Source organism: Gambusia affinis, linkage group LG07, assembly GCF_019740435.1.
Source record: "Gambusia affinis linkage group LG07, SWU_Gaff_1.0, whole genome shotgun sequence".
Taxonomy (NCBI): domain Eukaryota; kingdom Metazoa; phylum Chordata; class Actinopteri; order Cyprinodontiformes; family Poeciliidae; genus Gambusia; species Gambusia affinis.
Window position 1 is genome coordinate 14,386,409 of NC_057874.1, and position 121,896 is coordinate 14,508,304.

Genomic DNA, 121,896 nt, shown 5'->3' on the forward strand with positions numbered 1-121,896 from the left:
GGAAATACAAATATTTTTCCATTCTCTTATCAGTTTCTTGTTTCTGTGCATTTCCAGACCTGGAAAATACTGAAACCAAATTCCAAGCGTTTTTAGCACGAATCAGGACAAAGCAGGTCTAGAAAGATTAAATCTCTTTCCTACCGAGCAAATGTAAAGACGTAAATGTTCTCTGTTTGCTTGGTTTCCCTCACTTATTATTCAGTTTCATCATGTCACAAATCTCCAAAGTGAACTCTTAAGTAAAATAATGATAAAAAAAGCTGCAACAAAATCACGGTTAATTATGAACGACTTGCGCTTAAACTTAAAATAGCAATGTGGAAACCGACTTTCAGTAAGAAAGTTAAAAGAAATTACAGTCGTAATCCTTCTTCATCTTTGAGTCAACAGCCACTTGAACGATTAATCCTTCAGCCATGAACACACCGCGATTTTTTTTTTCTTCTTAAAGTAGAGACCATATTTTTGACAGTTTACTTTCAACAAGATGAGTTTTATTAATGCTTAAATACAAAAACTCTCTCATTTATACCTTCACCTCTTTGATTTTATTGTTTTGTTGTTGTTGTTGTTTTTGAATACTTTCAGCCAAAAGCAGCTGCCTGTTAGATTCACACACCAGCAGGCTAGACAGTAGACTACCAGGTCACAAGCCCAGTAAAGCGGGCTCTGTAGCGGAGAAGTGTGTGTTAAAATAGCTTGGCTGGGTCTCCCTGATTATTCTCTTCCAACAAAAAAACCCACAATGAGCAGCGAGTACTGATGAACACATTCTCTAAGTGTGGCTTCGCTTTTGTTTTCATCTCAGTGTGTGCGTGCGTGTTTGCGTGTGCGGTGTCTTGACGCGGAGCAGCTGGGACAGTAAACATGTTAATGAGAGACTAATAGAAAACACGTGGCGATTGGCTGTCGGACGACCAGGGACACATACTCAGACAATTGTACAGATGTTAATGTCTGAATGGAAGCCACAGATCACAGCAAAGGCATTCAAACCTGTTTTGCACATCTAGACACCTTACAAATTGATCGTGGAAGAAAGGAAGGAGGCAGGTGGAAAACATTTCTGGAAGCAAACCTGGAAGGAAAGCCAGGAGTCAGACGTGTAAAATTAAAGATGGCATGATTCCCCATAGTGAACCATGAAGGTGACACCATCATACAATGAGGATGCTTTCCTTAGCTGGGACAGGGAAGCCGATCAGACCTGATGAAGATTCAGGTCAATGCATAAAGCAGAAGAAGAAAAAAAACAATTTAACAGTCCGAAAGACTGGAGATGGGCAAAGAGGTTCATGTTTGACCCAAAGATTCAGTCAGAGCTACAGCAGAGTCATGTCTGACACAAGTCCAGTTGAGAATAGCAGGACTTGAAAACTGCTGTCTGGCTAAGATGGCTGATCTTGAACCATTATGTAAAGACAAAAGGTCAAAACCGTGCCAAAGGAAGAAGCTGCACTCCATCCAAGATGTACAGACCGAATACAAATCACGCAAAACCTTTGTGATTTTCGTTCGTAGAACATATTGAAAACCTTGAAACCTTCCCACTCCTACAATCAGGCGTTACTTTATGTTGATCCCCGTCCTTCTTTTGCAGTTGTAACATGACAAGATATGCAGTTTCAAGGCTGACTGGTATTCTTGCAAAACATTGTGAACTTAAATTGGACTTTGCTTGCGGGGATTCCTCTGGAGCAGAGCAAACATTTTTACCCAGATCACGTTTTGTTGTTTTTCTTGTTTTACTTCTAACCACAGTGTGCTGTTGTCTTTGCACAACCACAGAGTCCAACGGTGGTGTGTTTGTGCGCTCCGTCTTCCCACTTTGTCCCTATTTGTAAACACGCACGCTCATGTGTGCAGTAAACTGGGTGTGGGGACATCTGAGTGTGTTTGTGAATATTTGGATAATTTCTGCTGTGTGAAGCATTCCCACACTGACTTTGTTTATTTGTATAGCTGCATGCATGTGTGTGTGTATCCGTGTGTGTTGGATTTGACTCTTGAGGCACTGTGGGGATTTTGTGGGCCTTGTTTGTAAACATCAACAGCTGTAAGTTTTATTTTATTGTAGCTTTATTTTACGACATTATTCCCAGATGGCGAAAGCTCGCTGCCTTTTTTTTCTTCTTTTTCTTCCTTCTTTCGCTTCGCCACCACACACATCCTGCTCTCCGTAAACTCATGCTCGCTGCCGTGCGGGCTTTTGTTTTCTTCTGCAAGTAAACAACAGTGTTTCGGGTCTGGCGGAGCCAGCAAACTCCCACCGGCTCTTTACTGAAGCCCAAAATCCTGCGTCGAGCAGATCAGAAATGAGTTATTGGAGTTGGTGATGGGAAGGTTTTTTTTCCTCGTTTATACCAGCTCTGTGACACTGTGGGCGAGCACTCCCATATTTCTCTTTAATTAAGCCCGGAAAAACCTTGTAGTACAGCCAACCCGGCTCATGTAGCCACTTATGTTTTAATTTAATTACCTGTCCACTTTGATAATTATTCCCCCTGATTAACAGGGAAAGAAGGGTTCCTAAATGGAATGGAGGATAGGTTAGAGGGCCACACTGTGTTCTCCTTCTTTCCCCAGAAATGAACAAGAAGGAGGGACATTTAATTCCAATGCTCTGTAATGTTCTTTTTTTATTTATTTATTTTTTTACTACTAGTTTCCTATTTGGTCATATCAGAGACACCACACTGTTTTACCCTGTTTATAACAACCAACGAAGGTAAAAAAAAATAATAAAAAGAAGAAGAAAACAAGCAATCAACAATGTGAAGCAAATCTTGGGTTTACAGGCAAACAGAAATGATTTAGTATGTCTCAGAACAAAAAGCACAAGAATGACTCGGTTGCTCTGTTGCAGCTTAACAAGCTACAGGGTTCCTACACATTTTTCACATAAAATTTCCAAACTTTTCCAGACTCGGCCCTCCAGAGTGCTCTGACTTTTACGGTCACTGTAAAATATAAAATACTAATGTTCACCATGAATTTATGCTAGATGATTCTGTAGTGGGCAGATTAAAAAAAAAAAAAAAAAGTGACCTGAAAAAAGCTGGAAGGAAGGAAGGAAAGAAAGAAAGACAGAAGAACAAAAGAAAGTAAGGTGGGGCGAACGATTGAGAGGACGGAGAGATGAACACAAGGATAGAGGGGTGGTAGGTCACAAGGAAAAAAGGAAGGGAATAGAGAACAGAATCAAAGGAAGGAGGGATAGACACTGCAATGTAAAAAAGTAAGGACAGAGAAAGAGAGAGAAGGTCACAAATAGGAATAGAAATTTTCAAGGAAGGAAAAAAGAAAAGTCACAAAACAATGAGAGAAGAATGACGCAAGTAAGGAAACACACAAAGGATGGGAAAAAACACATCAAATGAAGAACTGGACACATGACAAACAAAATAACAACACAAGGGAGAAAGAGTAAGAAAAGAAAGGTAGGACAACACAATGCTCACAGAAGAGAATGAAAGAAAGCATGACAGAAAGAATTGGAGGTGGGACTGAAGGATAAAAAGACAAACGGAAAAAAGGGACACAAGGTGGGTAAGAAGTAAGTGCACAACCAAGGAAGGAAGTAAAGAAAAGAAGGAAACAAGTACATTAGCAGCAAAGGAAGGAAGGACACAATATTTAGACATGGGGATCAGGAATAAAGTCAAGAAATAAAAATATTTTCAACACTCTTTACTTTTTCCCAAACATATCCAAACCTGAAATACACTGAAATTATATTAAATACTTTTTCTTAGGTTTTTTGCACACCTCTAAGTTACCTTTTTAATATGCAGTTTGCTTTTTCCCCCCCCCTTTTCCAGGCAACACTTAAAAATTGCTCCATCCTGAGAAAAAACACTTTGAAAAATGTCGCTCCTCAGTTTCCCACATTAACACCCATCAATTCTGCAGAGACTAACCGGAGACGTACGACAAAGTCCCCGCTGGCAAAATCTGTCAGGCTCACAGGGAAAGACAGCAGCGAGGTAAGTAAGGAAGGAGTAAAGGATCTCCCAGGCACTTAGATATTCACACCCAAACATTTGCACACACACTTTTTTTCTTTCTTTTCCTCAATGATATTGATCACACTAATGAACGTGTTGTGATTTACTGCAGTCGTGGCTCATTGTTGGGTGGCGCTGCGGTGGATTGCCATCATCTTCTAAAACTAAATGCTTTAAATAGAGGAAAGACAGAAGGGCAAATTCTCATTTAATGGCCTGAGCAAATGTATATATATATATATTTTTTTTTTCCAGGACCTTCTTTGGATTTATGATTCGTTTTTCCTTTCACTTTGCAGCGACAGGTATGATGTAATTTCCAAAATTCATCAGTAATCTTCACACTGATGTGGTGTCAATTAGTAAATGAATGTGGAGGCGAGAAACAGCGCGGTGATAATTTAGCAAAAGGAGTTGTCCAGCTTCCAAAATACATAAAGGACAGACTGAGGTAGGCAGACAGTAAAACTTTATCTAATCACTATATAACTGTCTAAACCAAAGCAGGTGTATCACAAGAAAAAGGGGTAGGGGGGAAGATCCGCTTAAATTTTATATTTTATTTGTGCAATTAAGCATTTCTAATGCTGGCATAAATCTTTCTAGAATAAATCAATGTTATTCAGCATTAAAAATAAAAGTTATTTCTTCAATAAATGTGCCAAAGCTAAGAGCAGTCTTAGTTACAAGCAAACTTTGCAAGTGCTTATAAGCTCGCTGCTGGCCTGGGCATCCTAAAAAATAAATAAATAAATGCCTCACAGTTTGACCGTCACAGTTCCATGACCAATGTTACAACTCCAGGTTGTTGTGATTTTAAAGAATGACATCATGATAAATGATTTCAGTACTTTTTCCACCTTTGATTTGGAGAGTATGATTTTTACGAAGCCTCAACTGAGAGATAGAAACTTGTTTTTATTTCTTATTTTAATAAGAAAACATTCCTACAAATGGCCTGTTTATTCGCAAACTTAAATTAACAATTTACCGAATTTTGATTTACAGCATTTAGTCTTTTCACACACCATTGTTGTGAATCTCACTAAGCTGAAATAATGCCTAGCTGCCCTAAAAGGATTTCCCTGAGATTTGCTGTTTCACATTACTTGCGCTCACCTTGTAACACGGTGGTGGCAGCACTATGCCCAGGGATTACGTTTATATAGAGTATTAAACATGTTTTCTCTGCAGATGAAGAGAGATTTAAGTTTTTATTATTACATCAAGTCCAAGCATGCTTCCGACCTAAGACAACAATGGCTTCAGCAGAAGAAAATGAACATTTTAGAGCTAAACCTGCCAGAAACTCAGTGGAGTCGCCTAAAGAGCGCCGTGAACATGATATGCCTTCACCGAGAACCGAACCGACGCTTTCAAGGTCCTTCAAGTCGAGTTCTTTTTCCATTCAGTAAATATTACTAATTGAAGATGTGGCAAACTTTTCACAGCTTCCACAGAAGACTGAATGCAATAGGTGATTAAAAAGGTGCTTCAAAGAATGCATTAGTTTACGGTAATGAATTAAACAAGACAAATGTCAGGTTTACAAAAAAAAAAAAAGATTTATTTTTAAACACCCGTGTTTAATTGCAATTGTGATCTATTGTGGATTCCCAGAATTATGTTTTTAAGGAATGATTTCTGTCGGTTTCTTCCCACCAGCAGAGCCTGAGCAGTCGGGAGCCATTTGGTTCAACTTTCATTTTTAATAGATTTTATTAAATAGGTCAGCAATTTTTACCACTTAGCTGGTACACACACACAAAGAAAAAATTAATAAAGCTGGTAAAATAACTACATACTCTACAGCAAAGGTGTCAAACTCCAGCCCTGGACGGTCTCTGTCCTGTAACATTTAGATGTGCCTCTGCTGCACCACACCTGAATAGAATAATTAGGTCATTAGCAAGATTCTAGAGAACTGATCTACACAAGGAGGAGGTAATTAAACCATTTTATTCTGGTGTTTTGTACCTGTGGCACATTTAAAAACTGCAGGACAGCGAACGTGGGGGCCGGGGTTTGAGACCAATGTTCTACAGTGTGGCCAAGCTGTCCTTGTATTTTGATAAATAAATAAAGTGAGCGATTATGTGTTAAATGCAGCTTGGAAATAAGATCTGCATAATAAGGATGGTCAACAACACTGTGTGGTGGGCTTAACTCAGATTAGGACATTTTAGAGCCAGTGAGCAGTCCAGCCCTGGACATTTCCTGGACATGACCACAATGGTCAGCTGAAAATAAAAATATTTCTTGTGCTAAGTAGACACTGGTTCTTTTATCAAGTCTTAGCAACATGCTGGACTTTTAAGTCAGGCATGAATAATGTCATAATTACATCAATATAATGTAAACATCAGTTGGTATGCAGGATTTATTTCAGATTGTCATAAATACCAGTAAGTTCTCCAGACTATTGGGTTGATTCTCTTCTGTTTGTGTTGACGACGGTTTGCATGCAGATCCTTCTAGACTCGCTTTTTCAAAAAAAGGAACCAGTGACAAACATTCACTGGCTGTAAATAAAACACATGCTGCCTCAGTCAGCTGAACTACATCTAATATTAAAATTATAATAATGCAATAAAGAAAAAACTCACTCTACCACAGAGTGTTTTTTGGTTTATTTTTGAATTAACTCATAGTTTGTAAACATTTGATATTGTGTTCTTGTTTATTGTTTTAGTCGCCTTTTAAAATTATTCCTCCATCTTATTGTCCATTAAAGTTAAATGCACGTGGACATGTTAGCTCAGTGAAGATGTTTAGCAACTTTTAAAACAGCCAGTAGCTAGTTTGTCAGGTCTCCACTTAATTCAGTTCAGTTTATCTATAAAGTCCCAGTTGACAAAATGTGGCACCTCATTCAAGGTGAAGGGAATCAATACAATCAAAGCATAACAGTAGATTGAAATTCAGTTACACGTGTGAAAAGGACATTTATAAATCACTTGTAATAAATATTGTTACTGGCAGGCAACAAAAAATAATTTTGAATATAATATGAAAAATATTTTTGGAATAACTGAACCCAGGTAATTATCCTGCACTCAGCAACTAATATAGTAACTGATGGGGCCCTTTGGGAAACTACCCACCCACAGCTTAGAAGTGGGCCCCCATATAAAATGTAGTAAAGGCTCTTCAAACAAGCGTGGGCCGGCCCTGGGAAACTTCTGGAATATTTCAGTAATTGTACACTCTAAATTTAGGTTAGCATTATTAGTCCATGTCTACATAAGCATATTGTTTGTTTGTTTTTAGAAATAATTGTTTGAGACTTTTAAATGGCAGAAAATGGTGAGCAAGGACTGAGCAGCAGAGCTGATTGGCTTGACTGTGCTTTGTTTCTGGCGGTTTCTGGGCTCATAATTTGTGCAGGCCAACATCTGTTGCTCTCTGCCTCCACAATAGCACAACTCAGCAAGGATGCAAAGCAGGTCAAAAGATCAGTGCCTTCCCCTCATACACACACACCCACACACCTACACACACACACACACCCGCACATACACAATAGGAGAGCGACAGAGAGCCAGCTTTCCTCAAATGCTGTGCACCACGACTTTGCGCACGTGCTTTACAGGCATTACGGTAGCGCAGCAAACTGTCCCCCCGCCACACACACACTTGACACACACACACACACGCGCGCTCAGCCCAAGTGATTCAACCCTGATTTCCAAGCGAACAAGCGAGCAACAAGACAGGATGCCAAAAAGTGCAGACCAGAGGGGAGGTTTTACGCGCTGATCGGGCTTCTTCGAGAAGAAAGCCGGCGGAAGAAGGTGCAGCAAGTGAAGAAGACGAAAGAAAGACGCGTTGTTTCTCCCGCTGCAACTTGCGCTCAGTGCCAGAGTTTTTAGCGGCAGTATTGTTCCGACTTCACTCCAGAGGGGCCACTCCGAGGAGAGAGGACGCACACAAAAGGGGGGAATAGGAAAAGGGACTTAACGAGCACGCTTTTTCTCCGCTTAAAGAAGTAATGGTCTTAAGACCCTAGATTTCTCTGTCTCGCGCTCTCTTTTCCTCTCTATTGTTCCCCCCCCCCCCCCCCATTTTATACACGATATATTTTTTAATTTTTTCGCGTCCCGTCGGCTTGTGTGCCCCCCCTTGTTTTGTCGCCGTGAAGAAAGAGTGTGGACGCGCCGGGGTCTGAGGAGCAGAAGCGGGCTGTCCACATGGTCCAACCGCTGGCGTGAAAGTTGACTTCTTCAGAAACCCAGAGAACAGGTTGATGCATTATCTCTGCACTTTTACTTTTTCGCTATTCCTTCCTTCCCTCCTTACTTCCTTCTTTCTTTCTTTCCTTCCGCGCTTCCATTGAAACTCTTGATACACAACTTTTTTCCCCCACATACACTGTTTGTGAAGTTTATTCGTACAGCTGAACTATTAGAGTAAATATAACACACGGGACACGATCATGATTTCCTATTTTGTCATGTTTCCCCCTTTTTTTTGTCACAGCTTCATTCCAACTTTCACCATTTCTCACCCGAAACTTTAAAAATCCCTTTTCTTTGAGCCACTTGTTGTTGTGATCTGTTTTCATTCGCAGAAAGATTATCGCAGTATTTTTCCCCCTCTGTTTGCTACTTTCATAAAGATAAGAACCGATTTGTTAAGATTTGTTTTGAAATGTCTTGCTTCATTGCTATAAACGAGTTTTTTTCCCCCCAAAAAACAGCAACTAAAAAAAAATAATAATTTATTAACGCGATGTTTTGTGGCCACCCTCTGCCTGAAGCTTTTCCTTCAGAGACAACAAAAACTTTTCTCTTTGTCATAGAAGCAACTAAAATGTCGGGATCTAATTTGAGGAAGGCAACTTAAATAAAAAAAAAGAAAAGAAACGATTTCCTAACAATTGTGATAAATGTACTCGAAGCTTTAGTGATTTCGTGGCATTTGTTTCACACAAATGCCACAAACGCGTTTTCCGTTTTTAAGTTTCAACCTTTTTTTTTATTATTATTTTAAAATTTTGCTAATAATTAAACTACGACGATTAAAATGATAGAAAAGGACTTAGATTCCCTGCCTGGAGATAAAAGGGCTCTTGTCTTGAGGAGGGAGGGGAAAAAAGCTTTTCGAGCTGACATGGTCAATAGGTTTGGGGGAACAATACTTTCTTTTCAAAAGATTCTGACTTTTGAAACTAGAGTCGCTCTGTGAGACCTCACCGAGGTTTGATGTGTCCGCGCTGCTTCCTTCATTTCTATTTCGTTATTATGATCTGTTGTATTGGACATTAAATAAAACACAAACAAAAACAAAAACAAACAACAACAAAAAATATCTCGTATTTTAAAGTTTTAAAGCAAGAAAAGTTATAAAACAATGTTAATGTGAATTGCAAATATTCAGGGTTTCATATAGGATTTAGTCTAGTGTAATAAACCGAAGCTCAATGAGCTTGACTATATAGATGATGGTAACTTTAATAATAATAATAATAAAAAAAATAATAAAACACCTCGTTTAGGATAAAACGGAGAGTGCATTGTCAGATTTGATGCTGCTCCAGATTAGTCTTTGTCTCAGTGTGGAGACTAAAGTCCAATCTCTGCAAGTTTTGCCTCAAAGTAGGCCTCCACCACCACTGACGAATTCATTTCTCAAAAAGAAAAGCAGAAGAAGGAAAAAAAGATGTAGCCTATCTGCATCAAAACTGATGTTGCAGTGACGTTCTTTTTTTTTTTTAGCGTACCTGTTCAAATGAAAAGCAGCAACAATATGTTAATAAAGAAAAGTTGCTTTTATCTCATTAAAATACAAATTGTGAAATAAAACCAGCCAGCAGACCCCTGCGTGTCAGCTGCGCAAACACACCAAAAAAAATAAAATAAAAAAAAAAATAAAAAAACGGGGATAGAAATAAAATGACAATTAATTGCTGTTAGTTGTCTGTCAGTCACAGAAAAGCTTACAGGCCGTGTGAGTGCAACACCCTGACACGGGCATTATTGCCCTGTGATTGATGGGCGCGGGGGCATTTGGCATAATTAATTTTATTTACTGTGTCCTCTCTGCGCTGTTGTGCCCCCTCCCTTCGCCTCCCCCCCCCCTCACTGCACCCCCTTCCCAGCCTCGCCAACCACCTTGTTCTCTGTGGCGGCATTTTCGCGACGTGATGACACACTTTTAATTGCGGTTTAATAGAAGATCCAGCGGGAATGAAAAAAAAAAAAAAAAAAAGGCTCTTCATCATATTTTATGACCTTGCCACAGTTCTGGAGTCAAACAGGCAGGCAGTTTTTCCTTTTTTTGCGGTGGCGCAAAGCCCCAGGTGCGCACTTCATTTGTTAAAAAAAACAAAGCAAAACAAAAAAAAACAAAAAAAAAAAAAAACAACTTACCAGAGTTTAATCCATCAAGTTTTTTGTTTTGCGTAAAAAATCTGCGCAGAATTCTTTTTTTAGTTTTTGGCCTTCTTTCACTCTTGCTGCTTTTTTAAAATAGTTTTTACAATTGGCATTTTTTCACTCGCATACACAAAATTAGTTTGTGATTGTATGTGTTTCTGCACGGTTTTGAAGAATTGGGTAGTATAATAATTAAATTAATTTAGTGCTAGGAAAAATATAAATACATGCTCTACAGTCAAGAATAATTACACAAATGCTCTCTTAAAATTTGAAGCAGATCCAGTGAATATATTGAATGGAAAGAATACTTTTTTTTCCTCATTTTTATTATTATTTTTGAAATATGTGACATCCATGGCTTTTTATTTTATTCTCATCAGGCTGCAGTTTTGTCTCAATTTAAAAAATCATTTTTTATTTTTACTTCTTACAAAAAACACTTTATTTATGTTCTTTGTATATTTCTGTTTGCAATAAGCTGACTGATGATAATTACTGATCTGCTGAAGAAGGAGCTTTCCATTTCCTGTGTAAAAGCAGCAACATGAACAGGATGAAGTCATTGTAAAGTGGCTATAGTGTGAGGTGTTGCATTTCCGATACACTAAGTAGTTATTTGAAAGGGAAAAGTGTAAAAGTGGAAGGAGCTGAAGGTGTCTGACACACATTGACTCTCCCTGCCTGCTGTCGGCCATTGTCTGCATTTCCAACATATTTCCATCTGACTTGCTTCAACACTTTCCCCTCTTTGCTTTATTTTCCCCTTCTCCTCAGCAGCTTGTGTGTCTTTTGTACGTCCTGTTTTATATCATTTTGCATTTGAATTCCTCCTCTTCTCCAGACTCCCATCAGATTCACATGATTGTTTCCGCGATCGCACATTGCTTAAATGACGATTTCTCTCTCTCTATACTTCTTTTTATTTTTTATTTTTTATAATGGTCTTGGAGTCTGTGGAGTAGCAGTGCGTGCACAGTGGGGTGTGACCGGAGCCGTGTAGGAAAACTGTCTAGAGAGACAGGCAATAATAATGAATCTCATGCTCTCTAAAACCCCTTCAATAGGATTAAAAGCCACCGACGTGATTGTATTATTCCATAAACTCTCTCACAGAGTCCTTACCTCCAGCATGAGTACATGTGAAGGTACATGTGGAACAGTGTATGCATCTCAGTGTGTAGACGTGTGTGTGTGTGTGTGTGTGTGTGTAATGCTTTTTTTCTCCTCAATCTACCTGTCCTGCTTCAGTGAAAATGGACAGTGTTTGAGGTTTTTAAATGTCCTGCGCGTTGGAAGCGCGTCGACCGCCTAGCGCTGTCTGTCTCTGCATCTCTGATGCTCTCTTCATTAAAACCCTCTCCCGTCATCCCAAACCCACAAGTCTGAGTGGGCTTTTTGCTCCAAAGTGATGTTGAAGAGCGTGAATATACCGCAACAACTATACATGTAGGGTTTGACCCGTGATAGATTTACTCCTGTTGGAACACTCAGATGTTCAAAAGCTGAAACGCTTAATATCTTCGTATCCATTCATTTGGGTTTTGAGGAAAAAGCCAAACTGAAAATGTTCCTAGACTGGAATTTTAAATGTTGGTCCTGAGGCTAATGAACTATAAGGAAGACGTGTGGCTTTCTCCACCACCCCCCATTTGTATTGACTTAAAATCCCATCAAATGCAACATAAATGCAATTATATATTTCTTTGTGAATTGCAAGTGGGGAAAAAAATGAATGATTGTTTAGAAGTTTGGATTGCTTTGTGAGTGACTGACTGCACAGAGAAACTGCCGTCACAATGCTTCAAACTGAGGCCTGATTATACATGTGGTTCTAATTGAACCTGTTATTTAGGAGAAGCTGAGCGGCCGAAAACGTGTGTGTCTGTCTCATAATAAATCCCACACGTTTTTTTCCAAGATTAGATGTGTTTTCTCGCGGCGGGTCATGCGGCGGTGCCGTTTCGTAGAGTTGCTGTGTGCAGCAGACGGGAGAAAATTCTTTAAGTATTCTTAATTTTTTTTTTTTTGTATTTTATTTTATAATAATATGATGTAAGGATGCTCTGATCTATCAGTCTGGGATAAAATTGAACCAATCTTCCCTAGATTGACTCTGGTTGCTAATCAGGTAATCAGGAAATCAAAAAACTATTTAGTGTTTTTTCCCCTTCAATCAGAACTAAAACTCATCCCCCTATTTTTGATAAATTTTTTTAGTTTAATGAAACTTTTAGCTTATTTCTTAATAATCTGTGGGTTTCAAAACTGTTACCCCTGTCAGATTTATCTCTTTCGGTATCACACTCTTATGAAAAAAAACAAAACAAAAAAAACTGAAATTGGTATCAGCCAGGAAAGGCGACTGAATCATCTCTGCTTATTTGGACCAGTTATTGTAACTTAACAACGTTCTATAGCCGGTGGTCAGAAACACATCTCCACATCTAAGATGAGACATTTCCAAAGTTATTATTTTTTTTCTTCATTTTTCAGTAATGCAAGCATTTCGCTGACTTTATCAGAGCTCAGCCCCATTACCAGCTGATGGATGTGGGAAGAAGTGACCCAATAGCTCGGAGCGGAAGAGACCGTTTCCTATGGGTGTGGAGGGGTTGGCTCGGGGTTACAGGCAGAGATAGAAAATATAAGGGGGAAAACCTGCCCGACGTGAAGGAAACAACTGTGTGAGAGTTCCATGCCTGGGTTGTCGTGGCCGAGGAAGCATTAGATCAGCCTCTCCGGAGTGCCGCTTGGCACCTGAGAGTTAGAGCTGGAAGGAAAGAGAGGGGGGGGGGACTGTGGAGTCTGGAGGACTGAAAGCGGAGTGTGAAGTGAGGCAGTCGGAGCGCAGTTTGATTTCAGAGTCATGGCAGATCAAGAGGTCATTGGCGCAGATCGGGTAGAGCACTCAAGACGGTCAATGTGGGCTGGAGACTGAAGAATGAAGCTGAGAGGACGCCTGTTGTGTTCAAGCGGAGCATCTTCCCGAAAAGCTCTCCTCGTTCATTGTGTCCTCCCGCTAACTTTGCATTGCTTCTGACAGCTATATTTGTGTTATGGATTTTCCTTCAGTCTGTCCTGTCTTCCTTTTCTTTTCTCCCTTGCTTCCCTCTCTCAGTTACTCCCCCAGTCAGCCTCCCTCCCCCCTCATTGCCACCCTTTGACCTTTTGTAAGCACTTCATCAGAGAGCCGTTGGTGTTTTCTAAAGCCGCGCAACAAACTGACAGGGCAGCCGTCAATCGAGCGCAGCGGCGGAGAGCCTCCCCTCTGAACAACAATGTGCTCAAACTTTCTGCAGCTTCGCTTTAATGTGCACTGAAGGGATGGCTGCGAAGGAAGTGCTTGGTGACAGCTGTGAGGCGCGACACTGCGAGCGTGGCGCACCCAGTGCCCGCGGGTCGTGCAGATTTCATGAAACGCCCTATTGAGTGGAAAAGCAATGCACGGCTCTCGAGCGCTCATTTGTATGTTAAAAATCTCCAGAGTGGACATGATAGAGGGACAATTAAGAGACTCATCCATGAGTGTGCAGTAGCTCATGAATTCAGATGCAGATTTCTCCTCTCATCAGTCTGCGCGTTTGATTCCTGAAGTTCAAACTCCAAAAAAGTTAAGCAGATTTATTTTTTGGTATTTTTTCCGTTATCTCCTGTTACTCTTGAATATTTGGATTCCTTCAACTGGGTAGAGCGTAGATTAACATACGATGATAGGAAATTAGCCATGCTGCGTTTCCCCCTGTTTCTTGCCTTCCTGTACTGAGGAGGTAATAACCATTTAAATGCATCTCATTATGTTTTCTAATCCGCAAAGTATTGAGATGCTGGCTAACACAGGCGAAAGTGAGGCTGGAGCACTGCTCTTTTATGGTATTAGTATTTGTGGTATTAGTTCCAGGGGACATGGGATGCCTACTTAAGCTATTAGCATGTGAGGCGCCGCAGGATGATCCATCCCCCTGACAGGACGAGCTGTTAGCCAGTGTTAAACCACATCACAATGGGCTGCCGGGGTTGACGGATTGACAGAGCTCCGGAGCACCACTCGCCTGGGCCGCCCCCTTCCTTCCTTCCATCCACAGCTACATAACATCTTGAAGATTTATTCACTTATGGCGAGAACAGAGCTGGGGTAAAAATACTTTCTCAAAACTAAAATGCTTTGAGTGGGTGAATTGGAAAACAGTAGAAGACAAAATGATTCATGTTGTTTACACCACTGGTCCTCATTTTCTTGCTTTTTAGTCTGCTTTGCCGCTAAATGAAGTGACTTGGTGGCTTTGCTCAATAGGGTTCAGATGTAATGGCTTTTGTTGGGATGATCGGAGCTACAGATAGGTTGCTTCCAGATTCGTTGGACTGAATTCGCAGACATTGTGTTGTTTAATGTAGCCTTATGATAATTATGTGTGTGTATTCGACAGAGTTAGAGTGATGATTTGTACTTTATTAACTCAACTGGCTGTGCATTTCAGAGTCAGAACATTTCTAAGTTTGACTTTGACTTCCTTGCAAACGAGGGAAAAATGTTGCTCTCTTCCTCAAGCCAGCTGACCAGCAGTGGGCAGAACCAGGTAGTGATGGGGCTTCACTGAGCTACGTAAAGCTCCATAAAACTGTAAAAAACTTTCTGGGATCTCATTAACCATATTTTTAACCACTGGAACAGTATGATGTAAACTGAATCTTGTAAAACTGAAACTCTTTTGAACCTTTGTCCCTTATTTGTAAAATTTATGGCTAAAACTTTCACTTGAAAGAAAATCAAGGGAAATCTGCCGTTTCTCCCAGCGATGGTAAAATGTGTGATCGTATGAGAGAAAAGAGAACGTGGCTACACAGATATCCAGTTCCTGCAGAAACAGTTGGACATATGAACTGCTATGAAATGAAGGAAAGCTAAAGTTTCCACCAGGAAGGCTAACTCGTACCACCATTTCCATTAGGAAAGTTTTACTTTCAACGGTCGTAGATTGCTAAAATGTGGAACTAAATGACAAAGAGAGAACCCGGCTACAGAGACGTCCTGCAGTATGCTGGGGTCTCTCCGTCATTTTCTCTGACGTCTCTTTTTTCTTTGTTTGTTTTGAAGCCATAACTTTCTAAGACTGAAATACCCCCCGATACTGACCCATTTCTTGCACCCAACAGTGATCAACCATCCATCATTATTCCTTCCTTGAACACAGTCCCCTAAGTTATGTTTTTTTTTTTTAGACAAACATCAGCTGTAACAAGAAACTGATCAGAAAGCACAAGTGTTGTTCTTCTTAGCGATGAAATTTCTCCAAGTCAAACCAAAATAAAGTTTTCCAGGCAGCCTGAGGCAGCAGTGTGGGTAGAGTAGTAGCAGCTCGTGCCGGTATATCGGCGAGCATTGAGACTCCGAGTGTGTATGCGCGCACACAGGCACGCACGCTTGTGTGCGGTGGGCATTGTTGACCAAGAGACATCTGCCACTAGATTATTCCCAGCTGTTATCTGAATAATTGTGTATCCCCCACCCGACACCTCCCTCCTGCCTCCACAACACTCCCCCCGCTCCTCCTTTGCTCCCACGTCATTGGTTCCACCACCTGATGAGACAGAGAGTGATGGGTCTCTTCTTCAGATGCCTCACTCCCCTTTTTTCTTTTCTTTTTCTTCATGAGTATGTGAGCTTTCGTGCGTGCGCGCGCAGAGTGCATGTATCTGCGGAGCCTCCCGGTCACCGGTCGTTGTCTGACATTTGTAGAAGGATTTGAGCGCCTCCTTCCACCACTCCTCCCTCCCCACCCCTGTGGCTCTCGGGGAAATAAAAGTAGCCTAATCCTGCCAGATCAAGACTGCTGTCCACCACAGCTTTACCAGCCTGTGAATTAGAGCCAGCTCTCATGTTCCTGGGGAAGGGGAAGGGGGCGAGCGAGGAGGTGGGTGTGTTTATGCTGGCCTGACTGCTGGCCTGTGAAGCAGCGTTAACTGTTTGCTGGCAGGATATTGGGCAAAGAAGTGCAACTAAAACCAAAAGGAAACCCTGTAAAATAGGGGAAAAGGCATATCATGTTGTTCATGTACAGTTTAGGTTTCTTGGCCATCAAGTTTTCTTTTTTTAATTTTTTTTTATAAATCTAATACAATTGTTTTTATATTACCGAAACAAATATAAAAACTAATGAAAATTATGTTTTTCTGTTCTTTCCCTTTCCCCCTCTATATCTACAAAGCCACATATGAGAAAGACACAATTTTGCTTCTTTCGTGAATTGATTTATACACGAGCAATTATATGAGCTGGAAATTTACATATATTTTCTATTTGTTCTTTTGGTCTTATTTTTTATTTTGCTTTCAGTATTTTAAGATAAATGTTTGCAACACTCATAAGGCTTGTATATGCTGCCTGCCTTCCACCAGCCTGCAGAGTTTCCTTCAGTCCTACTCCGGGGTTGAAAAGAAAAACCTTTTTTTTCCCTGTTGGAGTTCCAATAGTCACTCAGTGTGAAGGACGCCACACTTGCTGCTTCCCTTTTCTCTCCCTAGCTTCTTATTGTGTTGCACTTTTTACTATCCACCCACCCCCAACGGAGGTCTTCTTGTTTTGTTTTTTTTTTCCCCCCTGTCTTCTCATCTTTCCCCGAGTATTGTGTTTCCTCTACAATCTTCCTTACATCCAAGATCTTTGTATTGTCTCACCTCCAACAGTTGCTTCTTCTGCTGAGGCCATGTTTCAGCCAGATTAAATAGTGAATTGGATTAAATCAAACCAATGTATTTTTTTTGTGTGTGTAGTAGGGTGAATGAAAAGTAAATATTTTGTTGTAAGGGGAAAAAAAACAACAACAAAAAACTACCTTGTGGATTGAATTACAAAAAACAAAACAAAACAAACCAAAAAAATACAGATTTCAATTGATTTGTTCAGTTCAACATTTTTTCTTGCATTTTCTATAAATCTATCTCAAGCAGGAAGCTCTAATTGTAATTTTGATAAAATTACAAATTAATTTTTGGACACTTTAAAATGATTGAAATATGTTTTGTGCTACTGAGAGCGACACCTGCTTGTCCCTGGACCACATATTGTTTATCTTACTCAGAAAAATAAATATCAGTGATGGGTTTTGTTACTTTACCTTATAGACGATGACCATCGGTGCCTTTTGCGACTGGAAATATTTCCAAAATGAGACACTATCTTTCCTGTATGCAAAAGGAAAGGGCAGTGGCCATTTTTTAAGCCAGCTGCCTAGCAGTGGGTGTCAACAGGTGGGGGATGGGGAAGCGCTGTTCTCTTCTGCTCCATGAAGCTGGATGAAAAAGCTCTGTCTCCCCGGCATGTTCTCTGTCATCATTCTAAAAATGGGCTTTTGATTTTTAACCATGCGAATGGTATGACAGAAAATCCTTTATGGACCTCTAATCCATTTTGCAGCTGAAGATCTGATGCTAAGACAAACAACAAATGTTCTGGGGGCAAATAATGAAAAAAATTCTTCATGATCTACTGCTTTTTTGAAGGTGGTTACTGGGTTATTAGATAAGCCATTGCCAAAAATGCTCATTTGCTCACTGAAGGTCAGAGCTGCAGTGTGCAACCTGTAGCTCTAATCGGCAACTTCTGCTGCGGCAGGTTTCCATTGTCTAAAGGTCAGTCGGGGACCGTGCATTAGCCTCGGAAAGTTGTTAGCATAAACGAGGGAGGGGACCGGGGGAGGAACCAAGGACTAAAGTACAAAAAAAAAAAAGAAACGAGGACAGGACGGAGACAGGAGGGGAGGGTGAGTGGCAATGAAACCCCCGGCATGCTTTGTGGTGTCAGGCATGTGTGCGGCTTCTGGGGGGCTTTATGCGAAGTTTGCCTGCAAAAACCTCACTGAAGGCTGGCTGGATTTGGTTCGGAGCAGCTCCCTTGTGGCAGGGTGGGGGGCGGGGGGGTCAGTTTGCTCAGTGAGTGGGTGGAAAAGGGAAGTGAGAATGCAAAAAAAGAGAGAGAGCAGTGCGTAAGACAGCAGGCATGCCATCGCAGTTGTCCGTTGCACCAGGACAACGGACTCCGATGCCAGTCACTGATCTAAGAAACACAACTCCTGACTAAAGTTTCCGTCTTTTTTGTGTCCTTTTTCCGACTCCCTTGCCTTTCGCTTTGCTACTTTCTCTTCCTTCAGCGTCCCACAGATCTACGCTGCCCTTTAGAGTGCTTACTATTGACGTACAGTCGTGCATTAAAGGAACACAGGCTGAGCTTATTTACAGGTATTGAGAAAAGGGGGGCCTGTGGTGTATTGTAACTTGTTTGACCTCTGATGGTGGGGTCAAGTTCATCCTAAAGGGACTGTAATTCTCTCCCCTCTCAGCTGAAACACATGACAGTACCCCGGAGGGAGAGTGAACAGAGAGCGGGGCCGGATTGATCTTCATCACAAATTTGACATTTTTTCTTAGCCCCTTTCTCCGCTTGCTCCCCTTCCTCTTCCTCGTCCCCCTCTCTTCCCACAGGGTTAATTGAAGGGGAAATTGATAGTTCTGTGCGGTAATTGTGGCCTTCAGAATTCTCTGTCTCCCACAGAGAGACGAGGGCCGCGGTAGCAGACACAGCGATGCGCTGCAAGAGAAAACCAGAGAGAAAAATACGAGCGAGAGAAGCAGATGGAAAGAAAAATTGAGAAACTTGAACGGAGCGACCCCCCCCCTCTTCCTCCTCCCTACGCCCCCGTCCCACCGCTGCCTCCCAGCTGGAGGTTTGATTGGTTGATGAGGGCGCAGGGCTGGTTGGCTGATGAACTGAGATTTCGGCGGAACTTTACAAGCCGGGCTCTGATAATCATTCAATTCATTATCCAATCAGCGAGACTTGCAACACGACTTTTTTTTCCCCCCTCGCTCACTGATTCTCTCTTTGACCCTCCCACCCTCTTCTCCTTCCAATCCTCCCATTGCTCCCCAAGGAATCTGGGATGGACAGATGAGCGGAGTGCGCCATCTCAGTTCGGTTCTGCTCCGCTGCATGCTGAAGCAGAGAGAGACTTATAATCCACCAATGCCAACGGTGACTGGACGCTGTGCCTCAAATGTTTCTCTCTGTCTCTCTCTCTCTCCTTCAGGAGGGGCTTCTCTTTCCTGGGGGCAAAGCTGTGTAATTAGTCTCTTTCCAGAAATAGAAAACTAGTTTTTCTACAGACATTTTGTGATGTCACCAGACATGAGCTCGTGTGAGTTTCTTACTACGTGAGAATCTTTGAGTAAAATTAGCAATTTCTTGTTTTTTTAAATATACAGCTAAGATCAAAATTATTTATACCCCTGGAAGATGTGAATTTTAAAATGATCTTTCTAAGAATATGGACTTAAGAAAGGTATTTAAAAAAAAAAAAAAACCATTATAAATCATAATAAAACCATGTTTAAGGAGTATTTTTTTTAAGTTGGTTTATATTTACAGTTTAATAGAAATGGTATGTTAAAACTATTTATCACAACCTATTCAAATATTTAAAGTAAAACTCTTTGATATAAATGCTGACAAGCTATTTGTGTTTGTTTCACTGGTATTTTATTTTTGATGATGAACTCTTTCAGGTTGTATGGCTTCCTTACCACCATCCTAATCTTCAGCACCGTTTGTAGATTTTCTAATAGACTCAAATCATGACTCAGGACTTTACCAGTGTTTCCTAATATTAAAACAAAGAAGCAAAAATTATTCCAACACCTTCAAAAATACAATTTTTTTCTAATATTATTTATGTTATTTATTAAAGTGTGGCAATCAAATGATAGCAGTATATATCTCACATTATTTTTTTCCCCTCTATGGACAATATACTAAAAAGATGAAAATCCAATGGTAGTAAGAATTGCTCTGTACTTGATCACACAAAATTCGGTTGATAGAGACAACTCAGTACCTTTTCGTGCAGCTGTAGATTCTTTTATTCGTTTTAAGTTGATTTTGGCTCTTTTGACCCTTATCTGACTGTGATCGGATAGGCAAGCAGGCTGTGAGGGCGGGGCAACGCATGTGGCAAAGGTCACCAGGCCGGAACTTGAACATGTCACGATCGCATCGAGGACTCAGGCCTCCATACGTGAGTCGCGCACTGTAACCCGGCGCCATCGCCGCACCCAGCTGCAGCTTCTTCAGCTAACAGGTTGGAAATGACTGAAAAAATGTTGTGTCTCAAAGGAAGAGAGGATGTAAGACACCGTTGAGAAGAAGGACCCAAATAGCTCAGTCGTGCTGAGGTATTTAGGCTATTTAAAGTCAGACGAAAACCAAAGTGTGTACTGAAAATTGTGTCGGGCGTATGTTCCGACCAATTTGGGGAATACCGCCGATCTGTTTTACCACCCAAACCAGTGGCACCTGCTGGAGCACGCATAGTGTAAAACGTTACGGTCCTAGATGAGAGCGAGCGCTAAGTGCTACAAAAAGAAAATTGTCTGTACAGTGTTACTATCCAACCCAGCACAGCACAGATTGACAGCACTAAATGCTCCCCTAATTGGAATTAGATTTTTTTTATGAGAAATGAAAATGTTTATCTCAGCTTTTTAATTTTTTATCTTTCCAAGTTGGTGAAGTTTGCACTGAGGATAAGAATTTTTTATCGTTTTTTCCCAGAACAAGATTATATTATTAAAGTATATTGTCTTGTTCCTTGGTTTTGCTTATTTTGTCTTTTTATATTTCGTTTTTTATTGTTTATTCTTAAGAATAGCAATTTTAAAATGAGTTGATCAAAGGAGAGATTTTGAGAACTTAAAATTTAATGCCTTCATTTATTTGACATCAACGAAAGAATATGTAAAGAATATTTTTGTTCTGTTGTCCTGTAAACCTGTAATGTTTTGTTTTGAAATTCGCCTCTTTTATTTACCCAAAGCAGCTGTGTGATGTTCGATAACATATCGAACAATTAAAAATAGATCTTTGAAATAAAAAACAACCTTCTGATATCTTCTGATCTCAATTAGTAGTGCCAGAGAACATTAAATATTGGCAAAACATTTCATGTATAGCAAATCTTTGTTTATTGTAATATTGTAGTAGCTGCCTTTCTTTCCTCCAGTTTCACAGCACAAGGTGACACGGAGGCAACATTACATTACTCTGTGCTCCATAAAACTCTGATCAATTTGCTTTTATATAATTGGAAAGATTTCAAACTGTTGGTTTGATAGAAAATGTTTGCAATTTAAAACCATGGCTTTTTATTCACACATTGGTGAATAGATCTTGATGTGATTTTGTAGCTTAAGGTCTCCTGTGACAGAAAATCGGACATTTCTTCCAGGGGTGTAACTTTTTTTTTTTTTTTTGCCACCTTTTTGGTTCTGAAAGTTTCGCAAAACGCTCAAATGCCCAAATAAATTATGAAAAAGAGAACATGTTTACACTGACGTTCAGTTCCTGCAGAAACGGCAGGTCTTGTTTTAGCTCCGGGCTCGTTTTTATTTAGTCTCAACTCAGGCCGCCCCAAGGCTGTCACCCAGGCAACGTTGCAAGTGGGCGCTTGTGTTTTCTTCCTATTATTTAGATTTCTTACTAAAATTTGCCGGTGTATTCAGTCGTCTCTTTGACTTTATCTTTGCCATTGATTTTTTTTTCCCCCTCTCTCTCTCTCTCTCTCTCTCTCTCTCTCTCTCTACTCTCTGGTGTTGCTCTCCTTTCCTCTCCTCTCTCCCTCCTCCCTTCCTTGTGTGCTTTCAACGTACGTTAATGAGAATGTGTTAACGAGAAAGAAAGATCTATTGGGTGTTGCACAATATATCAGAAAGGCAGAGGTTTGGACGGAAAAAAAAAAAGAATTAAAAAAGAAAAGACAGCGGGCCCCTTCAAAGAAGTCCTATTCTTGTGGTCGTGAATGTTTGATGAGACAGTGAAAAGTTGCCCCTCTAACGTCATGGTGTCTGAACAGAAAAGAACAGGACCGTTCTAATCATGGCGCGCAGAAAAAAAGACGGAAAAAAGAGAAAAGACTTCCCACCCGATTTAATTAACTGATAAGAAACAGCTTCAAATTAATTTTTCAAGGATGTTAGATTTTGATTAAGAAACTCCTAAAAGAAATAGACGAATAATCAATTTTTTTAATCAACTTACCCAAATGGTAACTAGTTAATATGATAATTCCAGCAATTAGGGCAAATACTGTCAAGCAGCAGTTTCTATGCATCCCGTTAAAGGAATTATAATATCTTTACATCTAATTATCATGGTGATTTAATTTTTTTGTATGGCTACCTCTCAATTTTACCATTCCCCTTTTTTTCCCCCCATCTGCCATTGTAGAGATAATGAAATGAGCAGTTCCAGACTTTAAGATGACGAGATTTGTGTAGGAAGTAACCTGAATCTGGCTTCTCTTTCTTTCCACATGCTACATTTGAATTGAAGTTTAGGGAAGTGAAAAAAATTGCTGTTTTTTTCACCTTTTTTTTACCATTTCATTTGGATTCATGTGGAACGGTTGGCTAAGATCTTTCGATTGCTGCAGATTAAAGAAGCAAAATTGTTCCTGGTCTCTGTGTGTGTCTTTTTGATGAGCAGCTAGTGCCGATTCTAAATATTCCCACCACTCCTAATCCAAAAATCACCTGTTCAGTTCTTTGAGAGGAGGAGGAAAAAAAAAAAGAAGCAGATTTATCCCTGAATGAAAGTAAGATCCGGTGACTCACATGCTCATGAGTGTGTGTGTTTGCTTCTTTAATTGGACATGGATTGCAGCGGAGGTGAGGAAGGGCCAGTTGAAGAGAGTGAGGGGTGGGAGGTGGGGGGGTGAGGGGGGGGGCACGGAGATGGAGCTGGATGGAGATAGAGTTCTTTACTTCAAAGGCAGCTTACAGCCTGGACAAACGCTAACCATGTTCACATACTACCAGAACAGACACACACGCACGCCCACGCGCACACACACTCCACATCCAGTGGCTCTTTAGCATCTCATGAGATGAATATCCATCCCCTCTCGCTGTATCCCCTGCTCCCTGTGTGCTGAACATCAGTGGAGTCTGGCCTTCAGAGGGAAATATTGACAAAGCATTTGGAGAGATGGAATGGTTCCTTTAATTATATGCTGCTCTTATGATGCATGGAGTTTCTTCTCTGGCTGCTTGCACACACACACACACACACGCACACACACACACACGCACACAAGCCTTGCTGATCAGCTGAATAGGTATTCCTGGCACCAACCCCACACATATTCAATTAGCAAAACTCATTAGCAAAACTTGGCATTTGTTGTTGTTTTTTTTTTTTTTTTTCTCCCCACCCCCACCCCCCTCCTTGCTCAGAATTAATGGTTTTGATATGCTAATTAGCGGGTAATTTAATTTCAAAAGGCCTCAATTAACAGCAGCGTTGTGGACACGAGGAAGTTAAGCAGCATAATCTAATTTGCATTAGTAACGAGCAGGGAGTAATTAGTCTCTAATTAGCCACTTCAGACAGCACTTGTGTTTACTTTCCTAATGAAGTGGAGGGGCTTGCTTTTTCATACAGCAACGCTTGCGTGGGTACATCCAAGCGTGTTTATGAGAGGCTGTGTGTGTGTGTGTGGTAACATTTGTGTATGTGGAGGTTCAGGGTACACAGGGGGAGGCTGGCACCAGCACCAAAGTGGCATATGGCTTACAGTTTGGCTCCGGTTACATTTGTTCACGCAAACACACGCACAAAGTCACATTTGCAGACACACAAAGAGGTCATCTCCCACCGTCTTACGTGGTTGGACACACACACCCCACGGTTTACACTCCATTGAAACATCTTCATGAGCTCACTTACACATGCCGCCAGGGATTGACTGCGTGCGTTTGAGGGGTATTATCCTGATATTGTTTCCCCTGGCAGCAGTTTTCCTTTCTGCTGCAATAGGTCGCAATGTTTTTTTCTAATGCTTGTTGTGTGTGATTTTTATTTTTTTGTTGTTTGGTTCACAGACACTAGCAATATTTTATCAAAATTATACGATCTGACATAATATTTTTAGCAAAGAATGCAAGCTGTTGTCATATTTGCGGCTTTATCAGTGTTCAATCCAGGGTTTGTTTTTAAGACACATCTATAGTGGTGACAAAAAAAGAAAGATGCGTCTCCACGTCCTTTTTTTTTGTGGTGACACATGGAGAGAATGGAATTTGAAGTTCAGTGCCATTCCTTGATAATTTGTTACTAATATGAATTTATTAAAGAGAAGGTGTGTTTGAATACACTTCAACATTTGTGTTAGTTTTTCGCTCCAGGCCAACTCGTGTTCCCATTTTTGACCTTGCATTGGCGTATCATGACTTCCTAATTCAATGCTTTACCTGTAACCATTATTAACTCATGTATATATGCCATCACATATCAGTGTATTTTAGTGTTGTAACAAAGTCTGTTGATTATTTTGTCCCTAATTGTTTATCATTTGCTGAAAATGATGAATCCAATGAATTATAACAGATTAAGATCTCTGATCAGTCCACAGACAGTATCAATGTACCTATGATAATGATAGTGATATTGATATTATTTACTAAAGATATTATAAATGCTTTTATAGGCATTTTAAAATCATATTGTCTTACATTAGATTGTGGTTAGAGTACAGATTTAATTCAAAATGGTTAGGAATTTGCCCCTGACCGGTACAAAATGCTACAAAATGGCAAAGAGAGGGGAGAAATTGTTATTTTTGGGTTTTTTGGCCTCTTTTACATAGCACTTTTCAATTTCCTTCCCCCATCCTCCTATATATAGTGGTATTGTGAAACAAATGGTGCTAAAATTATATTATGGCTTTGGATTTTGGTGCACCACCCTGAAAGGTACCAGCAGTCCCCATCTTATCACCCTTTTCAAAAGTTTCTGGAGGTGAAATTAAGGGCAGGGCATCCAAATAGTAAAGGAAACAGAGGAACAAACTTCACTGTTGCTTTTTTTCTTTTCTATTTGCCTCTCTTTTGCATTTGTTCCATGAAATAATCAATGAGAGAATTAGAAATAACAAGTGCAGCCTATTTTGTGACGTGCATTCCAAGAGTTTAAACTTTTCCATTTGTGCCTATTTCAAAAACAAGTCAAAAACAACAGGCTCTCTTCAGATTTTTTTTAAGGGAGACGGGGTGGAAGGGTTTAAGAGGAGGAGGGACAAGCAGCTGCCCTATTAGTCCAAAATCTGTTGTTCAGAGGAGGTGGGGAGAAGGGTGGAGCAAAACCACAGAATTTCTACAAAAGAGTGTGCACACTTTTTTTTTCCACCCTTTGTGCAAAGAAGGCTGTGTTCTCATATTTTGCCACAAATTAAAGCATATTTAATCCCTGTCACCTATTCAGTAGTGGATCTTGTCCATTTTTTTATCCACAATCCTAGACGTGTAGGCCAGGAGAGACCGTAGGGACCCCATCCTCTCTGATGGAAGGTGTTTTTCTGGCGTCTTTTCCTCTGCGTTCTCTGGGAGGTCACGAAGCTGGGTGAGTTCCTGCAGCGAAAGGGCCGGGTCAGGATGCAGGCCGACAGAAGTCAGCAGACTTTAGTGGGCTTGACATTACAAACACAAGAAGTCTTCGAGAAATATTCATACCTCTCGGGCCCTTCCATACTTTGTCGCGTTGCAGCTTCAAACTGCAACGGATTTCGTTGGAGTTTTATGAGATAAACCGACCCAAATTAGCAGACATGAAAGGATAAAGGACACGAGTGAATTTGTGTTCAGCACCTTTTGCTCTGATAGATTATATCCAGTGGAAACACTTGCCTTCAGAGTCCACCTGTGAAGGCCTCAGGGGTTTGTTAGAAAACATCAGTGAACGGAAATTCTTCAAGAAGACCAAGAAACAAAGCAGCCAGGGGTAAAATAGTTGAGATGCTTAACACTCATGGAGCTCCGTTAAATAAGTCGCTTGAAAATGGAGACGCAGCTGTCCACCTAAAACGAGGAGCTACATAGACCCTGAGCTCAGGTTGGTGTGCTTTTCAACACAAGTACTTTTAGTCATCCACTCCACAAAAATGGTCTTAATGGTTGATAGTTGAAATAATGCCATTAAAAGTCCTGTTGGCGGTTTCAAAATGCAACTCAAAAGACACTGTAAACATGTGGAGGACAATGTCCTGCTCAGATGAGACCTAAGTTCAACTTTTGTAGACGACGCATGGTGGAAAGGTAACCACAGCAACAGTGCTCTTCACTCTAACTTAATCATCCCCACAGTATAATGCGGCAGCATCGTGCTATGGGGATGCTCTCCTGCACAACTGTAGGGAATCTTGAAAATGTTCGTTCACCGATGTTCTCCGTTCAGTCTGGCTGAGCTTGAGATATTTTGGAAAGAAAAAAAAAATAAATCAGTTTCTACTTGTGCAAAAATGTGAAAAGTCCAAAAGGCGTGAATACCTTAACAAAGCAGTGTAGTGAATGTGCATTAACTCGCGGAGAACTTGCACGATTTACACACGATGAGGCCAAAAGCCGCCTTCGATAAATTTAATGAATGAAGACATTGTGGTGATGATGAGCCCATTGCCGCTGATGACCTCAGACCAGCAGGTGCATACACACAGATCTATTGTCACAAACATCCACAGATGTGTGCACACATACACACACACACGCACGCGCGCAAACACTTATGTGTATAGTTCCATAAATAGGCAACTGATTTACAAATGAGCTGACCCATGTGCTGGCCTTGCTCTTTGATAGGCTCACACACCCACCAGGATGCATAAATCACAATGGACATGCATATGCATGAGCATCTGAGGAGGTGGGATAAGTGTATGTGTGTGTGTGTGTGTGTGTGTGAAAACCAGCCCGCAGTGGCGTTTGTATCGATCACCGAGGCTTAGTTAAGTGCTTTTTATTTCACCGAGTTAGAGTCAAGGACCATGGACAGGCCTCTCTCCGGCAACTGTGCTGCTTTTGAATGGGAGAGAAAGCAAAGAAGGGGGGAAAAAAAGAGGAGAAAGAACTATTTAACTGTTCTTTTTTCCCCCTTTTTTAGTGGCATCCAGGGAGCACACATCACATTAATGGAACAGAGATGACGTTTCACATCTTGTCTCTCTCTCTCTGTGGAAGAAGGGGTTTTGGCGTTGGACCTTTGCCTGATGTGTGTGAGCATGATGTGAGCTGCTTTAACCTCCCCTTGTTTTATAGACTTATACATGGCTCTGGATCGCACTGCTGCTAAATTAATTTACACACCATTCACACATGCATGCCAAATCTTCCTTCCTTCTCCTTCCTTTTCTCTCTCTCTCTTTCTCTCTCCTTCTGTCTCTCTACATTTTCTCAGCAAAGACAGAGCAGAAATTGCCTGGCGAGGTAAATAAATTACTTCCATCGATTGCTGTAGTTGTAGAGTGACTTTATCGCAGTTTGACTTGTCCAGATACAGATCACCGAGTGACAGCGTGTTTTTGTAACGCGCCTCTGTTGCTGCCTGCAAGTTTTGACGTGAGTGCGCGTGTAGGCGTGCGTGTGTGTGTGTGTGTGTGTGTAAAAATCAGGCATAAATCTAAGCGATGGATATCTCTGCATATTAAAAGTCACAGCTAAGGTGGTGGGTTGGCCACAAGCTGTGTCCAATTGTGTATATCTAATTCAACCAAGCTCCCCCCCACACATATTGAAAAGCAGATAAATTTCCTGAGAATTATTAGAGCAGGATCTTACAACCCAACCTGTACGCAGGTATTTTATTTCTTTAATCACTAATATCCTAAAAAAAAAAAAAAAAAAAAATAATGGAGATAGATGGTATCCTAACATGGTTCAATTCTGTTATCTACCTTTGATAAGTTTTATCTCAAAACATATTGTGCAATTTATTTAGCCATTCCTTAATACCCTAGTTTTTTTTTTTTTTAAAAGAGGTTAAAAGTTCAGGAAAGAGTACAGCTGTCTTTAGTGTGTGTGAGTGTGTCAGCGAAGTAGGCCACATGCTGTCTTAATAGTTGCTGTGCTGATGTTGCTGCAGAGGCCAAGTAGCCACAGCTAAAAAGACACAAACTGGAAAAAAGAGCAAGAGAAGGCCCCATCTGTTTGTACTAAACAGTGGAAGAACTGACCATTGAGGAAGCAAATGAGCAACAAATGAATAAAAGATATTTTGACATCTCTGGCAGTAAGCCATTACAACTTTTTCTCATTTTTATTGAGCATGCATTGCTCAAAAAACATTGACATTTGGCACTTATAGTTCCACATAGCAAAAAAGAAACAAAACCAAAAAAAAAAAAAAACACCAACTCACTTTTAATCAAAGTTTTTCTGTTATAAATACATATTGATGTTACTTGTGATTTTCAAAGCAGGGGTTGGGAGTGGCTAATCAAGGGTATGTTTGGGACCTTGAAATTAGTTTTAGAGTTCAAACAAAATATTAATAATGAAAATGGTAAGGCATATTTACGCTGTAATTTTTTTTTTAAAAGTTTTAATACAGTTTTAAAAATGGGAGTGGGTTTTTGTCCTGTAAACTATATATTTTAGTTTATGACCACATGGCCAAATAACCTAATGTATGAATTGTGATGCTAATAAGAGAAGACAAGTCAATGGCTTAATAATAATCTTGTGTCAAAAGTATTAAGTAGGACTCCTAAATAAAGATATTCTGGATTTTCTGACAATTACTTAACTGAGAATGTAAAGCATAAATAATAAACTCAGGGCACTGACTCTTCTCCACAATCGCTGTATATTTCTTGTGTGAGAAGTTAAGCTGTTGCACCTTGACATCTGCCATTTTCACGCTAGTTCTGTCTATGATTATTGTGATACATGTTGCACTCTCAAGAAGTGACATACAGAGCAGTAATCCCTTCGGGCCCCAGCGGGATATCGACTCCTCTTCCCTCTCTGTTGGATTTCAAATGGCAACAAAATAACAGGGACACTGAGCCCTGTTGCTCTGTTGCAGCAAAGGTTTTCCTACAGGGAAAAAGTAGAATTTTGATTCAGATCCTCACAAATGCAAAATTAATGTTAATTGCATTTAAATTCATATGAAAACATACTCTTAATAGATCTTTTGAAATAGCTTGCTCAAGTTATTTATTCATTTTGCCTTTTGCATAACTTTTGCCGTGCCGCTAATGAACAAAACAGGCCTTCTTGACTGTCTGCGTAGCCTTGGGAGGGCAGGTAAAAATGCTAATTCTGTGGTAAGATGGGGGGATAGAGACAGAAAAAAGGGTCATTTTAATTTTTTAAAATGTTTGAGATGAAACAATAGTTGCATTAGGAAGTCGTTATAATTGGAGGGAATTGCTGACTGGATACACAGACTTCTGACGGTGGTGAAGCAGCGCACACTTGGGGGTCTTTTTGTATCTTCGCACTGTTTAAAAATTTAACTTCTAACACGCATTAAACAGAGGAGGGGAAACATTAAGATACAAGGAGAGGCGACTAATAAGAGATCGACGATTCTATTCCTGTGTTGCGATTAGCTGTGCCCCCCTTTCTCCCCCCCCCCCCAAACATTTAACATCTCTCTACCTCAGCGTTAGTTTCTCGGAAAGCCTTGGCACACACGCTCAGAAGGAGAACCAGCGACTGTTTTAATATCACTGCTTTTGCATTCTAATCCCGACACCTCTTGAAATATAATTCTTTCCTCTATTTTAAATCGCGAATGTGAAATTGCATTAAAGCAGGAGTGTGTGGGCATAAAAGCAGCGATGTTAAATGGACATATGAATGCAGGGGTGAATCCAAACCTATTAAGCACTTTCCTTATTATTTCTGAAAGTGGAGCGTGGTAATTAGTTTGGTAGAAATCCTATAGTGGGGTGGAGGTATGGGTCTCAATAGTTGAGCCAAATTAATTTCTTCTGTCACCTTGAGCATACGTTCCTCTTAATAGGTTTAATTTATTTCACGGTGATTATCTTTTTTTCTTCTTCTTCTCCTTTAACACTTGACTGTGATGTGCATATTCACAGCAAAATCCACTCTGCACATGAATGGTGTACTCATACCTAAATATGATATATCTGCAGAGCGTCATTGCAGCTTGGCGGTTGAGTCTCTATGATCTAAGCGATGGCGCTGTGCCTTTTTTTTCCCCCAGGGATCCTTGCTGCTGCTGCTGGAGCGGCGGCGGCGGCGACCCGGTTGTCATGTGATCCGTGCGTCTGGCTAAGAGCTCTGTTTTTCTCAGCACTCTCTCCAAGTCTTTTGAGTCCTAAAAGTTAACAATCAGTCTTGATGTTAAATCCATCAGAAACCTCCATGTGCCACGAGGTTCCTTTAATAAGCTCCTTCGTTTGCATGCGTGTGTGTGTGGGCGTGTGTGCGTGTGTGTGTGTGTGTGTGAGATGAGGTTATGGTGGTCCATGGGAACGAAGCATACCTATGCGGATTAGAATGATCCCACGGACACTTTTCCGTGGGACATGTTTGAATTTCTCTTAATTCCAAGCACATTTTTGTTTTGAGACATCTCAAATTCCAGAGGCCTTCTTTTTTTTTGCCATTAAGAACAAAGTTACCAACTATCATTTGAGCATAAAGTTACTATAAAATTTCTGCACACCTGTTAAAATACCCATTTTGTGATGGGAACGAAATTTGACCTTAATAAATCCTTCCAGAACCCTTTTCCACCTGTACCGTGATCTATAACCTGTACAACTAGACTCAAAAACAAACCAAAACTTTTTTTAGGGAGAAAAAATAAAGACGAAAATCTAAAGTAATGTGGAAGCTTAAGTGTACACACCCTCTTACAAAAAATGACCTCTGATTAACCCCAAGAAAAGCTCTGCTGTTCTTGTTGGCTTTTCCTGACATTTCTTAGTCGCATCTCACAGCAAAAGAAATGGTCCAGAGAGTATCTGAGGGATCTCATTTTCAAAAGGAGGAATTTCCTAGGCATTAGACAAACCATGGAACACAGTGAGGACAGTCATCATCAAAGGGAGAAATATGGTGCAACAGTGACATTACAAAGAACTGGATGTTCTTCCAAAATTGATTAAGAGGAAAACGGGTCAGGGAGTTCCTCAAAGAGGCCTACGCTATTATTAAAGGAGCTGCAGGATTGTCTAGCTGTGTAGTAAATTTCACACCAATTCCTACTTCTCCTTATATGTCTTGGTTTTGGGGCATCACAGGAAGAAACAAGCTTGGACTCTGCGGCCAAATTCCAAAAGAGCAGCGTACCGACGGTATGTCGGTGATGGCAGCATTATGCTTTGGGGCAGTTTTCCTTAAACTGGAACTGGAGGCTCAGCGAAGGTGGGGGGATTTATGACTAGTTCTAACTACCTGTTAGTTAGAACAAGTAGTTAGGTAGTTAGATCAGATGTGGCTCAAAATGTACGTTTCAGTTTATTATGTTTCATTTTTTTAGCTAAAAGATTTCAGTTTGGTTTCCAGTTGAATTGCACGGTATAACTCTTTTCTATTTTTTTTTTTTAAACATAGCAAAACCTTGCATTTTAACATTGTTGTGTTATATCCATTGTACCTTTCTACCTTAACGGGGTGCCTGTGTGTGTGTTTGGTAGCTCATTGTCCCAGGGATCACTCAGGTTGCCCTGTCTGGTTTCAACTTGCACCGGTAAATTACACCCAATCACTAAAATTACATCCTATAGACTCCCCCACTTTCTTTTCTCCCTCTCTGTGTGTGTGTGCGTGAAGCCTAATTGTTGACGTCATCTCCCAGCGCTGTTCCCGATGTCAGCTTTGATTAGACTGAATGAAGTCCAACTATTTTTGTGTTTTCGTCATTTAGGGGAAGCAAAATGGAAATGCAGCTGTTTGGAGTGCGCGCGTGTGTGTTTGTGTGTCGGAGGAAATTGCTTTGTGGTGTGTGGCGGTGAGTGCGTAAGACTGGTTGTCAGCTGGTGAACACTAGTTTTCATTTGAGCAACTCCAGTAAGGAAAGCTCAAAGGGACAAAACTGAGATGGAGGGGCTGCAAGTCTGCCAGTTAGTGCACCAGATGTCAGTTATTGTTGGACTCGGATTATGGCAATAACTACAGTTGGCCAACACTAATAAGCACATCTGTGTGTGTGTGGGCGTGTGCATGTGTGTGTGAACGTGTTTGTATGTGAGTGATCTAACTCCACTGATAGATTTTAAACAATCTTCATTTTTGGACTTGCTCTGTTTTTTATGACTCCTCTGGCACCTGCAGTGTTTTTCAGAGTTCAGTCTCTCGTTTTTAGTTTTTCAGCATTTTGGAAATGTAAACACAGCTAAAACACATCCAGATGTTACCAGCTGTGAGTCGCCACCACAAACACAGGGCAGGGTTTTCGTGTGCGTCTGCGTTCAATGGTGTGTGTGTGTGTTTGTGTGTGTGTGTGTGTGTGTGCCTCCAAGACTTTCTGAACAATTCGCTCTCAGATGGCAAAAAAGGATTGTTTGATTTTGTTGTGTGTGTCACTGCTGCGGTGCATGACTATAAGCAAATACAGAGCGTAACTATGACGCCTTGCTTTAGCTGAAGCAGAGCCGTGGAGCTGCTGCACATCGCTCTGTGGCTTTATGGAATATGAAGAGTCAGCAATCAAAATCTTTGGCAAGAATGGAGATTTCAAAAAGTTGCCGGATCAATTGTCTCCTCGGGATTTGAGTTGATGCACGGGCAAACTCATACAAAAGAGCGGCGGCATTTTTACAGTGCTCCCGTGAAGACTAAAAAGCATGAAATTTGATTTTGAGTTTTTCCAGGGATAAGTGTGGAAAAAAATAAATAGAATTTGATATCCAGTAAAAGGAGTCCACTCATTTTGCCCATTGATCTCTTGACATATGTAACCTTAAGAGGGCATAGACAATGGATGTATGGATAGATTTAGATAATAAGATGGGAAATAAAGTCTTGAAGTAATACTTCTTTTTCCCCTCCATCTGTCCGTCTACTATTTCTGCTGATTATGTATGTGCAGCTTGAAATCAGTCTAAAAATCTCCACTACATACATTGTTTTTATCTTTTCACAGAATGGACTGTAAACCTTGAAAATTGAGATTTGCATCCACAAAGGCAGAATTAAATCGTGAGCAGAAGAGTGGTAATATTTGTTTATGTACATTTTATTTCACATACATACTGTTTGACCCACTCCTAATTAGCAGATGCCCTTAAATTTCCAATAATGACATGATCTCATTACACACGTGTTCCTGTGCGCAACATGCAAACACACTTAAATGTCAGCCTCTCACTGTCTCCAGTTTTTCATCACACTGTATATTTTTAGTGTGTGTGTGCAAAGTGTGTATTTATTCATGCACCGTGGCCACGCTGAAGCCTTGCTCCTTAGGGAGTAATTACAGCAGAGGTTTTCTGGCCATTTTCTCTCATTAGTGTGAATATGGAAGGGATCTTGAGGAACCTCAGTTAGCATGAGCAGGACACGCACACAAAACACACCCGGAGAGACCCCTGTGTCGGGCAGAGGTTCACAAAAGTGCGATCTGCCGAGGCATGGTGGCATGACTCAGTTCTGCGTGTACAAGGTTCAAATCTTTCTCCGCAGGTCTATTTCAGCCACTGTTGTATCGTACAGCGGTGTTTGCGTATGTTGTGTGGATTCCTGCTGTTCTTTCGCATCTGGCCTGAACCTCACTCAAGGCCTCCAATTCAGGTTGTTTGTTTGGGTTTTACCAGGCAAACACACCGCTAGGTCTGCCCTCTGTACTCAGGACTATTCTTGGCTCTGGCCTCAGTTTAGCTCAGGCCTGCTGCCTGGCTCAGTGGAGGTCTCTGCAGGGAAACCTCAGTCCTGCCAGAGGCCCAGGAAGATCCCAACCACAGTGCACCACCCAGCCACCACAGTGACCCTTAGCAGCTTCAGCTGGTCTCGCTCCACAGCAACCCTCAAATGTCATCTGGGGGATTTAGCTGTTGGATTTCCTTCGCTCTGGGTTTTCAGACTGAGAGTTGACCTGTCATGACGGAACGGACCCAGGTTCTGTAAACAAACAGGAATAGACAAAGAAATAGGTCCAGGTCTGCATGACCAGCCCTCAGCCGGTGGAAAATGACTTGGTAACAAGGAGATGAAAAGTGAGGGAAAAGAAAGAAAGAGTGGGAGTCGGCAGAGAGAGAAAGAAAACAACAAAGGTGGTCAGGACAAAAGCAGTATTGTATCACTGAAATGACTTGTGAGTTGAAAGCCTTAAAAGTCCTCCGGAGAGCCAGGTCATAAAGCCCATTGGATGGGTTTGGCAGCCGAGCCCAGAGTCAGACGGGCCTGGCAGCCGGGCCCGCACAGCTTCCAGTAACAGGAGATGTAAAAATCAATTTGCCGTGAAAAAGGTAAACAATCAGAAATGACAAATATGCAGGTTCTTTCCATCGCTCCCTTTTTTCATTTCTTTCTATTTTCAACGTTAATACAGAAGACAAATGCGGCAGAATGATTAGTCAAGATCCGTGTAATGAGGGGTCCCAATAGTGTTTATTGGGATTGAGAAAGAGAGGGATTTTTCCACTCTCTGTATTTTTTTTTTTTTTTTTGCTACCCCAAAGCGTCAGGCTGACTTTTGCAGTAAGTGGCTAAAATACACGGACTCGGCTTTCGCAGTGAAGCTGTGAGCACACGAGCACAACTCAACACTTCTGATTAAACAGGATGAGATCGATATCGCTTTGTGGACGGAAAACGATTGAGGGATGAGGAGATAACAAAAAGAAAAGGAGGAGGGAGTGAATCCTTAGGGGCCTGTTTTCAGTGGTTAGGGGCCCCTCGGGGGCCCCAGCGGAGGCCTCCATTAGAGGAACGATCTGAACCAGGGGGAGCTGGAAGCAACGTGAGCCTTCCAGGCAGGGACCGGTCTGTTTAGCAGCAGTTTGTCTGCATTTCCTCATGACATTGATCCGGAGCCGGGCTGCAGCCATAGGAAGGCTCTTTGCTGCTGAATGGACAGAGCAGCGCAGCATCGATAAGGCAGAGTGGACCAACGGAGAACGCTGCACCCTGATGGTCATTTCGTTAAGACAGACAGACCCTGTTCGATACTTGCGCCCCACAGCTGCCCTGTGGCACAGTAAATTGGTCCGTGTCTTTAGGATTTAATCCTCTTTTCTTTCTGCTGTCATCTTTCTCAGATGAACAGATCTCTTATGACTGGCTGGGAAAGAAATGAAAAAGGGTAAGAAAAAAAAAGAAACAAGGAATTTATCATGTGAGTGAAACAAATGTTTCCCTGGCCCCCTAAAATGAGTTTTTTTTTCTCTAGGTATTCTTCCATATACACTCTTAGTTCTTTAAATTTGGATTGAATAAATTAAAGATAAACCGGCTTATGTGGCCGTAGCAGTGCTGCTAGAGAGCAGTCGCTGTGAAAAAGACTTTTATTAATGTTTTAAAATAAAAAAAATTAAAAAATCATGATGTTTATCACATTTTAAACTGGCCTTAACGTCCTATATTAGCCATCATTTTGGCTAGAATTACTAAAACATCATTCAGTGTTTTCCCTACAGAATGCAGATCCTTGGGGTACCAAGATTTCCAGACCCAGCCTGTTCCCGTTCACACGGAGGTTGAAAACTCAAAGGGATAAAACAAAGCAACTTTGCGCTACTGCGTTCAACCTTCCTGTTACTTGCTGAAAGCCTTGCTCTCTCTCGCAGCCAAAATGAACCAAAAACATTTTAGTTTCCTTGCACAAGGATTCCTACAACTCTGAATTTATTTTTGACGTCTGATACTGAAAATAGTTACCTCTGAAGCTTCTCTCCTCATAGCCAATTGGATTTTTGAGTTTCTGAACAGTCTCTGGAACCAAGAATGAGGCAAAAGAAAATTATCTGATTTCATTCATCAGACAATTTCTTGGCTCATCTAGCTCAATTGCTTCTTTTTAAATTAGAGTATGTCCAGAGAGCTACTATTAAACAGTGTGGGTGTGTATGTTTGCTGGAGTTTTCTTCTCATCTGCCGGCGTATGTATGTTTTGTGGTTGTTGTGTTTGCTTAGCATCAGTCACCGAGCGCTCACAAACAAAACAGCTTGAATCCCCTGCTCTGAAGCCATCAATTCGTAATGAGATAATGACATGTTAACTCGCTCACAGCAGCAGCAGCTCTGTTTACAGATGAAGACAAACCACAAACAAGACGCAGACATGCCGGGCCCCTTTCTTCTGCTCTCTCTTCCCCTCTTTTCTCCGGCTACATATCTGCGCCTTTGCCAAATCCTTGTCAGGAGAACAGGTGGATAACAGCACACATTGTCTCCGTCTGATGCACCGACGCTCGAGAGCGTCTGCAATCCAGATTGCCTAATGAGAAAAGAATGTTGTCCGTGGAATTCGAGTTTTCCGTTGGAATCACACACTCATCAAGCCCGTTTCCTGCCCCGAGCTCGCTTTCACTGAACAAAAAGACGAGGAGAGGGATCCCTCTGTCTGCCGTCACCACATTCTTTTTCTCAGCTCTCCCTCTGCCCTCAATCTGATGTTACCTAACGTTGGACTACTGTTCGTCTCCTTCTCTCTGCTGGACCGGGCCAGTCTGCTAGTGGAGTGGAACCTTCACATGACTCACAGTGTGTGTGAGGCCAGACAAACCTGAGTGCTGTATAAGCGAGGAAACGGTGGCTGATTGGGAGGGAAGGTGTCCTTCTCGGACTGGTATGGGAAACATGCGCACTTTAACGGCTGAGAAATAACGAGAGGAAGAAGAAGAAAAAAACTACTTTTGAGTAAAGGAACTCTTAGTTTTCTGTGGAGAGACTTAAAAAAAAAAAAAACACAAGACAGAAGTTTAAAATTAACATTCAGATACTTTAACCTTGAAATCTCCCCTTGCCAAGGCACCAGCTCCCTCTTTTTTTCATCTGTTAAATGTTTGAGTGTTTGATAGTTTGAGGTCTATAGCAGAACCCGCTCGGGAATTAATGTCATTCATATGCCCTGCGGAAATTACTTTTGAAATGCATATAATCTAAAACATGCAAATGAGGCTGACTTTGTGCACTCTGTTTAATATGAATTATCATTTTGTGAATACCTATTATTACTGCGTACATTTCTCCAATTATATTGTTCTCGCTCTCTCTTTTTTTTTTTATTTTGTCACTTCTGCACGAGGACGCACACGTGCGCATCAGGGACACCGGGGACGTGCACGCGCACGCATTCGGACACGTGCGCAGAAAATGCCTCTGTGATGGGTGTGTTTTAATGAGGAGTAATAAGGACGGTAATGACCCAGTCCACTTCTCTCTCCCTTTTTGTTTTATCCGCTTGTCTTGAAGCCTGCCTGGCACGCAGCTTTTAGTTTACATAAAGCCAAAGAGAACAGCTTCTTTTAAGACTGAAAAAAAAAAATTAAATAAAAATTAAATATGCAGCACCCTTTTGCAGATTCCGCACAAATTCACCACTAAACAAGTCCTTTAACTCCAAATGAAAATAACAAGGCGGGAAAATACAAGTGTTCTTCATCCAATTTTCATTAACAGACTGAAATATTGATGCATTTTAAAAGTGAACGGAGCATGTTTAGTTTGTCTCTTCCTTTTTCTGCTCTGGTGAAATAGCTCTCTTATTAATGCCCCTGTCCAAGAGCCAGACAATTTTTTTCACTCTCTTTTTCCTAAATTGAACTGAAGGCATCCCTTTTTCAAACGCATTACCCTAGTAATTTATTTATACTACACCATAAATTATTCTATTAATATTAGCATGTTCCAAATTAGTATGAACTCTCTCAATGTTCCTTCTACTTCTATTAATTAGCACGCTTGTCACTATAACAAAGATTTTTCTTTCTCTGATAAATTATAAAGGAGACATTTTTTAATACAATGAGAACTGCCTGAGAAATTATTAATGTTTTAGTTGTGGCCTGTAAGACAAAAGGAGAAAAAGGATGAAAAGAACATAAAACTAACAACAATCTGCAATATATTATAGGGGCTGTCATTGGCAGACATCAGTGTTTATTTTCATTACATTGTTCCCCCTCTTCCCACCTCCCCTCAAAAAAAAAAAAAGAAAAAAAAAAACTTTGTTTCCGTGCTCATCCCTACATAATGCCTAGGGATATCATCTTGTTTTAGCACTTTTGGATAGGATACGAATTAATTACCTCTGCAACAGCTTGGACCAAGTTCAAAAGTACTAAAATTCAATTAATTTGAGAACTGGACATGCTATCATTCTCCCTGCATGTCTCCTTTAAAGTCTGGCCTGTTTTTTTTTTTCTTCCATTTTTTTTTTACTGTGGACTTATTCAATTATATTTGATTAAACTCGCTCTGATCCAATCTATTAATTAACTAGGAAATGCGAAGTGCCCGACTTGAAAGCCGATGTATAAAATTATATCATGTCCACTTTGATATTTATTTTTTTTTTTTAAAGCACTATTTTTAAACCCATTGTCACTCTTTATTATTGAAAGTTGCTGTTGCCCATTTTCCAGGTATTAAATCATTTCATCTGCCTTGTAATGCAAATTTTGATCACAAATGAAATTATTTCTCTGCTAAAGGCAACCATTGGCACATTTACCACTTCATATAATATATTTCTTTTTTTTTATCTATTTCTTCCTCAGTTTTTATCCCATTTAATTAAATGTAAAAACTGGGTGATGTTCTCAATGACAATAGTAGAAAATCTGATTTGGCAGTAGATCACTTCCTTGTTAAATATTAGGTGGAGGGAGTCCTTTTTCTCACACGTACCTGCATAGACATGGAGCTCTATTCCTCCTGTAAGGAGGAAAAAGACTTACAAATCATTTAGGCTGCGATAGAGCAACACTTTCAGCAGAGAATAGGAAGAATAAACATATTAAAAATTACTATGATTTTGATTTCAAAGCTTCAAATATTTTCCATCATGCTATTTGTACGGAGCAACTGGAGTTTTCTTTGGCAGGATGAAACATTGAATAGTGTAGGTTTCTCCACCATCTTTTGCATAACCAGTCAAGTCGCTGAAATGGCACGACGTTTTTCTTACTTCAGCTGTTTTGAAACATTTCCTGTCAGAGAAAATATTGATATCTACAAACAGCATTTCTCTTTATCAGCTGTCTGTGGGCCCTACAACAGCAGATACCCAGACTAATTACTTACGTTATCGTAAATAGGCCATAGGAAATCAAAAATGAGCACTTTAAATTTACTCCTAAATTTAAAAGCAGTGGGAAAAAGTGTTACATTTAGATAAAAAAAAAAAAAATTACCCGCGATCCTGCTTTATGTTCATATTTTTATGTTAACACAATGAAACTGTGATACTTGATGAAATCATACTGTCATAATTTTGAGAATTTTTTTTATTGCAATCAATTTTGATCAAGCTTCAAGGTTTATTTATCTATTCTACCTTCATATCATGCATGTTTCCCCAATGACTGTCTTATGTTTTTCTCCAAATTTTCCATCCTGTTCCTGTGTTTCTTTCCCTCTCCCTGGCCCCCACCTACCCTCACAGTGAAGGTCATTCTAATAAAGAGCTCTCATAGGATTCTGCTGCTAATTGCTCTGCGGCGCTCTAGCTGGTTTTAGATCCAAATAAAGGCACATCGCCTTTTTAAACAGCTCTTCCACTTCTTGCCCTGCATTCCTCCTCACCTCTGTACTTCCATGTTAAATACGGACTTAGCGATATTCGACGCTGCAGCCGACCTCTGTCTCCACTAGCTGAGAAATTAAGGTGAAAGCAGGGTTTTTTGTTTTTGTTCACCCCTGTGAGGGCAGGTTAATTTCCAACTCGCAAATGTGAGTCACACACGTGTGCTTTACCTCTTTAAGAATGTACAACGTGCGATTTCCAGATAAATGAGGTGCGCATGAAGTCCGCTCCCTCTACAAATATTTGTGTGTATCTTTGTGTCTGTCTCCAGCATTTTTCGAACAGACGGCAGTCTGCAAGCTGGTAAATCACTTACTGCACTCTAAAGTAACGGTCAGGGTGAAGGCAGGAGTGGATGTTTGCCCCGGTCATATACACACACACACACACACAGGCATACGGAGCGATCTCACCGGTGCGGAATGCGTTGTGTGTTTACCTATGGCTCCAGAACCCACCTGACTAAGGGAGGCTAATCTTTATGGGCTCTGTAAACAGGGACTTTGTCTTCAAAGAGGTGCAGGCGGCCGAAGCAGGCTCACAGTTCACACATGCAAGAGCAAACAAAGATGCATGCCTAGGAGGAAGAGGAGAGGATACAAATATGGTATTGTACTGTACATCAATAAGAGTTAGAATATCACTGATTTGTTTCAGTAATTCAGTCTAAAAGAAAGTTGAGCTTCTATGTATATAGTATAGATTAAATGTAGGGTTACGACTAATGACAACCCAGTGGCACATTTAGCCTGTTGCCTAAATCTGCTGCCATTTAGCTTCTCAGAAAAGTAGAATATTATTACCAAGTAAAGCCAAATTAAGATTTAGTACAAACTATGTACTATAGTTCTTATGCAGTGTATAATAGGAGGGAGTGAACCTGTGGGCCTGCAGTGGCATTAAGGAAGCCCAGGCTGCTTCAATAGCAGCTTTCTGCATTGTTGATTTAGGTGACTCTCATCTTCCTCATGCAAGTACTCCATAGATCCTCTGTGCTTTTGATAACAGACATTCACTGGCCAATCCAGCACAAATGATTAAACCGGGACTTGATTTAACACAGTGGACCAACACCAGCTGGTGACGCGACTCTTCAAGTCATCACCGACAGTGGAAACGTCACAACCTAAGCACTTGAATGGGCTTTGCTTCACAATCTCTTCAAGTCTGCAGTCTTTTACTATGTTGTTTTTCTATCTTTTTCCATCTTTTTCTGAGACAGTTTATCCTTCCACTCAACTTCCCAGTAACATTAGTGGAAATGGGATTCTCTAAACATCCAGTTTCTTCAGCAGATAAGCACTCTATTTCTTCACTGTCCTTGTTGAAGTTGTCACTGAGTGACGGCTGCCTTCATCCTGATTTTGTAGGTCACACATTTTTGTGTTAAAATTCAGTTGAGTCAAATTGTCACGTGGCAGTTAATTACACAAAAAAATCAAACCTTTGTTTGCCTGAGAAAAGAAATCATCACAATCACCCCTTTTTTCTCTCCATTCCCCAACAGAAAACCTTTATAGGCAGCTTCACAGCACACTCGAGGTCATACCTGGAGGCTATTGCCACTATATTCTCCTTCTAGGTTGTCAACGCCCTTTATAACCTTCCAGGCAGTCTGTTGTAGATACGGGCTCTCTGCTAACTATCTGTCTAGAATAATGGAGTTCACCTGTTAGCGCTGGAGTCAGGCCAGAGCAGACGGCGACACCTAGCATTAGCTAGATCCTGTTAGCCAACATGCTAGCAATGGCTTGAAGCCAAAGAGGCCTGAGGGAGTGCTGTTAGCAGCTGACTTTAGCTCTGTGTGAACGTTTACCTGACTTGTCTGGTCTGGTTTTCTGCTGCAAACTTGTCTGTCATATTTTGGTGTATCACTTTTGATAAAATGTTTTGCCATCCTCTGGCCTTCTTTTATTCATAGCACTGAGCTCAAAAATACCACACTTTTTTAGCATCTCTCACACAGAACAGATTAAGCAGTATGTGTTAGTTATTGCACTCAATGCTTATAGCTGTTTATTGAAAAATGTTGGGAAAACTATGTGATTGTGTGTTTTAAGCAAATCCTTTCAACATGTCTTTTTAGGCATAGGATTCCCCTACTTCAAGTGATTAGCTTGCGTGTATAAGTGAATGAGAATAAATAGCTTATTTATTATTTTCAATGCCACAATGCAAGTCACTGTTCAAGACGTCTCTATTTTTTCCTCAGTTTTTCTTGTTTGTCTTAAATGTAAATGTAAAACAAGATTGATGGGGACATAAGAGCCCAGATCTGGTCGGTGGGGTTTTATCCTAGGTTTGGGATTTAATCATATACCCTCAAGGCCAACGTCATGGTTTATGTAGCATGCCAGATTTGAAGAGCTGCAGTGTGAGAATATGGGTGTGCAACTTGTGTTTGCTAAATTACAATTCGTCTTCATGTCAAAGCTCATGCCCCTGTCAAAGGCATAAATAAAAAGCAGAGCCCCTAATACTTTGACACTTTTTACAAATCCTATTGCTGCTAACTGATACTAAATAGGGACTTTTTCTGGACTCAGAGACACATACTATAGGGATGTATTTTAATTGTGAGTGGTATTTATAATGAAATAAATCCCCATCTAGTTGGGGTTAATAAAATCTTTTATAAATTCCCCTGTAGCTTTGGGTTAATTTGTTGTAATTTGGACTAAAAACAAATTGCACTATATCACATTGTTAACACGAAACATTTTAAGATCAAATCTTTAACGTTATATAATTGTTGCATTTAAAACTAAAAAAAACAACTGCTGTAAAATAACACAAATACACAATCTGATGTTATCTGGATAAATAGTGGGGTTATCTTTTCAGGTAATCGACCGGCAGTTCACTGCGTAACAGGCATTCGAGTTTTAGCTCACTAAATGCAGTTTGAAAGCAACCTCTCTATACAAAGAGTGATCAGTTGTGCTCTTTTAGTTTGTTTCCACACCCACTGTGACTGTTTTCTCAACTGGAGGATATTGCCAAATCTAGTCTTTCTTGTAAGCACAAGAAAAGTGTACAAACCTAGTTTTACCCAGCTGGCCAGCAGTTTACAGCAGGATTTGGGGGAGTGGCAGCGCTGATTTCAGTCATAATAAAACAATCTATATAATTTATTTGGTGCAGAATAAAAGACTGTTACCTTTATTAGCATTTTCCCCCCCAAAAAAATTCAGATTGGACAAAATATGAATACCCTATAGTATGACTATGATATACCTGGTTGGGTTGAAACGGCAGTCAGCTGATAAGGAGCATGTACCTTTTTTAGCTGCAGTTTTAAAACGGCCTTACCTTGACAAGAGTGCTATGTGTGTACACACCATGGCTGTTTGGGTTGTTCTGGACCACAGAATATAGCCAAGAATGTCTAAATACAGGATTCTGCTTACAGACAGTTTTCTGGTACTGTGCAGCAAAGGGATGAAGGATGGTAACACATTAGTCTAGGGTCCCCATAGCCGGCGAAAACTTCCGTCACTCGACGAGTAAACCAAATACTTTATAAATTCACAAGTCAACAGAGGCTCCTCAGGATTCTGCTGCCTGATTACTAAACATGTTAGGCTCCCAGTTCTCTGATATGCCGTCTCTACGAGAGTCTTTCTCGCTTGTTCACAAATATTGATTGAACTATCAAAGATGATAGGAATAACCTATGTGGAATCTATTTTAGGGTTGAAGACTTTAATGTTTTCCAGGGTTGAACCAGCTACCGTAACCAGAGGGGAGAAAGTCAGCAAACAGAGTGCAGGAAAGATAATTCAATAGTCAGATTAAAGTCAATGGATGATGGAGTGTAGATACTGGCACAGACATTTTTTTTTTCCTGTACCCTGCCACCCTCTTCCCCTCCTGTGCATGCCCTCCCTCCCAGTCTTATTCTCTCAGTTCTTTGCCTAATAAGCAGCGTTCCTGTGAGCTGATGCAAGGCAGAGGAAACAGAACAGGCGTTCTGGGACTGCTGCAAATATTCCCACATGAGGCATAACACGATAAAGACTTATTATCTCGCTAAGCTGCTGTAAACACAGATGCACACATAAATACAAGCTGTACACAACTCGCTCCCCCCTTGCGCACCAAAAAAGTAAATCTGGTCTGGCTTTCCATGGCTGACAAGCAGTGACCAAGAGGAATCTGACAGGGCCAATCCCTCGGACAAAGCCAGAGAGTCTGCAATGGTGAGCTGGCTCACTAGGCATTTGGCTCGGCTTGTTTGAACTCTAAACACCCAGGGCGAGCAGCAGTGGGAAAAGCGGGAGCGATGAGTTCTGATTATTAATAGTGCTAAAATTTTCGGGAACTTCTGAACAAGCAGCGTGTCTTAACAGGACTCATCCTAATTCCTCTCCCGCTCATCAATCACGACAGATGCACATATAAATACATGCACTCGGTGCTTGCTGTGAGCTAATCCATTACAGTACAAAGGTAGATGTCAGCCTCCTGGACAAACACACACACACGCCGACACAAGCATGCATATGCCAGAGTCATCAGAAACATGTTGAGTCCCATTTCGCTTCTTGTCTTCGCTATCCCAATTAAAAGGCAAAAAAGGCCTTTTATTTCCCTCTCCTCCAAACATTCTTTATCTCTCTGATCTGTGCCCCTCCCTCGCTCGGTCCCCTCGGGGTAGTGGGAATGTCTCTCCACACACACTCTCAGGTCAGGGGTTCAGCTCAAAAGAGAGAGAGAGGGGTTTTAGCATGTGGGGAGATTGCAAGTGCGAGAAAAAGACATGCAGAAAGAGTGACGGCGGGTTGAGGCAGGCCTCTGCACGGGTAGCTCCTCTTCACTGCCAGAAACACTTAAAGCTGTCTCTGTGTGAGTGTGTATGTGTGTATCATAACCCTAATCAAAGACTTCAGGGTAGATTTATGCCCCTGCCTTTTTCCCGACCTCCATTACACCAGCTTATATACACCCATTACAGGATATGACAAAGTACACACCCTTTAGACGAGCATAGCCCCACAGTGACTGGGTGCAAAAGCAGGGCGTGAGCTGTGCACATACCCCGCTTTCCCATTAGGTCCTTGTCTACCTGTGAGCTCCGTCTCTTTATCTGCCTCGTCTTCACTGCTAATAAGGTCAATGACGAAGAGTAAGAAGCAGATGGGTGTACAGTACATTACAGGACTGCTCAGTTTAGCGTAGGCTAGATAGCAGCCTGGTGATTCATGCTTGGTGAAATGTGTGATGATGTGAGGAGTTTCTACTGCAGTGTAAAGTCAGTGGACTGTGTGGCAAGATGTGCTGATCACTCAGCACTATGCCTCGTTTCATAATATTACCTCAGGGAGTAATTTGACCCATGAGAGGTCTGGAGGAAAGAGGTAGTGGATGGGATGGAGGCGAAAAGCAAGAGGAGTGAGGTCTAACAATAAGTGACTAACCTTAAATGTCGCAATAACCCTTCTCTTCTCAGTTCTGAATTCTCAGAAGAATTGATACTGGGAATACAACAGCATTTTCTGCAAAACACTTAGGCCTCTTTCAGACGGTAAATCTGTTTTTGTGTAAATCACAAAACACAAATTATGTGTTTTGTGATTTACACATATTTATTACTCCTCTGGATCACCTGAAGGGACCTGGAATGGAGGGTTGAAATTGCTTCACCAATATTACCCCCGTGGTACACGTCCAGAGGGAGCACTAACCTGTTATCACTGTGAACAAGGAGGTTTAATATGACATTGCTAAACAAGTGTGACATTTTAGATGGGAAAGACAGTAACAGCTGCTCTTTAGTGTGCTGGTTGAGACTAAACAGATGCAGCGTATTATCTTCCAGTGTTCAAGTACTTTGATCAGCAGAATTTGATCAAGACAATAACATGCCAACGATAGTGCTTAACAACTTTGCTTGGATTTAAAGCATTGGATTTGAACAGTGAAGAGTGCAAAGCAGCACTGAGCCTTTGGAAAATCCTTTGCAGGCGGAGGCCACAATTTGTAAGCCATGCCAATTTAATTTCACTGTCTCAGCTACATGATCTACATGCTCACTTTGCCTGTGATCACATTGTGCGATTGGTTGAGGTAGCTCATAGTTGTGTTTACTACAAAACCATGTTGTGAAAGAGGCTTTAGAGTCAGAACCTTGCCACCTTTTTTGCCATCTCTGTGGATTTTATTGAAAGGACTGAGGCGTCACAGGTGGCTGAAGTAAGGTTGTAGCTACTACGCCTCTGAGCCGTCGACCGAGACAGTCACACAAAAGCAGACATGTGCAAAGGTTAGCTGGCTTTGCAGCATCCATGTGATGGCGCATATCGTCAAGCTGATGTTTAAGGATGTTTTAGAGGCAGTGGTTCAAGAACGCTGTCTCTGGTTCTGGCACACATATGCTGGTTGCTGTGAATGAATGAATAAAGCAGTAACTGTCACTGCTTATAAAGCAGTGACAGTTAAAAATAGCAAACAGCTAAAAGGGCGTTGCACACCACCAACTTGTTTAATCATTAAGAATTAGAGACATTCATTGCTAATGTTATGCTTCACCACTGGATTAGTAATTTGTCAGGTGGTGCTGCCTTTACTGGATGAAGGTTTGAACTATTGGAAACTGTCAGGTTTAGGTTCAGCTGAGCAAAATTCACTGGCAGCATAATACATTAGATTTAAGAAACTTTCTCATTGCCAAAAACTTGGAGGTCATTCAAACTTCCTTTCTGACTTTGTTTAAATATTTTCGACAGCTCTTTTTTAGCTTTCTTCTGTTAGATTTTAGGCCTAAATTAGTAGTTCCCAAAGGTGGGGATTAGCCTCCTTACTGTGGATCTCGAATCAGCAAGTGTAGTGTCTTAAGATTCAGTTTAGAAAGTCAAACTAAATAACATGTGGAAGAGATGAAACTTAGATATAGATGACTGTTGACCACGTCGTTATATTCAACCAATAGATACAAAGCTTAAAAATTTTGTATCTAGTATTGGAAAATGTTTTGATTAGCAACAACTCTGAAGTTTTAGAGAAGTTGTGGTTTAACTTTCTTCAGGTCAAGACTTGTTCAATAAAAACCACAAAGCAAAATTTGTTTTGTCAGAGATGCATTATTAAAATTTAAAATCATTAGCGTGACTAGTATTTTCAGATAAAATGCATTACAAATTATTGTGTAACCTCCTTATGACAACAGTAATGTGAAAAGTTTAGGAAAATAATACAACTATCAACTTAGCAGGATGCCACCTCAGCAAGAAAAATGTATTTCTGTGCTTTGAAAGAGCAGCCCATTTAACAAGCACACCCACCAGCCCATCTGCCTGCACATGCTTGTATCCCTCACTCGGTAATATGCTCAGGTCCCTGTCCGTCTGCAAGCATCTGGCAGCATTCCATTAACAAAGCCACCAGCAATCTCTCACACCCGCACCCGCTGTCAGTCTCACAGAAAAAGAATATATATGCGCACACACACAAGTTCACCTGTTCTTGCCTCAGAGGAAAAGAAAAGTTAGATCCTCTCATGAAATGGCTTTTATTGTTTCCCCAGAAGGCATGGCTTGTACGCCTCTGAAAATCACACACAGTCGCAACACAGGAGGCGGGTAGAATGCCTCGATGGCGTTTTGTGTACCCACTCCAGGTAGCTGAAATAAAAGCAGCCGAACTTTCCCCCTTTAAAAGTGTGCACTTGTGTGCGCTAATTTCCAAAACTGGATGAGGCAGAAAGACGAGATAGAGGCCGTCATTAGGAGCTCACAGCCCTGCGTTCCTGTGTGAAGGTTTGTTTTGTTTTGCTGTGAGTGTGCGCGTGTGCGCTCTGTGTGTGTACGTCTCCGCTCTCCCACGCTTCGGCTCCTAACGATGGCAAATGCTCCTGTGTGTTTGCAAGGCGTTGTTTCTCAAGAAAAAAAAAAAAAAAACAACAACACATCCAGGAACGGCTCGTTTTGTCAGGTTTTTGTGCAGGGAACACGCTCTAATTAGGGAGGCCCCTCTGATGGTGCATCAAACAGATCTGTCTCAAAGACCAACCTGATCCTGGCTTGCACACAGCGCACACATGCCATATCTGATTATTGGAGAAATGTGTGTGTTATTTAACTGTATAGTGGAGTATTAAGAGCCTTGTCAGTTTAGATTTGCTGCTCATCTGATCCTAATCCATGAGTGTCGGAACCCACATTCACACGAGTACAAAAAAAAGTTTCTGCCAAAGCTGTTTTTCTGTATGTACTTGTGTGTGAAAAGTTAATCCCCAAAGGTCTTTTTAAACATTAGATGAACGCACACAATCCCATGCTGTGTATCTGTCAATCTTTCTGTTATGCTTGTTTTGTCCGGTAAGCATTTTACTGAACCTGTTGTGATCACTTGAGTCTGATCTTCCTCCTTTCATGTCTTTCCACATAGGTGCCAGTGATGATGGTGGAATCAGCCTCTGAGACCATTCGAACAACACCGTCCAACCAAAATGGAGTCAGCAGCCTAAGCAGCCAATCTGATGGAGGGGGAGGGAGAGAGGGTGGGTCCAATGGAGACACCAATGGGGAGATCAGTCCGGTCGACTTACTGCACCTGCAGCAGCAACAGGTATGTGTGTGTGCGTGTGTGTGTGTGTGTGTGTGTGTGCTTCAGTTCATATGAGATGAATGCATTTGACTCCATGTTCAGAGGAAGACTTTTTTTTTTTTTTTTTTTTTACAACATCAGTAACCTGTGCAACATGTTTATGCACAGCAAATTGTACCGAACAATTTGTACACAACAGGCATGGGCACGTCTGTTTACTGTTGTAATAACCTTGAGTAAAATACTCTGCTTTTTCATGGTTTCCTGGCATACAACAATTACACAAGAATTTAAAACAAGCAAAAAAAATCTCATATTATCTAAGTGCTTTTATTTGAAACAGTAAAACAGTGATCACTTCCACTGTGAGTAAAATAATACAACATCTGGGATATGTTTTTGTATGTTTATTTTCATACAAAACCTACAGCAACAATCCAGAATTATCACTGGTTAAATTACATTTAGTTTTGCTGCTCTGATCTTGACGTATGGCTGTTTGTAGGAATCTTCACCCATCCTGTACTTGGTACACATGTTAATGTGTCATGGACAACTCAGATGACGTTATGGGAATTTGGCATTTTCCTTCAACACTGTAGGTACATCCTACTGCACACGTCCAAAGGTGCCTGCTCTCTGTCTCGTTCAGTGATGTAGCACAAACGAAGCTTGTGTGTGCACAAAAAAGCAAAAACCACAACAAGAGGATGCTGTTTTGCTCAGCTGGTTTAAAAGGTGGATCATGTGATGAAGTTATAGTCCTTGATCCAACTGTCCTTAACTTACAGTTTTGGGTTCATCACTGCATATCTTACACTTCCCTCTACCTTCACTGTGAAATAAGAGCCACTAATGCCACAACATTCAAATTTAGGGGGCAACTGCAGATCGGTTCCGATCACTTAACTTTAAAAACTGTTTGGATTTTTTTATTTTTTATTATTCTTAAACTTAATGACAGACATTAACTTATTAATTCAATATTTCCAAATTGTAAAATGTGTCAGAAAAATTACTCAGGTAGGGGACGGCCAACGCTGCACTTCTTTGTAACTTCAAATATAGCTGAAGAAAAACACTGGTCACTTATTAGAAGGGCTTTAAATTGCACAAGCAGTTAAATGCAAAATTCATCAATGTTCTTGAAAACCATAACTTTTAAATACCTAGTCATAGCATAAACTGTCCCATGCCTTCTACATAACAGGCTGTGATGTCATGTACAGATGTGACAACAATTAGATGGCCAACCTCTTGTCATTGTCAGTCTTTCCTGTGCCAATAGCGAAAAACGTCCACAGCTTTGCTCATCAGTGCTTTAATAATCTCCCACTCACAATGTGCCGACTAATTCCACTGGAACTATAAAAATGCATGCACACAAGATTTCTGTTGATATATTTTTTTTATGAAAACAGAAGGAAATATCTCAAAAGTGAAAAGAGCTAGCTTAACATCTCTGCCTGACCCAAACACTCCAAAGACACTTTGATGCTCAAGGAGTGTAAACTTGTGTGTCACAAGTTGTGGGAGTAAGCTCTGTCTGTTATTTTTATCCCCCCTCCACTGATTCATGAAGTGGTGTTTGTTTGTGTCTAACACGTCAGCTTGAAGCATCAGAAGTTAATGCTGTTTTTCTCCTGGGTGTCAGAGCGAGTCTTGCTTGCACAAACATTTATATGCCGACTCAGACTCACATTGTCCATTGTGTCAAAACTTTTCCCGGAATATCTTGGATCAAACTTTGCATTCTATTTTTTTTTTTCTTTCTTTCTTTCCATGTTTCAGATTCCTTCATTAAAATACAAATAACTGCCTGCTGACTGCTTTCCTGAAGGATCTGGGCCCTTTACACAAATCACATCCCACACACACATGCGCAACACAAATGGTAGTTTTACAAAGAGTGTCATCAACAGAAATGCATATTTATTATTTGTCCAAACCGTGGATTGAAACCTGCTCATTCTTGTTGATTTGCTTAACAATGTGGCATTCAAAAGATGAAGCATATTTTCAGATTTGCTTACAATTTATTTAAGAAAAGTGTCATATTCACTCGAGAAATGGGGACGCCTTGTTTATATGTCAGAGGAGATGACCCATTATGGAAAATGTTTAAAGATGAGATAAGAAAATAAAAAATGTAAAAATCATTAAAGTTTCCATGTAGTTGGCAGTAATATCAACTATAGCATCGCAAATAGTCTCAGTCACCTGTTTTTTTAAAAGCACGCTTTCACTTTTTTAAACTCTCCTAATTAGTCTTATTAGCGCATTGAATAGTCAATGTAGATCTCTCCAAATGTTAAAGAAATGTCAAAAAGATTGCCGCTACAATTGTGGTGGCAAAACTGTTTAGCACACAAAGCAACAAGAGCCACAAATAAAATCTTCTTTTGGAACTCTAAGAACGGACTTAAACGATTCCACCATTTCCTGATCAAATAGCATTAGCATGTGCCAAACAAGTTCTAGTACTGCAATGATAGTTTATTCGGATATTTTGTTAGACTTCAGTATCTGCTTGTTACAAAGAGTCAGTGTGAATTCTGGGCTCGTTAAAACCCGTCTGCGTTGTCTTCGGTTAAGAAAACTCAAAGAAGAGAAAAAAAATATGGTTTCCTCCAAGCTAAAATTACTCCCTCTAATTATTATGGTGGAGCCTTAGGTGAGTGAAGAACACTTGAAGCCCTTCACTCTCGTCCCTCTCCTCCCTCCTCTTTCTCCCCGTGACTGCATCCTCACCCTGCTTTCTCAGCAAGCCCCAGAACACACACATATGCACAAATGCACACAGATTAACACCAAACATTTAGTTGATACAAAGCAGGTCTTTATGCTTGTCTACGGTCTCTGTGTTTTTGCACCTGTGTCCGTGTGTGTGTGTGTGTGCGTGTGTGTGCACCTGGTATTTCCTCTATTCAGCGGGTTACCGACCACGAACATCGCTCCCTCTCACTTTCCATCTTTTTCTCTTCCCCTCTCTAACTTTACTTATTTTTCCTTCTATTTTCTGTAAACCACAAAAGACAAGCACAACCTTTCCTCCAGATTCCAGCATTCGGTTCACGAAATGTTACATCCACACACAGTTGGTTGCTATAGATCCTCATTTCTATTTGCACCAGCCCATCTTAAGGGTTCCTGTGGTGAGCTTTTACAACATATTTGACCACTTTTTTAGATCTATGTACATCCTAGTGAGTTCTTAGTGTTGGATGGGTTTTCTATGATCATGGTATAATCATTGGAATTGCCTGTCTGTGCTATTTTATTTCTACAAGGCTATTACAGGTGTCCCTGTCAAACTGTCTTCCTCCATACAAGTTAAGAGCACAGATGGGATTGCTCTGGAGAACAACCAGCTGACTTTTTAATTAATCTTTCATTTTCTTCTTTGGATGACTATCAAATAAGTCAAACTTTCAATTTAAATGTAAACACTCAACCACTGAAACCGTATTAAGAGATGACAAAATCTGTGTCCGTTTTAAGACAGAACAAATTTATGATATGACGGGACTTTATAAAACCTGTTTTATGTTTTACCAAAAGGGATCAATCAACGCAAGAGGCTTAAGGTCTGTGTAACCACAATAAGCGTTTTGAAATGAAAAACCGATTCCGACTGCTTCAGTTCTTGTCCACTTGCAATTTAATTGTGAAGACTGCACTAAAAAAAAAAATTTAAATAATACGTCTTATGTTTGACATTTAAATAGGAAAAAAAAAAATATTTTGGTTTCCATGGAAGAGGTTTAACAAGAACCGATTACAAACCAAACAATTATTTCTAATCTATATCTAATAAAAAAAAAATACTAAACAAAAAACACATGGAGAACTTCCTCTTTGCTTTGTGTATAGACAAAATATTTTACACTTCTGCCTCTTCTTTTCTTCACCACGCTTAAATCTTTCTCCTGAAGGTGCAGTGGAAACCACTGTGCTTAAACACCGTGCCGGTGGACACTGGAGCGGAAAAGACGCACCAACGCTTGTTTCTTAGTGCGCACACCGACACAGAACTGCAGACAGTGCCAAGTTGTCAGAACATAAAACTGTCTTTACCTCAGAGCCCTGGGGAACCTGACAGAAATCACAGCCAGCATAGATAGATAGATGGATAGATAGATAGATAGATAGATAAATAGATAGATAGATAGATAGATAGATAGATAGATAGATAGATAGATAGATAGATAGATAGATAGATAGATAGATAGATAGATAGATAGATAGATAGATAGATAGATAGATAGATAGATAGATAGATAGATAGATAGATAGATAGATAGATAGATAGATAGATAGATAGATACACTGTTAGCCTTTGCTGTATTTTCTACAGCTAAATACCGCAAAATGCCCAGTAAAACTAACATAAAACATCTTTACAATTAGTTACTGTAATTTGCATTGCATTATGGGTAAAGGACATAGTATTACAGTAACTTACTGTATGTTTTGAAGTTGCAGTAATTTACTGTTTACACATTGCAGTAGTGGTACTGTATTTATAATATCTTGCACTGTTAGCCTTTACTGTATTTTTACAGCTAAATACAAAAATGCCCAGTAAACTAACATAAAACATCTTTACAATTAGTTACTGTAATTTGCATTGCATTATGGGTATAGTACATAGCATTACAGTAACTTACTGTATGTTTTGAAGTTGTAATTTACTGTTTACACATTACAGTAGTGGTACTGTACTAATAATGTCTTTGCGCTGGCCATGTAAGAATTCTATTTGATTTCCAACGGTCATCATAGATGTTTCATCGTGGTTCTCTGTTTCTGTATTTTTACTCCTTTAGTGGTTAACATATTTTAAGGCAGAAAGAGAGCATATGCTTTTGTTTTTTTCACATCCTAGCTAACATTAATATGCAGTTTATCTAGCTACGTCATCAAGGGTGGCTTCGCTTCCAACGTTTTTCTGATGACGTTTGTTTTAAACTCCGAAGCTTTTTCCGTCCAAGTGCAAGTGCAGCTCTGTCGCTGTGGGCTCACACTGCTTCAGCTCTTCGCAAGACAGGTAAAAAAAACACTTAGAAAACTGTTTGAAGCCAATGTATATTTTAGATGGAGCTAACGTAACTTATAGCATCATGCTATAATGCTATAACTTAGCATGAGGTGAAAGATAGAAAAATATGATGGTGTTATTTATTGAGCTGGTTCGGAATTAACGTTAGCTAAGGTGCTAATTTTACCGAAGGTTTTAGCTTGGCTTTTGCCGCTAAATCTTCCTCGAGCGACTAGCTTTGGGTTGAGATAAGCTCAGTGATGAGTGTCTGTTAGCATTGTTGTTACATCCTTTGTCGAACAATATAACGTTAACTGATAATTGATCCCCCCCCTTTTTTAAAAAATACATCTAACTGTTCATTTGTTTAAACCATGACCTTGCAAATGTTAAGAGTGCAGATTAGCTAGGTCAACAAGGATGAATTCTAACGTTGTTCTTTTTTTTCTTTTTGTCAGATGACTTTTTTTAACTCCCAAGCTTTTTCCCTCCAAGTGGCTGTGCAGTTCTGTCCTGCTGAGTGCTAACATAGTTTCAACTCTTGAAAAGACAAGACAACAGGTAAAAAGACAGCTCTTCAAACATATTTGAAGCCACAAAATAATCTGGAAATGTAGAGGAGCAGCTAACCTAATCTATAACTTTGAGCTTGCTACAGCTAGTTAGCCTGCTAAAGTAGCATTACATCTCCAACATAGTGTACAAGAGTCTGTAAATGAGGACAAAGGTGGAAAACATTCAAGTGGTTTCTGTTATTTTTTGAGTTGGTTCAGCCACAGTGGCAGGTGGACAAAAAAGTTAATTTCCAACCCTGGTTCCATATAAGGACTGTTCACCTGTTTAAACCATGCTCTTGCAAATTTAAAGTTACGTCAGTACTAACAGGTGCAACTATGTACAGGTGTAAATTCTGAAGAATTTGTACTTCAGAATTTAGAGAATTTTGTACTGTGTGTTGATGTTATGTGAAGAAACATCAACACATAGCTAATTATCGGTTTTGTTGTGGAATAGAGCAATGTCCTACTTCCGTCAGAGAAAAAGAAAACATTTAGAAGAAAAAGAGGACTCAATCTTAATCTTGGCTGATGTAATTTTATATCGACTCTTAACTTAAAACACACATCTTAAATCAGAATTGTTCAATTAATTTGTTAAAGGGATCAATTCACCCAAATTACAAACATTTTGTTAACCCATATTGTACTTAGCCATTCAGATACTGTATTTGTGGAATGTAATGCTTTAAAAAATTCATTTAGCCTCACAAACTGTCATTCACATCTGCTGTTTCAGAGTGGTAGCAGGATGTAGGGGTAAAGTCTAGTCTAGTCTCCGGGGTGAGGTTCTCAAAAACCTGTTATAATCTGGGTGAACCGGCCCTTTAAATATAAATTACTACCAGTAATTCATAATTAAGAGTTTTCCTTTTATGTTTCAAAGGTATCTTCCACCAAGATGTCTGTTGAGATGGAAATGACCTTACCTACAACACCAAGGGTAATCATGCTTGGTAAGAGGAATATTTTCTATCACTATAATTTTTTTGTAGCAATGTATGTAATAGTTATGGTAGTCTGTACTTTTACTCACTAGCATTAGCTTGACAAGGGTTTGTCTATTTTAGGAAATAGCTTGATGTCTGCAACCTGGTGGATGGTCAGTATGAAGAAGGTATTTTTCAACCTGAGCAACTACATGACTTTGCCAGCGTCCTTGCTGTCTTTTTTGGGTCATATTATGACTTCAATCTGGAGTATCAGGAGTCAGCATCCACCACGCTGGAGATGATACAACTGTAAGTACTCTACACCAAGCCATTTATGAATAAAATTTAATGACAGTTTGACTGATGATGAAGAACCATAGCTGATTGCTGTATTGTATGTCTTCATTTTAAAAAATACAATTAATATATTTTATTTCTGTTAAAAGATTCTTTGTGAGGATCAATCCAGATGTTGATACCAAATGCACAGCCAGTACAAGCTGCAAGATGGGAAGTCAAGAGGAAAGTAGTCAGTGTCAACTCCCGGATCACCACTTTCCTCAAACGACTCGCTGAATTTGAATAGAGGACTTCCAACTAGGTAAGCATTTTACCAAATGTACCAAATTATTTTATTGTCTTTTCCTCCTATCTTGCATGTTCTGACTTTACTTTAGGCTTTTTAATATGATTTTAATGATTATTTATAAACGGCATGTGATTCCTACACAATAGCCCTTTAGAGTAGCCTGCATCTTTTATGTGTCCGTGGTAAAAAGTGGATGTCGCTGCATCTCTTACTAAATCACAGAAATGTTTAAGTGTGTATTCGTTTAATTGAGGTGTTTTTTTATACTATGCAGTTTTCAGTTTATTAGGCACACCTTTGCAGTAATCCATCAGCACCAACAAAATGACTAAAAAGATTGTTATGACATGTTGTATTTCATCGTCTCCTTGGGGACACTTGCAGGGTCTCAATACAGTACGCAATCGTTTGAATTAGTGAAGACTGACTGACTGCTTTTGCCATAAACAATCCAAAAACCTGAAGTGAAGCCAGTCCTGCTCATTCTTTATGCAGCTTCTATTATCACTTCAGTGTAATTGATTTTTTTTTAAAAGAAATTATCAACTTAATGCTGCTTTATGCCAATGATTTTATGCATTTGGACATTGTCACTTCAGTTTAATTTGTCAGCCTTCCTGTTGATTTGAAAATGTAGATAACTTCCTGACCATCTCATGACCTCCCACATTGTCTGTCTTATTCTTTACAGTTCAGCTTCCACAAGATGGATCTCACTGATTTTGTTTGACAAATGGAATAAAAGTTCTTCTAATGTAGGAAATGCATCTGATATAATAATATTTATTGATATGAATGCCTACCATATAGTACATTATCGCACTTGCACTGTTTTTGTGATGTATTGTGTAACAGAGCACATTTAAGCTACTGTTAACTGCTTTCTGAAAATGCAGCCTATGCTGGTTTTTTAAATGAAGTATATTCTATATATTTTTTAAAAGTCAGTCTTTAATAGTTTATGGCTGGTACTTGATGCACACATGTTCATGTTGCTACATACATGTGCCATAAAAATATTGACATGACCTGTAGTGTGTTCTATGGTTTTGTTGTTTTATAGCACATTATATTGTATTGTGACATTGTTCTTTATGACATTGCGAATATATAAATGGATTTTATTTCAACAAATCTGCTGAAAATAAATACCTGTTTTTATTCACAGTACTTGGACTAAAATTTCTTTTGTGAAACTTTTCGGTTTATGGTAAAATATTCTTGTATTAAAAAATGTAAACTTTAATTTACAGTAAAACTGACATTATGTTGTGAAACAAGTTTACAGTAGACCAGCTTTACTATAAAATACATTTACAGTTTTATGCTATAAACTACATTTACAGTAAAGCAGTTATAACTGTAAATCACACTCACAGTAAAAATTAACTGTGAAATATCATAACAGTAAAGGTACTGTGGAATGGTGATTACAGTAACTTACTGGCAACACTGTTGCCAGTAAGTTACTGTAGAATGGTAATTACAGTAACTTACTGGCAACACTGTTGCCAGTAAGTTGCCAGTAAGTTACTGTAGAATGGTGATTACAGTAACTTACTGGCAACACTGTTGCCAGTAAGTCGCCAGTAAGTTACTGTAGAATGGTGATTACAGTACCTTACTGGCAACACTGTTGCCAGTAAGTCGCCAGTAAGTTACTGTAGAATGGTGATTACAGTACCTTACTGGCAACACTGTTGCCAGTAAGGTACTGTAGAATGGTAATTACAGTACCTTGCTGGCAACTTACTGGCAACACTGTTGCCAGTAAGTTACTGTAATTACCATTCTACAGTAACTTACTGGCAACAGTGTTGCCAGTAAGGTACTGTAAAATTACAATAAAAAGTCTAACAGTGTAGATAGATAGATAGATAGATAGATAGATAGATAGATAGATAGATAGATAGATAGATAGATAGATAGATGTGACAGCATCATACTATGGTGACATCCTGTTTGAAGCTGCAAAAAAAAAAAAAAAAAATAGATACTGGGGTAGAAGTTCACTTTTCAGCAGGATGGCAGCCTCAACCACACATGCAGAGCTACACTGGAATGGTTTTAGGCCAGAATATGTCTTAAAATTCATGCTTACAGATTTTTCATCCGGTCTGACTTGGCGTGAGCCCTCATTCAGAGAAAATGAAGGTAAAAGGACAAGTGAAGAGGCAGCATGGGGATCGGGGGGCATTTGTGGGCTGGAAAGAAGAAACAGAGGGATGAGGGAGGGGTGTAAAGCTGAGACGTGTCAGAAAAGGGCGCCTGGGCCTCCCTGTGGAATGTGGCCTGTCTGCCTCCCCAGAACGAACTGAGCAGAAAAGGAGGAAGACAGAGAGATGGAAGAAAGCAAAAAGAGAGGGGGGGGGGGGATATGACTAGGTTTGCCCCATCATCGAGGAGTGTGCGTACGGGGGTTGGGGTGGTGGGTGTGAGGCTGGGAAGACAATGAGCAGAGTAGTAGTAGCAGAAGAGGAAGAAGTGGAAAAGTGAGAGTGCAGCAGCAGAGAGCGCAGGGCACTTTGTTGAGGTGCCGGGTGTGGACGTGAAATGATGCATAGCAGAGGAGAAATGTAAGCAGGATAAATCCTAACAGACCTCAACGTGTGTGTGTGTGCGTGTGTGTACGTGTGTGTGGCTGGGCGAAGGGTGCTCTGACGAGAACCAGGTGTCTTCAATTCTCCTCGTGTGTTTAAGTCTCTCATACCTACCCCCCTCCCCTCCTTTCGGAGACTAAACGTTGCCACTTCCCTCTGTCTCCATGTTTTCCCTCGCCATCAATTAATGGCTGTCTGTAATAAAGCAGTTTCAATTGTGGCCATTGGTGTTGAGGGGGGAAAAAAAAAAGGAGCTGGGGGCAGGCGGTGTGGGGTAGGGGTGGTGGGGGGTTATCAGCGATGAGACAAGTGATGTTGCCCATTTTCTCTTGGGAGTGCCAGTCTTTGGCGGACTAAACCAGCCAAAGAGTCTTTTTCTCTCCTTTCCCATCTAAACAGAAAGTGAGAGGGAGAATGTAGCAACGGTATCCCTTTCCCCCAGGGGCTTAAAAGGAACATTGGTTGTGAAAAAGGCAGTTTTAGAAATAGGTTTGGAGCTTCGATACCCACTCCCATTTGTCATGTTCTAGTTTTTTTTTTTTTCTCTCATTCCTTGCTGCTTCTTTCATGTGTCCACATAAATACCAGGAACCTTTGTTTCTCCGTACAGAAACACGCACGCACGCAGGCTGGCTGTTACACACATGCAGAGAGCTGATGTGGGTTAATGAAGGGTGTAATTAAGGAGCCGCAGTGATGATTGGAGATCAGGAGGAACCGATACAGATCTCAGATATACACAAACACTGATGAAAGATAGCTGCTCTCCCTGTGTGCGCACATTTGTAGAGCTTTGCGGACAGATTTGTGGGACTGGACTGCTGTGAGTAAAAGTGTGTGTGCGTGCGCGCTAACAGATTTTGAGGGATGCTGCATGATTCAGATAACGTATGGCTTCCTGCTAGATTGGCCAGACTCAATAATTGGTGCCTGTATGGATGGAGGTGGGGACATGTTGGGGGCGTGTGTGTGATTCTTTAACTCGGGTAAATTATGGGAGGTGAATTTTGGTCGTTGGCTGGAATGGTTATATCTTGTCTGACCTCCAGCTCGGCACAGAGTTCACTTTCAGGTCACGGGTCAAAGGACAGGAAGGTGAAGGGGTGTTCTGGAAGGAAGGGGAATCAAAAATAATACAGCGAGATGTTTGAATTCATTTTAACAAATAAGGCTTTACATTTAACTCATCTGTGCAAGATGTTATGTTCCAACACCTGTCTACCTGCATCAATACATTTATCAATGTCTATTTTTAATTCAAGTACAATTTACTCAAACTGCTCTTCAGTGGTTAAAAAAAACAAACAAAAAAACAGACAAAATCAGCATGAAAACACATTAGAAATAATCAAGCTTTTTTTTTTTTCTCAATAGTATAATTACCTTCATTTATTTAGGTAATAACATCTTATTTTCAGAACGTAATTGGCCACACAGACAGTAAAACATACACTTAAAATTGTATTTAAATAAAAAAAAAACTTTATTGACTTAAATTGTATGTGAAATTCCAGAAATTTTAGGACAATTTGCTTCTACAATTAGTAAAGATCTGTAGCCACAAAGAAATGGTTAATCTACATTGTTTACGTTTCTGAAATGACTGTAGAAAGGAATAAATGGAAATATAAAACAACATGATCTGAAGGGTCCATTTTGTTTGGACCTATGATATGAGTTTGTAACTCTACTAATATCTGATGGTCTGTGTCAAATTCATCTTTGCATGTGTCCGCCCGCTTGTCCCTCTGTCACTGGTTCTGACCAGTAAATCAGTGCTGGGCCTCCTTTCTGAGTCCTGTCACCTCCTAAAAGCTTTCCGTTTTGTCTGGACCAGTTTTTCCTCTGTATGTGTCGGGTCAGCAGAGTGCACAGGTCACAGGAGGTCGTGCTGAGAAAGAGGAGGGCAGTTCAGGTTGCCTAGCATCGCAGAACACCCACTGCTCTGACCCACAGAGATACAAAGACGCATATAGAAGGTCAACTTCCGGAAGGAGTCCAGCAGCTCTAGTTTTAGTTTTGTTTGTTTGCTTTGTTTTTCCCCTGACAATTTCTAAATGTATAGAAAACCAAAGAGCAGAATGATAATTAAAATAAACTATTACAGATTTAGTTGTTTTCTGCCTAATGACTTTTAAAATTGTTTTCCCTTTAGCAGTGTAAACATGCACACAACTCCGCACCACAAACACCACAAAAATAAAAAAAAAAAATAAAAAAATCTGCTTAATGACTTTCACATGGTTCAATCTTATCCACATTTCTCATTCAGTGACCTTTTTTTTTTCTCTCTCTCTCTTTTTTTCGCACATTGAGACCTAATTCTGTGATGCTGAGATATCGGATTTATGAGCACCCGTAAAATATTTTTACTGCTTTTTCCAACCACCCCACTGAATGACAGCTGAGAGTTGGAGAGCAGATTTTTGTTCACGCTATTGGCGTCCTTTCATGTATTTGGCTTTTGTGTTTCTTTGCGCTATAATCAAAACTGTTTTGTTTTGCATAAGAATGGCCAGTTATAGTTTGACACCATTCTGGAAATGCAGCTGACTTGACGTAGTTTTTGTGTTTGCTTGAAGTGAAGTACTTGATGATTAGGTTTATCGGTTTATGAAGTGCTCCAAGGAAAGAATGCTGTTGAGGTACTGGGCTGCAGACAGAGGAAATGGTCCACTGGATCAGATATGCTAGCATGGTTACAGTCATGGTTGGTAGCCTCCTGCTAGTCAAAGAGGCTCAAGCACAAACACAGACAGATGGCAGCAGAGCAAAGAGTGTTGTGTATGTCCACCTGTGCATGTTTGTCCAGTGTCTGCTGTTCAGACTGGATTGCGTACACACACCTGGGCACCTGAAGTGTTAGGTTTGGTTTGGTTACCATGGGAATGTGTGAAAACAGTTTCACTGTAGGCCCGGTTAGGATGTTGAGATGATGAATGCCACACACACACAGATACTTATTCATGATCCAAGATGGACTCTCCTGATGAGTTGTTTCTGTATTCAGAGTTTTACAAGTTCAGTTGTTGACATTTGGCTCTCAGATGTTTGAGAATGAGGGAGGAGGTACAGCGCAATTTCTACTGCTTTCCTCTAGAACCGGCAGTTGCTACTGCTTTTAATTGACACGTTAAAAGTTCACAGGTGACATGTTTCCAATTCAGCATTAAATATAATACTATCAATTTTCTCAATTAGTTTATCCCAGTTGGTAAAACAGAAGACATTGATTGCATAAGATCTTTGACTTTGAAGTATTGAGAGAAAGTGTGTGGTGACAGTGAGGAGGAAGGACTTCATTTTAATAGGATGAAATATCTAGTAATCTTCATCAATTTTTCTGCATCTCTCAGGTACAAGAAATTGTTAAATTTGGGTTGTGAAAAGATGGGGCGCACAACATGAGGCTGGGAACAAAATGACAGAATTCATCTGGCTTGATTTATGAACATATTGGAGCATCATTAACCATAAATAAACAATAAACAATAGAAACATATCACTGGCCATGTGATATGTCATATCACATGACCTATCTGGTCATATCACATATCATGTGACAGTTTTACCAAGATAAAGTATTATATATGATAAAAAGTACTGGCCCAAGCCCTGAACCCTGTGGCACTCCATAATTAACTAAAGGGAGTGAGAAAAATGTATTGAAATAGAGAAAAAAGTATATTTCCAACGATTATGATCTAAATTTACTGCTGTTGTCTTAATCCTTAGACCCCGCTCAAGCCTCTGTATTTATATTGCCTTCAACTTTTTTAAATGCAGCACTGAGATCAGGACAGGAATACTACAATAATACTGAAAGAAAGTCCATTCATCATCTGAGGCAACAAAAACATCTATAGTGAGTTTCACTAATGCTGTTTAGGTGCAATGATAATCTCTAAAACCTGACTGAAGCAGTGATCTCTCTCTCTTTTTTTTTTTTTTCTTAAGCCCCACACCCTTTGTTTCCCAACTCCAGACTCACAGAAAGATATGGACGCAACGAGGGGAACAGGAGAAATCCTAAAAGACAAAAAGTGTGACGCCTGTGAGGCCACGAAGCAAGCAGTTTCCCTGGAAACAGTTGAGAGCCCAGGATGCACACAATGAACTCACACATTTACACACCAAACCTACAAAAGCTGCAGAGGCCTAAAGTGTTGCTAATTAGCTAGTCTCTGCTGGCCCTTTGTGCGAGCCATTTTAAAGGAGAGATTAGAGTCAACAGGGAGGAGGAGAGGAATGTAGCTCTTCTCTTTCTCTTGTTTGCCTTCTTCTAGAGCTCAGGACAAGTGTATGGGGGCCTTTTTTCTTCATCTGGTAGAAAAGGTGTATTTTGTTATCCTGTTGGTTAAGATTTATAAAAACAAAAGCTAAAAAAAAAAAGAAAAACTAGAAAAAAACTAAAGAGTTCAGTGAAACTCCATTTGTATTGACTGTTAATATCAATAATATGAATAAGATTTGTTTGTTGCATTTATTTATAAGTGATGTTTAAAAATGGCCGATTATCTACTTCAATTTAAATTAATGAGAACAAATTGGGATGAAAGAAGGTTGCACTTACCACAAAATGTGTTTAGTATTGTGGTAAATTACATTTTGTTTCTAATAAAAAGTGTAATTATTATGAGCAGAACTGGTATGTACTTCTACTGTCTGGCAGTCAACAAAATGAAACTTACTGTAATCCAATTCAGCTAAACAAATTTGAAAAAAAGGAAAGAAAGCCACATCAGATTTTTTTTTCTATTTTCAAACAGAAGTTTCTCTTTACATCTGGATGAACACAGTCTCTTACAAAATCATATAGTCCAGCACACACTTCCCCTTTCCCTTGTTTATACTCCACCCCTGTTTCTTATTTGGGGAAGTTGAAGATTGTGCACTTTTAGAAGTTTAAACTTGTACAGCAACCAGGCTTTGTTGTGCCTGCCCATTTCCGGTGTTTGTGTGTGTGCGTGTGTGTGTGCGCGGGTGTCTGCATGTGTGTGGGCGGTAAGTTCTGGGTGTGAGGGTGTGTCTGTCTCCATCCCCCCCTCAGCCACAACCAGGTGTAGAAACTCTCTGAACCAAGAAACATGAAAGAGTTTTATTTGCATTGAAGCGGGCAGCCAGGGTAATACATTTAAAGGCCGATGACTTAGCTTTCTTTTTTTCTTCCTGTTCAGCCAATAGGTGTCTGGGTGTCCACATTTGTCTTCATGTGCATGTGCACATTGCAGACAGTCTCTGTTTGTGTATGTATGTGTTTTCCTTCTGTCTCAGAGCCAAAGTCTTGGCAGTGTCTTGCATGTGTTATTAGTTGGCTTTTTCCCCTTTTTTTCTTTTTTTGGTGGGTTATTAATAATAAGAGTTAAACAGTTTCCATATGTGAGGCCTGGTTGCCAGGCTAGTGCCGTCCTCATCACAAACTGGCCCTACAAAAAGTATCCACTTGCACGTCACTCGGGTCGAGCAGAAGCAGAAGCTTAAATTCTGGAGGTCACCCAAACAAGATCTAACACCTGAAAAGAGTCTTCTCAAGCTACTTAACTGTCCTACAGTACATGAAATGATGCTAAATATTACACCGTGTCCGTCTGTCGGGGTGTGTGTGTGTGTGTGTGTGTGTGTGTTTTCCTCTTTGGGCTTGGTCTGTCTGGAGTAAGACCTTCCTCTCCTGCCAAACGAGCTGTGTTGAAAACCGCAGGGAAACTGCATATGTGTGTACAACGTATGACGTGTGTGTGCGTGTGTGTGTGTGTGTGTGTGTGTGTGTGTAAGAGAACTGCTGTAGAGCTATTTGCCATCAATTAGCCGCCTGGACTGAGATGAGGCCTACAGTAAAGAGGGAGTTAGGGATTTCCTCTCTATTTCTAACCATGCTCACCTCATCATTACCTTTAATTGTACATTTCTTGATTCCTTTTCCGCCTTTACTTGTCAGAAAAACAAGCTGTAAGCATCTCTTTAGAAGGCTGCGGATTTTTTTCCATGTGTGTGTATGATGATGATGAATTGTGTCATGACATAAAGCAGTCCAGAGCATTCAGTCAGCTCGTTTTTACGACTTTGCATATACCCCTGTGAATCAATAGAAACGTTAGATGAGTGTCGGGAGGTAGGAGGTGGGGTTTTCAAATTTCACTAAACTGTTCTGAGCTGAGAACCATCTGGAAAATGGCACCATCCCTGGAGCTTAGAGCAGGTCCCATTTAGTGAAAAAAAAAACCTTATGCATAAAAAAAAAAAAAAAAAAAAAAAAAAAAATTCAAAACCAGCCAGGGTTTTCAAACATTACAGCATATTTTGAAGTTCTTTTGGAGTTTTGTGAGTTTTTATTGGATTGGCTCTTGAAGGCGTTCTTTCCTCTCTTTAATGGTCAGTCTGGGCCCAGAGAAGTTTGCTGCAGCCGCTTTAAAACCTCAGCGTCTCAAACGATGCCTTTATATTGCGGAAACATTACATTAAATAGCTGAAAAGGATTGCCGCTGCCGAAGGGTTTCCAAGGTATCCAAGACTGTGGCGTCCTAGATAGATTGAGGCATTTAGTGCGTCTTAAGGTCAGTTATTTTGGTGGACAACTGGTTCCTATGGGTGAAAACAAATGACAGGACAGCTGGTTTAGGGAAAGCCGAAAAGACCTGATTAGAACAAGAAGAGAGGGCATACAGGAGGAAGAGTTTAAACTAAAGGGGTAAAGTTATGGCAGAGAATAGTTTATTTGTAGCCCACCATGAAATTGACAGGCTTTAGAAAGGATTTGGTATAAGTTGCCCTGTTTCCCCTACCTCTTGGAAACTCTTGATCTTTTGTAAATGTATATGCCATTCCCTTTATTCTATTCTCTCGCTGTTGAATCAACTTTAAACAAATTCTTTCATGACTGAATGAAAAACACTGCAAATGTATCAGTAGTTCTTGTAGTGAGAGCTATAAACAAAATTTAATTAGCCGTGGCAATGTTTCTGGAAGAAAATCTGCTGTTTATGTTAATGAACCCGACAGTATTCTAAGATATATGAGACTTTAAATCTTTCACATTGCTTTTGGTGTTGGTGCAAAAATTACATCGGATGATTAAAATAGTTTTAAGGCCTCCAAACTATTATCGTTTCACATGAAATTGCAAAGTCTGTCCCTTTACCGCTAGCTAGGCATTAGCCACCGTTAGAGATTATCCATAGGAATCCTTTTGGGACCAATAAAGGAAAGAGAGGTTCTCTTCATAAGGCCAACAGCTGCATTCACTAGACTTGGCTTCCATTTGTAAGCCTGTACAATCTATTTTAGGCGTCTGTCGAAGCCATATCTGCTCTGTGAATTTACTGTGACGAATGAGGGTATGGGCAACAGATTTTTAGAGATGCGTGGGGAGTGGTTGGGGCACGAGAAATACAGAGAAAAAAAAAAGTCTGAGAAATGTATTGTGAGCTATACATTATATAAAGAGGTGCAGAGACAAAACAGGTGTATAGATGGACTCAAACAAAGGAGATCTGTTCTTTTTTTCTTTTGTGGTGGCTGGCAGTGAGGCAGAGGTTGCACTGGACTTTTCTTTGTTGCCTGTCGTTTTGACTGACGGGGTCAAAAACATCCAGTCATTATTTATTTTTACCCATCAATTTTTAAAATCACAATAATCACATCTTCAATTGCATTTCATTTTCATTTGGTTAGTTAATATTCCAAACATGCTGAACAGAAATCCCACATTGTGCCATCACACATCCAGCTTTTCTCTCTGCACTGACAAAAACCACTGGCTTTCTCCAGTAGCTATTTATAAGCAATGAGATTAAAAAATTGCACTTAAATTATAAACCATTCACCTACTGTACCCTGAAGAAGGCATTTCCTCCTGGTCCAAATTGACCTGAATTGCGAAAGTGCTTCTGCATAGTCAATTGTCTCAAGGGAAATTGCTGCAGAATCTATTGTCATGAGGTTTTGGACCTTTGGCTCAGGCAGATGACTTCTCATACCTATTTGGTTGTTGATCTGGAGGTTAAATCCATGCTCTCCTGTTAATCTACCCACTGGAATTACAATCCCTACTTTAGCCAAAATTTTGAAAGCAGGGAACATTTCTCCAATTTAAGTGTTCAGAAGTCAGCAAAACTTTTAGAGTTAACACAACCCCTGAACTGGAAACACGTCGTTTCTTCTATTCTGTCCATCAGTCGTACAAGAATCCCTCACCTGCCCTATTTGTATGTTTTCTAATCTCACACAATGTGTAAAAGTTTTTTGAGTCTGTTTGTAAGGGCTGATGCAAGCTTGTAGATTTTTCATACAGTGTCATATTAGCAATGACATATCAATGTAATAATTTCCTTTCATTTATATACTAATTTATATTATATTCCATACTGCATTGTGTTGTAGTTTAATGAGATTTGTTTTATTATCCTGGCCAAACTGTGTGAACATTCACAGAAAGTAGAGCTACATTATGTCCTTGTTCAGACTCCGCCAAAGATCTTTCATGCTTTTAAACATCAGAGGAATCTGTGACCTCTAATGGTTCCTTAAATGACTCTCTCATTTAGTTGTGAAATACACTCACCTCACTGGCCATATTATTAGGTACACCTTGTTAGGGCCAGGTTAACTGTGCCTAGAAAATGTCTTCCATATTATTATGACACTACAAGCAGCCTGATCCACTGATTCACAGTAAGATGGACCTTTGCGTTGCTGTGTTTTGATGCTGTATTCCTACAATTTGAGCTATTTATTTTTCCAACATTGGTGAACCTTTGTTAATGTAGTCTGTTCTTGTATGACAGGAGTAGCACCCACTGCTCCTGTTCTAATCTTGTGGTCCATCTATTTGACGGGTCAGCATGTGGTAACGAGTGGTTACTTAAGGTACTTTTGCCTCTCATTTGATATTTTCTCTTTTTTAAATATTGCTCTGTCAACCTGAGAGACTGATCATTCTGGTATTCCTCCACCTGAGAAGACAAGTCATTCAGGACGAGCCTGTCTGGCACGGACAATCATGTCATCTTCATAAACACTAATGCTTTGTTTTTATTGAGGGGTACAGTTCACGTAATTTGGGGTGCTTTTTTGCCTGTTTCCATTGTACGAGCTGCCCGTGCATCCGACCGGTACCGCACCACTCCTTCAGTCGTAGGTTCACAGAAAACTGGTACAGTTAAGGTGGAGCTACTGGCATCACACAACACAAGCAAGCAGCTAGTGTTTATCTGTTGCTGTTTGCAACAAGCATGAGGCAGCAGTGTGTCATGTTTGTCGTTTCACTAGTATGAGACAACATTAGGTGTTTGAGTTTCAGCCCCTCTGTCCAGCGAGAGTCCATGGAACCACACTGACCCTTGCCGTGGCGCTCAGCAGAAACAAACCATCCTATTCAATTTGGACTTCAAAACGACAACTTTACCACTTGTATGCCATGTGTTTATTTTAACAAGCATTTGAGCAGATGTACCTAATGTTGCATCTATTTTGATGAAGGCCAAGGCCAAACACCCACTAAAGCCAAGGGTGAACTTGAGCAGTACGACTCACCCTTAAAGTTTGTGGGTATGAATACCTTTCTTAAGCAGTTGGGTTATGAGGGCCGTTTAATTTTCTTGATCATCTCGTTAGAAAATTAACATTCTTTGTAGATTGCACTGCATCTCAGTCTCATTTTAGCTTCTCTGTGATCACGAGAACCCAAAAAAGAAGAAGCAATCGCAGATAAGGGAGTCTTGGAGCTAAACTAAAAAGTCTTATAGATCCTTAAAGAATAAAACAATAGAGAAAAAAATAAATTAAAGTAGCTAAAGAGGTTTGTGGAGTTTGAAGGTGTTTTTTTGGTGCCAAAGTGAAGAGGAGCAGTACAAATGGATACAAGAGCTCATAGGGATCACCCGTGGGGATGGCAACAATGCCAAGGCTTTATCCTGGCTTTCAGCTTCAATGACAACACTTCGGGATGGAGATATAGGAAGACGGATATGGGGAGAAAAAGAAGATCCACTGCTGCTCTTTGAACCCAGTCTCTCCCACTGATCCAAAATCAAAAAGCACGCAGACCTGTAGAGAAGCAGCTGGGTGTGACGAGCTCTTCGCTGCATCTTCCCCCTGAGTCTGTTTAGCACTTTCTATCTGTCGCTCTCGCTGCCGTTGAAGAAAGCACAGGGAGGAACAGAAGAGAGCAGCTCTACAAGCCAGCCTTCCTTCCTTCACTGTTTAGCTTGCACCAGACTAAACTGTTGTCTATCTGCAAGGGGATATTTGTTTGGCGTTGCGGAGATCTGTGGCCTCGGAGTCTGGTTTTTCTCCTTGGTGGACAGATGAAACAATGAGCTCCTCTCTCATCCTCTCACATGCCTGTGTTTTTTAACCCCCCCCCCTTCTCAACCTAAAAGCAGAGAAATCTGATACCACCTGCCTCCCCCCATGGCCTTCCCAGCTCCCTCCCCTCGTCTTCCTTCTTTTCCCTCAAGGACAGCCCACTGTCTGCCCTGAGGGCTGTTTATCTAGGGGGGGTGGGTTGAGGAGAAGAGGGTAAAAGGGGGGAGACGGGTTTGTTTCGTTTCGCCAGTCAACAATGGACCTCAGTCAGTGCTGACGGATTACTCCAACATATGGTACCCACCTGTCTCTTTCTCTCTCTGTCTCCCCCTTCCACGGTCTCCTGTTTTGATCGCTTTGCTTATTTCTGCGTTCTCTTGCACTGTGTCACCCGAACACACTGGGTGGATTACAGGCCAGATTCATCACACACAGGGAGACCTGTTTGCTTTGGCAACCTGAGCCAGGTACACTCACACATGCTCAAACTAAGGAGGCCTGTTTCCCTTTTTTTGTTCTTATTTGAGATTCACCTTATAATAACAAATCTGAGTCATATTCAACAGAGCAAGTTGAGATTTCTTCCACAGATGCTTTCTTGCAACGGCACGCTGACACCTAAGCTGTGAAATCGTCGCACAGGTTTAGTGAAGCAAAAATTCCTGACATGTTATTTTTAATAGATTTTCAAACCTGCCCACCAACCTTCTCTCTTTTCAAAGAAACAAAGTCGTCAGCCTTTTTTCGGAATCCCGCTAAGAGGAGAAAGTAGCCATAACTGTGAGGCTGCGTGTGCGTGGGTGTGTGTGTGTGTGTGTGTGTGTGGACATGGATGTATGTGCATGTTTGACCCTGCTGAATTAAAAAATGCACTGTTATTAAAGGCTGTGTCAGAGGCGATGATTTACAGAGGGGCGCGATGACAAGTTAGAAGAACTCACACACCGCACCGAAACACTCACACTCACCGGCGCGCTCACACTGTGCTCTCAGGCCTCCAAGCTGAGCGGTGACCTCCTCACCCCTCCTTCCCCTTCCTCCTCCTCCTTCCCTCCCTCTCTCACTCTAATAAAACCTGTCTGACACCGCTGATGGGTGCATGTGTGTGTGCGCGTGTGTGTGTATGTGTGCATCGCGGCAGCACAAAGACTCTGTTGTTGGGCCTCCCTCTTAGGCCTCCCTCATATTTTCTTTAAAGGTGCAGTGCGCCCCCAAGAATGCCACAAGGGGAAAGGGGAGTTTAGGGGGGAGTCTTGAAGGAGCTGGTGTGAGAGTGCGTGTGGGGGCGTGTGGGCGTGTGTGTGTGTGTGTGTGTGTTGCTGTGTGTGGGTGGGTGGAGGTTCTATGGAGAAAAAGCCAAGGAGTGAATATGAAGAGTAGAAATGAAAGAGAGGGGTCAAAGTAGAGAAGTGCTTCTTGACAAAGTAGACATGAGTGGATGTCTTTGCTGGTGTTTTTTTTAATCTGTGTGTGTGCGTGCGTGTGTGTGTGTGTGTGTGCTCTCATGAGATTATAGATATATTCACCAACCCAGTATTTCTTTTTCTTTTACTGTTAAACGTTAAAATTTGGGGTATGATTCAACTATTGACAATTAAGTTTAACACCGATTGACTGATGCTTACGGCCCTGTTCAAATAAGCTTTTATGTGCAGATTTCTGTGAAGCAACACTGTACTATTTCTCCTACTTTGGGGTTTTACCTACAAATTTAAGCAACTGACTAATTTAGACCAACATTGACCTCTCGTTTAATGATGGTATTCGTGCTTAAACCAAAGTGTTGACTAAGGTTCTTGGTGACAAAATGCAGCAAACCAGCAGTTAGCCGTTCGCAGTTTCCAGTGCTTTCAAATCGTTCGGGTCATTTCCCCCAAAATTGTCAGCGCACAAACCATTTAAACGTACATATGCTGGGTATTAAGCTTAAATCACATGCTGTCATGTCCAGTATTTATAATAATAGTTTCATGTTATTTCTACTGCACAAGTCTGGACACTGAGTCCAGGTAACTCTTGTCCAAAATTTTGACAAGAATTATTTTGGCATTGGTTTACTATCAGAGTGTCTCCAGGTCAATTTGTACTCTTTAATCAGCAATTGTTTTACTTTAATCTGCAATTGTTTAAGACGACACGAAACATATGCTTAACATATACAAACTGAAAATTGGTCTTTACATAGACAAAAACTGCAAACATACAAAGTTGCAGGGGTGAAATAAGGAGCAACTCGTGCAAACTTGTTACACCTCAACAGAATAGCATTCATTCTGGATTTTTACTTTTTTTTATCTTATGGAGTAGAGCAGCTTTGAGTGAGTGGTATAAAGTGAATTAAGGCAAATTTATGTGATAATCTGGGCATTTTTAAGGAAAGTTTTGAGACAGTTTTACTAAATTGAATGATGTTAAGCACAAAGTTGACGGGTATTCTGCCAGTAAGTGCAAAAATCAGGTTTCCAGTCTCAACAGAAACTTCATCCTGCCAATACTTTTACTCTTTGTTTATCTTGTAAAAACAGACCTTTAAAATCTTACTCTAGTAAATTTGAGCAGCTTGCTACTAAGCTAAGCCACACTTGTTTAAATCCACAATGGACTTCTTTTAAAGAAATAGGTAGAAAAGCACATTCCTCTTTTTGTTGCAATTCTGGCCTTTTAAATATATATACACACACACACCCACACACCCATTCATTGATACAGGCACAGGAGAGGAGACAGGCATCACCTCTGCTTGGTCGTAGCGTTTATGAAAGCCATAAATGGCTCTTTAATATAGTGGTAATCAGGGTGGTAATTTGGGTGGAATTGTCCCTTATTGTTGCCAGACAGGCCTACTCAACTCCTGCCAACATACACTCATTCACTCACACATACACACACACATGCACTCACGCAGACTGGCTCTCGGGCAGACAGGGTGTTCGAGGAGTAATTCACACCACATGCCAACAAACTGGGCGGTTGTGTTTGTCTGTGTGTACGTGTGCGTATGTTTGTGCCTGATTTAATGCTGAGGTCAAACCAGTAAAAGGGAGGGGTAGTGTTCCCGGGATTTTTTCATTTTTTATTTATTTTTTTTTTGGTAAAGTGTTAAAATTCATGTGTGTGTACGGGAGAGAGTAGAGGCACGTCCATGTGTGTGTTTTAATTAAGGTCTCGGCGAAAGTAGCAAGTGTGTTCGCTACAGATGGTTTTCATCACTCTGGCTGCACAGAGAACGTCTCTCTCTCTCACTTTTTCCTGACAGTCTAATCTCTCGTTATACTTTTTTTCTAGTTAAACACTACTTAATGTACCCAAGTTTCAAATTTGACCACTTGTTCAATAAGTTGTACTGTACAACTTGTGTTGTATTTTGTTACTGTTCGCTATAGTTGTGAAATGAGGCAGATTTCTTCTACTGAGTGGTTGAGTAAGAGCTGTTGTATAGACTGTCCCTCAATCTGGCCGTTAATTTGCACAGACACACACATATACACCCCCACACACCCACGCACCCACCCACACACACACAGGGACTTTCATAAATCAATATTTACTAAGGAACCTTTCCCTTTTGAGTCAGAGGAAGCAAATGTGCATCCTGCTGTCTCCCCTCTCTAACCCTCCGTCATGAGGTTGCGCTTGCATGTCCGTGTGTGCGCTTACTGTACGTGCAAGTCAGCTCTTGTGTTATGAACTGGGTGTTTTCGTATTTTGTTTTCGGGGCTGGTTAAACATTCCAGCCAAAAAAAATTAAAAGCTGCTTTCTCTTTTGGTCCTAATGCTGGAGAAGTTAATTCTTTAACTCTGCGAGGAGGAGTGACACAATGGAGACAGGAAAGGCACAAAAGCAGCTGGGAAGAGAAAAGGTTGTGCTTAGAAAGTAGGAGAAATGGCTTAGTTTGCAGTATTGGTGGGGATGAATTGGCAACACTCAGGGGCAGAGTGAAAGGCTGGAAATGGAGCTGGTGAGTGATGGTGTCACTGGTGTGTAGATGGACAGGACTGCAGGGCAGACAGGGGGAGAAGCGGGAAAAGGAGGAGGAAGAACGAAGAGAGGTGGGTGGTGGTTAGTCACGGCTCTTTCGGGTCTCATCAGGGCTAGCAGTTCCTTACATCACTGTGACAACACACAAACACAGTTCAGGGCGCGTGCATGGAAATGGAGTGACACACTTCTGTCTGGGGGGATGTAAAGAAGCCAGTTTGCTCTGTCCTCCGAGAGGAGAGCAAGGGAGAGGAATAGAGTTGTGGAAAGTGGAGTAAACCAGAGGGGATGGTTAGAGAAACAAAGGGCAAGACATTTGGGAATCAGGAGATTTTAAAGGTAATAAACTTAGATACAGGCATCCTTACATTCACACTTTAAATCAAGTTAAACAGACGTATTTATTGCCTCACAAAAGTACTTATATGCCTGAAGCTTTTTAACTTTAAGTTCTAAAGTTCTAACCTCAAAATTCATTTTGCTTTTTATGCGTTTAGATCTGCACAAACTGATATATAGCTGTAAAGTGCAAAGAAAACATTTCTTTCGCAACAAAAAAAAAAATCTACAAAATCTGGCATGCATTTTTATTTGGACCCTTTCACTCTGACACCCCAAAATTAAAGTTTGAAGAACTCTACTTAGAAATGACTAAATCAGTATAGTCCACCTGCATGCAATGTAATCTTAGTTTAGTCAATGTTCTATGAAAGGCTCCAAGGAGCATTCGAGAACATTAGCAGCATCATGAAGACCTAGGAATACAACGGACAGGTCACAGATAAAGTTCTGGAGAAGATTTTAACAGAGTTAGGTTATAAAACAATATCACAAGTTTGGAAGTCTCACAGAGCGATGGTCCGTCCATCATCTGAAAGTGACAATACATAGTATGGGACAACTGCAGAATCACCACGTGACAGTTCACTTGACAGGACACTCATCAGTGTCAGAGACGCTGGTTAGTATTAATGGGAAGTTGGTTGGATCTATAGCAAAACCAGCAATAAGGTGCAAAAGGCTTACAAATGTAACACCAGACAAAAGTGTTTCTACAAAATATCACACGTTGGGCCTGGATCCAAATGCACACTTTTTTCTCCAATTAGCATTTGTTGAAAAATTAAAGCTTACGCTCTATTGAATTTTGGTTGGTTAAGATACAGTGAAGGTTGTGATTCTAATTGCACATGATGTAAAATAGTAAGGATTAATTATTTTTGCAAAGTTTTAATATAATCGCTTTATATTATGCTAATATAAAGCAGCACGTGGGGACCTTCTTCCTATAAAGAAACATATATTTGTTAAAGGAACTGTGTGCATGATTCTCATTTTTCCTTTTTCCTGTCTCCTGTAGGCACTCCAGGCAGCCAGACAGTTCCTCCTCCAGCAGGCCTCTGGACTCAACTCCCCTGGCAGCAACGAGGTCAAGCAGAGCCCCGTGCAGGTCAGAGCTCACACACATGGACGGGCATCCCGAGAGCTGCTCCATCCCCTTCAGGGACACGCTTTATTGGCAGCTGCATCGTCGTTTTTCGACCAACCTTTTCATGTCACTTCCACGGATTAATACAGGACCATGTTCTCTTTTTTCCTTTCTTGCGCTGTCTCCATGTATCTTTATCCCTCTGTCTCTCTCTGTGTCTGTGCATGCGTGTGTTAGTTTGACTGAATGAGGCCTTTGTAGTTTCTGGGTAGCGAGTTGTTTTCAGAGCTGAATACCACAGAAAGAAGAGAAAGTGAGGTTACCCGGAGTGCAGGATCCCTACAGAAATACACTTGAAATACACTTAGCAAGTGGGACACAAGCACTGCAGTGTATACCGATTTTTTTTTTTCTTAAAATTGTACAGTTGAATGATTGCATGCAGAATGGGGATTTTTTTTCTTCCTTTTTAACTGGACTTTGCATAAGGAGAGTGGGGCAGTAGGTGTGTTGGGCAGTCGGGCTATTGCATTATGCCTCTCATTATTATGTCACTTAACAAACAGACTGCTGGATCATCATGTGTGCAGTGTCTGGAGGAAGTAAGATGCTCATGGAGAAAAGAAAACAGTAATCATCATCTAAATCGTTGCATGCAAATTGGATTCAAATATATATCATGTAGCATTTAGGTTAAAAACAAAGGATTTAAATAGACACATCTTTTTTTTTTGGTAAATTACTTGCTGATAAGTGAAATATTCTCTCCCACAGAATGGTAAAATACATCCCAGGATGTATGAAAATCACAAAAAAAACAAAAAAACATCTGCAAGTCACATTTTAATTGCCAAGTGACCTCTTAGAAAAGCACAAGTACTTCCTGCTGACAAACATGTTTAACATGATGCATAATTAAAATCTGGATTTCACCAGTTCATCTTGAATCAGAACCGGTCTTTAAACCGGATTTATATTGGATAAGCTATTTCTTATTGCTACTGTTAAATTGTTTTTGAAACTGGCTTTATGACGCCTTTAATTACTTTAATTACAAAAAAAGTAATTATACAATAAATCACCAAAAGAATAAGAATGTCGCTGCTGTGAACAGTTCCTCTTAAGATTAGATCTTGGAAAGAACTATTATGTGTCAACGCGGAAGCATTTACACATAAATAGGACTAAATGCAGGTCAAACATGCATTTGGTTGACCTGCTTCATAGACACGTCTTCTACATGAAAGAAGTTCAACCTTCCCCCTCGTCCTCTTTTCTTCCACACACACACATGTACAGATCCAGCTCTACGCCGCCTCCAGTCTCTCCATCTCTGTCTCGTTTGTCCTGTTTGTTGCTGTCTGACCTGCGGAGTCTCCCTGCACTCGCAGGGCATTCATGCAACGTCTCTGTTGTCTGAGCTGTCAGCTCACATCCTACCAACATAAACACACAGACACAGTTGGATCTACATGCAAGTGAGTGTGTGTTTGTGAGTGGACCCTTACAAAGCAGAAATACAAACACAAATGCAAATGCACTGAGATTTTTAAAATTACTTTGATGTGCGTTTTGTGTTTCTCTGAGATATTTGAATGGTTTTAAATTAGTTCTCTGTACATTTCAAATATAACAATTTAAAAGGCTTACCAGGGACTGGGCCTAGATTTCATGCTTCAGAAAGAAAGTTCATAGAAAAGGTCAAAGGTCAGCATTATCCCCCAGATGCAATGGTATATTTAGTGGCTAAATGATTGGGTTGTTGTATGTGATGTGTACCAGTTACAACAACAAATCGGAGATTTTTTGGACTATTTAATGTCAATAACTCAGATTAACTCTTATATGTTAGTTTATTAAATCCTTAATTTGTTTATTACAGCTACGATGAGCCATGAACAGTTTTTGTGTCTCGATTGATCCTTAATTAACTTTGTGTATGAGCGTGAGCAGGCAGGGTTGCACAGCTCTGCAGTTATACACAATTTTCCCAATTTTAGGGTTTCATGATTGCAAAACAACAAGGAAATAATTTCAGAGATGGCATTTTAAGCTGTCCTTATCACCCTCAGTAGCATTTAGCACAGTTAGCATGGTTAGCATATCAGCTGTCCCTTTGTGGATTCGCTGTAAGGTAAGTATAATCTAATTTAAACATTGTTTTTTTTAGACTGCAGTTTTTTGTATATAAAAAACACTGTAACAGATGGACAAGAGTTATTTAAAATGATAAAATACAGCAGTTTTGCTGCGGTACATTCAGCTTCCTGTTATTTGGTAACTCCCTGTTGTTTTAGCCTGAAGGAACAACCATTGTCACTCTTTATAAAGTTTCTTGGCAACTTTTGGGTTTCTTCATTGACAAGAAAGAAGAAAACTGGTTTGTTTACTGATCAGCCAAAAATGTGTGTAGAGATGAAAGTCACAGTCAGGTGTTTATCAGACTGCAGTGTAAACCTTGCTGCTAAAGGTAGACACATTATTAATTACTGTCATTTCAGGACCGATGGCCACATTTAAATTGCATTTGCAACAGAACAAGTGGCGAGTGAATATAAGTTCAAGTGAAGCGGACATTTAATGTGGTCACTTCTTAAGGTGACAGTAAGCCACTGCATAGCGGCACACATCTGGTTCAAAATGGCCGTCCCCAGGTTGGCTCCTGCTGCGCGGCTCTCACACATGCAAATGAGCCTCAGCCAATAATGAGATCTTTAGGAGCTCGATAATTAGATTTTTCTTTCCTTCTCTCTAAGGGAGAACGGGAGAGACAGACAGGGTGAGCAGGAAGACTTTCTTTTTTCGTGTCTTGACTTCTCCGGAAAAACCTCCGTCTGCGCTGACAGGCACCCGCCTACTACTCCCTGCCCACCCTCAACCCCCACCACTCGCCGAAATCATATTTCTTTTCTTTTTTCATGATAGAGGGGAGGATCTGAGCACAGAGCAAAAGAAACTCTGAGATTGTATCTTCTATATGATTGGTTGCTCAGAGAAGGTCTGGCTTCTGCGGGAGATGGTATCAATCTACTTTGTGAGCGCACAGATGTGCGAGTGTGTGTGTCTCTTATTGTCACAGGTGATTTTGACAATTGCATAAAAGGTAGACAAGCACTTGCAGAAAAATAATTCTGTTGATGAATTCCTGCCACATTTCCTAAAAATAAGTTGTTTTTTGAAAGCAAGTTATTTTCTGTGGATCCCTCAGAGGATTGTTAGTGGTTATTTGTGAACAAACAGCATCATGAAGGCCAAGGGACACAGGGTAAAGTTGTGAAGAAGCTCAAAGCATTATTAGTAAGGGTGGTAAGAAGAGGGAAAAAATTAAGAAATCAAGAAGCAGTTGGCATTGCCTGTTTTTATTTTCTCCTGAGCTAAACACAGGAAAGCACTGAAGCAGTATGATTCCTCTTCTTTATTTTGTTCATGAGTCCACAACGAGACATCTTTCTGCAGAACTTAGACAATTTCACACTTTAGATTTATGTTTGTCCTTGATGTTGGCTATAATTGACCACTGTTATCCTGACTGCGTGTGGCATTATTGCTGCTAAGATAATTCGTGGGCTCATGGCTTCCCAGCAGAGGGGCATTTTGCTGGATTACCCAGCATGATATGTAGGACCTGTCACATATTCCCCACAATAGACACACTCTCACAAGCCGACACATATGCGCCACTTGGCAGACACATGCTTGGCACACTTAACAAGCTGGCACTTGGCATGCACACATAGAGATTAAGGCACGTGCTTGGCCGTGGCCCATACGTCAGTAATTGAATAGCGCAGTGTCCTGTTTTCATGTATTATTGAGGAGCTCGTTTAATTAGAAAAAAAAATTAAAAGGCTCATTAGGCTTATGTTAATTAGCTTGGCTCCCTGCTCTCTGGAGAGGGCTTACACCAGCCCAATGGGACGGAGGCAGAGGAGGAGGCTGAGGGAGGAAACAAAGTCCTGCCGTTCTTAAAATACAAGTATTTATTTTTTAGAATAAATATTCATCTGCGATCTAAATGTTCAGATTCGTTTTCGCTCCGTTTCTTCAAGAAGGAGCAAAACAAAATAGATATAAAGTGGCAAGTTTCAAAACCATCCATCCATCCATCCATTTTCTATTCACCCTTTGTCCCTAATGGGGCCTGGAGGGTTGCTGGTGTCTATCTCCAGCTAACGTTCCAGGCGAGAGGCGGAGTTCACCCTGAACAGGTCGCCAGTCTGTCGCAGGGCAACACAGAGACATACAGGACACACAACCAGTCACACACACACTCACACCTTTAGAGAGCCCAATTAACCTGACAGTCATGTTTTTGGACTGTGGGAGGAAGCCGGAGAACCCGGAGAGAACCCACGCATGCACAGGGAGAACATGCAAACTCCATGCAGAAAGACCCCGGGCCGGGAATCGAACCCAGGACCTTCTTGCTGCAAGGCAACAGCTCTACCAACTGTGCCACTGTGCAGCCCCCAAGTTTCAAAACCTTCTGAGTAATCAATAAAACAATGTGGAAGAAGAAGTTTGTGGTTCTCCAGAGTCCATGGGACTAAAACAGTTCATGCTCTTGTTCTGTTTTGTATTTCCTTTCAGAGTATTTTTCCCAAAGCTCTCCTTTTGTCCACTTAATGAAAGTGCTTAGCTGGCAGTTTCTCTGATTTGATGTGGCGGGAGCTGCTGCTGCTGCTGCGTGTGTTGAGAGTGTAGTATGGGATCCTGACAGTTTGTGAAGGGTGCATGGGAGGAGGCTGAGTCCCCTGTGAATTGGGTTCGGCTCTGGACTGAGGGCTGGACAGACAGGCTGGAGAGGAAAGGTTTGGGTCTGGCCACTCGAGTGTGAAAGTCTTATTTTGAGATTTGAAACATGAGTGAAATCAGTAATGAAATATGGTCAATAACGGCCTCACACTTCCCAATGAAGTGCCCTGGCTGGGTGTAGGTCCACGGGCTCTGAAAACGTGTTGTCATTTTTATTCTGAACCACTGGGGCGTTAGATGGAGGGAGGCAGCAGAGGAGGAGGAGGGGGATGAGCAGGGGAGGGGGGGATTATCCACTTGAACTTGCTGGCCTTTCACCGTCCCCTCCGAAGTTTTTTTTTCCTTTTCTTTTCCCTTATCCGTCGCCCTGTCAGAAAGAGCTGTGTTTCAAATATATATACTGTTTTCACATTACTGGAAAGAGTCAAAGTCCAAGCTGACCCCCTGGTTTACTGTTGTACTTAGGAGCCTGGTACAACCTGTCTTTGCAGGGTTTTGCCAAGTATGAGTAATTTACTAATAAAAATTTACTAAAGTTAGACAAGCATTTTTTTGCACATTCATCATAGTCAATTTATTATGTTCCTCAAATTCCTAATAACACAAGGCGATGGTTTTATTTGCTGCTTAGATGTTCATTGCCTCAGACAGAAACATGACTCAGCATAAAAAAGATCTGAAAACTGACACTGTAGGATCCCCATATTATCAGCAACCTCACCTGCCTTCGTTCATCAGTTTCCCCGCGAGTGATGTGGCCCCTGGCCCTGCTTCAGATTAGCAAGAGGAAGGGTGCTTATTGCACACAATGGGGCCCTTTTTTTCTTTTCTTTTTTTACCTTTGGCCTGGAGCTCCAAACACCCCTCTCAGCACAGTGGAAACTCCTCCGCTGTGTAGTTTTCACTTGAATGTTTTTTCTCGTCGGCCTCTCCGTTTCCCCCTCTTGATCCCATTTTCTCCGCTTTTATTTCTCTGCGTGATGAGCACGGACAGCCTGCTTACCTGCAGGGACGCAGATGAAGGGGCTGATAGCGATGATAGCTGTCGAACAAACAAATCCTCAACCAAGAAAAGGATCATTTACACGTCAAAGAGCTGCACATTGCAAGTACAAACTGAGTCAGCATGCGAGACGCCAAACAGATGGCACATCAGCGCAGCCTTTTACTCGCTTTCTGCTGATAAGCTGTCAGATTTTTACCAAAACAAGAAAAAAAAAAAAAAAGCTTTGATATGTTTGCTGCCTTTAGGTGAAGTTGACGCTAAAGAACCCCATCTCTGCAGTAAACAAACCTGTCGCGATGCACTCAAAGGTGTGCGTGTGCTTTAGTGTGTCTATGACAGTAAGGTTGTTGGGGAGTCAGTCACTTCCAGTGTGAGGTGGTAATGCTTAGTGACAAGGATAAACAGTGCTGGGGTTTGCTCCTTCCAAGGTAGGGGGGTGAGGAGGAGGACCGTGTCAGCCTCTCTCTTCCTCTCGCTCCCTCCTTGTCATTTTTTCAATTATTTCTCTCTCCTGTGTGTCCCCACAGACCCCAGAGGCAGAGGCTGCATCATTTAAACCGAGAGCCTGTTTAGATTCTGATTATAGCTTCCTCTCTTCTCACCATTCTTTGCCAATTCACACACACACACGCCCATGATACCGGCTTCTTGCCGTGGAGCGATTACCTGAAGAAGTGAATTTATGAGGCTGTCATCCTTCCAAGAAAGTTACATTTATGTTTATGCATCACCTACTGTAGGAATGGCCTATTCCAATCCTCAAGATGTTTTCACCATGTGACTGCACTGCCGTTGATCGCCCCCTGATCAAGTGGTTGCAAGAATATACGCATGTAGAGCGCAAGCGTAGAGCAAACTTACAGTGAGATCACACAGAAAAACACACATTTTTGCCTCCGCTACACTTTTTTCTAAATATTTTTTTTTTTCTGTCTACATTTGATCTTTTCTTACCTAAAAAAATATATGAGAAAAGTATTTTTACTATTCTCGGTAATCAATGTAATAATTTTTCCAAGAAGCATTTAGCGTATTTTCTTAGGAATTTTGATCATTTATTTTTGATGATGAACTTCATGTCTTCATTGCCATCACCCTAATATTTATCTTTCTCGGTAAGACTCAGGTCAGGACTCTGGGTGGGCTGCTTCGAAACATTAATATTACTTTGAAAGAGCTCCTTTGGGTTTGTAAAAGAATGTGCCGTCTTGTGGGCAGAAAGACTTCAGAGTGAGACTTCCTCCAGTCACACACTCCCCGTATGTGTTGCATATTACAGGGATGAACCAGCATCTGTTTAGTTTTTGTACAGTTGGAATCATTGCAATGTCTCACTCCGATTGATCATAATTTGGGGAAATAAAAAATAACCTGCTGCAATTTACCTGCTTTTTAATGCTAATTAGATGTTGGTAGATTAATAAACCCTGCTCCCCTGAAAAGTGTGTTGTTTATTTTTTGTCATTCATAAAGAAAGACCCTAATCAGTGTTTACTGCCAGGTGCAAAGCTCTTTGTTAATTTTCAGTGATTATGCAGACATTTTGGCCTGTTTGTCATGTTTTCTGGCTGGTTTGATATCAGACAGCAATCCCTCTTCTCTTTCCTGAGTGGCAAAAGGCTTCCCTCCCAGCTAGGATGAAAAGTCATCAAGGGAGAAAAGGAGAGAGGGATGAGGCCTCATTGAAATGCAAGTTACATTCCCCGATTTCTCTCTCTTCTCTCCTCTGGGACTTCATGCCTTTCTCTTCCGTCTCCTTCCCATCTTTCTGGGCTCTCCCCGGCTCCCTCTCCCTGCCTTTGTTAATCAGTTAAACTCCCTCTTCAAACAACCCCTCTAATTACTCCTCCGCTCTCTGTAAACGACAGGGCTGTCTCCTGCTTTCTCTTCTCCTCCCTCCTTTCCTCGCAGCTCCCTCCATCCATGGCAGGGGTTAACCTCTGTCAGCTACTGACCCCTCTGAAGTGTGAGTCTGCCAGTGCGTGTGCTCACTGTTCAACTGCTTGTGACTTTTTCTTGCATTGTTAATGATATAAGTGACTTTTTCACTCTTTTATCTTTGTGTTACTTGGACTAAATAAGATGCAATAAGACCAGGGATTGTGACTCTTCACCTGTATGTCAGCATGTGGTTGCCTGTTGAGACTCTTGTCTGCATTCTGCTCTTTCTAGAAACCTTCTTGGTTATTTCTGCTTGACAGCTCAAACACTTGTCTTATCTTCCAACCATTATTCCTCAATACTTCCTCCTTCCTCGCTACGTCCTTGTCTTTCCTGTCCTATCCCTGCTCACAGCCTCCTCCCCCCTCCCACCTCACCTTCCTCTTCCCACTAATCTACCACGCATCTCTCTCTTTTAAATTAACATGCAACATGAAAAAAAAAAAATGGACGACAGCGGGGGGAGGAAAAAATTAAATGCATTTAATAAATGGCTGACTTCAAATCACCCGGCTTTTCAGACTCTCCCTATTCACAGTCCAATGAAAGGGGAGAAATCATTCACCAGGAGAGACAAAGCCGAATGAAAATATAATTCTGCATTGTGAGGCGCTTTTGTCCTGGCCCGTCAAATCGCTAATGGCGAGGCTTTTGTTTTGCGCCGGGGCTCTGAGGCTGGCGGTGTCGTATGGCGGTGGCAACGCATGCCCCATAATCACAACGCTTTGTGATATTAGATTATAGGGGCAATTAATGGCGTCAAACCTTAACTACTCAACATTCAGCCTACCACACACACGCACACACACGCATGCACACAGGCCCGCACATGCGGTTCCGGCATCACAGTGTAATCCAGCACACAGAAAGGTGCTATAACTCCAGTAATTATTACGCCTGCGACTTGAAAATGTCAATGGCGGTGTGTATAAAATAGAATGTATGAGTAGTCGGTGAGGAAGAATGGGATGCACAAGAGCAATTAATTACAGCTTTTCATTTGGCAGCCTAGACTGACAAGGCCCGGCGGCGGGGGCAAGCTGGCATGACGCCAAGCGGCACCCATCACCACCCCCATCTCGCTGCTCCCCCCTTGGGTCCTCCGCTACCTCTCATCCACCCGCCCCCCATCTCCCTTGCCTATTTCCTTACCAACTGCCACAACGCCAAAGGGTCGTCTGACTCACCCTGCTGTGGCTCCCGTATCTTTACATCCACTCCTCAAACACAAACTCTTGCTCTTCTAGCCACTGGTATGCTGTAATAGTTCCCCATCCCTCTGTCAGTAAGTGTATGTATGGAACAGGAAGACAGAGGAGCAGCTGGTAACAGATAGTTAGTATTTACAGCCTATTTTGTTTATGGAGTAAAACTGGTTCTTCATAGATTTAATCCTCCAGTGACCATTCAGGTGGTCAGGAGCTGGACAACTCTTGTGTAAAACTGTTTCTGTTTTCGCCTCGCACACATACATACAGACAGAGATTTGCACATTGAAAAGATTGATAACTTTTTTGGGTTTTTTTTTCAATAAAACATGAATCTTACCAATGATCAGACAGTGAGAGAATCCCTTTAGATCTCAAAAAATAGCTTCCAAAACCATCTCAACCATCTCCATAAATATGTTCACACCATGTCTTTTTATCCCCATTATTATCTGCATTTTCTTTTAACTGGTGTTGTTCCAGCAGTTGTTAAATACAAAAATGCTTTGTCAGCAGTGCTGCTGCTGTGGTGTTTTCTTCTCTGTTGTGTGTACACTTGCACTCTCGGTTTCAGATTTATGCGGTTAGCTGGTCCCCAGAGTTGCAGTGTTTGTAATCAGATTAGCATCTCTGCACATTTTCTGTGTACAATGCAAGAACATTAAAGAAGGTTTGCAAAACACATCTGCAAAAATGACAACTATGTACTGTTTCCCTCGCTTTCTGCTTCTTTAGGCCGACTGCAGCTTTATCTGATGAGATGAACATCTCATCAGATACCCAACTTTGTTGTTCCTATTTCCTCCTAGCGAGGCCCGGCCGTGCTAGGGAGAGAATCGACGGCAGTCATAATCATGTGTTTATAAAAGCAGATAAGATTTTATATTTTATTGGTAGATTGCATATCTGTCCTTTCCTCCCTGGCTGCTACCACAGAAATTGACGGTTTTTAACCGTGTCAGCCATGTGCCGGAAAATGTCAACAGTGTTTTAGTGCGTCAATCTATTTGTCTTCATCTGATGCTGCCCGTTTTTTCTTGGCAGTGAGTGACAACAGAGAACAAGAGACAAACACACACACACCCTGACTTACCTGTCTGTGCCAGCCTGCAGCATAACCAGCTTGTACTGCAGGCTGTTTATTTTAACTTGAGCATTCACTTTGCGGGCACAGTCATGTTCAAGTTTTTTTTTTGTGTGTGTGTGTTTTTGTTTTTTTTTCTGTCGACTGGGCCTCTTTGCACAAAGCTTCATCTGTTGACTGATTAGGTTGCTCTTGTTTTACATGATAACATTTAGGTGTGTTAGGGCGCTTTTAACGTGTGCTGTATTCTTTTCCTGTTTTGTCTTCAGGTGCCCGTATCCATGGCCATGATGAGCCCACAGATGATCACTCCTCAGCAGATGCAACAGATCCTTTCCCCCCCTCAGCTACAGGCCCTGCTGCAGCAGCAACAGGCTCTCATGCTACAGCAGGTAAAAACCAAATTCTCTTTCTTCCTTCAGTGTTTGGTGTTTAGCTCAAATTTGGAGATGTGTAAATATGTAGTATGCTACTCATTTATGGTTTGACCTACAGAACATTTGTAAAGATTAATTAGCAGCTTTAGCAGAAGCATGTCAATCAAGTTCATTACCTTTCTTAAAAAAATACATTCATGGGATATTTGTGATTTGTTTTATGTTTTGACTATCTTAATAGTTTGTTTTTTGTAGTTGTTGCTGGTCATTGTGTCCAGGAGTCACTATGATAAACATTCCAATATAAAATTATATATATGAATTATAAATACGTGGTGGTTAGCAAAGTAAACTCACAAAGTCAGCAGGTTCACAACTTAAGGGTTGTAAGAAAGACAGGAGACAACAGGAATTTAGCTTTAAGACCGAGAATCTCTATTTAATTTGCTTTACAAGTTTTCAAATATAGATATAGAGTGTCAAACTTAATGTCTCTCCCCTCTTCACTTTCTTTTTTTATTCCTTTTGTCCACTGTTTCTTTCTGTGTGTCTTTCCTTTTCTTCTTTCTTGTGTTTCTGTTTCTCTTTCTTTTTGGGTTCTTCTTTCCACAAATCTTTTCTTCTGTCCTTTCTTGTATGTATTCTTCCTTTACTCCTTCCACATATTTCCTAACTTGCTTCTTTCTTTTGAGTTTCTGTGTTTATTCAATCTTGCCAACTGTTCATTGTGAACAATAATATTAGATTTTTGGAGAACTGTCAGTTATTTCTGGAAAAGAAAAAAAAAACATTATTAAAAAAGCATGAAAAAAGACATACACCCCTCATGTTTGGGGATTTTTGCAGATGAGGAACATACTGATTTGAACCAATCATTAGGATTATCTTTTGGATAATATGCCTGCAAATATGCATGTACTTAACCACACAGACAGATTTGCTTTTGAGCAACAAAACATGAGTCATACCGAATCAGGAATGTGTGTCATGCTGATTCCTGGCCCCTTGATATTAGAGGTTGCCATGTCGGCATTACTCAATAAACACCCTTCAGCTGTAGTAGATTTGTCAAATACTTAGCCACACCAACACATCCCCGCCAACCTGCACAAGCAAAGCACACATGCTGGCCCATAAAGGGTGTGAATTTGCCTCTTAACTGCGTGGAGACACAGGAGTAATTGCATGGTGTAGGGGTAGACTAGAAAACTGGAGCATGGTGTGTAGATTTAATAGGAAGTGGTTGCTTTAGGCAACTGTAAATTGTGGTGGGAAGATCTCACAACGTGTATCACAATGAAAACGTAAAAAAAAAAAATGTTTCGGCTTTCTGGGAACAGACATGGAGAATGACAGAGATCCTCCTTGCTGGTCCTTTTCTCTTTTTTTTTATTTTCTGTAGCAAGGAAAAAGAAGACGCAATGAAAGGAGGTTGATAATGCACTCTCACTCACTGCAACGCTAATAAAAACCATCGAGTTTAACATTGCTCTCCCACTTAATTAACCACAGTATGGGCCACGCACTTAGTGTATATCTGCACATCAGGCACTTTTACACACACACACATGCACACACACGCCCGCCCACGCATATGAACACACAGGACAAATCAACCAACACATCAGTCACTGAAGCATTAAATTTCTTATCCCCATGGCAATAGTGCCCTGTGTAAGAGTGTGTAAGTACGTTTTACAGCCCATTGCTACAAAGCAGATGTGTGTTTGCACGGGCGCTGATTTGTGGATGCGACTTTGTGCGTTAACCTTTAAGTTTGCTCAAACCTTTACTTATGCTATGGCTGCTTTGCATTTCGTTCATTGTGTTTTTCTCTGAAGTCAAGGTCATGGTAATAGGCTGGAGAGGTGAGTGCCTCACTTACACATACACTTAATGTACAGAGCCACTGAATCAAATCATTAAAAGACCGTAATTATCACTTAATTATTCCTCCAACTCACCACTCTGCAGCCAAGGGTGAGTGTGTGTGTGCGTGCGTGCTTGCTAGCTGGTGAGTGTGTGCGCTTGCATATGCATTTGTCTGTGTGATTAGGAGGCGATCAGGGCTAGTGACGCAGAAAAGAGAGATTAACTCTGCCTAAGGAGTGATAAAAGAGAGGAAAGACAGATGGAAAGTAAAAGAAAGAGCAGCAAGAAGGAATGACTCCTGCATTTAAAATGAATTAAGCACAAAAAAAGAGAGGGGTAAAAAAAAAAAGAATGTTGCAGGGGTAGAGCTGTAAATTATGCAAAGGAGAAACTGGATAATGTGAAACAGCCTTGTTTGTAAAAAAAAAAAAAAAAAAAAAAGATCATTGCATTGTACCGGGTATGTGTGGCATGGATGGGTAGCAGTGTAGCAGTGTGTAGTCTGCTCACCGTAAGGTCAGACAAATGAGAGACCGAAGCAACTGCTGCGCTGTGAAGTCATTCTCTGCTGAAAAGCCTCTTTGAACATTTGATGCACCATGAAACAAAGACAAACTGCAGATGGACACATGTACAAGCTGTTCTCCGGAGAATAACCTCCCCTCCTCCTGCTCTCCTCAAAACACGCACACACTCACCCAGACTGAGATGCACTGTGGTCAGTGAGTTTTCCCTCTCTCCTCAGCTGAAGATTGTAATCTTAATGGAGCTTCCTGGGTAAATTAATGATTGCTAACCCAAACAAACAGACAAGCTGTTACCAGTCAGAGTGTGCTGACCATCTGTGTTTGTGTTTTAGAGTGTTTATATGTGTTAAATCCACTCATGTCATTTTATCAGACGAAGGGATGACAGTTATATTAAAATAAAGAATGTCGATCTATAAACTTCTTACTGTGACAAAGGACGCACGGCTTTAAAAGAAAAAGTAGCTTTCTCGTATGTCAGAGTAAATCCGGCTGCTCTCTGAAGGCCTCTGAGGTTTGTTAGAGAAGATAAGCGAACAAACAGCATCACGAAGAACAAGGAGCACGGCAGACGTGACAAGGCAAAGGCTGTGGAGAGGCTGAAAGCAGGATTATGGTATAAAACAATTTCCCAAGCATTGGACATCTCACACAGTTCTGCTCAGTCCATGAGAAAGGAAAGAAAATAGGGCAACTTCAAATCTCTCATGAGATGGCTGCCCACCAAAACCTCCAAAGAAGTGCCACTGCAACTCTGGAGATCCATGTGCCTGGCCAGTTATTATGATTTCAGGTCAATCATTAGTTGTTCATTTCACAAATCTGGTCTTTATGGAGGAGTGGGCATAAAACATTTGTGCCAAAACTTGAAAATTGCTGCTAAGCTCGAGGTATTTTGCAAAAAGGTTAAACTTCCTGTGTGTAAATTAGCAAAACTGGTCCACAGTCCAAAAGACATGAAGCTTTACTACTTTTTGAAAACCAGGTGTCTTTGGTCTTACACTATGCAAATATGAACTTCTTTGTGTTGGTTTACCACTTAAGTTGCCAATAAATACCAATGAGGTTTTGGTTGTAATGGGATGTGAAAAGTTTTAGCTGGTATGAGCATATTTTCAAAAGACTGCTCTGTGTTCTCCCTATTTATCCTAACAAGCTTGAACTACCCACAGTGTTTCTGGCCCGCTCCCTGTCTGTCAGCCTGCATTGTGCTGCAATCATCTCCTGCAATTCAGAGCTTGATCTTTGAGAATAATCTGGGGGGACTTTGCCTTGACATGCACGATCACACTGACACACTCAAACAGCTGCACAATGTACCTCAGCAGCCTCTCCCAGGTCTGCGTTTGCTTGTTGCGCATGGTTTGTCAATAAAACCACACACCGCCACAACAATACGCTGTGGCCTCAACTGAGATCGCTGGAATTGAAAGCATCTGTGCCATTTGAGGCTCCTGTTTAGGTTACATTGTCTGACTGTGGAGGATCGTTTCAGTACTGGTGGCAGTGTTGAGGCTTCTGCAGTTTGTGTTGTGACTCACTCGCCTCATATTTCTCCTCCACTCTGCCCCCTTTCTCCTTAACCCGCCTTCCCCACCCTGCACCTGTCCATAGTTACAGGAGTACTACAAGAAGCAGCAGGAGCAGCTGCATCTCCAGCTTCTGACTCAGCAACAGCAGCAACAGCAACAGCAGCAGCAGCAGCAACAACAGCAGCAGCAGCAGCAGCAGCAGCAAGCCGGGAAGCAGGCGGCAAAAGAGGTGAACTTAGCCACGTACACTCTCACTCAGTTCAAGCACACTCTGAAGTGCAGAAGTGCTCTTAAATGCAATAAAGTGGCTGACATGTGAGAGTGCCAAGAACAAAAAAGATGACAAGAGTCTAATGTATGGAAGTTAGGCCAGATACATTAAAGCATGGTGCTCATGTTTTAATGTTATTGTGGGGCTCACACAAGTCTGAATCCCCAGGCTAATGCCTCAAAGTCGAAAAGAAGTCCGCTCCACATCCATGTGCTTCTAATTCACAATATTAGATGTTACCTCTAGAAGAAGGGTCCAGGAAGAAGCAGTTATTTGAAAGTGCTTTTAGCTGTTAATTGATCCCCCAACTAAACAACATGGCCGGTTCCCTCCCTACAACTTGCATGGAAACTAAAGGTGACAGAACCTTTTCAGTTACGGTACATCTCTAGCTGTTCTCTCGAAAGGTGCTATGGAAATTACATTTAAACAATGTTTATCCCGAATTTCATTAAATAAGCTTGTTCTGGATGAGAACTTCCTGCCTTCAGTCAGGCCAATAGGTAACCTCAACAAAAATTACATATTAATGATGCAAAATGTTAGTCATAAATGTGTATAATTGTAGCTTGCTATTTTTACCTGCAGCGTTGCCCTTTTTATCACTACCATGAACATTTTGCAAACACAGTAGTTTGGCCACTTTCTACCAGAAAGGCCAAGGACTTGTATTCTGGTCCCATTGGATAAAAGCACCTACTTCCATGTGTATGTCATATAATCATCCCAAAGCTATGCATGGGACTTTGGACTTTTACCAAGATAAATACAAATAAATACTAGGTGTGTTCAAGCATTGACCTCTCTCTAAAACCTTGGGTTGTCTAAAACATAAATACACTTAAAAGTTATCCTTCAGGGCCTCCACTTTAGAAATTATGTTTAATGTTTCCTACCAAAAAATTATAGATTACAGATGCAAACAATAAAATAAAAATTGCATAAGCATTTTCTTGTGTGGACAGGGATTTGATCTTGCCAAGTTGCTTTCGTTTGGATGTTAATTTAAGTTTTTTTTCTCCTCTCTGTTTAGAAAAAAATCAGAAATTTTAACAAAAATTGTATAATGAGCGTGCTGCTTGACCAGGTGGTAATAGGTTAAATATCAAACAGCACATCAAAACACACAAAAAAAAATCAAGAACATTCTGAGCACAGCTTGTGACTTATTCAGAACATTGGAACTTGAGTTTTATTTGACACAATTTACTCTGTTGTTCATTATCGCTCACCTTTTTAGGGATTATTCAAGAGAAATGGCAGCAGGGTCAGGGTAGAGCTCTTCAGTTGCAGAAAAAAAGGCATAAACACATACGCAATATGCAAAAATACACAAGCTCTTGCAGATTTAATTAGCACTGTGATCAATGAGGGTCACATAAAGTAGAATATGGACCATGTAGGCATATTTGACATAATAACTGGTCAGGTAGAAGAAGTTTTGCATTTATCTATATGTACAATTCACATGTTATGATGACAATATTAAGAAGAAACAATGCAGGGGAATCACTTCACGAGACAGAGCTTGTGAGACATTTCTGAGAAATGCACAGGGAGACACATCCTCAGATTTGTCCTCCTCCTCTCCCAGTGGGCAGAGCCCCCACCCCACCACCTCAGCCCACATGCTCCTCACTGACAGCGGGCAACCGACTCAACCGTGACCAAAGCAAACCAGTTGTGGTTGACTCGCATGTTGAGCGAGTGTCTGAATTGCTTTTCCGTTCTCCCCCATGCTCCTCCGCTGTCCCAGTTTTCAGGTTGCTTGTCCTGCAACAATGAGACAAGTGCAAACACTGGTCACACAGCCACATGGACACGCAGACAGAGGGAGGCTTGATGCGTGATGGTTCACTGGCCAAACACACACACACACACACACACACACACACACCTGGGGGAATATGCCTCCCTACAGAGCTGCAAGTAGCTGATGTGACCAAGGCTCTCTCCAGCAGCCATGACCTGCTGACATACAGTGCATCAATTATCAATTAACAGCAAGCATGTATAGCTATGAAATACTGTAGATGCTGTAAGAATGTTGCTTTTCACTTCTATGTATTTTTTTTTCTTTTTCAAACTTAAGTGAGTTTTGTGACTTCAAGTCACCAGAAAAGAGTAAAAACTACTAGAGCAAAAATCTATGGAGGAAAGAGCAAGAAAAAAAGTTCTCCCTCCTAACTTTTGGAAGTGTTTGTACATCAGTGCCTATGACTTTTTGCCCTTTTCGCTTTGAGCAGCAATTCCTTTTTCACGTTCAAGGCTTTGTGGAAGTGATGCATTGAAAGAAAAAACGATGTATGTGCGTGCTGAGTTGCTGTTCTGTGTGTTGCCGGAGCATTTGGGACTGGTCAGGAGTCAGCTTAATGAAGTGACTCTGACCATCACAAAAAGATGCGTGCGTGTGTGTCTTTGGATTGGCCGTCTGAAGTTGCCTGTGTGTGTGTGTGTGTGCGTGTACATGTATGCTTCTGTGTGACTGGCAGGCTCAGACAGTGTGTGATGTGCTCATAAATCACATTGACAGCCTGTTACTGCGCTAGCTTTGGCCACTCAGCCACAGCTAATGTAAACAGAGCACAGGCACACACACACACACACGCACACCCACACATGCCCTCTCTCAGTGTGTGTGTTTTAAAGAACCGTAGCCATATCTCAGGAGACAATGAGAGGGAGAGGAGGGGGGAGGAGAAAATGGACATACAAGTTTGAAAGGGAGGGCCAGGGCCTTGGAGAGAGAGAAATGTAGGAATGAAACGGATACAATCTGCTTGGACTTTCCGATCAACAGTTTATTTCAACCAAGACGGGTCTGGTAAATCAGCTCAAAGTTATTGAATTGTCTCAACGTGACAACGATTTTTACACATCTCACATCTGCGAGGGGTGACTGTTTCCAACTTACCTTAGGGTTCATCTAATGGTGTAACCAGTAAAGAGCCAGGGATGTAGTTGTTTGGTCGTCTGAATGTGCTTTTAAAATCAGTTCTGACTTCTAAAGCACTGATTTTGATTTGTGATGGACTGGGAAATGACTTAGACTTTTGCAGGTGACAAAACAAGTCCTCATCTGAACAAACATATACAGGGTATATTTACTTGTGGAGGATTGTGTGTTTCTCCGATTCTGCTTCTGTCCTACATCTAATTACTTTGAGAATTTGAACAGCAACACTTCCTTCTTCCTCTTGTACTCTTTGTTTTAAATGCCAACTGAGAAAAATCGTGGCCATGACACACAGACTTAGCTAATAGAAAATGACTGAAAAAAAAATGTTAGAAATAAATTAAAAACCCAGAGAACCATTGATCAGGTTACCTTTAAATGATAACGTCAAAAGCGATAAGTTAAGAACTGAAAGGATCTTGAATGAGTTTCAGTAACAAGGATTTACAAGATTGTTTTAATTCCACCTCTACGAACAAAATCATTTGAGCTTGTGGCTAAAGGAGTCTGCATTCAGGAAGCTTTTCCCAGACTGGCTTTAAAACAAGCTGCGGATGTGCAACAAATCAAACTGTGCAGTTTCCTTTATGACATTAAATTATCCATGCAAAGAATATGGCGCTGCCGGTTGTCGTCCTCCCACCTCCAGCTCACCCACAAACACACATAAACACACCTCCACCATACTTTTCCTCCCCAGGCACCAAGTCTGAGAGGAAATGACCTATTTGCCCTTCCTGAGAGTTCCTCTCTGTTCAAAGAGTTCTAGGCTGCCACTCTGTTTCACACACAATGAGAAGTTTCATTTATTTATTTTTCAGCCCTGCCAGTTATCAGTGGGAGATAAAGTACACCTCTCTCAGGGGTTTTGATTGTGCAGGGTCAGTTTGGGAAAAAGAGGGTAAGAGGGGGAACTTGTCAGTTTTTTTGTTTTTTTCTGATATAAAATATAATTTCTCACGTTATCTCTTACCTACAAAAAATGTGTGTATTAATTCTATTGTTTTTACAAAGTAATCCTAAATCACATTGTCACATTTACTGGCATTACAACCGGATATCTCAGCTCATTGTATTGGGATTTTATGTTATAGACTGATACAGTGTTTTGTATAACTTTAACAATGAAGAAAAATGATGAATTAAAAATAGGTTGTTAGAGAGTATTAGTGAATACCATTAACACCAAGCAGTCCCACAAAAAAGGTCAGCAAGAGTTAGGTTACAAAACAGTACCCATAGTTCCGAACATCCCATAAAGCATTGTTCTAATCAATCATCAGAAAATCTATTGATTAAAATGACAGGTGGGTCAGGAAGAATATAACTTATAAAGCAGCCAATAGATTCAGTGTAACTGTGAAGAGGCTTCTGGTCAGAATAACCCAAAGTCCAGAATGAAATCTTATTGAAGATTTGTGGCAAGAGTGGAAAATTGCTTACAATCTGATCTAGTTATAATATGTGGATATGCATAGCTGGTAGAGACAAAGTCCAAATGTCCTACATATATCATCGCAGTGAAAGATAGTTCAACAAAGTTTAATTTTGGGGGTGGGCTTTACACTTAAGCAAGCCAAAAATGACTAAATGTAAAAAGGATAAAAAGTTGTTAACGCTTTTGCCAGGCGCTGCGAGCAATTTGGAAGCACAGCCTGCCTTGTCTGACCGCCGTTTCTCCTCCATGCCTAATAGCAGCTTGGCAGTAAGCAGCTGGCCTTCCAGCAGCAGCTGATCCAGATGCAGCAGCTTCAGCAGCAGCACATCCTCAACCTCCAGAGACAGGGCCTGGTTCCGCTGCAGCCCACCGCCGCCATGCAGTCTCTTCAGCAAGGTACGTGCACACACAGGCATTCCCAAACAGAACCTGAAACAGGACACATCCTGACTAACACGAGCCTAGCTAAACACATGCACAAGGCCTGTGCCCGGCGCTGCCTGTGAAGCCTGTTAAGTTAATCAGCCTATAAAAGATAAAAGAAAACATGATTGGTAGGTTTGTGGAAAGTAGTCATTTAGATAATAGGTAAAATATGCCGTTAAGCCTCCCCTGCTTAGAGTTGTGTGCATGTGTGTGTCTGTACTTGAGATTATCCAGGCACAAGAAAATCATCTTTCTGCTATTCCTGTGCCCACAGGATTTTTTTTCCTATGTGTAACTTCTCCCACAGTTCCTTTAGCTTCTCAGCAGAGTTTCAGAGCGATAAATGTTGACTGCTGCTGGCCCGCCCTCGGTGAACATGTGTGTGTGTGCCCACTATTGTGTACGCACTTGCGCGGCAATGTTTCACACATACTTTTGAGCACTATCTCACTTGCAGAGAATGCCTTAGGGGCTCTAAAGTGGCCGTAACATTGCTAAAGCGCTGACTGAGTTGACCAAACAGACCCATTTCCTTCCCTCTGTTTTTGATCTTTCACTTTTTCCCCTCATGCAGACTAGCATGGAGTCACTCACAGCAACACGCGCACACACACGCCTACATAACAAGGTTAAACTCTACCAAATTATCAAAAGGTTTGGAAACGTTGATTTCCAATCCCAAGGTCTCCCAGAGGGCAAGTGGATTTATTCTTAGTGGAGGAAAAAAAAACTGATTAGGTGGATAGGGCTTGAGGACACAGTTGTGTTAGCAGAGAGCAATTTTTCAGACAGTTGCAAACATTTGGACTCGGCGTCTCCTTCTCTTTCTTTGCTCTCCCTCTCTGCATAACACTGGAATTTCCCTGCAGTGTGAAAGAGCTGGTCCATTGTGACAGCTCAGCCAGGCGTGAGCCAGAGCATTCCTCTGACCAGCCATGCCACACAAACACGCAAACACTCACGGATAAACACACACACTGCCGCCCTGCCTCAAAAAGCTGTTGTGTTCTGTGTATAGGCCATACGGGGCGCCATGAGGGGTCCAACTAAGGCTTGTGTTTACTTCCATGACTTTGTGTGTTACACGATAGATCACTACTAAACCCCCTGACTTATAAAAATAATTAGAAACAATGAGTTTATGTTCAAAAACATCAAGAATCCAGGCATTTTGGTTGCAGATTCAAGTTATGTGGGGAAAAAAAGTCTTGTATTAAAACCTTGGACCTTTTCTGATAATCAACAGAGCCTGTCAATTCTCTCTGTGTTTTTTATTTAAACGAGATCCTGTGAAAAGCATCCAAGGGTTGAACATTATACAGTTTTTAAGTCCATGTAACTTTTTTTACAGGTTACATTTTTGGAAATAGTTTCTTGTTGGACATAGTTCCTGTCCAACAAGAATGACAAATGAGCAATTCAATGTTAGACACATTTATGCAATTTAATTAGAGCATAACTCCAGCTGTTCTGTGAAAGCATCAGAGGTTTGTTAGAGAACAGTAGAGAATAAGTAACATCATGAAGACAAAGGGACACAACAGACCACTCAGGAATGAAGTTGTGGAGAAGTTTAAAGTAGAGTTAGGATTAAAACATAGTCACAATCTTTGAAGATGTCAAAAAACATTATTTAGTCCGTCATCTGTAAAATGGATCTAGGATGGCAGACTGACAAACCTACCAAAATGTGACTGTTTACCTAAACTGACAGGTGTAGTTGGACGTTTGACTGCTTTTCACAGACACAGCCAAGAGAGTGACAGTAACTCCAGAGGAGCTTAGGAGTTTTCTCTGCTTTTCATCCACAGTGACAGATAAACTGTTTAGGGCAGATGAGAAAATGTATGTAGCTAAGAACAGGGCAGTCCTGACAGAAAACATAGTCGATGCTGCAGGGGCAACCACAAACACACAGAGAGCAATGGAATGGTTTAGATCAGGGCAAATTTATGTGTGAAAATGGCCCAGTCAAAGTCCAACTGAGAATTGAAAATTTATGTTCGCAGATGGTTTTCATCCAGTCAGAGAGAGCAGGAGCTATTTTCAAAGTACTGGTTAAGAAAGATCCATTTGGTAGACATCCCTAAAAACACTGTGATTGCAGCAAATGTAGGTTATGCGGAATATTGCCTGTGGGGGGCTGAACACAAATGGGTGACACACTTTTCAGGTTTTTATTTGTAGAAAGTTGTGAAAAGTTCCCTACCCTTTCATTATTGTGCGTTACTTTGAATTGGTCTGTCACATAAAATCCCAATCAAACCTAAAAGTAAAAGCACTTTAGGAATTTGTGGTTGTAATTTGATAAAAGTTCAAAGGGTACGGATACTTTTGCAAGCCCCTTCCCGTGGGTTAGCAGGAATACTCTCATCTTTTCAAATTTGGTCCTGTCAGTTTTTGTTGGAGAAAGTTATGATTTTTTGATTGCAAATCTATCCTCACATGCGTTGTTTATTTTACACTTGGCACTAAACTACCTTCCATCTGTTTTCTCCAAACGGGCATATTTATTTTTAATTGAACATACTCCCGTGGTTCAGGCTTCCTAACATAACAATCTTGAACCACTTTACACTTTCACTCTCTGATCGTCTCCACAGATTGGTTTGGTTTCTTCCCGGATAATTCCTGCGTACACACACACACACGCACGCACGCCCCCGCACGCTCGCATGCACACAAAAATCTGTCTGCGCACTAACACCACTTCATTTTTCCAGAGTGAGAACTTTTGTTTTGGCGGAGGCCAGAGAAGAATGCAGACAAAGCAGACATAATATTTGGATTGCTGCGAGGTCCTAGTATGTGTATGTGCAGATGTGTATTATATGTGAGTAAGTGCATGCTAAAATACACTGGAGAAGGCTGTGGCATTTTCAGCCGTCTCTCCTTCACTGTCAAATTGGACCAGAAATAATAATGCTGCAAGCAGAAAGAGCTCAGTGTGTGCACTCACATGTTTTTGCACAAACAGTGGCGCTGATGAAGTCCTTAAGGGCAACTCCCACCTTAACGCTGTACTTCTCTTATTGGTAAAACTACGTCTCTGAATGAGTCAGGAAAGAGCCATTACTTTATGACGGGAACAATGGAGATGACTTACTAGTGTCCAACAGGACTTTTAAATCAACCTCTAGACTGTGTTATTTTTCAGCTTCTTCAGTAGAATGGGGGACTTTGTGGTTCTGGGACAATCAGTTGCAGCTACACAATCAGTGACACTAGTTTATTTAAATTCCCTCTGCGTGTGTCTGATTATCTTTCAGCTGCTCTGGAATTAACTTCACCACGTCTGCCATCATATTCGCTTGTCAAATTAATCAGTAAGTTAGATTTCATCATTTGCTGAGCTCACTGTGTTACCCTTTTTCCAGCAATGTGTCCGTCAGACCTCCAGCAACTGTGGAAGGAGGTGTCTGGAGTGCCGAGCGCTGAGGATGCCCTTAAACAGGCCGAGGGCCTGGACTTGAGCACCAACAGTTCTAATTCTACCTCAGCCTTCCCCAAAGCTGCCAGTGCCCACATTCCACTGCACAGCCTGCCCAACGGACAAAACCACACCCCAAAGAGAGACAGGTAGGGAAAGCTCCACATGGTTTCTTTCAATAAGCATGTTTTCATTGTTTGTCTTTGCTCTGTGCTTCTACTTTTTCTTTATTTCTCATTCAAACTATCCTGCTTTCTCTTTTGCGGGTATTTTACTTGCAGCTTAGCTTTCATAACTACATGAGTATCACATAAATATATATATATATATATATATATTGGATTCAGTGTGCTCTGACAATGATGTCATTAAAGAGTATGTTGCCCAGTTATTCAGGAGAGGTTTATAAAGGTGTTTTAGTCCAGCAAATAGTGTTGTGAGGGCGACATCAGAGATGCATGCACCAGGTGTCTTTGTATTACACACACTGCGTGGCTGTGTTGGCCACTCACAGGCTTGTCTTCATCTTTAAGAGCCCGACTGTTTGAGTGGATATCCTCCTTCACCAAGGCAGACAGCGGAGAAGACCATGTCCCCCTTTACTCCAAAGGCAACCAGCCTCCCAGCAGCCAGTGAGTAGCCATCACATACACAAACACACCCATGCATATGCAGCACGTAACCCTAGAACCGAATAGATGCACTTCTGAAGGGTTAACTTTAGCACACACCGGTTTAAGAGGAAACATTGGCCCTCATGTTTAGAAGGAAAAGATGGCCATTTAAGGCTTAGACTTGAGACTTGACCTAGACTTGAAGGTTGGGAGTTGATTTTCATGAATAATTTTTAACTCATGAAATCTGGAATGAAAGCAAACCTGTAAATTACAGGTTGTAAGCCATTGAGATCAGCTCTAAGAGGTGCATATTAATTAATCAATATTAATTGACTGTTTGATTTATTGTTGGTAGTAATAGTATTATTAATATTATTAGTAATTGTCTTTACTAATAAAATTAATAATAAATACTCAGAAAGAGGACAAGAAGAGCTCCAAACCCTAGCTAGTGCACTATCTACAGTAGGATAGTGGTCGATACTAAGAAGTTGACAATTTTGACTTGAAAAGGGATTTGGACCTGAAACTAAACTTAGACCTTCCTCTTAAAGTCTTGAGACCTCACTCCAACCACCCTGTTAAAGACTTGACATTGGATTTAGACTTGCATCTCACAGAGTTGAGATCTGACTTGGAATTCACTCTCACTCAGGCTTAGCTTGGACTTACCCATCAGACATTTGAGACTTGATGGGAACTTGCCTCTGGAAGAATAAAAATGGTTTTCCCCCTCAGAAGTTGTAAATCAGAGACTTGATTGGGACTGTCCTCTCAAAGAAGGACAGTCCCAATCAAGTCCCAATCAATTAATTAGACTCAAACATTTTCCCTTATTGAATTGAAAGACTGGACTTGGACTTGTGAACACCTCTGTCTGGAAGTGAGGTCAACGTTGAAGAACAAACATGATATAGCTGAGTGGTGTCGTACTGCTGCTGCAGTGTTCTGCTGTAGGTCTGCTTAAACTGTTGTGGCCTGGAGAATCACAAAGAGGGTAGCACTGCTGTGCTAGTCTGCTAAGCTAATGCATGGTTGATGTGGAGGACAATGTGGTTAGCAGCAGTTTGTCATGTCTGCTGTCTGAGCTGCTTCTGAGCTGCCTCAAGCACGGCCACCACAGAGACACTCTCCCACAAACACACTGCCATTGCTCTCCAGACTGCACATCTGATCCGGAAGCGGGAGAAAGTAAGGCAGGGAGACAAGTTTCCATCTGCGAGACAAATGGTTTTTGTTAGACATCCTTCTGATGTTGATTTGGGAGAATCCCCATCCCAGGCATCATACACACCTACTCATTTGCACAAAGCACACACGTATACACACACACTTCCAAAGTCATGTAAATAAATGTGGAGACAGCCGTCGGAGGCACTGCTCCAGGTCTGAACCACATCTGCTACCGGACCTGCCGCGCACACATGCACAAACACACAGTTATTGCATTTGTCCAAACCAAACCTGGCCTGGTCTTTCATCGTCGCACTCGCTTAGAAGCACGCACGCACGCGCACGCACATGTGCTCATAAAGTTTATCACAAGCACGCACACCCACACACACAGACTCACCACAAAAGAGCAACCAGCAAATGACAGTAACCACCACCAATCAGTCATGGCTGGTTGGTCCTGTGCCGGCTCCATGTCAGCTCCTGAAACAGTAGAAGACACACCAACACTAATATACAAACACACGTGGAAAACACACACCAAAGGCAGGGGGATAGGTCATGGACTTCAGAATGCGCCTCTGAGGTTGTTGGACCAATTCCCTTATTTTATGCCTGGCTTCTGTAACTAACCCCCACTTCGGTCTGTCCTCCTTCCCTTGCTCTTGGCTCGAAGATCTGCACCAACTAATCACAGCTAACCACACTCAGATGGCTGCACCAATGCACGCTGCTGTTACGTTCACATATTGCATGCATGTGTTTAATAAAGTGACTAAAAATAATATTTTGATATGTCTTATACAATTGTGTCTGACCTCAATTGATGTAGAGATTATGCTCAGCATGTAACATCTGTTGCTGACCCTTATTGACGTCTCGGTTTATGTGTTTGTCTGCAGTCATGAGGAGCTCAGCAGCTCCCATCCCCTCTACGGTCATGGAGAGTGCAAGTGGCCAGGCTGTGAAGCACTGTGTGAGGACATGGGGCAGTTCATCAAGTGAGTCACAAAAAATTTACTTACATGACCGACCATCCATCTATCCTGTGATTTTTTTTTTGCAAGGCTCATGTTTAAGGCCTGACCGTGTCTCACATAACCATATGCTTTTTGTATGTAAACCTAAAAATGACTGGAAAATCTCCAAACTCAATTCTGAAAAGAAATTATGCAATTATGACATAGCAGATTAGTAGGTTATTTTTCATTGAATGCAGTCGCTGCTGTTTTAATATTTATAAAAAAAAATATCAACAATGAAAACAAATACCACAAATCAATTTATATTAATTTTCACCTAAAGGTTATCAAAACAGTAATGTATTTTCTATTGAAATAAATCAAACTATTTTAATCATTGATCTATGAGGGATGGGCAATATGTTATGGTATTTCTTGCAATAATAATAAAAGTAAAAATCCATTGCTCTCTCTTATTTGGCAAAGATGGTAGAAAATAAATTCACTGACAGAAAAATGCTGGCAAGAGGTTTTGTAAAAAGGTCAAATACAATAGTTTTCAAATGAAAAACTACAATTTGAAGATCTCACACAAAAAAATATTTGGAATCTTACATTCTGGTTTAATTTGCAAAATAGGTTTAAAAAGTAAGATGAAGAGTTAAATTGAATTCACTTTTGGACTATATGCAATTTATTTTCAAATGCATATATCTTTTATTTTAATTTTGTTGATTTTCGACTAAAGTTCTTTAGGTGCATATCAAGAAAGTTCACACCTGCAGTTTGTAAAGCTTGCAATAACTTCAGTTTTCTCCTGGTAGCCTAAATCTGCATTGAAGTTAAAACTTCACCCTATCAAATGCTGCATGTCAGTTATACAAATCTCTGTGGAGATTTGCATTTTCCTGATTTTCTTTTGCTCATCTTTTTCAATCTGTTGCGTCACATTTGCTCTGAGGCACGTACATGTATCCACACACACACACACACACACACGCACGCACGAGCACGCCGACAGGCACAAACACAACGGTACACGAAGTTACTTGTCATGTGTATAGGTTCTTTGTTTTCTAAAGATTCTTTGAGTATTTTCAACAGACTACCATATTCATTTATTTATTTATTTTAACTATGTTTTTAAACACACTTTGCAAAGATGGAATCTTTCTTTTTTCTTTTTTTTTTCTCATCTGCCATGTCATTTTCACATTTGGAGATATATTGCACCTCCTCCTCCTTGGTGCACTGGACTTCCCCCTTGGCACAGAGGCTTCTAATGAAAGGCCTAACAAGCCCCTTAATGAAGTCCTACACAAACTTACACTCATTACCAACTTGGGGTTTGTAGTTGTTTGAACGGTGAAAATATTAATAAGCAAGAGTGATGAAATGAGTATTCATACACGCAATCACAGGGGTGTCTGGGGTGACGCCAATGGCATTGGACAGTTGGATCAAAGCTTGCTTGCAGGCTGGGAAAGTTTGGAGAGGAAAGCTGTTGTTTGGTGTCTCATTTCACGTAGCCCGGGGGCAGATGGAAGGAGAGCAGTCGCTAAAGTGGAAGAGAATGCATGTGTGTGTGTAAGAAGAGAGATGGAAGAAAAAAAAAAAACAGAGGCAGCGACAGATAATGCCGTCAGTCCAACAGCTCCCTCCCTCCCAGCAAGCCTTAGTCATCGCCCCAGGAGGGGAAAAGGGTAGAGCGGAAGAACAGAGGAGGGAGACGCTCCACTGTTTCGGGTCTTTCTTCTCTTCTATTCTCTTTTCTCTCCCCACCATCTTCCTACTCCTCCTCCTCCCTGTCCTCTGGTATAATACTCTGGCTGTGGTCGCCAAAGCTGGGTGTAATGTGGGTTAAAGGCTTGTCTGCCAGCACTCAGAGGAGTAAACAGAGCCTCTTTGTCGGGACAAACTTAAAAAAAAAGAGAAAAAGAAGCAAAAAACTGCTACTGTTTATGACCCGGCTATAGAGAAACAAGAGAGAGGGGATGGGAAGGGGCAGAGTTAGCTGGAATATGTGTGAATCATAGGCATTTTGGGGAGTTACAGGAGGGGGAGGGAGAGAGTGGGCAGAAGTGTGAGCGACGAAGAGGCAGAGAGAGCTCCACAGAGGGGTTGGAGAGGGGGGTTAGAGAAAGAGAGACTGGGGTGAGCTCATGTTTTTGTTATTATTATCATGCACTTGTGTTGAGCCATCTATCTGCCTAGATTAGTCGTGCCATGACATCATTGTTTTTGTTTCATCTCGAGTCTTTGCCTCGTGTTGGAAAACTTCTTACTTTCTCAGACGTTCACACACACACACCCAAAGTACCATCTGCTACACACGTTAAAAGTTTTTTTTATTAATACACTGATCAAAGAAATATGGCACGCACCTCAAACACAAGTAAAACAAAAACAAAAAAACACTGAGAACTGTGTGAGACTATTCAAATCACTTGGATTTGTGTTTACACAGATCACAACCACAAACCTTAACACAAACTGGTCTTTATGAAACATAAAAAAAAAATTTAACTTGGTTTTCAAGTGTGGCAGGCGGACTCCTTCAACCATTAGTTTTCAGAAGTCAACAGAGATTTGTTAGTGGACAGATGTGGAGAGAGGTGGATTTCATGAGGACTAAGTAGAGTTCCCAAGCTCTAAATATCTTAGAGATCGGTCCATCATCTAAAAATTGCATGAGCTTGAGCTCTTTTAAAGACAATATAGTAAACATTATTTAACGCAAATTCATAAAATCACCGCACTTTTTATACCATGTAAACTTTTCTTTCCTCTTCAACTGCACACTACTTTGCGCTGGTCTATTGCTAAAACGTATTGAAGTGTATGCTTCTGACGTGACAAAATGTGGAAAAGGTCAGGTTGTATGAGTACATTCGCAAGGCGCTGTGTACTAACACTCCCCGCCGAGGCTGCATCAACCTGTGAATAACCTTGGCGATGACAGAAGGAAGACTGGGAGGAGCACACTGGGAAAGATCAGGAGGTCCCAATTCCTCCCAGATTTGAGGAAGCAAACAGCGACACCATTTCCTCACGCAGTCACACACTGAAGACACAGCAGCGTTAATAAGAGAAGTTTTGCTAACAGAGAGCCTTAAGATAAGGCCGTGTGAGATAACATATGAGCTCATATCCAGGTGGTTGTCTTGGACCGTGGCCCCAGTGAAGTGTACACACACCCAGACACACATAGCACACAGCTGCTTTGTCCGTCGCTAGACAAAATGAACCTCTGAGATTAGGATTTATTTTTACAGCGCTGAAGCAGCTCATAACTCAGTCTAAATAAAATTGAAGCACCTGAGATTACTTCCTGCTTCATTCGTGAGACCTGAACCGATACAACAATAATCCTCTGGACTTAAAAAGTCTTAAGCAGTGGTGTTATATTTGGAGGAAAAACTAAGTTGTTATATTTATCCTCCTCTTCTCTCTCTACCTTCAGGCACTTGAACAACGAGCACGCCCTAGATGACCGCAGCACTGCTCAGTGCAGAGTCCAGATGCAGGTGGTCCAGCAACTGGAGATACAGGTGGGTTCCACACACACAAAAACACGCACACACACACACACAAACACTAACATAACATCCCATCACTGACGCACAGAGGCCTAATTTTCATACGCTCACAAACAATGTCATGAAGACTGTTCTAGCCTGTCAGTGGCAGAAACTTGTCTTTGGCGGGGCAGAGTTTATGGAGAGCAGCGGAGCTTGTAATTTAAAAGGAGCAGTCAGCAGGGAAGCTGCCATCGCCGCTCCAATTATAAAGCTTCTCTGGTCACCAGCACTAGAGGGGGAGAAGGGGGGGGGGGGGGGAGACACAAGCAAGACGTGGAGGACTGGGCCACGAGGAGATTTTCCTAGCGATTCACACGTGCAACACTCATAAAACATCTGAATAATTCTTCAGAAAAAAGAAAAGATTAAAACGGTACTGTTCTCTGAAGAGTGACAAAGTGGAAAACACTGTTGCAGTTTCCTGAGTACAGGACTCAGATAGCTGAAAGTTTGTGTGTGTGTGTGTGTGTGCGTGTGCGTGTGTGTCGTCAGTTCATCCCTAACTATGACCAGTTCTGAATTCAGCTCACAAAGACTGAATTAATATTTGTATGCAATTTATCACATAAACACTCTGAACGAAATGCACAGCTTCAATATATATATAGTTTTATGGTGACATGCAGCAATTAGCTTGCATAGGATTTAGACCCAGGCAGCAGATAGAGTAACCAAAATGAATCTTAAATTGTAAGAGGGAGCATGGCTAAAATATGTTCCAAGAGGAACCGAGGGGAAAATGAGGGATCAAAACAGTCGCAGGGAAACATAAGAGCCAATGGAGCTACAACTAAACACAAGGAAGCATTAAAGAAACACAGACCTCCAGAGCATCCTGACAGCTTGCTTATGTCTGTTTAATTCTCTTCTGTTTACATGAACTGTAAAGTTGCTCTCATTTACATATTTTCCCTGCTTTTCCAGCCAAAAAGCAAATTGAAAGCGATCCATTTAGACTATGTTTTTAAGTGCGAGCGGTTTTAATGCACTTCAAGGTTGAAATTAGTGCTTGATAAAACCCAGGCTCTGTCTAAATATGCCAACTTGCAAAATTGTCGCTCAGAAACAACAACAGAGTGACAACATCTGTGCTGTTTTCTTCAGATATTCAATCCTGTGCAATGGCTAATGAGCAAATTTAGAAAAGACAGAAAGCATTATGTTCCTCTCTGCTGGGCCTGGACTCACTCCGTGTCGGCATCAGGCTCCTACACACCAACGCCAAATTGCACATACTATTGCTCAGAAATCTTTCTTGAAGTTGAGGGAGAGAAAGCCTTCAGTGTATCTAATTAGATTCAAAGCTATGAGAGAGAAAAACCTACCGGATAAATAATGGATCTCTGCAGAGACAAAGTAACAGCCTGAACCGAGCAGCGGTCACCAAACTTGACATTTGAGCAGAAATATTGCCACGCCTTTCCGTGAAGAAAACACAGTTTGTGCTTGAAGTATAAAGTTAAATATTTTTTCAAGCATATCTTCATGTAAGAGCTTATTTCCTGCTTTTCATAGCTGAATAGATCTAGAAAGATCTATTCAGAAAACATTACATTTAAAGCTCTACAAAAAGTTAACAACAGTTTGAAGGCTTTTGTGCACAACTCCGTGTGCCAGCATGCGTGTTTGTGTGTGTGTGGGCCGTCCAGTTTTATGGTCAGCTTTTGTGTTTGCAGCAGTGGTAAACATCGTTTAGCCGAGCCCCTGAAGCCACAGCCAGGGAACGCAAAGTGACAGAGAGGCAGCTGGTGTCACATCACATCAGGACAGCCGTCTCTCCCTCTCTCACTCCTTGACATGCTGCCTCATCCCTCGGCCGTCCACAGGACGCCCACCGCTCCCACGCCACAAAGAGCACATTCAGACACCGGACAGGCATTTTTTTTATTATTATTTCTCATATTTAGGCAGCGACACACATCTCCAAAGCGTGGGAGGAAGTTGCGGGTGCCGTTTGCTCCTTATTGTACTTTGGAACCTTACAAAAATTAAACAACATACACAGAAAGAGGCCTCAGCATCTCCACAGGCTGCAGCGGTACCCCATTAAACAGCCGTTAACAAAGTCAAACGGGGGCGAGCGTGTCTTCGGGGCTGGAGGGAAGTGTGTGTGAGAGAGCTGCGGGTGCTGAGGCACCTCGCTCTCATGTTCGCCACTTTGCCTGAGGTGTAATTGTATTTGTAATTCTGTGTCAACACTGCATTAAATCAATCTGAGGATAATGAAATGAGATGACATGTATTTTTTCCGATTGTGTCTTGCAGCTGGCGAAGGAGAGCGAGCGACTTCAGGCCATGATGACCCACCTGCACATGCGCCCCTCAGAGCCAAAACCTTTCAACCAACCTGTGAGTACACGCCGACACCCCACGGTCCAGATTACAACACAACGCATTTGCTTCCCCTAGATGGGACTTGACAATTTGTCTGTGCCTCTCTTGCTTGGTGGCTATGCCCCCTATTGTTCAGTGAGGGTTAATGTGGCATTTCTAAATCACAAAAGCCTTTTGTCCTGCCTTACACTCTATTTTTTGTCTTTTTTGTAGACTATTTTATCACCTGAAAGTATATTCCTGTGGAAATTATGCCCTTACATTTCTCTGGGTCCACAAATAGGGTCTTAACATTTTGAGTTTGTTTTAAGTCGTTTAAACTGCGTGGAAGTTGAATGTAATTTCTCCAAGCAACTCTTTCGTTGTAATTTAACTAAATGCTGCCAAATATGACACAGATTTTGCACAGCTTTCTTGCACGTGTTAAAGTGCATCCACTGCAGTTGGTTGGCGAGGCTGTTATTAGGAATCTAATGAATATTTCATTATTCAGATTGACGAGGAGTCTTATTAAAATATGAAGATGTTGAAATTAATTGTCAATTAGAGCTAGAGTGTCTTAATTTGAGAATATAAACGAGCGCGGCTGAGTGGCGACGTGTGTGCGCACGTGTGACCGTGCGACTGGATGATGTGTTGATCACAAGGGGATCAGCTGCCATTATCATCTAATGGGAAATCAGGAAGGAGGCGTGTTCTGTCACCACTGGAGACGGGCCTCGGGGTCAGGGATTGGAGGAGGAGGGGCAGAGGAGGAGCGTCAGGAATGGAAACAAAGCTTGGCCTCAATTAACAGTGTTCGACTGTTGCTGTGGTGATGAGCCGGGGTTGCAGCTTTAATGAAGTACCTGTTAAACAGCCCCGCCCCCCTCCAGTCAGCTTAAATGGTACGGAGAAGGGTCAGAGGAAATAGGAGGTGATTCACACATTTTACATAAATCTAGACAACACACACACACTTAGTGGTTTTAATTAGTTCTAAACTAGAAGCCCTGCAACGCCTCTCCCAGAGAGACTGGGAGTACTGGTTCTGTGTGTGTCTGTGTGTGTGTCTCGGGCTCTGCCTAATTGGGCCGAATTGGTCCGTGAAGGCTGCGCCACCGCAAAGTGCATGTGTATGTTCCCCTTCCTACAAACATACTGTCATGTGGTTTTGTTTTTGTAAGCTCGGGGTTAATTGCAGCCTGTGCTGTGTGTGTGTGGGGGTGTGCGTGCGTGTGTGAATATGTAGGTATGAATACACGAGCATGTTCAGAGAGTGCAAATCCTTGCTGCCATTGATAGGGCCCCAAATTTCCAGGAAGTGCTTGAGGCCCCCTTTTTTAATCTGAGCTTGCATTCGATGAAGTTATTAGAATAGATGGATTCATTTGAAACATCGAGGACGCCTGCTTTTCTCAGGATTTGCATCATTTCTGCATTTTAACAAAGGAAGATAAGGGGAACTAAGTGAAGAATTACATGTGGACAAGCTTCCATCATGACCGATGGGCGATGTGTTTTGAAAAGGCATCTGTGGGAGAAAAGCCAAAAGAGCAGGGTTTAATTAAAAAACTACTTTAAATTTTACACACGTCGAGTTCTTATCAGTTATAGCATCTTGGCAAAGTCTTCATATTCATAACTCTTTTGAGCTTTTTCACATGCGATTTCATGACAACTGCTGCGCCACTCTGAAACATAACATTGCTGCCACCATGGCGATGAGGTTTTCAGGATGATGTGTGTGTTCGTTTTCTGCCACACACAGTGCAAATAAAAATCTGTAGAAATGAAGCATCTTTTGCTGCCCTGCTGAAGAAAAGCATTCGAACAGCATGATGCTGCCACTGTGTTTCACAGTGCGAATATTTTTCTCCATTTACACACCTTACTGGAAAGGTATCTCTCTCTTGACTGGAATAACATTCTTCTTACCAGATTTGTAGAGTGCACAAAGAGTTTGAAAGCAGTGTATTATTTCCCTTCCTTATTTTAAATCAAGTGACACTTTATTTTAGTTTATCACATTCAAAAAGCTTGTAGTTGTAATCAGACATTTGGCTTCTTTAAGAAACTTTTCTGTGCTAAAAGAACTTCACAACTCAGTATTATTTTTGTGATTACGGTGGGATACAGGGAACTCTCCCTTCTAAATATGAAACTAACATATTCTCTCTGGATCTCCGGTTTTTTGTCCCTTTCTAGCTGAACCTGGCTTCCAGCGGCTCCCTGTTAAAGAGGGACAGCGAGGCCTACCCAGAGGGTCTACCCCACCCTCCCACCTCAGCCGCCACCCCAATCACGCCACTGCGCCAGGGACCCTCCGTCATCAGCTCTTCCAGCCTGCACACACACTCCCACACGCACCCGGTTGGCCCCATACGTCGGCGCAACTCTGACAAGTACTGCACCCCTATTGCCTCAGGTAGACTCCAATAACAAACCTCTTTCTCGTGTTTTTTATTTTTATTTTTATTTTTTGTGTGTGCCTCAGGAGTCACTTACTGTTTTGAGAAATAGTGTTTTTTACTAATTATCTTTTTTACTATTTCCTAAACAAAACCCTTAAACTCTTGTGTTGAAAGTATTTATCATCTCTTGGCTGCGTGCTGTCACATAATCCAGTTTGTTGTCTTGTTTTCTCTCTTCAGAGCTCGCTCAAAACTGTGAGTTCTACAAGAATGCTGATGTCAGGCCTCCTTTTACCTACGCCTCTCTTATACGTCATGTAAGCATTGCCCACTTATCTGTCGCACAGTCCCTCTGTCAGCATCCTCCTCTGATGTCCCACATCTTTCCGTCTTTTTCCAGGCCATCCTGGAGTCCCCAGACAGACAGCTGACTCTAAATGAGATCTACAACTGGTTTACACGAAAGTTTGCATATTTCAGGAGAAATACTGCCACATGGAAGGTAAGGCCGTCATATGAATAGTTTTTTTTTTTTTTTTTTATGTTACATTCCTTAAAAAAAAAAGTTAAGTTTATTTTATATGTACATTCGTAATCTTTTCTATAATCATCTTGAAGTTGAGCAATTTGTCCTCTAAAAGGGAGTATTTATTGATGGAAAAAGTAAATCACACAATGCCAAACTGTTTTGAAGTTGTTTAAATGATGCGGTAGATTAGCAAAGCTACATTTAGTAACAGAAGGTTCGGGCTGCGGCTTTCTTTGCAGTAATATTTTGACAAAAAATAAATGATGGCGTTCAACACAGCTGATTATAATGGGATCGCTGAAAAGAGATTATGGTCTGCGCTTGTGAATATTTCTCACTTTCAGACCCAAACTTGCCTCAGCAGCATACACAGTGGAAAGAGTATTTACAACCCTTGAACTATCATGTGACAGGCCAAGAAGTAGTGAATAATTGCGAAGCAGAGGGAAAGCGTTCTTCTTTAAACTTCATTCAGCCCCTTTTCACCCCTAAATGAAATTCAGTTCAACCAATTGTCTTAAAATTTCACTACTTGTTGCTAATTATAAAACTGATTTAAAATCCCCACTATTCTCAGAATACAACAGTGGTGGCAGAATCATGATGCTTTTCTCCATCAGTGGTCAGTTAATGGGAAGTTGTACAAAGCTAAAAACAGGCCAGTGCTGGATGAAGACCTGCAAAAATGCTCCACAAAACTCGAGACTACAGCAGAGGTTCACCTTTTAGTAGAGCCAAAGCTTTGATGACTTAGTTTAAATCAAACTATATTTATGTGTCAGAATGGCTCAGCAGCACTCTGCTGAGTCCAAACTTAAAATCCACAGCAAGACCTTTTTTTTTTTTTAGCTTTTTTGGAAAGACGCAAGGTAAAAATGTAAGTCTCCACATAGTAAAATGTCAAAATCAGTGGAGACATGCCCCAAATTGATTTTCAGCTCATGTTTTTTTAAAAAAAAAGTATAAAATACATTCAAGTCTGTGTAAAAAAAAAGAAAATAGAGTTAAAGGTATAAATACTTTTTCAATGCTCTTTTTTGGACAGTAAAACGCCACTAGTTACATACAACACCTTAGGATGGAGAAGTGTGTCATGGACTACTAACACAATGTTTGTGACCACGCTGAACTTTCTTCCCTTTAAGCCCATCTGTAACACAAATACTAGACAAGTAACATAAGAGGCGAAGACAGCAGTCTTCTTAAACTGGCTCCGATAAAGACGGGATGAGGAGGATGGTGGAAGGAGGGCTGCTGCAGAGGTGAAGAGACAAAGGTTCCAGGAATATCTTTACCCCCTCATCTGACTTTTATGAATTTTAACTATTAATGCCCGAGCTCTGTTTCCTCCTCCATCCGTCTGGAGGACCTTTAAATATAGACCCGGCATGGCTTCATGTATTTATGTAGCTGCCCGATGAGTCAAATGGGGCCTCAGAGATGTATGTCCTTTAATAAGTTGTTATATTTCATGAGCAGAGCGATGGTGTCAGGCGGTGGAAGTCGCCAATCGGAGACAGAGAGGGACAGAAACGAGGAAAAAATGAGCGGGGGGAAAGGCATAAATGAGTACAGGCTATAACTGTGTCTTTCAACCATTATTATAATCAGTTAAAGTTGTTCTTTGTAGTAGAGATTATATTTTTTAAGGAAATAAAAGCCTCAGGTGTTTTGCCAAAGTGCCACTTGTGTACACAGATGAGATATTTGGAAAGTAATAATACAAAGAGAACCACACAAAATTATTGACAAGGAAGAAGATTATTTCCTATCTTCTTCATTGTCCGTCTGGCTGTATGGATGACTGTGCATATGGTCAACATTAGTGGTGGGTATGTCAACACAAATCTGCCTTACTTGAATTGCATCTTCTATTGCTGCTCCAGTTTTTATGCAAATTAAGAATGAATTGATATTCTGATTAACTCAAAAATTAAAAATGGAAAGAAACACTTCACTTATATCTATTTTGTAGGAATTGTTAGGGTTGTCAATAACTGGAGTACTTTATTCCTTCCTGTGTTGTATTCTTTGGTTCTATTCTTCCTATTGTCATCCCCCTTTTCTATTCTTCATACCTACTTTCCTATCTTCTTCCTTTCTTCTGTCCCTTTGTTCTTTCTCTCTTTCTGTCTCTCCTCTGTCCCTTTTCCTTCCACTTGTTATCAATCCATATATCCATCCTTTCTTCCAGTTTCTCTTGGTTCCACATTTAAAGCCCACCTACTGTAGAAATATGAAATTATCGTGAACTTTAGTATTTTATATTTTAAAATAAGTGTAAGGGACTGAAACCTCTGGAAAGTTGTGTTTGGAATAGTGGGAACGTTTATTAAATCACTTGTGGTATTAAGATCAACAACCCTGAAACAAATTAATCCAGTTCTATTTTTCTTGTGTGTTGTTCAAGCTTTGCTCTAAAATTCCTGCCTCCTGTTGTTGCCCCTCTCCCCCCCCCACCTCTCAGCCCAGAAGGGAGTGGAGATGAGTGGCACATGTGCTGTGACCCACTGTAAATGACTGCTAATGTTTTAACTGGGAGAATTAGGCTTTCATCACGGAGACGAATGCAAATAACAGTGCAATAGCACCGGTGTCTGGTGTGTGTTTGTGCTGTTGTGTGCGGGCGTGTGCGTGTGTGTGTTTGCACTGTCAGGGTGGCAGGCGGAGATTGGGGTCAGACTCATTTACAAAACTTAGCATCACGGCTCGGGGGGTGGGGGTGTTGAGGGGATGTGTGCGTGGAGGAGGGAGGGGGGGGGCGGAGGGGGGATTGGCGAGGGTTCCTCCTCTGATTATGGCTGTGTGTAATTACGTGTGCGCGCGAGCTGCTCTCTGTGTATGCCTGCATGTGTGTGTGTGTGTGTGTGTGTGTGTGTGTGTGTGTGTGTGTAATTACGGCAAAGAGTGATGCACGCCTGGCCTGTCCCTCCCTCTCGGCTTAGAACAGCGTGTCAGAGAGAATATGCAGGATTTAATTATAGACGAATTAAAATTGGTAATGAAATTGGGCATGAACAAACTACAAATAGCAGATGAAAAGGGAGGCCTGTCCCTGGGGGGCTGAGACGAAGATAGCGGTGTGCCTGCCTGCTTTCCTGCCTGCTTGGCTGTCTGGGTGTGTGTGTGTGTGTGTGCTGATGATGACTGATTAGAAACAATCCCAGATAAAATAACGCTTCTAGAAAACGTTCGTTTCATACTGGCTCTGTTCGGGCAGCTACAGGAAAAACCTATACAGCGATGGGTGAAAAAGGTAAAAAGAATTTATCTTGTTTCTCATTTTTACAGAACGCTGTGCGCCACAACCTAAGTCTGCACAAGTGCTTCGTTCGTGTGGAGAACGTGAAGGGGGCCGTGTGGACCGTGGACGAAGTTGAATACCAAAAGAGGAGACCACCAAAGATGACCGGGTGAGTGCGAAGTCGGCCGCTGCTGACACAACTTTGAGGTTATGGGTGTTGGCACCATGATTGTCTAAAATAGATCTGCTAATGTTACCCAGAAGCCAACTCACAAATTACCTAGAGCAAAAGTGAGACAAGGAGGCTTCTGGCTTGTGATGTGCGCTGCGTGCACCGTATGTTTTTTTTTTTTCTTGTTTGTTGACACCATTTGTAAGCACCAGCGTGAGATGCAAGGAGGGAGAAAAACCTTGTTAGCGTGTGTAAACAGATGTTCCCCGCAACCATCGGGAATAATTACACACACACACACACACACACCTGCACACCAGATATCAGACACTTCCACATGTCTTTTTCAAGCAGCTGTTTACACTCCGCCAATGTTTCTGTCTGTGGAGTATTTTGGAGGTTTGTCACAGTGTTTGATTGAGGTGACATCTTTTCACATGTGTGCACAATCTGTGCTTTAACGTGGTTTCCCCCCACCCCTTTCCTTTTCTGTCTCTGGCTCTGTGCAGAAGTCCCACTCTGGTGAAAAACATGATTTCAGGCCTGGGCTTCGGATCGCTAAACGCCAGCTACCAGGTAACACTTTGCATTCATGTCTGGCTCTTTTCCTTTAGTTAATAATCACTGTTCTTGGAATGTCTGGAAGCGGTCTTGAAAATTAAGAAATTAGCTTTTATCGTTTTTGTGGAGAAAGTCTGCATAGGTATGAAAAAATGCTTGGTGTGTAAAATTATTTAAGTCTCCACACTATATATTATATTCCTTTTTCTAATATCCAGAACATGAAAAATAAAGCTTGCTGAAAACTACAGGGATTTCACATTGATTTAAATAGCCTTTACCTTTTCATCAGACACCAATGTGTTTTTTATTTCATACTCATTGTTTTGGTTTTGCTCTACTGACATAGACCGCACAAGTAAATGTATCACTTTTGAGCCCTCTTATAGTGCTGTTAAACAATATTCATACCTCTTGAACCACAGACTTCAACCTATTTTATTGAGATTTTACGTGATGAAGCAGCACAAAGTGGTTCAGGACAGTGATGACAAAACATGGGTTTCTTTTTTTTTTCTACAATAAAAACAACTATGCCTTGGATTTCTATTCACCCTCTCCCTGCATCATTTCCTCTACACCAGGGGTCTCAAACTCCAGTCCTCAAGGGCTGCTGTCCTGAAGTTTTTAGATGTGCCACAGGTACAAAACACTGGAATCAAATAGCTTAATTACCTCCTCCTTGTGTAGATAATTCTCCAGAGTCTTGCTAATGACCTAATTATTCTATTCAGGTGTGTTGCAGCAGAGGCACATCTAAAAGTTGCAGGGCAGTGGCCCTCCAGGACTGGAGTTTGACACCTGTGCTCTATACTTATAGCAGGATATCTTTTTGGGCCTGTTTATGTCAGATTGCTGAGCTAGAGATTAAAACTGTTGTACTTTGTTTTGTGAAAAAGCTCAAGCTAGAATTAATGGAGAGTCTCTGTAAAGAGCTATTTTTACATCTCACTACAGATTCCCAATGGGATTCAGGTCTGGGCTTTGACTAGGCCAATCCAATACTGAATGCTTTGATCTGACTCATTCCATTGCAACTGTGGCTGCATCCTTAGCTCTGCTGTCCTGCTGGGAAGTGTCCCTCCACCCCAGTCTCAAGTTTTCTGCGGCCTGTTATTTTCTATAATTGACCTGTGTTGAGCTCCATCCATCTTCCCATCGGCTCCAACCATAAGCCATACACCTTCCCTTGCATACGGCAAAAAGAAAATGGGATTTCTGTACTACTAATAGTTATCTTGCCAACAAAGCTGTAGATATTTGTAACTGAGTTGTTTTAATTTTTTTTGTTTCATTATATTAAAATTTTATTTGTAAAAAAAATAAATAAAATCCTGTATCTTGTTACTCCTGCTTCATTACTTTGTGATGGTCTTCCACTCAAAATCCCTTTATCACCTTTCAGAAACAGAAACCAATCTGTGCGTTGTCTTGCTTGATGATTTTTTTTTTTTAACATACAGATGTCCAAACCCAGTAAGGCAAAGGTTTTCTACACTGATATCCAGAATGTTTGACAAATTCACAGGAACTTTGATGTGATAAATGTATAAAAACTCTGAATCAAGGACACTAACATCAATTCCTTCTTATAATTAGCCGATTCCCTAACTACGCTCACATCGGCTGCCTCCACCCCCACATCAGCTTTCCACTCTCATGCCCCATCTCGCAATGTTGCCACCTCCACCGGCGCACACATCTCGATCACCTCACCTTGGTGCAGGCACCGAATGCACTTTAGTGACTGGGATGATTTATAGCGTCAAGTAGTTGTCAATTAAGGTTACTGCATAAAATTATTGCCTGCCCCAGAAAACCCACCTCTGAGCCAGTGAGAATTTCTTTTGTGTTTCCTTTCCTCCCCCCCCCCCTTTCTGCATGAGAAGGGAAGGTGGCGTGAGCCTCTCAGCCGGCGTCCAACCTGTCTGATCCAGCGTCTGGATGTGAGTCTGCAGAGAAAGGACCAAAGCTGCTCTTGTTGGCTCTGTTGTTGGCTTCTGCAGACACAGATGTTGCACTTATGTTTGTGTCTAAGCTGAGGTTGTGGCTCCGTTTCTCATAGCATTCCTGTTGAGACTTTTGTGTCATCACACACACACACACGCCCACACACTTCTTGACAGGGACCTACGGGAACAACTCTTTCAGCTGAAAGTACTGTGTATAAGTGCCCCCTAGTGGTTTGAAATGACATCCGCTATGGCCTTAGATAAAAATGAGCTCTGATGTGGGCGATTTCTAAAATTGAAACACCTTTGCATTCCTTGTGACTTTAATTATTCAGTTAAGTTAGGCTTTAGAGCCATTTCTGTCTGTTAAACTTATGGTTCAATCAAGCATGACTTAAATCTGTTTTCCTGTGTGTGCAGGCGGCTCTGGCAGAGAGCAGTTTGTCCCTGCTGAACAGCCCCCCTATGATGACCCCTCCGTCTGCAGCTAGCCTCAATATGCTGCACGTGGGCCATGATGATGTCAGCTCCACCGTGGAGCAGGTCAACAGCAACGGCAGCTGCAGCCCCACGCTCAGCCCTCAGCAGTACAGGTACGAACCAGAGCAGACATATATACACGCACATCACAGTGCATGACTTTGCGTTGCAATTTTTTAGGTATGCATGGAAACTTCATTCATAAGTTATGTCAGCCAATTTAGTATCTGCCAATCATGGTGTGACTTGTGCACATGGAAAGTGTCGGATTGGGGTGTCACGTTAAGGTCTTTAGAAAAACTTTTGAGCAAAAAAAAAAGGATAAAACAATCTAAAAATGTAGATAGAGGTGTGAATTATTATTCCTCTGAGATTCACATTTAAGATGGGAAATTTGTAGTGCTGTCATCGCATGATTTTTTTGTTTTGGCAATTCCAAATGTCCCGAATTTGATTTAACTCAATTTAAATGCACTGAATAGAAAATGAATGAATGATTTGAAATGGGAAATGTGTCTGAATCTGAACTTAAGGCTGATTGCAAGGAAAAAATATAAGTGCAAAGAATACAGAGTACTTTGCTAATGTATTTGGAAAAGTAGCGTATCACAAATAAAAAAAAATTTAAATGAGTTTAAAAAGTAATACTAACCAGAAAGGTTTGTTATCTTATATGTATCCATCTTCCTTTATCCTGATACTTCTAAAAAAATTCAGTGAAAATTAGTGAGCAAAGAGCATCATGAAGACCAAGGAATACAGGCAGATCAGGGAGAAGTTTAAGACATGAATTAAATGCAATTGGGGGACTACATGCTAGCATGAGTTAAAACTAATACTACACCGTCATCATCAGATGGTAGAATATGGTGGTGACAGAATCATGCTGTGGGGATTGTTTTCTTCAACAGGAAACCAAAATATGCTTCTATCCTAGAGGATTTTATTCATTATTTTTCTTCCTCATATAAAACCCAACAAAATGCAACTGAAGTTTGTGATTCGAACACAACAAAGGTTAAAAGTGCAACAGATGTTACTTTTGTAAGGCACCGTAATGAATTTACTGTAGACATGTTGTCTGTAAAGTGCCCTTTGATTAACTGGGTACAACACAAGTGAAATACCAGTGATTTGGTAGCTGCCCGGAGTGTTTTGCATCACATCGCCTCACTGACCGCTCTGTTCTCTGCTGCACAGCCACCCGGTGCACGTGAAGGAGGAGCCGACTGAGGTGGAAGAGGACAGCCGACCAGTATCCCTCTTGGCTGGTGTCACACACAGCCTGCCACTGCCAAGCGACGAACGTGATCTGGAAGAAGATCTTCCCACCGAGGAGCTGGAGTAGGACGCGCCCGACCAATGGATCAACTGGCCGGGACTTCTCTCAGATCAGTCCTACGGCCCTCTCATCAGCATGAAGAGGAAAAACAGCATCCGTACACTTAAGAGAAAAGAGGGGGGGTGGAAAAAAAAGAGAATGTTTTTATTTTTTAAGTTTGTTTTAAAGAAAGTTTCAACAACAGAGAATGACATTGAGAAACTCAAAAAACAGGGTTTAGATGACTTTTGTATACGTTCAGTCGCAAAAACCTGACTGTGGAGCACTGCTTTACCTCCGGGTGTTGCTTTTACAACACTTGGCTCAGAGGTGTAACACCACTTTACTCATACACACTCTCGCAAAACCTGTGCACGCACGCACACACACGTACACACGCATACTTGTTTACCTGTCAAACCATGTCCCATGTCTCGGCGGGGGAAAAAACCCAAGAAAAAAAAACATGATTCAGAGGGCGTGGAGGGGGAGGTGGGTGGACAAAAAAAGATCCCAAGAGGCATGGACACACGCTCTCTCCTCATACCACCACCTGCCATAGGTGCTTTTCTCTCTGTGGTCTCAGTTGAGAAGAAACACTGATGTGTGTTTGGAAAGAACAAGACATACACAAACACATAGGATCATGTGTATATAGATTTGCAGAGGTCGCAGGGGGCAGGACACCTCTTCTCTCCTGTTGGAGTCAGATGCTTGCTTTTTCATACACTTTGATTTGATTGAGACAAAACCGATGGCCTTTGAGATGAGGGAGAGAGAAGAAGAACGACGGCATGGCCCTGCTCTCTGTGTAGGCCTCAGAACATCAGTGCGACGGTCACTAAGGGACGTTTTTTTTTTATTACTATTATTTACTTCTACATTAAAGAAAAGAAGACGTTTTTCCGACCATTACTGCAGCCCTCACCATTCCCCTGCCCTCCCACCCCGAAGACTGCAGGATTAGGTGCTCTTCTTCTTCTTCTGTCCTCTGTCTGCAGATGAGCATGGAACACTTTGGAGAGGAAGAAGAAATGACGGGAAGCGGCGAGAGACGTGAGAGGAAGTGTCTACAGAAACTTTGTGACTAAAAGAAAAAAAAACTGTCTGTGATTTTGAGAAATAAGAAAAAAAAATGTGTGGTAGCTTTTGTCATTTCCTTTTTACTTTTTATTGTTTACGTTTGATGATCAATATTCCCATTGTGGATTTCTGCTCTTCTAAGGATGTATGTCTGTTTTTGGGGGGTTTTTTCTAAGTTGTTTGATTTGCTCTGGTTGTTCACGCCATTTCAAAGAAGTATTGGCAAAATAATGAGTCACCATTTTTAAAGAAGAAACACAGTATTGTCCCAACTGTCCTGCCCATCAACAGCCTTTCTGTCACAAATAAAGCAGGAGAGAAAATTGGAAATAGCACTTAAAAGTTACCATTAACCGCCAAACTTTGATTTTATTTTAGCTCAATCTTTTCTGTTTTTTTTTTTTTAAGTTGTGTATTTACTTAAGATGTGTCTGTAATGCTTTAAAAAAAACATAAATATATATATAAATATATATATTACTGCAGTCAGAGAATACCTCATCCCACAAAGGTTCTGCCCAGAACTGTGTCCAAATTGATTAAGAAGAAGTAAGGGGAGATATTCCTTCTGTGGGACACCAAATGTGGCAACTCTGCTCAGCCTCAATTCAAAGCTCTATGGTTGTAATTGTTACTGTGTAGAAGTTATCTGCAATTCACTGTGTGCGTTTGTGTTCAAGAAAATAGCACGCTAGATTTTTTTTTTTTATTATTATTATTATTGTTTCTTGTAGGCGTCAAAGCGTAACTTTTCTCTACAGTTACATACCAAATTTTAGCATTTATTTTAATCTAATATCTTCTTATCATGTTCCCATTTTATTTTTTTGTTACAGGTAACCAAAGAAATAAGTAGAAAACCAAAAACCCTGTGCTTTCTTTTACCTTTCTTCTTTATTTTCTTTTTTCTTTTCTTTCAGAAATTGGGCCAAAAAGCAAGTAACCATGGCATTTTTCTTTCCTGTAATGACATTCACATGAGTGATGTCCTAAAACTCTTAAACTTACAGTGCTCTTCATTCCAGAAACCAAAGTGTGCAAAGCAAGCTGGGATTTTAGGTACATTTTCAGAATTACTTCAATTAGGTAGGAGGCCAAATATGAATAAAAACAAACCTTGCACAGTTCCTCTAAAAAACACAATGCAGAGAGGAGAATAAAAAAGCACTTATAGATGAAACCCTGCCTCTATACTGACCCATTTTAAGTTTCAGTACTACTACATTTGAGCAGACCCAAACAAAAGACTTTCTCTGAGTTTTGTTTTAAATATTAGAAGGTATGCAATCGAGAAGAAAAAAAAAAGAGAGAAGAAACTCTTTCAACAGGAACCTCCTCCACAAGAGGAGGAAGTGTACTGCGTCAGGCTTCAAAAAGTCACATCTTTGGACAAAGAGAAATTATTCTGAGTATGTGTTACAAAGAGGGAACATTTAATGTAATGTGGAATCAACTAAGGGATACAGTTATTGTCTTTGGTGGGTTTTGGTGGGTATAAAATATTTTATATTTGAACTGAATTTCCAATGTTTTTTTTTTTGTTCGTTTGTTTTTTTTCCAAATAATATTTCCAATGACTTTGAGTTAAAACAGGACTGTCTCTTGTTGCAAATGAGACTGAGTGCAAAACATGTACCTGGCAGGCAGAGATGTTGAAAAGAGATAAAATAACCAAAAAAAAATATTACTACCTCCTTTTCAAAACTGTTCGACAGATAGCCAGTGGGAATCTGAACTCTCTTTAACACTTGCTCTTTACTCTTCCTCAACGATAATACTAAGAATGCCAAAACTGTTGTCACACATACTTTACAAAAAGGGTTGCCTGATATTAGGAGACATCCGGTTGTGATATTATTGAATATTGCGATGGTGACTTTAATTGCAATTGAAACACATTTTCCTTGCCTTTTCTTTTCCTTTTCCACTGTCACAATGTTCCAGTCATTCTTACCGAGCTTCAGGATTGTGGTCATAGAAAATAATGAAAGTTCAGGCATCTGATTAAAGCTCATTAATAAGCAGAGTTTGAATGCATGCCACGGGAAATGTTATGGCCTAGCAAACATAGCATCTGTTGTGATTGTGATAACAACTGCAGTTTGATAATTGTGCAGCTCTATATACAATGGAAATAAACAATAGCTGGTGACTCCCTTTCCCATCTTCCCATCTAAAAAAGTAATGCTTTTTCACTTTTTATATAGTTAAGAATGACTACCTCTCCGTTAACCATATCTGAAGCACTCGCTGCATCTCAAAAAGCGTTGAGAAGTGCTTGATAACTGCGTTATTTTCTTTTCCACACCCGATTATCATTGAGCTTTCTAAAGGAAAAGCTTCTTAGTTGAATATCTTCTTATACGCTGGTTGTTAGCGGCTTCCTCTCATTATAACAGGTGGTAATGGGCTACAAACAACACACACTAACACGCCTACAGGTGCACACCACAACTGGCTCAAACAAAGCTTCAAAGCATCCAGATATCCTAAGAACTGCTCAACACTCAAGAGGTCATTGAATCTCTAAAAGTCACCACTAATAGCCAGATTCAAACCAGGAGGACCAGAACTCCTGCATCCAGAACGTAGATGATTCCTAACTTGTGCTTTAAGGTACACCTGTAAACGAAGCCGTTTTGTAAAGATGTAGATTGTTCACAGGTCAACCGTGCAACACTGCTTTTTGTTAGCTTGGAATAACATGATGCATTCTTGTATATTAATGCTTGGTTCGTCTCTCCCATGCTTCTCCTTTGCCTTTGTTTTTTTTCTTTCATTTTTCTCCACCTGTTGAGCTGTTGTAAAGCTTTCAACCTGGATTTCTATACTGTACCGCTAATGCTGAATATATGTATTTATCACATTAAGTGCTGCAGGTATCTTGGTTTAAACTTTTTTTTTTGTTATTGTTCCCATTTTTCAGTTCTTCATAAAACGTCTGGGACGCTTTTTTTTTTAAATGTATTATCAAAAAGAAAAAAAAAAGAAAATAATTGAATTTAGATCAGTGGTTTAGGAAACACCTGTTTGTATATTTATCTTAGCTAGATCTATTTTGATACTTTTTTGTCTCTGTATTGCATTTATGCATTTTTAAGGAAAAAAAAAAAACAACAAAAGGAAAACAAACTAAAAAGGTTCTACATTGTGTATTGATACCTCAGATGGACTTTTTTTTTTTTCACAAAGACAGGACCAAAACTTCTGAGAAGAAAAAGAGAAAGAGGAAAAAAATGAAAGAACATGTAGCCCCTCTCTTGCTTTAACAACAACAACAACAAACTGTGGAGCTATCACTTACAAAAGTATTGCTGTTGGTCCTTACAGGTGCCAATGCGTGTCCTTGCTCCCTGTGACACCGCCCTCTAACCCCTGACCCCCCGTCATTCCTGTGCCGAACTCCGACCCGCAGAGCTGTCAATCGTCTGCAGGTGCAAAGGGGCCGAGTCAGAAACCGAACAGGTGGCGACTCGCTGCAAACTTTATTTCCAAGTTCAACAGAGACAGATTAATGACTGACACTGTTGCATTAATATTCTTATTTGTTGTTGTTTTTGATACTCCTCCTTTTGCTTAGTCACAAAACCAAAATATGGAGTGGCTCTTTGAGATGCAGCTCTGACTACCAAAGGCATTGTGAGCCAACATTGCTTTAGTCCAAACTCCTGAACTGTAACCAAACTGCAACCAAAACCAATGTCACAACTGTAACCAACCAAAAAAGAAAAAGGAAAAAAAAAAAAAAAAAAAAAAAACAGAGCTACTTCCAAAACTCTCCATCTACGCCACTTACCACCTTCACCTACAGCAGTTTCCCCTCATCCATTCGTGTAACCGTGTTGTGGGGAGCAGTCTATGTCCCTTTGGCTTGCGTCTGACTCAGAGGACCTAGCGAGAGCAAATCCTGATGAGTGATTGGACAGTTCTGAGGCATTATGGGAGGGGAAAGGGACTCTCTAAGCGGAGCTTTTGCCTGATGGTATTATTATATAGACAGTCAGATTTTTGATGGAACTACCACTTTAACGATCCTCTGGTTAAACCTTAGGAATGTGTGTACATTTACAGCAGTGACTCTCTTTATTGATTCTTAGTTGAGTTTACCTGTTTACCTCTCTTTATTCCTTTGGTTTTTGTTATGTTACTTGTTGTTTGAAAGAGTGACCCGAGGAAGAGGCAGAAACAGGGACCAGGGTGGTTGCTTTAGACAGACAGATGACGAGCCCGGCCCTCTGACCCTCCTCCCCCCGGGGTAGCCATGTAATGCCAGTCACTGCCCTTTCCTTCATGCTGTATAAAAACACACACATATATCTGTGTATTTGTAACCTGAATCTTCTTGTGTCTGTCCATGCAGACAATAAAAAACTGTACAGTAGGTCTAGTTGCATGTAATCTGTACTAATTATTGACAATGGCATTATAAAATGCAATAAAATACTTATTACACTGTCCTAGGCTGCGTCTTTGTTCCTTCTCTTATTGCGCTCACGGTTTTAGTTCTAGTTTTTAGTTATCTATGTCAAATTGATCATTATTCACACTATACCTTTATAAAGTAACACAACATATGAAGATGCAACCTACTGTGAACATCTTATTCATATTTTGGCCTTTAACGATTCAATTGTTTTTAAAAACAAGCACATGTTGGACAACTTATTGTGCATTTTTTTAATGCACACAGAATGACAATACATGCACAAATAAATACATACCCCCTAATAATAAAAAATGTTTCATTATTAGGGTGTATA

General features: G+C 40.9%; 1 protein-coding gene across 3 annotated transcripts; it reads left to right on the forward strand.

Moving 5' to 3' along the window:
• The first annotated feature begins 7,592 nt into the window (after positions 1-7,592).
• Positions 7,593-121,593, forward strand: foxp4 (forkhead box P4). Of its 3 annotated transcripts, none has more exons than XM_044123047.1 (18): positions 7,595-8,252; positions 48,324-48,503; positions 73,843-73,932; positions 84,175-84,297; positions 88,296-88,442; positions 93,136-93,274; positions 96,682-96,883; positions 97,268-97,366; positions 99,427-99,525; positions 102,950-103,037; positions 105,333-105,416; positions 107,589-107,808; positions 108,035-108,111; positions 108,195-108,296; positions 111,615-111,736; positions 112,249-112,315; positions 114,673-114,845; positions 115,933-121,593. In XM_044123047.1, exons 2-18 carry the CDS (start codon positions 48,333-48,335, stop codon positions 116,078-116,080), a joined length of 2,151 nt encoding a protein of 716 aa, XP_043978982.1. In that variant the 5' UTR covers positions 7,595-8,252; positions 48,324-48,332; the 3' UTR covers positions 116,081-121,593. The 3 variants fall into 3 exon arrangements, with proteins under 3 accessions (XP_043978984.1, XP_043978982.1, XP_043978983.1); XM_044123048.1 differs by having other exon boundaries at positions 93,139-93,274; XM_044123049.1 differs by lacking the exon at positions 97,268-97,366 and having other exon boundaries at positions 7,593-8,252.
• The last annotated feature ends 303 nt before the right edge of the window (positions 121,594-121,896 follow it).

Coding starts and splice junctions, on each gene's coding strand:
- foxp4 (XM_044123047.1), top strand. CDS start 48,333: ATGATGGTGGAATCAGCCTCTGAGACCATTCGAACAACACCGTCCAAC. Junction 107,809..108,034: donor CTGCACCCCTATTGCCTCAG/GTAGACTCCAAT, acceptor TTCTCTCTTCAG/AGCTCGCTCAAAACTGTGAG. Junction 114,846..115,932: donor CTCAGCCCTCAGCAGTACAG/GTACGAACCAGA, acceptor TCTGCTGCACAG/CCACCCGGTGCACGTGAAGG.